This window comes from Panthera tigris, chromosome F2 (genome assembly GCF_018350195.1).
Source record: "Panthera tigris isolate Pti1 chromosome F2, P.tigris_Pti1_mat1.1, whole genome shotgun sequence".
Lineage (NCBI taxonomy): Eukaryota > Metazoa > Chordata > Mammalia > Carnivora > Felidae > Panthera > Panthera tigris.
This window is the reverse complement of record NC_056676.1, coordinates 81,096,684-81,230,351: the sequence shown is the minus strand read 5'-3', so window position 1 is coordinate 81,230,351 and position 133,668 is coordinate 81,096,684. Positions and strand designations below refer to the sequence as shown.

The 133,668-nt window shown below is 64.1% G+C and overlaps 8 protein-coding genes and 2 long non-coding RNA genes across 28 annotated transcripts; 6 read left to right on the top strand and 4 right to left on the bottom strand.

Annotated features, from left to right (window-relative positions):
* Positions 1 to 1,039: 1,039 nt before the first annotated feature.
* On the bottom strand, positions 1,040 to 4,518 carry LOC122235037. The gene is made up of 2 exons (XR_006213120.1): positions 3,954 to 4,518; positions 1,040 to 1,562 (listed from the first exon to the last, which is right to left on the bottom strand). It is a non-coding gene; the product is annotated as an uncharacterized LOC122235037 (long non-coding RNA).
* Positions 3,118 to 9,249, top strand: LOC122235036 (secreted Ly-6/uPAR domain-containing protein 2-like). Of its 3 annotated transcripts, none has more exons than XM_042973374.1 (3): positions 3,118 to 3,208; positions 8,607 to 8,705; positions 8,936 to 9,249. In XM_042973374.1, exons 1-3 carry the CDS (start codon positions 3,157 to 3,159, stop codon positions 9,070 to 9,072), a joined length of 288 nt encoding a protein of 95 aa, XP_042829308.1. In that variant the 5' UTR covers positions 3,118 to 3,156; the 3' UTR covers positions 9,073 to 9,249. The 3 variants fall into 3 exon arrangements, with proteins under 3 accessions (XP_042829308.1, XP_042829307.1, XP_042829306.1); XM_042973373.1 differs by lacking the exon at positions 3,118 to 3,208 and adding an exon at positions 6,864 to 6,882; XM_042973372.1 differs by lacking the exon at positions 3,118 to 3,208 and having other exon boundaries at positions 7,876 to 8,705.
* Positions 9,250 to 14,010: 4,761 nt separating this feature from the next.
* LOC122235122 (ly6/PLAUR domain-containing protein 2-like) lies at positions 14,011 to 15,936 on the top strand. Its single transcript, XM_042973576.1, has 3 exons — positions 14,011 to 14,158; positions 15,126 to 15,245; positions 15,674 to 15,936. The coding sequence occupies exons 1-3, from the start codon at positions 14,098 to 14,100 to the stop codon at positions 15,877 to 15,879; spliced, it is 387 nt and encodes a 128-aa protein (XP_042829510.1). The 5' UTR covers positions 14,011 to 14,097; the 3' UTR covers positions 15,880 to 15,936.
* Positions 15,937 to 23,599: 7,663 nt separating this feature from the next.
* THEM6 (thioesterase superfamily member 6) lies at positions 23,600 to 27,014 on the bottom strand. The gene is made up of 2 exons (XM_007073856.3): positions 26,436 to 27,014; positions 23,600 to 24,303 (listed from the first exon to the last, which is right to left on the bottom strand). Exons 1-2 carry the CDS (start codon positions 26,946 to 26,948, stop codon positions 24,190 to 24,192), a joined length of 627 nt encoding a protein of 208 aa, XP_007073918.2. The 5' UTR covers positions 26,949 to 27,014; the 3' UTR covers positions 23,600 to 24,189.
* A 5,317-nt stretch (positions 27,015 to 32,331) lies between these two features.
* On the bottom strand, positions 32,332 to 36,501 carry PSCA (prostate stem cell antigen). Its single transcript, XM_007073835.3, has 3 exons — positions 36,329 to 36,501; positions 34,657 to 34,764; positions 32,332 to 32,841 (listed from the first exon to the last, which is right to left on the bottom strand). The coding sequence occupies exons 1-3, from the start codon at positions 36,378 to 36,380 to the stop codon at positions 32,627 to 32,629; spliced, it is 375 nt and encodes a 124-aa protein (XP_007073897.1). The 5' UTR covers positions 36,381 to 36,501; the 3' UTR covers positions 32,332 to 32,626.
* A 6,243-nt stretch (positions 36,502 to 42,744) lies between these two features.
* On the top strand, positions 42,745 to 55,750 carry JRK (Jrk helix-turn-helix protein). Of its 6 annotated transcripts, none has more exons than XM_042973190.1 (3): positions 42,745 to 42,795; positions 44,684 to 48,567; positions 53,401 to 55,750. In XM_042973190.1, the coding sequence occupies exon 2, from the start codon at positions 45,124 to 45,126 to the stop codon at positions 46,747 to 46,749; it is 1,626 nt and encodes a 541-aa protein (XP_042829124.1). In that variant the 5' UTR covers positions 42,745 to 42,795; positions 44,684 to 45,123; the 3' UTR covers positions 46,750 to 48,567; positions 53,401 to 55,750. The 6 variants fall into 6 exon arrangements, with proteins under 6 accessions (XP_042829124.1, XP_042829129.1, XP_042829128.1 ...); XM_042973195.1 differs by lacking the exon at positions 42,745 to 42,795 and having other exon boundaries at positions 44,683 to 48,567; positions 53,401 to 53,495; positions 53,594 to 55,750; XM_042973194.1 differs by lacking the exon at positions 42,745 to 42,795 and having other exon boundaries at positions 44,683 to 48,567; positions 53,401 to 53,748; positions 54,132 to 55,750.
* Positions 55,751 to 72,016: 16,266 nt separating this feature from the next.
* Positions 72,017 to 78,005, bottom strand: LOC122234905 (translation initiation factor IF-2-like). Its single transcript, XM_042972898.1, has 4 exons — positions 77,997 to 78,005; positions 77,677 to 77,941; positions 72,865 to 73,130; positions 72,017 to 72,347 (listed from the first exon to the last, which is right to left on the bottom strand). Exons 1-4 carry the CDS (start codon positions 78,003 to 78,005, stop codon positions 72,204 to 72,206), a joined length of 684 nt encoding a protein of 227 aa, XP_042828832.1. The 3' UTR covers positions 72,017 to 72,203.
* Positions 78,006 to 78,130: 125 nt separating this feature from the next.
* On the top strand, positions 78,131 to 79,608 carry ARC (activity regulated cytoskeleton associated protein). The gene has a single exon (XM_042973095.1). The coding sequence runs from the start codon at positions 78,236 to 78,238 to the stop codon at positions 79,424 to 79,426; it is 1,191 nt and encodes a 396-aa protein (XP_042829029.1). The 5' UTR covers positions 78,131 to 78,235; the 3' UTR covers positions 79,427 to 79,608.
* Positions 79,609 to 79,685: 77 nt separating this feature from the next.
* LOC122235033 lies at positions 79,686 to 81,435 on the top strand. The gene is made up of 3 exons (XR_006213117.1): positions 79,686 to 80,074; positions 80,324 to 80,448; positions 80,638 to 81,435. It is a non-coding gene; the product is annotated as an uncharacterized LOC122235033 (long non-coding RNA).
* Positions 81,436 to 99,729: 18,294 nt separating this feature from the next.
* LOC102954971 (maestro heat-like repeat family member 5) lies at positions 99,730 to 130,809 on the top strand. 12 transcript variants are annotated; one of them, XM_042973321.1, is made up of 30 exons: positions 99,733 to 99,755; positions 100,286 to 100,352; positions 103,958 to 104,075; positions 104,234 to 104,365; positions 106,030 to 106,178; positions 107,251 to 107,334; positions 108,273 to 108,389; positions 108,775 to 108,894; positions 109,431 to 109,577; positions 109,695 to 109,814; positions 109,921 to 109,997; positions 110,422 to 110,557; positions 114,197 to 114,292; positions 114,765 to 114,869; positions 115,282 to 115,417; positions 115,495 to 115,589; positions 116,807 to 116,956; positions 117,781 to 117,935; positions 118,930 to 119,074; positions 119,393 to 119,577; positions 119,940 to 120,077; positions 120,264 to 120,375; positions 120,619 to 120,762; positions 121,337 to 121,513; positions 122,333 to 122,488; positions 123,987 to 123,998; positions 124,527 to 124,649; positions 129,985 to 130,087; positions 130,286 to 130,360; positions 130,640 to 130,809. In XM_042973321.1, exons 1-30 carry the CDS (start codon positions 99,748 to 99,750, stop codon positions 130,738 to 130,740), a joined length of 3,483 nt encoding a protein of 1,160 aa, XP_042829255.1. In that variant the 5' UTR covers positions 99,733 to 99,747; the 3' UTR covers positions 130,741 to 130,809. The 12 variants fall into 12 exon arrangements, with proteins under 12 accessions (XP_042829264.1, XP_042829266.1, XP_042829255.1 ...); XM_042973326.1 differs by having other exon boundaries at positions 109,428 to 109,577; positions 114,843 to 114,869; XM_042973327.1 differs by having other exon boundaries at positions 109,428 to 109,577; positions 115,399 to 115,417.
* The last annotated feature ends 2,859 nt before the right edge of the window (positions 130,810 to 133,668 follow it).

Below are 133,668 nucleotides of genomic sequence, written 5' to 3'. Positions count from 1 at the left end.
CCTGGGCCAAGAGGCAGGAAGGAGCTGTACCCCAAGGAGTGTGAGGTCAAGAGCTCAGCCCCCACAGGAGACTTGGGTGTCTCCTCCCCCCGAGGACCGATCCTGTGTGAGCCCTTCCCTGGGGAGGCTGGGAGTAAGCCAGACCCCCGCCCTGAGCTCCCACAGATCCAACGAACCCCCGGGAGTGGTCAGCCTCCTGGAAGTGACAGCACTGCCCCCACAGAGCTGGCTGGACGGCCAGCACAGGCCTCTGGATGTGGAAGGGGTGGACATGGGCCTCCAGCCCTAGCCAGCCTTGACCTCCTGACTCAGTGGGAGAGGCTTGGGAGCCGTCGTTAAATCGCTTGTGTAAGACCTTCGTCCTGGGCCAGCTGGCATCGTAGGCCAGAGCTGGGAGGGGCACGGGATCAGTCCTCCCTCCTCCATCACAGGGGGGATGAAGTTAGAGCCTCGCGTGTCCCCCTGTGGGCTCCGGGGTCACTGCGAGCAGGGATCCAGCGAGCTGGGCTTGCCATGGTAAGGGGGTGCCCACACCTGCCCTCTGCACCCCTCTGCCCGTGCTCCACCGTGACCTGGTCCAAGGCCAACACCCACAACATTGCACCAGGTCCCCCAGGACCGTGCCACCCCCTCCACCCCCACAGACAGGGCTCTGCCTGGCCCGGATGTCTCTGAAACCCAGCACAGAGCCCCCGGAAGGCCCTCAACCAATACTGGGCCAGGCCCCCAGTGGGAAATGCCAGTGGGGATGTCGCCAACGAGCATATGGTAACCCACATCTGTCTGGTTTCCCTGTGGTCGTGGCTCTGAGCACTCCACGACCACCCTGCAAGGTGGAAGCCATTATCGTGCCCCCTTTGCAGGTGAGGAAACTGAGGCACGGAGCAATGATGTGGCAGCCCGCCCGGTAGGCTGGCTGGCCACCTCGCCCGACCCCCACAGGCCTGCCCCACTGCGCACTGTCTTCTCCCAGCAGCTGGGAGCTTGAGAGGGCGAAGCCCAGGAGGTGGGTTTGTAAACGGAAAACAATCTTAGCCTGTGAAGTAATTACAAGAGCTTAGGGTCAGGAAAGCTTCGCAGGAGAAAAGTGGAACCAGAGATCTGAGAAGCCGTGAGGACCAGCGGCAGGGCGACCGGCCCGCCGTCTGTGTCCCGGGCCGTGGGCTGGTGTCGCCGACGGGGAGAGCGCAGGGGCGCCAACGTGACTCCAGGATCCTTCCGACAGAATCGAGCACCCCCTGGATGTGAATAGATGCTCGGGCTCCTCAGAGGTCTTTGTGGCGTCTCAAAGCGGCCTGGGGGTCCCTCGTGCTGGCTGTGCTGTGCCCCCTCCTGTGGCTGTTTTGTGCCTTGTCCTGGGGCACAGCTGAGAAGCTGGGGCTGTGGGCGCCCCCCCTAGAGACGCCGGCCCTGCGCGGAGAGAAGGCGTCAGGAAGGAGTGCGACCAGGGCTGAGGTGCCCTGCTGGGCGGGGGGCAGGGGGCGGCACCAACCGCGTCGTCATCCCCTTTACAGCGGCTGGTTTGTTCCACGAGCGTGTATGTTGTTCTTGCTTCTAAACCTCTGGAAAGGGTACAAAGAAAGGGAGAGGCCTCTTTCTGCCTCGCGCCCTCTCTGCGTTTTGTTAGCCCCCACCACTGAACTTGCCGGGAGTTCCCCGTTCACATCTCGGAGCCTCCGTTGTCTCACTGATAAAATGGGAACGACCGTCCCCGCCGAGCTGAGGCCTCGTGGGGGTTAACGAGGCTGTGGGTGTAAGTGACCGGCACACAGGAGGCCTCAGACGGACAGACGGATGGACTGACGGGCGGCCTCCCTTCCCTTCGTCACACTTCCCCGGGCCGTGTCCCTGTCGGACGCTAATGCTGACTCCTAGCCCTGACCTGGACCCTGACCCTGACCCTGACCGGCACAAGCATCCGCCTTCACCCCGGAGCTCCCTCCTCTGCTTACACTCTGCACCTGAGGGGTCCGCTCCGTATCTCACGGAGTGAATAAATGGGTGAATAAATGTGTCTGCCCTGCTCTCTGTCCTCACCGGCCACCTTGGTCTGAGCTCAGGTCCACCTTTTGGGTCTGGCATGGCTGGTGACGCCGGCTCTGTCTGTCCCAGACTCCTGTTCGCCCTGGCTCATCCAGTCGACGTCGGAGCCCGGACGGGCGCAGGCAAGGGGACGACCCGCGGGAGGGGACCAAGCAGGACGGGAAGGAGGCGGGCCCACCAACTCACCCAGCCCACCCTTTGAGAGGGGCCCCCAGAGAACGCTGGTGGGGGGAGGCGGGACCCCAGGAACCCACCTAGCACCCCAGTCTTCTGGCTCCTTCTCCAGCCCTCCAACCCCCAGCCCTAAGGAGCCCACCAGCTAGAGGGGTGGACAGAAGCCACTCGGGAGCCAGAGCAGACGCACGGGGATCCCCGGACGGTGGGGCCGGCTCCCCACGGACAGCCACCTGCACTGCCCCCGTGGTGCCCCAGCCCCGACAGCTCTTAGCAGAGCGGTGTGGCTCGTGGGTCACCCTGGCATGTCTGGCTGCTGTCGGGTGTCACCCATCACGGGACCCTTTCAAATACCTTTCTGCTCTCCCCCCACCGCGGGGGAAAACAGCCGCAGGTCTTGGGCCCTGAGGCGTGACCACGGCAGCGAACGCGAGCCCTCAGCACTCTAGCCAGGCGGGCGGCTCCCAGCTGCCACTCGTGGACAGAGGCCCACCGGACAGGCGGCCGGCTGAGGAGGCACATACTCCGGCCCTTCGGAGGGAAGCTGGTCACCTGACACCCCGGGGGCAGCGCTGGTCAGGGCTCCGGCCGGGCCCGCCTCGGCTTCCTCGGCGTGTCTAGGGGGAGGGGTGACCCTCCCGCGGGACACGAGAGGCCGCGTGCTGCCTGTGCCTCCTTGCTGGGTGGGCTGGCGTGATCCCCGCCCTACGACCCGGATTATCCTACCTGGTGGACAGGGAAGGGTTTATGCGGTAAACTGGGCTCGCCCTCCAGCCTGGGGGCCGGGTGGCCCAGCGCCGCGTGGGCCCCAGCCTGGCTCCGTGGCTGAGTCAGCTGGCAGGCGAGTCAGACGGCGGAGCCCGGCTGGTGCAGGGTGGGAGCGGCAGGTATAAGATCGCAGCCTGGCTGCCCGGGGCACCAGCCTCTCTCCGGGACACCATGCGGCTGCTCCTCGGGCTCCTGCTGGCTGCCGCCCTGAGCCTGCAGCTGGGTGAGTCCCGGGTGCCGCCTCCACCCCCCACCATTGCTCTAAGCCGGTCCCCCAGCCTCAGCCACCACCGAGCCCCGGGCCGTGGCTTCCTACCTCGGAGGACCCCGGTTCCTGCCCCCTTGACCCCCTTTTCTGGGGCACTGGCCCCGCCCCACCAGCCAGCTCCTACCCTCTGCCCGTGGGCAGCACCCGGTAGTTCCCCCGGCCCCTTCCTGGACCCACAGGCCCATCAGCCGAGCCCCGGGCGCTGTCCTTGTGCCCTGTAAGAACTGCCCGCCTCTCTGTGCCCTGCCCCGGCTCGACACCCCTCCCCCGCCGACCTCCCCCACAGGCCTCTCCAACTCAGCAGCGATCCCCCCACACTGAGTCTGACGGCCCTCCTCCCTGGCCGGCCCACCCTCTCGGGGCCCCCTCCTAAGTCCCTCCTGCTGGGACCCCGGCCTCTGCTCCCTCGCTCTGGCTTCCACCTGGGTCCAGTCACCTCACTCGGGCCATTTCCGCACTCGGCTGTGCCCACCTCCGCCACCGCTGGCCCCGGCTGGTCGGCTCCAGGCCCTTCGGACCGGATGCCTGCCTCAGGGCTCCTTGGGGACATCTCCCTCAAATGGGGCCGCGCGCACCCGGCCTCATCATCTTTCCTCCCGCCCGAGGTGGATGGCACCTCCGCTCACCCACCCAGATGCCCGAACGAACCCTGCTGGGCCCCTGACCCAACCCCGACCGGCCCCCGGCCCCCAGCCCTCACCTGGCCAGGCCTCTGTTTCCACATCTGGGCTGGCACCCTCCTCGCGGCCATGGCCCTAAATGAGATGGACAGAGGGAGTGTCCGGACAGCCCCTGGCATGGGCATAGGGCTCCACCCACCGCCCTCTGGGGTCTGCCAGTGTCTCCAACTGCTGGGACCCTCCCGACCGTGCCCGGGCCCTGTGCAAGCCCTCTGTCCGGCGGGGAACGTATGTGAGGCTCGGGGCCCGGGTCTCACGATGACCCCTAAGAACTGCTCCTGGGTCACCAGTGCCGACGGACAGGGGTTTGGGGACCTGAGCTCAACACGGGGAAAGTCTTTGTCACCGCCGGGACTAGGTCACGGGGTGGGGGGGGGTGTCATGTGGCATCTGGGAGGGGCCACCCACAGGCCCCTCCTCCCTCCCCTGGCTTAGCCCAGGTCCAGTGGGTCACAGGAGCCCCACAGGCCACATCATCGTCGGCGCCCTCTCCCTGCTACCCCTGGGAAGTGCACTCCCCCCAGTCCGCACGCCAGTCCCGGTTTAGAGCCAACAGGGGCAGAGTGGGAGGTGTCCTGCCTGCGGCACCGGCACCGATCGGGAGACGACCGACGCCGGCCCCCGGCAGCCTGCACCCTTAGCCACCCTTCCCCCTCCCTCCGCCCTCCCTTCCCCCTTCCTTCCTCCCCTCCTTCCTCCCTCCCTTCCCTCCCTCCCTCCTTCCTTCCTCCTTCTTTCCTTCCTCCCTCCCTCCCTTCACCTTCCTTTCTTCCTTCCTTCCCTCCTTGCCTCCTTCCTTCCTTTCCTCCTTCCTTCCTCCCTCCCTTCCTTCTTTCCTTTCTCCCCTCCTTCCTTCCTTCCTTCCTTCATTCCCTCCTTCCTTCCTCCCTCCCTCCCTTCACCTTCCTTCCTTCCTTCCTTCCTTCCCTCCTTGCCTCCTTCTTCCCTTCCCTCCTTCCTTCCTCCCCTCCTTCCTTCCTCCCTCCCTCCCTCCCTCCCTTCCTTCCTCCCTCCTTCCTCCCTTCCTTCCTTCCTTCCCTCCTTGCCTCCTTCCTCCCTTCCCTCCATCCCTCCTCCCCTCCTTCCTTCCTACCTCCCTCCCTCCCTCCCTCACTTCCTTCCTTCCTCCCTCCTTCCTTCCTTCCTCCCTCCCTCCTTTCACCTTCCTTCCTTCCTTCCCTCCTTCCTTCATTCCCTCCTTCCTCCCTCCCTCCCTCCCTTCACCTTCCTTCCTTCCTTCCTTCCTTCCTTCCTTCCTTCCCTCCTTGCCTCCTTCCTCCCTTCCCTCCATCCCTCCTCCCCTCCTTCCTTCCTACCTCCCTCCCTCCCTCCCTCCCTCACTTCCTTCCTTCCTCCCTCCTTCCTTCCTTCCTCCCTCCCTCCTTTCACCTTCCTTCCTTCCTTCCCTCCTTCCTTCATTCCCTCCTTCCTCCCTCCCTCCCTCACTTCCTTCCTCCCTCCTTCCTTTCTCCCTCCCTTCCTTCTTCCCTTCCTCCCTTCCTTCTTCCCTTCCTCCCTTCCTTCCCTCCTCCCTTCCTTCTCCCCTTCACTCCTTCCTTCTTTCTGTCTTCCCTCCCTCTCTCCCTTCCTCCCTTCCTTCCCTCCTTCCTCCCTTCCCTCCTTCCTCCCTCCCTTCTTTCTTTCCTTTCTCCCCTCCTTCCTTCCTTCCCTCCTTCCTTCATTCACTCCTTCCTCCCTCCCTCCCTCCCTTCACCTTCCTTCCTTCCTTCCTTCCTCCCTTCCCTCCTTGCCTCCTCCCGCTCTTCCCTCCTTCCTTCCTCCCGTCCTTCCTTCCTCCCTCCCTCCCTCACTTCCTTCTTTCCTCCCTCCTTCCTTTCTCCCTCCCTTCCTTCTTCCCTTCCTCCCTTCCTTCTTCCCTTCCTCCCTTCCTTCCCTCCTCCCTTCCTTCTCCCCTTTCCTCCTTTCTTCCTTCTGTCTTCCCTCCCTCTCTCCCTCCCTCCCTTCCTTCCCTCCTTCCTCCCTTCCCTCCTTCTTCCTTCCCTCCTTCCTCCCTTCCTTCCTTCCTTCCCTCCTGCTTTCCTTCCCTCCTCCCTCCCTCCCTCCCTCTCTCCCTTCCCTCCTTCCTTCCTTCCTTCCTCCCTCCCTTCCCTCCTTCCTCCCTTCCTTCTTTCCTCCCTCTCTCCCTTCCTTCCTTCCTTCCTTCCTTCCTCCCTCCCTTCCTTCCCTCCTTCCTCCCTCCCTTCCTTCCTTCCTTTTTCCTCCCTCCCTTCCTTCCTCCCTCTCTCCCTTCCCTCCTTCCTTCCTCCCTTCCTTCCCTCCTTCCTTCCTTCCTCCCCTCCTTCCTTCCTTCTTTCCCTCCTCCCTTTCTTCCCTCCTTCCTCCCTCCCTCCCTCCCTTCCTTCTTTCCTTCCTTCCCTCCTTCCCTCCTCCCTTTCTTCCCTCCTTCCCTCCTTCCTTCCTCCCTCCCTTCCTCCATTCTTCCTTCCTCCCTTCTTCCTTCCTTCCTTCCCTCCCCCCTTTCTTCCCTCCCTCCTTTCCTCCCTCCCTTCCTTCCTTCCCTCCTCCCTTTCTTCTGTCCTTCCCTCCTTCCTTCCTCCCTCCTTCCTTCCTTCCTTCCTTCCCTCCTTCCTTCCTTTCCTCCCCCCTTTCTTCCCTCCTTCCTTCCTTCCTTCCTTCCCTCCTCTCTTTCTTCCCTCCTTCCCTCCTTCCTCCCTCCTTTCCTCCCTTCCTTCCTTCCTTCCTTCCTTTCCTTTCCTTTTTCCTTCTTTCCCTCCCTCCACAAAGTTCTCCTCAGTCCCACTAGGTACAGAGGAGGGGTGCTATGTGAGGGATGCTCTGGGTCGGAAGAGTGGGCAAAATGCCCCGCCCGTGTCCATCACGTCGGAGGCAGCGGGGATGGGGAGCCAGCCCTGAGTGAGACCACGTGGGGGCAGGGACCCCATCACAGGCTGGGGCAGAGGCGTCAGCAGATCGTGCTGGGCATGTCAGGTGAGGAGCCATCAACTCTGCCCGGAACCGCAGGAGGCCTCCCTAGCGGAGTGGCAAATGAGCTGGGCCTGTTTTGCCCGGAGAGCAGAAGGCACAGCATGGGCAGCGCAGGGAGGCATCTGGGGGCGGGGGGTGAGCAGAGGAGAGCAGGAGGCAGGAACTGCTTCTCTCTCGCTGACGCCCTGGAGACCCAGACTGCCCGGGTCTGCCGGGTGACACTCCCCTGTCTGTCCACTAGGTGGCGGCGTATGCAACGTACCACGCCGTCCTCAGGCCTGATGTGAGGGTGGCTTCAAGCAGCTTTGCTGGGCTTTGTGACGGGAACCGTCACCTCTCCTGGTCACATGTGGGGTCTCGGATTGCTCTGTGGGGCTGGCGGGCGAGTCTAGGCTGACTAGACCACCGCCACGGTGGACACGTCCTGTCTCCACCTCCGGCTCTGTGGCTCTGGGAGGGCGCCGCAGAGGGAGCAGAGGGTGAGGCCGGGAGGGGGCCGGGACCCCCTGCCCAGGTGTGCGTGCGAGTGCCCGTGCGTATGTGGTTTGGCTCAAGTGTGCCGTGCACCATCACGGTCAAGGACCCGGGCCTGAAAGTGTGCCGACCCGGGGCAGAGCCAGGGCGATTGGGGGTGGGGGTGGGGGGGCGAGGCCAGAAGGGCTGACCAGGGAGTGAGGGGGGCGGTGAGCGTGTTGTCCTGTACTCTGGTGCGAGCGTCCTGGGGCTCCGAGCCTGCACTCGGCGAGTGGGGGCAGTGCGGGCCTTGCGGCTCGCCCCGCTGGCCCTGCGTTTGTGCCCAGACGAGCGGGCAGCCAGGGCAGGGCCCGGCGCGTGGCTCGACCTCCTGCACAGAAGCTCAGGAACCAGAGAAGGACAGGCGGGGAAGGGGGGGACGGGAAGTGTGGGGAGGAGGGGGACAGAAGGACAGACAGCCAGGCAGACAGAGCGGCTGTGGGGCCCCGAGCAGTGCCCACGTGGGAGGGCAGAGGGCAGACATTTATGGAGTGAACTCAGTGTTCCAGAAGAATCTGTGATGTCCTCACAGAACGGGACACGGAACAGAGCCGTGCTGGCCTCCCTCCCACCTCCCTCCGGCCCTTCACTGCCCAGCACACCTGACACCCTTGGTCCCCACTCCCCACGGAGGCCGGCAAGGCCCCGTCACTTTAGCCACCTGAACTAAGGTGCCGGTGGGCCTAAGGGGGCCTGCTCAGGCCCCCCCCCCCGAGGTGAAAATGGGCACGGTCGTGTCTTGGGGAGCCCTCACCACTTTCCCTCCATCCCAAACTCCCCAACTCTCAACTCCCTCAGGGTGTGGCCCTGCTCCGCTCCCCTGGGATGTCACAGAGCAAGCCCAGAGGACCCCATCCTGCCCCCACCCCGGGCCAGCGCTCTCCTGGCTGGGGGACTCAGAAGAGCGGCCTCCAGTCGTAGCACCCGTCCAGTCGTGGTCCCAGGCCTGGCCCCCGCTTCCCGTGAAGAGCGCGGTCCCACAGGCTGGAGCCTTGGGACCTTGCCCGGCCCTGGGCTGAGGCTTCGTACATGGCGACCTTCCCCCACCCCCCCATCTGGGAGGTCTTGAGGGGTCGGCACCCCAGGATGCGGGGCTAGGGCCCCGAGAATGACGGTGGGGCACCGGGTGGGAGTAGCGGGTGCTATTAGGCAGGACTTGCCCACACCTGTGTCCCCGTCTGTCCATCCACCTGTCCCTCCGCCCGTGGCCGCAGCCCAAGCCTTGATGTGTCACCAGTGCAAGGACTTCGGAGGGTGCACCCGTGCATTCAGATGCCCACGGAACTCCAACTACTGCGTCACCATCGCCACCCGTGAGTGGGGCGCGTGTGGGGTGGGCCAGCCGTGGCCCCTTTGCCCAGAAGAGAGCCAGGCTCAGAGGGGGCGGAGCTGGTCCAGGCTCCCAGCAAGTCAGGAGCAGGGCGGGGGGAGCACCCCCTGGCCTCAGCCCCGGAGAGGGCCCGAGGGAGGGGGGCTGCGCTGGTGGCCGGTGGGGCAGGGGGCGCGCAGTGCAGAGGCTCAGGGAGCCTTCCGTCCATCCCAGGGGTCCCCTTAAGCCTCATCGACCTGCCTATGGTGACCAAGTCGTGCCAGACCAGCTGCCCCGACATCTCTACCCTGGGCCTCGGCCCCCACGTGTCCATCGTCTGCTGCCAGTTCAGCCTCTGCAACCAGGACTGAGCGCCCCTCCACCCGCAGCCGCTGCCCCTGCTCACAGAGCCCATGCCGCGCCCTGGCCCCCAGGCAGACCCTGTTCCCCCCGCAGCTGAGATGGGGCACCGGGGCCGGGGGCGCTCCAGGAGCATCCCGCCCGCGCAGGGGGGTCAGGGGACCCAAGGGTGGCACTGCGTGGGTCTGAGGAAGGGGGAGGGGCCCTTGGCAGGGGGCGGGGACTTTGGGGGAAGCAGGGGAGAGGATGGAAGGGACAGAGCAGCCGGGTGAGAGGGTCAGGCTGGAATCAGCCCCCACCACAGGTGCACACGCGCACACTAACCCACACCCCCACGTGCACACACACCCATACACACGCACGCACACAGACACACACACTGGCACACTTTTAATCATGGCTCCCACCAGCCTCGGGCCGCAAAGTGGAGCACGGTCCCCCTACCTCCCCCCGGGCTCACCGCCCGGCCCTTTCCTTGTTCCTACCCCGGCCACGTTCTCCCACGTTCTCGAGAAGACGTGGAAAAGCCGGTGCAGCGCGGCGACGGCGTCCTAGCAGAGCGAGCGACCCCACACGGAGGCGCAAGGAGGGCCCTCGGCACACGGGAGAGGCCCCTACGAGCCCCCAGGCGGGACTGACCGTGGCCACCACGGCGGTCACAGGCCGGAGGTGGGGAAGCTGACCCCGCGGGAGAAAACCACACTGGCTCCCGGCCTCCGCTCCCCTCCTATCGAGAGGCGGTCCCACTGAACCCGAGCTTGAAATGTCAAAAGAGCGATTGTTCACACGATAGACGGCTCAGCATAGAAAATCAAGACGCGTTCTTCGAGCAGTTACACGCGGTCACGACACGCCCCGCAACTCCATCCCCGGGGCACACACCCGGAGAGATGAACACTCACACGTTCACACCGCGCTCACGGCAGCGTCGTCACAAGAGCCAGACGGGGAAGCCGCGCCCAGCGCCTCAGCGGACGAGGGGACAGACAGACTGGACTCTCCAGGCGCGGGGATGTTTCCAGAGGCACCGCCAAGGCGGGGACGGGCCCCAGGGCTTCAGGCTGAGGGAAAGAGGCCGGATGCAAAAGACCACCTCCTCTGTGAGTCCATTTCCACAAAATGCCCACAGCAGGCCAGCCCGCGAGTAGGCCAGGAGGCGGGTGGGTCCCTTTTTGAGGTGAGGAAAGTCTTACACTGACGGGGGGCGGTTGCACAAATCTGGGAGCACACCGAAAACGCTTGCAGTGGGTGAATCGTGTGCCATCAGAAGCACGTGCGTTAAAAGCTCTTACAAATTAACAAGAGAAGGAGGATTTCTGAAATCGAACCAAGACTGAAAATCCAGACTGAGAAAGAGTCATGATTCCACACATATCTAAACAGAACGACACGAGGGGCTCCTGGGCGGCTCAGTCAGTCAAGCGTCCGACTTCAGCTCAGGTCATGATCTCGCGGTTCATGGGATCCAGCTCTGCGTCGGGCTCTGTGCTGACAGCTCGGAGCCTGGAGCCTGCTTCGGATTCTGTGTCTCCCTCTCTCTCTGCCCGTCCCCCGCTTGCCCTCTGTCTCTCTCTGTCTCTCAAAAATAAAGATTTTTAAAAAGTTTTAAAATTTAAAACAAAAAAAGAAAGGGACAACGTAAAAGCAAGTGGCACTTTAAATGCAGGGGAGAAACAGAAGCGGGAGGAGAGGGAAAGGCTGGAAGCCAGCCCCGTGCGCAAGTCGTGCAGGGTGCTCCCCGGGGCAAGTCGGCCGCGTGCATGAAACTCTAAGATGCCCCAAGAAAGTTGCTGAATGCTGGCCCCTGAAATGTCACCCAGAAGCCTGCGGACGGGAGGGAGTGCCCGCCCCCACAGAGCCACCGCCTCCCGTGGTTGGTTTAAGGCAGGTGCCCCAACGTGGGGGCCCGCCGAGGGCTGGGTAAGCACCCGATAAGACCTTCAGGCTTCCCGGGCAGGGGTTCTGAGTCTGGAGGTACAACTCACGTCTAACGGTTTTCGTCGGCGAGCGGATGGGTCATTCACCAATGCCTGCAATGGACAGTGGCCATTTGCCAGCTCTGCCCTCCTACGAATCTCCTGGAAGGGTCAGTGGTGACGGAGAGCGGGGAGAAGAGAGCCTGACTGGGGGGACAAGGAGCCCCGTGGCGTGGGGGGGACACGAAGGTTCCCAGCTCTGTGCCTCCGAGCACACGACCCACAGGGTGTGGCTGCAGTGGAAGGTCCCCGCCGCGGCGTGGACGCGTGCTGGTGCCTACCAGCACACGTGTGCCCACGCGTCAGGGCACCTCCCCAGGGGGCCTCAGGAGGGGCACGGCACCGAGGGTTCCGGGCCTGCCTTGGGGAGAACTGCACCCTGTGCGCTCCCTTCACGGTGCAGAAACATCGGCTTACAGGGGAACCGCTGAGCGGGAGCCTGGGCCAGGACACCCCTCTGCCTTCCTGGGGCCCGAAGACACTGCCCAGAGGAGGTCACCCGCAGGCAGGCCGGAGGGGAGGCCATGCCGCAGATGGGGCAACAGCAGAGGGGCCCTGACTCCGGTCACACGCTCACCCTGACCCCGGTCACGCTCTGAGCCCCAACTCTGGTCACACCCTGAGCCCTGACGCTGGTCACGCCCAGAACCCTGACCCCGGTCACACACCGGGCCCTGACCTGGAGGCTCCTGGTAGAACGGAGGGGTGGCTGGAGGCCTCTCGGCTGGCATCCTAGACAGAGCCCACCCAGAGCCTGCCCGGGTCACATCCCTCCCCGACCTAGGTGGACAGCTGACACTTCGCAGCCGGCTTCAGCCCGGCTGCCCAGGGATCAGGCGGAAACCGTGGGAGGAGCGAATACCGGGGGCCACGGGTGTGTTCGGGAGGGAGAGCACAGGCGGGGCCCTCGGGGGCCGAGGGGTTGGGCTGGTGTGGCTGCAGCAAAGGAACCGGGCTAGACCAGGAGGAGCCTAGGGTGTGTGCGGCCGGTGTCTAATCCGGTTAGCCACATCCAGCATCAGCGCCGAGCTGCAGCTGTGCGGTGTGGTGAAGTGTCAAATCAGACAAGCCCGGTCGCCGTCTCCGCTTCCCCCGCCCACGCTAGGTGACCCGCCCAGGGCAGCTCCCGCCAAGGCCGGGAGCCCCCGACCCTGTGTCCCGAGTACAGGCGGTGGTGGCGTGTGCCTGGAGGGCCGCAGCGAGGACGCTACGACCCAGCAGGTGAAGTGGCCCACACGCGCCCGGTGCTAAGGGTCACCGCGCGCCTCGTCCTCAGGCCCCGCCAGTCGCCGCCAGGGACACACAAGCGCCTCCAGCTCCCTGGAGCCGATCTCAAAGGAAGGTCCAGAGACCATAGAAAGGCGGTGGGGTGGGGGTGGGGGGAGTCCCCAGACAGAATTTCAACCACAGGAGAGCAGGGGGGAGGGGAGGGGAGGGAGAGGCGTCTCTGGCGGTAGGAAGAAGAGCAGGGGCAGAGCCTAGGAGGGACCAAGGTTTGGACCCTGTGGGAGAAGACGGACGAGGTGGGTGGGGTTGCAGCGTGGCCCCGGTGAGTCTGGGCACCACGGCCTCGACCGCCTGGCAAGAGGCCGAGGAACCTGTCGGCAACCCTCCCCACCCCACCCCAGCGTTCCCGTAGCTGCTGTGGGCTTGGTGGAGGGTGTGACGGGGTCCCAGGCGGAGTACATCCTGTGGAGCCTGACGTGCGGGCACCCTCGGGGGTGCACGTGTGCACGTGCGCACGCGCGTGAGTTTGCACGTATGCATATGTGTGCAAGTTTGCACGTGTGTGCGGGCTTCTGAGTGTGCATGTGTGTGCGCGCGAGAGTGCACACGAGTGTGGGCATGTGAGTGTGCACGGTGCATGTGAGTGTGCACGTGTGCGGGTTTGTGAGTGCATGTGTGTGTGCGCGAGGGTGCACACGAGTGTGTGTCTGGCACGCGTGTGTGCACGTGAGTGTGCACTGTGTATGTGAGCGTGCACGCGTGTGCGGGTTTGTGAGCGCATGTGTGCGCGTGCGAGAGTGCACACGAGTGCGTGTGCACGTGAGTGTGCACTGTGTGTGAGTGTGCACGCGTGTGCAGGTTTGTGAGTGCATGTGTGCGCGTGCGAGAGTGCACACGAGTGTGTGCGTGTGTGTGCACGTGAGTGTGCACTGTGTATTGAGTGTGCACGCGTGTGCGGGTTTGTGAGTGCATGTGTGCACGTGCGAGAGTGCACACGAGTGTGTGCGTGTGCATGTGTCTGGCACGCATGTGTGCATGTGAGTATACGGGAGGAGCAGTGGCTGGAGCCACACTCGAGTCCTGTCCCAGCCTTGGGCAAGGCCCTTCCCATCAACTTCCTGACCTGCGCTGGGGCCCCGTGAGCCCTGCCCGAGGGGCAGACCCTTTGGCCCCATTAGAGATCAAGGTGTGCCCGCCCCTCCCGTGGACACCGGGATTAGCGTCCCCAAGGCGACCCTGGCCCTTTCCCACCTCCAACCTCCGTCCAGGCCCTTTCTGTTGACCCGGCACCTTCCTGTCTTTGTCCCCTTAAGCCTCCGAGTACACTGTGGCTGGTTGTCCAGGCGGCAGTCCGCCCCCATCACTGTGCCCCACGAGGGGGCGTCCCGGGGCACCCTGGTAGCATTGGAACCCAGAGCCCCTAGACCCGGACTCGGCCCTGGAGATAGGCATGGGGACCCAAGGCGGAAAGGGTGCCAGGCAGAGGCAGGAACGGGGGAGGAAGGAGAAGATAGGGGGCCCAGGTAAGGGAGTCACAGGGAGGTGAGGCCCCCAAACGGCAGGGAGGGGTCATCAGGGGTAGGGAGGGGCCCCAGGCTGTGGGAGGCACAGGAGTGGGGAAGGGGACAGGGAGGGCGGGAGGAGTGGGGTGTCGGGTGGAGGCGGGAGGGGCCCCAGGGGGCGGGGGGTGGGTCTCCACGCCCCAGCCGCCCACAGGAAACCCAATCGCACTAATCTGCTCGGCTGACCGGTCGGGTGGCTGCGCCGGTGTCTGCTGTCCCCGCGGGCAGGCCGAGGGTGAGGGAGCAGTGGCTGCGGCGTGAGGACTGGACCATGAGGGGGGCACGGCCGGTGCTGCTGGTGCTGGTGCTGGCGGCCTGCAGCGGCGAGCTCGGTGAGGGGTGCGGGCAGAGGGGCCCGAGCAGAGGCGAGGCGGGGCGGGGAGGGGGGTGAGTGCAGGGGGAAGGGCAGGGCCCTCAGCCCAAGCGAGGGAGAGGTGGGTGCAGTACCAAAGGGCCTGCGCCCAGGGCTGGGACTGGCTGGGTGGGCTGGGGCGGCAGCAGAGGCCCCGGGTGCCAGCTGGGGACCTGCCTGTCACTGGGGGCCTCGGGCCGCAGAGGGCACCGTCAGAATCGTGCTCCCTGGTTCCGGGGCCACGGTGGAGGCGGGCCTTGGGAGGCGTCTTGGGAAGACCAGGAAGGCTCTGGGAGGTCGGAGAGACCAGCTAGGGGAGACACCCCAGCCCCTCGGGGCCCCCACACCCAACCAGGAAAGGAGCTGGGCGGAGGGGAAACTGAGGTCAACCTGAAGACACAGGGCCACACGGTGGGGGAGAGGGCCCTGCGGCCTCACTGGGCTGGGCGGCCAGGCCCAGCTGGGCTCCTGCGGTGGGACGGGACCCAGCAGAGGAGGGGAGGGCAGCACACCCGGGGGCCCCCCTGGCCTGACCTGCCTGGCCTCTGGGGCCATGGCTCTCCCCGCCTCTGCTAAGCCGATGCCTGTGGATGCACGCAGCCCGCACCCCTCCTCACTTGTTCCCGAGGCCCCACTGCACCCCTCGGTCGGGTGCTGCTCTCTGCTGATGAGGACCCCGAGGGGGTGTCCGGCCGCACCAAGGCCCTCCCTGACCCTGCAGGCCCCCCCTCAACGCCTCCAGAGCTGCCCGGTCCCCACCTCGGCCCGCCTCCCCTGGGAGTGCACCTTGTCCCCAACCTCCTGCCCAAACCTCCTGAATCCTCCCAGAGTTTCGGTGGGCGGGCACCCCCCGGGGGGCGTCATCCCCCTCAAACCCGGGCCTCCAGGACAGAGGGCTGGGGAGGCGCAGGGCCTGCCTGACGCGTCCTGTGCCGCTTCTCACCCAGTGGGGGCCCTGAGATGCTACACCTGTCACGAGCCCACCAGTGTGTCCAGCTGCGTCACCATCGCCACCTGCGGTGTCAACGAAACCATGTGCAAGACCACACTCTACTCCTTGGAGATAGGTCAGCGGGGGCTGGGCGGGGCAGGGCTGGGGTCCCAGGGTCAGAGCTGCCTCCCGGGTGTCACCCCTGGCCAGCTGTGGGGGCCCCGTGCACAGCGCGCAGCCACGGCCCCAGCCGTTTTGCAAAAAGGGCTTTTGGTGGAAGCCCTTCGCCGCCCCCCCCCGCCCCTGCTCCCCTCTTTCCTTTAACGGAAACGCGCCTTCAGCCTTGCTCGAGGCACCTGGAGAGGAACTGCCTCATCCAGCCGGGAATCCCCGTGTCAGCCGCTGCGTCCCTGGCACGTAGGACCCCCACGGTGGCGGAAGGAAAGAGGAGGGGGACTGAGGTGCAGCAGTGACCCCCACCCCCACCACCACCCCGGGGTCACGGGGCCAGGCCTGGGGGCCCTGGGGTTCGGGAGCTGACCGGGCCCCCAACGTGGCCCACAGTGTACCCCTTCCTGGGGGACTCCACGGTGACCAAGTCCTGCTCCAGCAAGTGCGTGCCCTCGGACGTGGACGGCATCGGCCAGACGCGGCCCGTGTCCTGCTGTAACAACGAGCTGTGCAACGTGGGCGGGGCGCCCGCCCTGGACGGCCGCCGCAGCCTGGCCTTCGTGCTGGCGCTCCTCCTGCTCTGGAGCTTTGGACCCTAGAGCCCTTCCCCCCCACACACCCCTGCAAGCCAGCCCCAACCGCTCTTGAAGAAGCACCACCCCTGCACCAAGCGTCCTGTGTCTGCTTTTGGGTGCCCTGCCCACGGGGGGCCGGGGGGCCTACAGCTGCGTCTCCGGCTCCGTCAGCCTCGTCCTGTGTCCCCCGCGGTCCCTCCCCAGCCCCTCCCCTCCCCTCCCGGTCGCCTCTGGGCTGTCTCTAGGGGCCTCCTCTCCACGTCCCATGACGTGGTAAGCGAGGACGGTCACTAGGCCTGTGACACCCACGCAAACCCTGTGGGGGAGGAGGCCTGACTGGGCTGGGGCAGAGAGGGGGACCCCGCAGGCAGGGCAGCACCTGCCTGCCAGGGCCGGGTCACCGGTGGCTTCTCGGAGGAGGGGCCCTCAAGGCCAGGCTTTGGATGACCGAGACATTGGTTGGGTAGAGGAGGGCAGGCCAGGCGGAAGGAAGCCCCGGGCAGGAAGAGTAACCTGGGATCGGGGATCCGTCCACGAAGCCCCCACCGCCCGCTCACCTGGCCCCCGGGCAGGGCCCTTCCCTGCCCGTGCTGACACGGTCCCCTATGTTGGGTGGCGGAGAGGGCCACCAGGCACGTTCTGCCTTCTCCGGGCTCGCCAGGCCCCGCTCCCTGGGTGCCCGGGGTGGCCCAACTCCAACGCGGAGGGGACCTTCATTCCACCGCGGCCTCGGGCCAGCCCAGAATCCTCCAGACATCTTCCCAGGAGTCACCTGTCCGGCAGGCCTCTGGCCCCAGGGACCCCCAGGCCTGCACCTGTGTTGGGACTCGATGCTCTCACGTACACACACACGTTTGTGCGCACACGTGCGGTCCTGGGGCACACATGGCAAGGGCCCCGTGCCTGAGGAAGGCAGGCCCCAGCACCCTCCCCCCCGCCCAGTGCTGACTTGCCCCCAGGGCCACCTGAGGGAGGTGAGAAGGGGAGGGGAGGGCCCTCAGTCACCCCGTTCCCCCGGCCTCTCCTGGGCCCCTGGTGAGCTGGCTCAGTCCTGGGAGGGGACACGGCACCAGCGTTCCGCCACGCTGAGATGGGGCCGGGAAGGCCCCCATCTAGTGTGCCAGCGCGCTCCCCGCGGGCCCGTGGCCCCGAGCCCAGAGAGCCCTCACAAGCAGCCATCACCCCTCCCGGGGCTTCCTGCTCTTGGATGGGGGACGGCAGCAGCCAGGACCTGAAGCAGTTCTGTCCGGGGGTGAAGGACACCCCGCGCCTCTGAGAGAGGAGACGCAGGGCCTGAAGGCCCCAGATCCCCAGGACCCCAGGACCCCCAGACCTCTGCTTCTTGTGACATGATGTGCAGTCTCAGGGGCTCTGTGGTCCTGAGCCAGCTCCTGGGGGACAGGACGCCCACAGCCCAGCAAGCCCCACCCAAGTGGCCAGCACAGACTGGCCACGTAGCATGACCACCACCCTCCAGAGAGCCCAGGCAGACTCCAGGAACAGCAGGGAACTCGGAGGTCAAGAACGGTCTCCCTTTGGGGGTTAACTCTGAGCTCAGACTTGGTCACGAAGGAGGCGCTGTCCACATCCATTCAACACACCCCTCACCTGGCTTTTCTCGCGTGTCTCACAAAAGCGAGGAGAGTGGTGGGGACTTGAGACTTACAGCCTGGGCTGAGACTCGATACACACACACACACACACACACACACACAGCCTTCCAGCCAAACACGGGAAAGCTGTGCGCCCCTGTCCTGGCTGTGCCCCTCCTCCCTCTCCCGCCTCTGCGGGCGGCAGAGCACCCTCTCTGCCGTCCACACCTCCCAGGCTTTCCCTGCCTGGGCAGGGGCTCTGCCATGCCACATCCACCACCACTCCCTCGTCTTTACGGCTGCCCTCGCGGCCGACGACGCTCCGCCTGGTTTACAGCTGAAAGAAAGGGGGTCAGAGGGGCTTATGGTCACGCAGGTGGAGCCGGGACCCACTCAGGCTGCCAGGCTCCACACCAGACACTCCCCGGCTCCTCTCGCAACATCCTGGGCGCGACTGTGGACCAAGCCCTGGGGAAGGGCTGCCCCTGCTGCTGCCTGTGCCTGCACCTGCCAAGTGTGGCCCAATTGATGGTTTGCAGCAACCGTGGTCTCTTCCTTCCCAAGTAACGCCCTCCCTTTGTTTCCTCGGTCCACAAGGCCAGCTCACGCCTGCCCTCGAAACTGCCCTGGGTCCTTGGGCCCATCCTACAAACAGGAATGCAAAGTCCAGCGGGGCAAGGGAGTCACCCCAAGGCCACACACGGAGTCAGCAGCAAATCCAAGACCAAAACCCAGGCCTCCTGAGTGCCAGGCAAAGCTCCTCCCAGCATGCTGTCCCTTCTGGAGACTGGGATGTGACTCCATACCCTACAGTAGGGCTCACCCACCCTCCACCACTCTGCCTGCTACACATTCACACTCCTTCATCTGCCGGGTACCCCCCCATCTACTCACCTCCTGCCTCCCCCCATCGCCCTCCCTCCACTCACGCACTGCCTTCTACCCATCCACTCCTTCAAACATCACCCACCCCCTTCACCCATTCACTAATCCGTCTACACATCCACCCACCCATCCATCTACCCACCCATCTACTCATCCATCCACCTACCTGCCCATTCACACATCCGTCTACACATCCACCCATCCATCCATCTACCCACCCATCTACTCATCCATCCATCTACCTGCCCATTCACACATCCGTCTACACATCCACCCATCCATCCATCTACCCTCCCATCTACTCACCCATCCATCCACCTGCCCATTCACTCATCCATCTACACATCCACCCATCCATCTACCCACCCATCTACTCATCCATCCATCCACCTGTCCATCCACTCATCCGTCTACACATCCACCCATCCATCTACCCACCCATCTACTCATCCATCCATCCACCTGTCCATCCACTCATCTGTCTACACATCCATCCATCCATCCATCCATCCACTCACTCAACCATCTACACATCCACCCACCCACCCACCTGTCTACCCAGCCATCTATTCACCCATCCCTCCACCTGTCCATCCATCCATTAGGTCCTCAGAGGACTGAGAAACCAGAGAGGCTGGAACACCAGGAAGACCTATGGACGAGGCAGCTCAGTGGGCCTTAGAGCATGTGGAAGATGTGGGGCTGGGATTGGGAGACCAGAGAGGGTGCCCGCCGAGAGGCCGAGCACAGGCAAAGGTGTGGGTACGGGAAGATTTGCGGTGGGGAGTGGGCAGTGAAGGAGGCTGGCAGGCCAAGGGGGGGCGGGGGCGCTGAGGGGTGGGCAGAGCCCTGCTGTCTGGGGCCTAAAACTGAGGGAAGCCCAGGCTAGGTCTAAAGGTCATTTGCAGGGAAGGGGCTGGCAGCGATTGAGGGCCCTCTCTGGAGCCCCACACCCATCAGCCTGGGAGGAGCCTGGGGGGCCCAGACCATCCGACCTGACACGGTCCCTACACCTTACCAGGCAGGCACTCACCCTCCTCTGCACGCGGCCTGACTCCCCACTCCCTCCGGACCTCTGGTCTGGTGGGCACCTACGCCAGGGAGAGGGACACCTGGGTGTGAAGGACGCTGGCCTTGGCCCTGGTTGGGCGTGACATACACCTGAGTCTGGGCCACAGGGGGCTCAGCACCTGTGTGGTGCTTGTGGGCCAGCACCAGGTGGCTAGAGCGAAGAGGGGTCCCGGTCCCCACGGCCTGTGAATGATTGGCCCGCCCACCCGCCGTGCCGCCTCCCACCTCCGCCCTGTCCCGCACCACCCTGCTGACTCACACGCTCCCGCCACCACCTGGCAGGAACCACAGAGAGGGCAGGGTATAAGTGCCCGCAGAGGCGGCCGCTCCCCGCTGCCGAGCACGGCAGATGGGGCGGATGGCCCGGTGCGGGGCTCTGCTCCAGCTTCTGCTGCTGCTTGCAGCCTCCTGCCTGCACGCTGGTGAGTGGATGCCTCCTCTGCGGGGAGGGGGGCCTCTGACACCCCCCACTGGGCTCCTCCCCCTCCCCCTAAATGAGCCTCCTGGATCCTAGAGCCTTCGCTCGGGACGGGCTTCGAAGCCCTACTCTCCAGGCGGGAAAACCAAGGCACAACAGAGGAATGCAGCGTTCCAGTCCACGGGTTGGAGCCCCGGGCCTTGCAGGGTCGCGGCGAGGCGGGCCGCGTCCCCCAACAGGGGTGGCGAGGGAGACACGCCAGGGGGCACGTGGGGTACGGCCCAGGGGTTAGACCATACGCGGCCTCCTCCAAGATGGGTCTCGAGGCCAGACGACGACGTCTGCCCCATCCCTCGCCCAGGTGAGGCCTTCAGATGCTTTACATGCGAGCAGCCCACGGCCATTCATTTATGCAAGAACGTTACTCGCTGCAAGCCGGAGGCCACGGCCTGTATGACCACGGTGGTGCTGATGGAGGCCGGTGAGTCTGGCCCACAACGGGCCGGGGGGGCCGCAGTGGTCACCTTCCCCCAGAAGGCCCTCAGGACTGGGGGTGGGGCCCCGAGGCGGAGCCCCCACGGCCTGCCTCTGTGGTGCCGCACGAGGGCGGCATCGGCCCCGGGGCCCCAGGCTCCCACCTCAGGGCTGGGACAGGAGCACGGACGGCTTCCAGGCCCAGCCATCACTTTGGGGGCCGCAGGGTCAAGGGCGTGGAGGTCGGGGCAGCCGGGGAGGGCACCGGGCCGTGGCGGAGCAGGCGCTGACACCTGCCCGCCCTGGCAGAGTACCCCTTCAACCAGATGCCCCTGGTGACCCGGTCCTGCTCCAACTCCTGCTTTGCCACCGACCCCGACAGCATGGGGAGCACCCGCGCCGTCTACTGCTGTTTCCGCGATCTGTGCAACTCCGTGCAGGTCACCAAGCTCGGTGTCAGGGCCCTGGCCCCGCTGGGGGCCCCACTCCTTCCCTGAAGGGCCTGCCACCACCAGAGGCCACCCGTAGCCGCACGCTTCCAGAAGCTTCCGGTTAATCATGGGACTCAAGGGGTGAGAGCCTTGCCAGGGGCCTCCCTGCCCGCTTGCAGAAAATAAACAAAGTCAGGGCAGAAATGACCTCTTTCCTTCCCGGGTGCCGAGAGCCCCCGGAGCTGGCCTCCGGGGGAGCTGAGCTGAGTCGGGCCCATTCTGGGCACCTGGCCCTTTTCTCATCCAGGGCCGTTTGGCCTCATTTCACAGAAGGGGAAACAGAGGCTTGGGAGGAGAAACGCATCCTGGGCCGGCCTTCCTGCAAACCAGTCCCACGGCCCCGGAGACCAGGACAGGCTCCCTAGCCCAAGGCAGATCTGTCCCCACCCCCAGAATCTCCCCCGAGACCCTGGGGGGCATCGCCCCCACCCCTGCCCCCTGGGTGGAAGGGAAGCTGAGGTCAAGGGTGGGTATGTCTCGCTCCACATGTCCGGCACGGGGGTGCTGCAGCCACAGCAGGGGACGCTGGGCAGAGGGCACAGGGGGGCACAGGCTGCCTGCCCCATCGGCCCAGGCCTTCCCAAGTGCACGTGGGATGCCTCTGGGCCAGCTGACGCCCACACACCTCCACGCGCTTCAGTCCCCCGCCCCCCGACATTGGGCGTACCATGACCTTGGCCCCGGGGGACAGCTGGAGTGAGAGACCATGCCCGTGGAGCACTGAAGACGTGCCAGCTCATCCCAGACACCCAGGGCCAGAGCTGGGCTCCCTGCCACGCCCCCAGCCAGCCAGCCGGGCAGCAGCAGCCTCGGCCGCCGCCGAACCTCAGACCCCTGCTTCCCCCTCCTGAGGCCTGCCCCCCACCCGCGGGCCACGGCCTGGCTCGGCAGCACTGTGCGGAGGTGGAGGCAGGAGACACGTCCAGTACACTGCACATCGGCAGCCTTGGGGCCTGAATGACCCCAGGGTGTCACTGCCCCTCTCCAGGCCCCAATTCCCCTCGCTGCCCTCTGGCTTGGGCACTTTCCAGACTCCGCATTATGGCCAGGCTTCCAGAGAGTCTCTACCAGGCCCAGGATTTGGAGGCAAGGGGCCCGGGCCCCTTGGGGACCACGGGGACAAAGTGAAACGTCACTACAGCCCTTTCTTGGCCTCAGCTTCCAGTGGGGCAGCAAGGATACGGCTTCTGAGCTCTTCAAGGTGCGGGGGGAGGGGGGGGGAGTGAGACTGCGCACCCGGCTCCACAGCCACCTCACCCCTAGAGGAAGCAGGTGGCTGGCCAGGCGCACCCGCGGGGTCTTCACACAGTGCCAGCCTGGCAAACAGAGGGCACCCCTGCCCCATCACCACCTAAGCACGGGGCTACCCTGCCCTCCCCTGGCGGGAGCTGCCAAGTGACCTGAGCCCAAGGAAAGCCCTTGCTCTGTCTGTAGCCCTGAGGACACCTGAGGTCAGATCTGCACATCCCTGCGTCCCGCCCCCCCACCCCCAGGAGCTGGGGAGGCCATAGGTGGGGCCCCGGGAGGGCTGGCCCTGGGGTGGCCGCACCAGCTGCCGACACTTGGGGCCTTAGGATTGAGGAGGTGGTGCGTGGGGTCACAAAGAACGCAGAAAGAGGAGAGATACCCCCCCAAGGTCACCTGGTTCCTAGGCGGGGAGGGTGGGGCAGCCCAAGCCCCACCTTGGCCAGCCCTGTGCCCTGGACGCGTGTCCCCTGGTCAGCAAGGACCCCTCTGTGGTCAGACCTTCTCCAAACAGAAAAAGCAAGAGGGAGCCTCCCCTCCCCTCTGCCCCCATCTGGCTGGGGTGTATCTCCCTCGAGCGGACAAAGAAACTACAGCGCCCCTGGGACACAGGGACGTCCGGCCCAGATGCCCCACCACCTTGAACACCTCACACAGACACACGGACCCGTCCTGCCTCCTCAGCCCCTGCCCTGCTCCGGGATGCCAGCTGGCAACTCACCACCACCGGATGGACCTGCTGGGACCCAGACCCACTGTGCGCAGCTTCCCGTCCACAGTCCCCGTGGGGAATCTGTCCTGACACCTGTATGGACCCCCCAAGTTCCCCCGCCCCAGGTTGTCCCTGGTCCTTCACTCCCTGCAGAAGCCCAAACACCCTCGCGGGCTGCAGGCCGGCTGCTCAAGGCAGGTGGGAGGCCCGGCCTCGCCAGCCACGTGACCTCAGCCGGGCCGCATCACTCCCCCATCTCCGAAGGCCACGTTGCAAACCCAACTTTTCCAACTACCCGTTCTTTTCCGGGCCCCCGGACTGGGGCCCTCCTGAGCAAGCGGTCAGAGCACGACGTGGCCCATGCCATCGCTCACCTGTCTTCTATCCCGGTGGCCACACTTCCTGTCCTCTTTGAGGGGCTTGCAGAAGGGCCCCTGTGCTGTCCCCACCCATTAAGGTCCACTGACCTTCTGCCCCACCTGCTGTCCCACTTCTCCGCCCCAGCAACCCCAGAGTCTGAGGCCTAGCCTCCCAAACTCTGGAGGATCACGGACTGGACCCTGGGACCAAACCAGAAACCTGCACCAGCCATCCGCAGACTGGGACATGGGACAGCAAACCCCAAGAGATGGGGACAAGGAGAGCACCAGGGTCTGCAAGGGGAGTGGGGCAAATCCTTCCTGGCCTCGGTCCCATGCTCTGTGCAAGAGGGGCCAGTCCTGCCCTGCCCACCTAGTCCCTAAGTTTGTGGGACCCCGAGAAGCCTAGACAGCCCCCACACCAGAAAACACCTGTGGGGGCCCGCTGCTTCCCTGGGGGGTGGGGGCTTCAGAAATGAGGTCTTCCCCCAGCACACTGACATTAAAAACCCTTTAATCTTGGGGTTTCTTTAAATAAAACAGAAACATTGCAGCTTTCCCGTTGCAGCTGTAAGGCAGAGATCAGCGTGGGGGGCAGGCAAGGAATCGGGGGGCATCCCTGCGCTCCTGGCTCCAGCTGGCGGCCGGGTTCCGGGACAGGGTGGAAGGAGGCAGCTCTGGGGCCCCGGTGGCTCTGACCTACACCATGGGGCCCCAGACTGGCTTCACCCACAGGGTGGGGCCGAACTCCCACCCCCCACAGCCCACGTGCCAAGGGTCCTGGGCCTCCCACTTTCCCCGTCACCTCCACCCTGAGGGCAGAGCTGTGTCAGGGCATCTGAGTCACCCCCATCCCGTGCCCAGCACAGTATGGGGGAGGGGGACATCAGTAATGGGCGGAGGGGGAGGCCTGAGCGGGCTGGGGCGGTGGAGGGGGGGGGCGGTGCTGGGCCGACAGGGCTGGTCGTGGACCGCTCCAGCTGGGAGACGTGGGCCTGGCGGGTCCATCCCGCACCCTCTGGCCCTGGCAGGCAGGGACCGGCAGGCAAGCGCCCCCACGTTGAGGCTGGCGGGCTGGGTGTGGTGGTCATTGGTCCTTGACGACATCACTGAGGCCGCTCTCAGCCCTGAGCAGCTGGCTGCTGGCCTCGTTGTAGGCAATCCAGTGCCGTAGGTCCTCTGGCAGCTCGGGGGGCTCCACCTGCAGGGCGACAGGGGGACATTCCCATGGCCCCGCTGTCCGGGGGACAAGCAGGGGTGCAGGGAGGGGTGACATTCCCACAGCCCCACTGCCCCGGGGACGAGCAGGGGTGCAGGGAGGGGTGACATTCCTACAGCCCCGCTGCCCCGGGAACGAGCAGGGGTGCAGGGAGGGGTGACATTCCTACAGCCCCGCTGCCCCGGGAACGAGCAGGGGTGCAGGGAGGGGTGACATTCCTACAGCCCCGCTGCCCCGGGAACGAGCAGGGGTGCAGGGAGGGGTGGCCAGCCAGGGTGCGGCCTTCACACCTCTGGGCCTCTGCTCACACTGTTCCCCCTGGAACGTGTCCTCCACCTCCCCTTGCAGGTGGCCCTCCCTGAGGCCCCCAGTGCCATTCATCCTCCTGTCTCGAGACACTATCCTCCTTCCTCAGGCCTGTCTCCCCAACAGGGCCACACCGGAGCCGTCCGTGTGTCCCCAGAACCCAGGCAAAGCCCTCTGAGGCCAGCTGGCTGGAGAGGGGTGACGGGTGACCCGGAGCAGCCAGAGGCCTCAGGAGTCTGGAGCAGGGGAGTGGAAGGGTGGCTGTCAGCCACCCTCTGCTGGGAAAGTGCTGGACGGGGGCTGCCGTGAACCTCTCTTCTCCAGCGTACCACGAGAAGCTGGACCAGAAGCTCTGGGCCCACTGCTGCGATCCCCCCGCCCCCCCACCCCACCCCCACGCAGCCAGCCATCATGGGGAGGCAAGAGGCTGCCGGGCCAGGCCTGAGAGGTCACAGGCCTCGGGGACGGGCTTGGGGTGTTCCCAGGGGAACGGGGACAAGTAGAGTGGCAGCCCTGGCCTCCCCCGGAGTGAGGGGAGCTCTGCTCAATGTCCAGGCTTTTGGGAACACTCTCCTCCCAGCCAGCGGTGGCGAAACCGGACTTGGAGCATTTCAGCCCAGACACTGGGCTCAGACTGCCCCACGTAGGCTCTGCCTGGGGCCCACCTCACCTAGCCTAGGCACCTGGGTTCCTCCTGGCCATGCCCTGGCCCTCCCATCTGTGGCTGGGCATCCTCGGGCACACCTGCTGAGCCGCACTATCGGCTCTCTTGGAAGTCGCTTCCAGCCCCCACCGGCCACCCGGCACCCTCTGTTGTAGGAGAGACTCCCTCTGTCTTTTAGTCCCAGCTCTCAGTCCCTTGACTTAAAGCCTCCGTGACCAGAGACTCCCCACGCCGGCCTCCTTACACGTGAAAGGGCGTATGGAGCATCTCTGTCCCTATGGGGTGGGGGACACCCAGGACCTTTGGGGGGTGTCCAGAGACAGAAAACCAGGGAGCTATGCCCATGGCCTCTGTGAGCCTCAGTTTCCCCACCTCCGGTATGGGGGAAAGACCACCCTCTCACGATTAACATGAGACCGTGTTCCTTGTTCAGGAGGCACCTGTTCAAAGCCAGAGAGGGCAGCGCCCTCGTTTAGAGCACCCAGGGGTTGGGGCAGGCCCCGGCTTTGGCACGGAAGCTCCTGAGGCAAGTTTTCGGGACGCCGCCTCAGGCCGGAGCCTGCCCTGGAAACCATTCCGGTGGTGGCGCGCTGCCGTCCCCAGGGCTGTCGTCCCCAGGGCCCCGTTGCCACGCCGCGGTAGCCAGGCTGGGCTGTGCTGGAAGGAGCAGGCCCTGGGGAGGGTCCTTTGGCCCCACACGGGCACTGCGGCCCTCTCGCCAACTGGAAAAGGCAGAAGGGCTTGCAGCTCTGTGAGTTCAGTCCCCCAACCCCAAACCCAGGTGGTGGTGACCCAAGCCCTCAGCTCCAAGCTGTGTGCACGGGAGAGGCCTGGTCAGGGCTTCCCTGTTGGGGGAAAAGCAGGGGGGGGGTACCGCATGGGGTGGCATGGAGTCCTGAGAGGCGAGCTTAAGAAGTGGCAGGCGGGGAGCACGCTAAGAACGTGTATGAGGAGTGGATTCAGGGACCCTGGGAGCTCCCAGGGAGAATGGCCATCAGTGAAGTGAGGCCCTGGGTCCAAAAGTAAGGGCTGGAGTGTGGCACTCAGCGGGACAGGAGCACCCCAAGGGGGTGGCCTTCCCTAGAGGAGGGGGCAGGGACCAGGAACCCTCAGGGGCCCGGGGAGGGGGGAAGAAGGTGCTCACCCTGTGTTTGCACAGGTGCTGCACGACGCGCTCCGGCGAGGTGCCCAGCACATGCTGGCGGGAGCGCAGGAGCGCGCACACGAAGCCATCGCGCAGGCTGATGAAGCGCGCCTCCAGGTAAAACGCTCGGTCGTCCCAGCCCAGCAGGCGGGTGCGCACCTCGAAGGGCTCGAACAGGCGCAGCGAGCGGCGATAGCGCGCGCACGAGGCGGCCAGCACGGCGCGGGCCCCGAGCGCGCGCAGCGCCCCCAGCACCCCGCAGCGCGTCAGGTGCGCGGCGCGCGCCACGTCGGCCTCGCGCAAGTAGCGCGCGTTGTTCATGTGCAGCAGCAGGTCCAAGTCCGAGGGCAGCACGCGGCCCGCGTAGCGTTGCTCGGCCAGCAGGTCGCGGACGCGCGGCTGCAGCAGGCGCGCGCGCAGCACGGCGCACGGCACGCGCACCAGGTACCAACCGTCCAGCAGCGCGAAGTAGACGAGCGCCAGGACCAGCGGCGCCACGAGCAGCCCCAGCATCGCGGCGGCAGGCGCGGGGTGCGGCGGAACCCGCGGCGCCGGTGCCGACCGGGGCGCGCTGCGCTGGAGTCCGCCGCGCCGGTGCCCGCGCCCCGCCTCGCCCGCTCGCCGGAACCGGCGAGAGCCGAGCTACCGGAGCGAACCACCTCGCGAAGCCGGCTGGGGAGGGACGCGCCGGAGGCGGCTGGTGCCGCAGGCCGGGGCCCCGCCCTCCCCGCGCCAGCATCCCCCCCACCCCGGCGCCCTCAGTGGTCCGTCCCCCCCCATGTCCGCGCGCCTCCCGCCCGGCTTTCGCTTTCGCCGCGCGCCGCGCCACAGCGGCATCTGGCGGTCGCGGCCCGCGATGCAGGCGCAGGAGGGGGCGAGCTGGTCCGCGGCGTCTCCCCCCGCCCCCCCCAGCTCGCTGCGAGCGCTGTTGTCTCTCCCCAGCCGTCGAAGATTCGGTCCCTGATCTGAGCAGAGGCAAAGGCTCCAGTACCTCCCGGCCCAAGTTGCAGGACTTTGCAAAAGAAGTGGACGCAGCCGTCCGCAGCGGCACTGCTTCAAGACTGTCCTGGAAACCGACCCTCCGACGCTCCAAAACATCCAGGGGCTCTCCACCTTTGCAGGGCGCCCCAGCCCCAGCGCGCATGCGGCCGATTCAGGGCGCATCACAGTCTGGCCCCTAAGCCTTTTCAGTCCCAGCTTGTAACCTCATCACCCCCACCAGCACCACTCCCACCCCCAGGTCCTGGCAATCTCAAACTCATTCCCAAGCATTCCCATCCTTGGCCCGTTCAGAAAGGGAGCATATAACGCCCGCAATGGGGGGAGAGGACTTTGCAAATGTAAAGGGCTCGACAGGGGCCTCATAGGTGTCACGAGCACATGGGATGCGGACCCAGCAGTGTGCAGCAGGCACTCCAGCGTCCTCTCTGTCCCCTTCTCGGCAACACTGGGCAGGAAAGCCCGGAAGAGGTCCACCCAGCTTTCCCAGCCCGCCCCCAGCTTGCCAGTGACCTGGGAGGCCACCTCCTTAGGTCCGCACTGGGGCCCTGGAGAGGTGGAGGCGGCTCTGAGAACAGCACCCCCCAGCGGCCACACTGAGAGGGCTTTGGTCCAGTCCACACCGGGCTCGGCTCCGGTCGACCGCCAGTGCCACAATGGCAGGTGGCTTCCCTTCCCTCGGGCACCATTCAGGGCAGAATTCTTTGCTTTTCTGGCTTTGCTTCTGGGGCCAGTAGTTGGGCAGAATGGGATCTGGGTTTTCCTGGGTCCTTGGATCTGCTTGGATACTCCGCGGACAGGAAGTTCATTCTCAGGGCGGACCCAGCTGCCCCAGGAAAGCCTGGGGGTAGGAAAGGCCTTCCCCACGCATTGTTCAGCCTTGTCCCTGCCCTGGCTCAGCTCCACACCATCTGTCCCTGAGGCGGGACAGCTTCTCGGGATGAAGGTGTCCTTCGAGCCCCCTGGGCAGCTGCTCTGTGAATGCAGCCTGGTCACCCCCCTTGTCCCACCCCCACAGCGGGGGCCTGCTTCTAGAAGCCTGTTCTGGAAATGTCAGTGAAGGTTGGTAAACAATAGAATGGGGGGGGGATGCTTACAAGACCCCTGCCCCCATCCTCTGACAGCCGGGGCTCCCTCTGCCAGGGACCCTCCCCTTCCACCTTCCCCTTCCCTGACCCCCAGACAGTCTAGATGCCCAGAACCCTGGTCTCACTGTGCCTTTACACACGCTCGATTATGTCAGCAGGGACTGCCATCTCCCCGCTGGACCCCGAGGCCAGGAGGTCAGCCTCCTGGGCCCAAACCCAGGGCCAGCACAATCGATGCCGGCCAGGGGCTCCCCAGGAACAAACTTCTTCTTAGCCGCCCACGCCCGGCTGCATCAGCACCAGATGCGGGCGTGCTGTGGTGGTCATGGCAGATTGTTGGGGGTCTCGGGCAGGTCAGGGACTCCTGGGCATCAGACCTGGAACCCCTCTGCTCTGGCTTCGTATCTGAGAGGCAAAGAGGGAGGAGGGGCTGGGAGACAGCTGACAAAGGTGGGGCCCCCACTCCCCCGCTGCCAGAGGGTCTGACATGTGACCCCTGCACCCCCTCCAGTAGAGCCCCTACTGCACCCCAAGTCCAGCCAGGGAGGAGCAGGGCTCACAGAGCAGCGCCCAGGCCGCTGACAGACACCGCGCCCTGCCCACCCAGTACTGTCTTTACAGACACCTGAGTGGTCGAGGGTGGAGACATCAGCAACCTGGTCTGGGGGCGTCAATCCCAGCCCGAGAGGGGCCAGGCAGACGGGCCTGGGACTGGCCTTCCGGGGAAGGGAGGGCTGCGCCAGACCACCTCCAGCCTGGGGCTGAGTGTGCTGCTAGGGTCAGAGATGACCGCTCAGGGAGCGCCCTTGGAGGCCTGACCTAGGTGACTGAGCGCACAGGGGAGGATGGCTAGGTGCCAGCTGTGTGGCCTCAGGTCAGTTCCTTCACGTCTCTGTGCCCTGCCTCACCGGGTGGTGGTGAGAATCAATGAGTGATTGCATGGGAGACCCATGAGAGCGCACCTGGCCTCTGGTAACGGGGTTGTGTGCTATATTATCTCCTACTGTGACAGCCGCAGAAGGCTCGGACAGTGTCACTAACACGGAGAGTGCTCGGGAAATGGCACCTTTTTTTTTTTAATGTTTTTTATCTAATTTTGAGAAAGAGAGAGAAAGAGAGTGCAAGCAGGGGAGGGGCAGAGAGAGAGGGAGACACAGAATCCAAAGCAGGCTCCAGGCTCCGAGCTGTCGGCACAGAGCCCGACGCGGGGCTCGAACCCACGAACCGCGAGATCATGACCTGAGCCGAAGTCGGACGCTCAACCGACTGAGCCACCCAGACGCCCCTTGGGAAATGGCATCTTAAAAACTAACGTAAGTCTGTCTGTCCAGGGGACCACCTCAGCCACAGGTGCAGCCGTGAGGGTCTCTGTTCCTTACTATGGAAAGATACATGTTTAGAAAGCAGTTTGCCGGGGAGCGTGCGCAGCATGACCCGGGCACAGTTTCACAGTGTGCATCTGCGCGTGTTTGCACGCGACGCGTCATGAAGACGGAAAACGGTGACCCACGTTATCCTAGGGTTTGGGGAGCCGAGTCCTGTACGCTCTTCTTTCTCGCCGTTCCCTAGTTTGCGAAGATGAGGCGGTGTGGGGAGAGGGAGGTGGGGGTCCCGGCCAGACCCTGCCGTGGGCCCGCAGCTGAGGGGCCCTGGGCCTCTGCAGGTGGAGCCCCTGCCGTCCCCACCCAGGGGAGCAGGAGGAGGCCCCAACGCGCTGCGTGTGCGGAGGGACTCCTGCCCTTCCCTCTGTCCTGGAGTGAGGGAGGGGCAAGGCTGGCCCCCTCGGGCTCTCAGTTTGAGGCCACACGAACTTGGGAATGGCTCAGGAGGTCAGAGGAGTCCCCGGTCCGGGGAACGGAGGACCCAGCGAGGTCTCCCACTTCTCAGGGCCCGCCGTCCCTCTCCCCTCACCCTGGCCCAAATATTTCAAACCCAGAAGCCCGGGACAGGGTCTGGGGGTCCGGGGCACTGCCTCACTTCCCGGAGCCTCACCCCGGAGGAGGACCCCTGCCTGAGGGTGTGGCTGACGTGTGGGTCGTCGTGGGCTCCCTTCCCTGCTCGGTGGACGGAGGCCTGTCCCTCTGGACTTCCAGGCCCTGCCGTGGCCCCGGTCACACTGGTGTTTGAGATCCTCTCTGTGCTTTATTCCTTTTCGAGCTCCACCTGCTAACATGGCACATATTTCTGTATTTACCCTGTTCACCTGACCACCCCCCCCCCCGACCCTGTCCGGTAAGCTCGGTGAGCAGGGGTGTCTCTAGGGCGTGGAGGGAGGTTGGCGAAAATGCATCCCAGCGTGGGAGACCGCTGATCCTGGCGTGCCTGCAACAGCGCCTGGAACGTAGTAGGCGCTCCACAACCACTGGCAGGACAGATGCACCAGTGTCCTCTACAGTCACCTGGCCAAGGTGGACAAGCCCAAACTCCAGCCCGGGCCACACCCTCATGGGCCTGAAGCTCTGCCTGAGCCCCCCCGCCCCCGTCCCGACCCAGTTCTATGGTGCCCTCTCAGGAAACAAAGCCCCAGCCCTGGACCCTGGACCCTGGACCCTGGACCCTGGACCCTGGACCGGAGCCAAGCCAGGTCTATGTGCTGAGCGTGCCTGGGGCCCCAGAGGGACGGGTGTGGGAGAGGCCAGAGCCTGCACGGAGCCGAGCCTGAGCTGGGCCCCGGAGGCGAGGAAGAAGCGAGGAGGACCAGCACTGGAGGTCACTCGGGACGCGCACAGGGAGAGTCTGGGCCTCCAGCCTGGACTTGTTGGTCAGTGTAGCCCTGCCCCAGCCCACCCCAGAGCTCCAGAAGCCGGGCTCTAATCCTGCTTCACCCACCACTCAGTAGGGGTCTTGGCCAGAAGCGCCCTCCTGTGCAGATTCCCGCCCTGGCTGCGCTCACACAGTCCACCCCACGTGGCCCACAGGTCCTGGCGCTGGAGCCCCCAGGGGCAGGGAGGCAGCCCCTGCGTTTCCCAAGGGGCTTTCCCAGGAATTGAAAAGGCGAGGCGGGGACCCTAGGCTCACAAGCACTGTGAAAGGACCCCTGCTCCCGGACAGGAGGGACCTGAGGTCAGGGGGCAGGGGGCAGCTTCGCTGGGGACCCTTTTATAGTTTGAATTTTTCACCGTGGGTGTGGAGAACTTACACCGGACAAAAGAAAACATTTAGGAAACAGGCAGAGGGAAAGGACAGGGCGGGGACGCCGAGGGGGCCTCACACAGTAGCAGCCCCTCCCACCCAGAAACCGCTGGGTCCTGTGGATCCTCAACACTCGCAGCAGAGGGGGGTCCCAGGTAAGTATCTGAGGCTCAGAGAGGGCGAGTGATCTGAGTGAGGCCACACAGCAAGAGACGGGGTGCCCAGGGATGCCGCCCTACCTTCTGCAGCTGTGTCCTCCCTTCCCGGTGTCTGACATCTGTTTCTGCCCAGGCTTGGGCTCCACCCCATGTGGCTGGCTACGGACATGGCCACAGCCCACGGATGTGGATCCAGGTGGCATCCAACACAGCCCTGGACCCCAACCCTGACTCCCACCCGGGGGCGCGCGAGAACAGAGCTGTCTGCAGCTAAGTCAATGGGACTTTATTAAGGGCCTACTGGGTGCTGGGGTTACTGCTCCAGGACTCCCAGGGACATTGGGAGCTGAACCCCCTCCACACCCCATCTCTTGGGGCTCCCAGGACCTCTCACTCCCTGCCCCTAATTCTACTCAGTACATTTCATCTCAGCCTTTGTGGGGCCCTCCTGAGTGCCTGCTCCTTGCTGGTTACAGGTGACCCTATGAGTGGGACATGGCTCAGCAGGTAGAGGTGGAGGGAGCGGTCAGGGAAGGCTTCCTGGAGGAAGAGTATGCCTAAGCGAGGATTAAGGAGTGGGTTGGAATGTGGGGGTTGTGTGGGCCGTGTGCAGGCTGTCGCGCATCAATACAGCCCAGTGGGAGCCATGGGAGGAGTGGGAGCTGGGCAGGAGTCCTAGGGAGCCATGGAAGGCTAGAAAGGGCAGAGGGGCATGGCCCGACCCGAGTTAGGGTCCAGGAGGGGCCTCGACTGGACCAGGTGTGTGTGAAGAGTGCCCTGGGGCCCCTGGGACACAGTGGGGTCCTCCTGCCTCCTACATCCGGCTAGGGCCCCAGAGCAGCAGGCCACCGAGAGCAGTGAGCAGCGCCAGGGTGACAAGAGTTGGCTGCAGGGCATGGGCCCCGTTGGCATTGCACAGGTCACTGGAGCAACACGTGATGTTCTTCTTGCCCAAGTAGTAGTTCTGGGAGTCCTCCACACAGTGCGAGGTGCAGCCCTTGCTAATGATGGTCAGGAAGCCAACAGCACCTGGGGGTGGGGGCCGCTCAGCTAGGGCTGGGTCCTGGGTGTTCACCCACCCGGCCTTGTCCCAGCTCCCATGGCCCTCTTCCTGTCCTGACTGAAACTCTAGAGTCATCCCGGTGACTGCCTCAAGACTGCCAGCAGTGCGAGGGCAGGCGCCTGGGCTCATCTGTATCCACATGCCCAAGGCAGCCAGACCTTCTGCTGGGCACTAGACATGCCTAATGAATGGGTGAATGAAGGGATGGATGGATGGATTGATGGATGGATGGATGGATGGATGGATGGATGGATGATGGGTGGGTAGGTGATACAGGGGGATGGATGGGTGGATGGATGGATGGGTGGGTGGATGGATGGATGGATGGATGGATGAATGATGGGTGGGTAGGTGATACAGGGGGATGGATGGGTGGATGGATGGATGGGTGGGTGGATGGATGGATGGATGGATGGATGGATGGATGAAAGATGGGTGGGTAGGTGATACAGGGGGATGGATGGGTGGATGGATGGATGGGTGGGTGGATGGATGGATGGATGGATGGATGGATGGATGGATGGATGATGGATGGGTAGGTGATACAGGGGGATGGATGGGTGGATGGATGGATGGATGGATGGATGGATGGATGGATGATGGATGGGTAGGTGATACAGGGGGATGGATGGACAGATGGATGGATGGATGGATGGATGGATGATGGGTGGATGAATGCAGGAATGGATGGATGGATGGATGGATGGATGAATGAATGATAGATGGGTAGGTGATACAGGGGGATGGATGGATGGATTGATGGATGGATGGATGGATGGATGGATGGATGGATGAATGATGGATGGGTAGGTGATACAGGGGGATGGATGGGTGGATGGATGGATGGGTGGGTGGATGGATGGATGGATGGATGGATGGATGAATGATGGGTGGGTAGGTGATACAGGGGGATGGATGGGTGGATGGATGGATGGGTGGGTGGATGGATGGATGGATGGATGGATGGATGATGGATGGGTAGGTGATACAGGGGGATGGATGGGTGGATGGATGGATGGATGGATGGATGGATGGATGATGGGTGGATGAATGCAGGAATGGATGGATGGATGGATGGATGAATGAATGATAGATGGGTAGGTGATACAGGGGGATGAATGGATGGATGATGGATGGATAGGAGATACAGGGGGATGGATGGATGGATGGATGGATGGATGGATGGATGGATGATGGATGGGTAGGTGATACAGGGGGATGGATGGATGGATGGATGGATGGATGGATAGGAGACACAGGGGGATGGATGGATGGATGGATGGATGGATGGATGGATGGATGATGGATGGGTAGGTGATACAGGGGGATGGATGGATGGATGGATGGATGGATGGATGGATGGATGGATAGGAGACACAGGGGGATGGATGGATGGATGGATGGATGGATGGATGGATGATGGATGGATGGATGAATGCAGGGATGGATGGATGGGTGGGTGGATGGATGGATGGTAGATGGACAGATGAAGGGTGATGGGTGGACAGACAGACAAGGGATAGGTGGGGGGGGGGATGAACAGATGGGAGACAGAGCAGCTGTATCCATGGGTGGATAGATGAACAAGTGGCCAGGTGCACAGAGGATGAGCAGTTCAGTGGCAGAGACCTAAACCCAGGTGCTTTGAGTCCCTACCAAGGCAGGGAAGGAGAGGGCAAAAGGCAGGGCAGAGCCACACCCAGCCCGGGGCGGGGTGGGAGGGTGGGAGGGAATCTGGGCAAGGTCACGCGGAGGACTCGGGGGGCGGCAGGGCCACTCACGGATGCGCTCGGTCCAGCATTGGGTATCAGAGTGGGTGCAATTCTTCACGTGCAGGCAGTTCTGGTTGCTCACCTGGGCCTCGCAGGAGTAGCACTGCAGGGCACCGCCTGGGGGGTGGGGGTGTGCTCAGAGGCTGCCCTCCCACAGAGCGGGAAGGAGCCTCATTTTCTCGTCTGTCACACTTTCCAGGCTGCTGGGAACGTGCAGGAGCACAAGAGGCTGCCGCAAACTGGGACATCCTCACGGGGAGGGCACTACGCTCATCAAAGCCCACCCGGGGAAGGCTCCAGTGCCCGCTTCCTGTCATGGCGTCTGAAATCCACCAGTAGTGCCCCAGCCCACCCCTCCGGGTTTTAAAGCTCTGTTAAAAAGCCTATGGTTCATGGGGCGCCTGGGTGGCTCAGTCGGTTGGGCGGCCGACTTCGGCTCAGGTCATGATCTCGCGGTCGGTGAGTTCGAGCCCCGCGTCGGGCTCTGTGCTGACAGCTCGGAGCCTGGAGCCTGTTTCAGATTCTGTGTTTCCCTCTCTCTGACCCTCCCCCGTTCATGCTCGGTCTCTCTCTGTCTCAAAAATAAATAAACGTTAAAAAAAAAAATTTAAAACCACCTTTCTTTAAAAAAAAAAAAAAAGCCTATGGTTCAAGAGGGAAGGGGGTGACGCACCCCTGGGTGGGAGCTGGCTCACCCCACTTGGCAGCCAGCCCAGCTGGGCACGGGGCAGGTGGGCGCAGGGTGGACAGACCTGCTCATGTCCTTCCATCGCTGTCCCTAATAGCCTGTGCAAACCCCACCCAGCCTCCCAGGCCTCCCTGGTGCTGTGTGATCGGCATGGGCCCCGGGCTGGGTCCTGCTCTGTCCCTGGGAGTAGCGGCCCCAGCTGTCACACGATGTTTCCTCCGATCAAAACAATGGTGGAGCTGGGATCCAAGTCACCCAATTGCAAGCAGGCCCCGTGCTGCCAGCCCTGTGCTCGGGCACCACACACACCAGCTGACCTCCAGCAGCCTGTCGGGCCATTGTCATGATCCCCACTCTCTAGCAGAGGAAGCTGAGGCTCTGAGAGGTTTAGCGATTACCCAGGATGGGAAGAGACCGAGCTAGGCCTGGAGTCCAGACCAGAGCAGCGAAGGCCCACACCTGCCCCCCCTTTGTGTCTCCTGTCCTTGCTGCCCACGGTGGACCCCAGGGCTGGGCCTGGGGAGGGGACCTAGGTCCTCTGAGGACAAACCTCAGCCCTCTCCCGGTTCACTCTTCCCTCCTGCCTCTGTGGCACTTCCTAACTTGAGGCTTTTTGCCCCTGTGCTTCCTCTCTACTCTCCAGGCTCTCAGTGCCTCCCTTGTCCGTCTGCCCTCCGAGCGCCAGGCCCTGCACACGGCGGTCAGGAGAAGAGCCCCCGCGTGCCCTGCCCGCTCTGGGTGAGCCATTACTCCATCCTGGCTGCGCCGCGAGCCGCCCCAGAGGGGGACGCGGGCAAGGACAAAAGTCCCTTCTTCCTGCCGCCGCCTCCGCTTCCTTCCACCTGACCTCCCTGCTCCCTGTCCCCCTCCTCCACCTCCTCTCTCTCTGTCCTTCCCGGTGGGTGCTCTCTCTGAGGGACCCCCGGTCTCCCTGGATTGCCCCCACCCCAGCCCTGTTCCCGTGGCCCTGTCCCGGGCTGGGGGAGTTCTCACTTGGCTGCAGGGCCAGGCCGATGGCCAGCAGGGTGAGGACGACAGCCTTCATGGTCACCAGCGGGCAGCGGTGGCGTGGACCTCGGGGTGGCTTTATATCGCTTCGGCTGGCAAGGCGGAGGCTCCACTGCCCACTGTCAACACGGACGGGTTCCCCGCGGCCAGCAAGCACCACGGGTAGATCCCAATCTCCACCCGCCCGGCCAGGCTACACCCCGCCACTCCCTCTGTCCTCCCGTCTGCTTCCGGAAGGCAGAGCCTGCCCAGGGCAGGGGCCGCCCTCCCCACCTGTGGCCATTTCTTAGCCACCCCAGGGCGAGGCGCCAGGCTAAGCCTCTGCCCACCTCACACCAAGCGGTGAAGCCAGAGAAGGGTGTGACCACCTTGTCCAAGGTGGAGGGCGACCTCCCTGGGCCTGTGGTGCTCCTAGGACTCCTGGTCCCACAGCAGCGACAGACCTTGGATGGGTGCAAACAAGAAGTGCCTCGGGAGGGGGCCGCTCTGGGAAGTGCCCCGGAGGCTTGGGGGTGGGGGGCTGGCACGGCCAAAGTGCACTGTCGTGCTGCATCGGGCTGGGTGCAGGCTCACCCCTCGTGACCTTACTTAATCCCCATACAACATGGAGCTTTAGCTGCAAGAGAGGCGGGGAAACGCAGTAGGAGGAGGAGGGGGGTGGCAGAAGGCAGGACATTGCCTGCACGCCAGACCCACTCTCCCCCCGTCTGTGTCCTGGGGTCCCACAAGGGTCCCAAGGGCTTCCCCTGGCTGGTGACGTGAGGGCGGGAGGTTCAGAGGCCAGGCCATCTCTCCTGCTGTGCCCTGACCGCGGGGTGCTCTGTGCAGTGAGTGGCTGCATCCCCATGGCCAGCCTGCTCCCCTCCTGCTAGCCCTGCCCGGCCTGTGCTGACTGTTCTGTGCCCTCACCCCTCCAAGCCCAGGGGCCCAGTGGCTTCCTGCTGCTGTTGGCCTGGGGCCCATTCTCGGTCCCCATTGTCCCTCCAAACTTGCCCCTCCCTTTGTAAACAGTCTCCCTGTGACCCCTTGGAATGTCCCGCAGGTGCCGGCAGGTACAAGCCATGCCCACTGCCTGCTGACCCCAGTGTGTCTGGGGGGGGGGGCGGTGAGGGGCCCCTCCCATGGGGGCAGAGGACCTTTCACTTCCTGATGCCCTCCTGGCCCAAAGATGGCATCTCTGACCTCACTTTACCATCTGACCTCATGCCCTTGGGCTCCTCCCTGGGAGGAAGCCCCAGGATAGAGCAGGGGCTGTGCCGTGGTGCTGGCAGGTCGCTCCCGGGGATGTGTCATCTCCCAGCCCTCTGGGACAGGGACAGGGGTGGGGGTGGGGGTGGGGGTGCGAGAGCAGAGCGACCCTTCCCGGTGGGGACAGCTTCCATCCTCTCACCCTGAGTCCTGGATCAAGATGACACAGTGACATGGGCCCAGGGTGAGACCCACACCTCCCCAGCACTCGCTGCGCCTCTGGGGTCTTTCCTGCCCAGCCGCCTGGCGCCCGCCAGTTTGCACGCTTTCCCCGGGAGGCATCTCTCCTGAGGCCCAGGAATGGACAGGACCTTGCTCAAGCTCACACGGAGGTGAGCGCGGTCCCCCCACTCCAGCTGCCTTCCTCGTCTTTCTGCCTGCTCCGAACTTTCTCCCTGAACACCCCCCCCCCTACCCCCCGCCTCCAGCCCGCGATCCCACCAGCTCAGGTGCCTTGGAAGGTAAAGTGTTTGTGACTTCACTGCGCCTGGCCGTCTGCCTGTCTGCCCACCCTCAGCTGACCGGGACTGGGGGTGCCCCGGACTGGAGCCTTTCTTATCTGTCTCTTTTTACTCAAGGCACCCGGCACCTAGCACCAGCCTGGGACATTCAGTCCTCAAATATTGACAGGTGCATGAATGTTTGTTAATCTGATTTGATACGAGGCGATTACTCTCTGGCCGTGGTCTCAAGCAGGGTGCTTCTGCGCCCCGGGGCACGTTTGGCCTAATGCCTGAAGACATGGTCGGTTGTCCCAACAGGGGGGTCATCCTGCACAGGACGCCCCCACCACAGAGACGCTTCCAGCCTGAGGTCGGCAGAACCGCGGGGGCAGGAGGCCTGCCCAGGGCCGTGGGCACGAGGCTGCTGTCCCAGCGTACGGGCGGCAGAGAATTAGACCAAACAGGATCGCCTTGAGTCTAAGGAGCCAACGAGCTCTGCTGGGCTTGGGACTTGCCTGGGACCCACCCCCGCTTCCTTCCTTCCGACTGCTCCTTCTCGGTGGGAAGGTCTATCCCGTGTCTGTCTTGTTGCTGAATTCTGGAAGGAATCATCGTCTCCCCCAGACCTGATGTTGGAGCCGATGCTGGCATGAGTTAAGACTTCGGGGCTGTCGGGGAGGAACGAGTGCACCTTGCCTGTGAGAAGGACGTGGGGTTTGGGGTGCCGTAGTCAAATGCTACGGTCTGAATTGTCCCCCCAAATTCCCACATTGAAGCCATAACCCCAATGGGATGGTACTTGGGTGCGGGGCTCTTGGGAGGTGATTGGGTTCAGACGAGGTCATGAGGGTGGGGTCCCCCCCGACGGGCTAAGTGCCCTCATAAGATCAGACACCAGAGCTCCCCCCACCCCCTGAGCCCACAGCGGGGAGGCGGCCGTCTGCACGCCAGGAAGGGGGCCTCCCCCTCACCCGACCTTGCCGACGCCCCGCTCTCAGACTCCCAGCCTCCAGAGCTGCGAGAAACAAATGTGTGTTGTTTACAGCTCCTGGTCTGTGGTGCTGTGTTAGGGCAGCTGACTGAATATTGAAGCCCATGGCACGATGCCCTAGACAGAGTCCTCGACTCCACCTTTGACCCTGTCAGCCCCAAACTAAGTCCTCACTAGGGTCACAGCCTGAATCCTGACCCTGCTCACCGAGTAAGCCCTGACCCTGACCGTACCCTGAGCCCTGACCCTGACCGTACCCTGAGCCCTGACCCTGGTCACTGACTGTGCCCCGTCCTGTCATCAATGCTTTGGGCACACACTGAATACAGCCCCTCAGCCTAGACTGAGCCTGGAAAACCTGTCACAAAGGGATGGGACTCCCTGCAGTGGACGGGGTCAGGGTGTGGCTTTGACATGACTCACCCTTAGCCCGTTTTGTCTGCTCTGGTGTCACCTCCCTGGGCTCCAGATTTTCCTGTTCTCTTTTGGCTTTCCACCTACCTGCCCAACCAGTTGGGTTCCCTGGAGATCCTGCCCGCCCGCATTGCCCCCCACCCCACCGCCAGGATGGGGGGCTGGTGGGACCGGAGCAGGGCCAGACCCTGGGAGGAGACAGGATCACTGACCCCCCCCCCCACTCCTGTGGGGTCCTTTGCAGACAGACCGTGACCTCCTATGGCTGCCACCCTGTCCCACACTTGAATGGATGCCTTTTTTTTTTTTGGATGAATCTTATATTTTATGCAGAATTAATTAGAAAAATTAAGATGTTATGTGAATTACAAAACCACAGTTGATTTCGCCTTCTACTTTTATAGACCTTTTCCTTTAGAAAAATGCATCCGTAACTCGAGAGGGTAATGCTACTTGCTGCCAGGCCACTGACGGTCGGGGGACACATGCTCCGTGCCAGGCCTCCCGTTGTGGGTTCTGGAAATTAAGGCCATGTCTCGCAAGCTCCGTGTGTGTGTGTGTGTGTGTGTGTGTGTGTGTGTGTGTGTGTGTACTGGGGGCACCGAGTCCCATCAGGGGCCCTGGGAGCCCGCTTCTCACCCCCAGCCCACCAGGGCCAGGCTCCCAGGGCATCCCGCCACCCCGGGTGCCAGTCGGTCTCTAATTCTCTGAAAGGTCTTGCACCCCAGGGGAGGTGCCTCTTCCTGGTTCTCACAAAGGTGTCCTAGGCACCCTCAGTGGCTCTGCCCCAACCTGCCCCCTCCTGCTGTCCCAGCCTCAGCCCCCTGCTGGTTCTCCTCTTCTCCCTCCAGGAGTGCAGTCAATGAGCCCAGGAGACCCGGCCCACCTCAGGCAGCGCCGCCCCCCTGCCAGAGGGTGTGGAATTCACAAACACCCTCAGCCTGGAGCCAAAGCCCCCCTCTGTTGCTGTTAAGAGACTTGTCACCCCAAGACCCTCCCTCTGGGGACTGACTGGTTTCCTCACCCGAGGACTCCAGAGTCTCCGGGAGACTCTGCTGCCTCCAGGCTGAGTACGATGTATGCAGGTGAAACGCTATGGGCTCAGAGGAAGCAGTGAGAGCAGGGCCTGGTGGGGACCCTTGTGTGGAGCCCACTGGGAAGCCAGGGGTGGGGCAGGGGGTGACCTGCTCAGACTGACCCTCTCAAGGCCACTCTGGCTGTGAACGGCGATGGGGGGGGGCTGCGGTGGTGATCGGGGGCGGTCTGGGGGCCCGATCCTGTGCACTGGGGGTGCTCGGGGGAGTGGGGCCCTCAGCGCCAGCTCCCAGGAGACACCAGTTCTTTCCCCTCCTCTCTTTATGACCCTTTCTCCTCGGCCAGAGTTGGCTCCGTCCCTGAGATGGGCCCCAAGGGCCCCAGAGTGCTGGTGGAAGCATCTGGGGGAACCCCATACATCTTGGGGATCAAACCCAGGCCCCTGCCAGCCCCATGCCCGGGGCGGGGGCGGGGGGGAGGTGTGCTGCATGTGAGCCCGTGTCCATGAGGTGGCAGCACAGTGTCACAACACAGGGATGGAGCCAGCCTTCCTGGGGGGGGGCCACCTGGCTGCCCCAGGAGACCCTGCTCGGTCCCCCTGACGTTCGAGTTCTGCTCAGTGCTCCGGTTTTCTCCTCTGTCAAACACGTCTGCCTCTAGCACGCCCAAATTCCTCACCCACAGAACCGTGTGCAGCAAAACGGCTATTGTTTCAAGCCCGAGTTTTGGGGGTGCTTCATCGTGCAGCAGTAGATGGCTGATATGGGGGCGAAGACAGATGCGAGGGGACCAGGGAGAGAGCAGTTGGTGGGAGTGAGGAGGTCCGACGTGGCACGGATGGGGAGGGCAGAGCCAGGCAGAGCCCCTGGTCTATCTGGGTGTGGGGCGTAAGGGACAGGCGAGTCCAGCGTGACTGAATTTTTGGCCCGAGTGAATGGAAAAAGGACCCTGCCACTCACTGAGATGGGGACTGTGTGGGTGGAAAAGGCTGCGCAGCGTCAGGAGCTCAGGTTTAGAAATGCTGGGCATGAGGTCCTCACAGAGGTCCACGTGGGGATGCCGGGAAGGGCACAGGCGTCTAGAATTCTCAAGAGGGGTCCCGGCAAGGAGACAGGGATGTGGGAGCGGCCAGCCCCTGCTGGTATTGTCACGGGAGTGGAGATCGCGGAGGGAGTGGGTGTGGGTAGAAGGGGAGAGCCCAGGAGTGAACCCCGCAGGTCAGGGATCCTTGGGGGGGGGGCGAGGAAGGAGGGCCTGGGGCTACAGCATCCTGGAAGCCCAGGGGAGAAAGTGAATGAAGCCGGAGAGAGCTATGGACATCCATCTAGGCTCCCTGCGGCTGCTGTGACAAATAACCTTACGTTCGGAGGCTTAAAATGGGACACAAGGTGTCAGCAGCCTGAGGACCCAGGAAAGAATATGCACCGGTAGTTGGCAGCCCCTCCTCGGTCTACAAAGCACACACTCCGACCTGTGTCTGTTGTCACATTGCCTTTTCTCCCTCTTCTTCCTGAATCACGTTGTCTTCCCCACTCTGTCCCTCCTTCCTCCCTCTTATAGGAACCCTGTGATTACACTGCACCCCTCCCCCAGTCCCCCACCCCTGTCCCTGCGATAATCAGGATAATCTCCCCATCTCAAGAATCTTAATCGCATAAGCAAAGCCCCTGAGGTCACGTGCTCATGGGGTGGGGGATGAGGGTGTGGGGCAAGGGGCGGCGGTGGGGGTGGTGGTGGCTGGGGCGGTGCTTTATTCAGCCGCCACGGCTGCCCTCTGGTCCCCAAAGGCTCACATTTGTCCCGCACGCAGAGCACATTCACCCCATCCCAAGGGCCCCCAAAGTCTCAACTCCTGACTGCATCAGGTCAAGTGTGAATCTCATCAGCTCTAAAGTCTCAAACATCAACACGCAACCCCTGCAAATTAGGTGCGGATGAGGCGCCAGCTCAGCAAGAGGCCGAGTGGGAAGGAAACCTCGCCGGCCCCTGGATTTCACCGAGGGAGGGGGGGCTGCGTCACCGTCCTCCTGCCAACCCTGGCCGGGACTGCAAGGGCCCCCACGTCCTTCAGCGCAGGGCTCCACTCGCGCGAAACTCGAGCCTCCAACGCCCCCGCGCCCGCCCCACCGGTGCACAGGGAGAGGCCGCCTCGCGCCCCACCCACCGGCTCCGCACCGGCCCGCAAGGCCAGCGAGAGGCCCAGTCAGTCCTCCAGGCTGCCTAGAGCGTCCCGGAAGTGGCTGGGGGAAGGCGGCCAGGCGCGGACCGGCGGCGCGGGGAGAGGCGGCACTTCCGGCGGTGGCGGCGGCCCGGGTTTGCAGGTGAGCGGGACCGGGGGGCCGGGGGGCCGGGAGGTGGGCGGGGGCGCCGCGCAGTCCGTGCTCCCCGGGCGGAGGCTCCTCCCGTCCCAGCCCCGCCGCGGGGCCGCCCCTCGCAGACCCCCGGGGACCCCGCTCGAGGAAAGCATCGGCCACGGGCGCCCCGCCCCCCGGCGCAGACTTGCACTTTTTTCGGTTTTCCCTGTTTGGGTTGTTCCCGTGCCCGGGACTGAGCTTCCACCCCAAACGTGGTCCCGGGAGAGAGACGCTCTCAAAGCAGGCGTGTCCTCAAACCCGACTGCCCCTCGGCTCCGGGTTCCCGCGGGCGCCCCGGGTGTGGCCCCTGCGCCGCGCAGACCCCCCACCCCCAACCCCGCGCCGCGCCCCGCGTTTCTGCGGTCCCGGCCCTTCCTGCCCCTGCACGCTACGGCTGCTCCCAGGGGAAGGCGGTTGCTCGCTTTTTCTCCTGAATCTCTGCGGCTCTTTTCTAAGGACAGGTGCTCCCCCCCCCCCCCCGCCCCGCGGCCCCGTCTCTGGCCCCTTATGCCCTCTCCCCAGCTTCTTCTCTATCCTTTGGGCACAGGAGGATAAGATGTGTACGTGCACGTTCGTGTGCTTACTTTGAATTCACAAGGCTACACCCCCACCCCACCCCATTCTCTCTCCGTATTAGGTTACCCTTTGGTTTGAGAAGTTGTTTCAGAATATCGGAGTATCTGCCTTTCAATTGTAAAGGGAGTTTTGCCTCGCAGGCTGGTCCACAGTGTCCTCAGCTACCTTATGTTACTCTGCACACACCTGCATGTGCACAACAGGAAACGTCCCTAATGGCCCCATTTCAGGTGCTGAGCCTCCTCCAGGAGGCCTTTTCCACAGTCCCAGCTGCTCCTCCTCCTCCTCCTCCTCCTCCTCCTCCTCCTCCCCCCTCTTCTCCCTGCTGTGCTTAGAGTTAGTTCCTGTCAGGTTCCAGGCCCCTCCTTCCTGGGGTGCTGTCATATGGAACCCTCTTAGGGGTGGGTAGTGGCCTTTTACTTCCCCCCTTCTAGGTCCAAGCAATCTGCTCTCACACTGTCATTCCCAGTAACTAGGATAAGGGTAGGATCCGTAAAGGAGCAGCACCCTCACTTTGCAGACCAGGAGACTGACCCAGAAGGGGGAAGGGACACACCCAGAGCTGGCTGGTGATGTGCCTAGAGTTTGAGCTCAAAGGGCTATGTTCTTATGCTCCGCATAGGCTAGTCTTTGGCCTCACGGTCTGCATATCTGTGGGAAGACACGGCCAAAATAAGGGCTTGGGTGAGAGGTGGGGTGGGGAGTTGCTAGAAGCCCGTGGTGAATACTGCCTGTCTTTCGTCGCGGGACAGCGAGCAGGCTGTAGCTGGGGAGGGGAGTGAGGGCCACGTGACCAAGTCATGAAGGAAGTGAGGGGACCCTCCCGGCAGACACTGCGCTGCGTCAGCTAGCGGGCCGGTCCGTATCAGGGCACCAGCTCTCTACTGCTCGCAGGCTGGAGGATGTCAGTGTCTTCGCAGGTGAAGTGTGGTGGGTAATCTCGAAGGGTCCAGCAGGGATGCCTCTACTCCGCCCCACAAGTCTGCTCCGCGAGGCAGGGAGGGCTGGGGTGTTTGGGCAGATGTTAGGAAAGAGTGGAGTTGTCTGGCCTGAAGGAGCTGTGATGGCCGAGAGGTCACTTGTCACTTGGTAGGGCCGGGAAGAGCCAGCGCCCTTCCCGGTGCCACGCCACCTGGGCCAGCTCAGGTCTCTGGTCTCCCCTACCACACTTTGGTTTCCGCTGCAGCTTCCCAGCGGGTCTAAACTAACGGGGGCGTGTGTGCAGGTGGCCCAGGCGTGTGGTCAGTAACGTTCTTTCTCCCCTTGTTCTGCTTTCCAGTTCCTAAAGCGAGGCATGTGGGACCGTGCCGAGAGCCCAGAGGGGTGTCCCCAGCACAGGCGGTACAGCCTCGATTAACCAGAAACCGGCTCCCAGGACCCCTCTACTCTGTGGTCCATGTTTGAAGGGAGGGGCTGCCGTTGTCCCCCTGAGAGAAGGCCACAGGTTCCAACAGTGTGGACGAGTAGGGGCGGTGTGACACCGGTCGTCTCCTGCGGAGAGCACCGGGAGCCGCCGGCGTCGCTAGGAGCCCGGAAGCCGAGGCGCAGCTGACGCCGCAGGGAGGAACAGAGGAGCGGCGGAGGCTCACGGTGGCCCCCGGGGTCAGAGGGACGGGGCAGGCAGGGGCGGGAGCAGAGGAAAGGGGCGGGAGAGGCAAGAAGTCGGCCAGGCCCCACGGCGAGTGTCTCCCCAGCCACCGGGGACAAGCCGGCCTCCGCATGGCCTCCAAGCAGGCTGCCGGCAGGAGCCCGGGGGAGAAGCGCAAGAGGGTGGTGCTGACCCTGAAGGAGAAGATCGACATCTGCACGCGCCTGGAGAAGGGGGAGAGCAGGAAGGTCCTGATGCAGGAGTACAACGTGGGCATGTCCACCCTGTACGACATCAAGGCCCACAAGGCACAGCTGCTCCGGTTCTTTGCCAGCTCGGATTCCAACAAGGCCCTGGAGCAGCGACGCACCCTGCACACGCCCAAGCTGGAACACCTGGACCGCGTCCTGTACGAGTGGTTCCTGGGGAAGCGCGCCGAGGGCGTGCCCGTGTCGGGCCCCATGCTCATCGAGAAGGCCAAGGACTTCTACGAGCAGATGCGCCTGACGGAGCCCTGCGTGTTCTCCGGCGGGTGGCTGTGGCGTTTCAAGGCCAGGCACGGCATCAAGAAGCTGGACGCGTCCGGCGAAAAGCAAGCGGCCGACCACCGGGCGGCAGAGCAGTTCTGTGGCTTTTTCCGGAGCCTGACCGCCGAGCACGGCCTGTCCCCGGAGCAGGTGTACAATGCTGACGAGACCGGCCTTCTCTGGCGGTGCCCGCCGACTGCCAGCCCGGAAGGCGGGACGGCGCCCGGCGTCAAGCAGAACAAGGACAGGCTGACCGTCCTCGTGTGCGCCAACGCCACCGGCTCGCACAAGATCAAGCCCCTGGTGATCGGGAAGCGCGGCGGCCCCAGGGCCTTCCGCGGCATCCAGCACCTGCCGGTGGCGTACAAGGCCCAGGGCAACGCCTGGGTGGACAAGGAGATCTTTTCCGACTGGTTCCATCACATCTTTGTTCCCTCGGTGAGGGAGCACTTCCGAGCGGTGGGCCTGCCCGAGGACGGCAAGGCCATCCTCCTGCTGGACGGCGCCCGGGCGCGCCCGCGGGAGTCCCAGCTGGTTTCCGACAACGTCCTCACCGTCTTCCTGCCCGCGGGCGCCACCGCCTCCATCCAGCCCATGGACCAGGGCATTCGGAGAGATTTCCTGAGGAATTTCATCAACCCCCCCGCCACGCCGCAGGGCCGTCACCCCCGTTACAGCATGAACGATGCCATCGTCAGCGTGGCCTGCGCCTGGAGCGCGGTGCCCCGCCACGTCTTCAGCCGGGCCTGGAGGAAGCTGTGGCCCGCGGCCACGTTCGCCGAAGGCTCGTCTTCCGAGGAGGAGCTGGAGCGTCTCCCAACGAAGCCTCACGACCAAACTTTCGCGCACATCCCGGAGCTCGGGAGAGAGGCCCCGGCCCGCCCCGGCAGCCGGCTTCACCGGGGCGCGGCCGCCGAGGGAGACGGGCTGGGATGCGAGGCCGGGGAGGGCCTGGCCCCGTCCGCGGGGGGCCCGGACCAGGTGGAGAAGGACGGCGACGAGGCGGCCTGGGAGCAGGCGGCCTCGGCCTTTGACTCTGTCGTCCGCTTCGCCGAGGGACAGCCCTGCTTCACGGCGCAGGAGGTGGGGCAGCTGCGCGCGCTGCGCTCGGTGTTCGCGAGGCAGCGGCAGGCGAAGCGGCGGCGCGTGGCCCTCAGGGCCGCGGTCAAGCTCGAGGCCCCCCAGGAGCTCTCCCCTCTGCCCTGCTCGTCCGCGGCGGCCGAGGACTGATGGCTGGGGGCGCCGCAGAGCCGGGCAGAGCTCGCCCAGGAGGCTGGGCGCCCGGCGTGGGGTCTCGGCGACTTGGGGCGGCCCATCCCGCGTGTTCTGGTTCGTCGCGGGCCTGTCGTGTTTTCTGGCGTGTGAACGTGAGGAGCCCTTCTGGAAGGGTCCGCCAGACCGATAGCCTAGCGGAACATCCTGTGACCGGAGCCCAGGACCGTGCCGGGCGGATTCTGGCCTTGTGCGCGCTGGCTGAGCCCTGCTGTGTGTGCGGGTGGAGACGTCTGTGCGTCCGGGAGGAGAAAAGCCGGTCCTCGGGCCAAGCGATGGCAGTACCTGCGGCCACTGGACCGGGTCGGCGTCACCCACGGCCTGCCCGTCCGTCCCGTCGGCCCGGGTCTGCCGTGTGGCCGCCATCCCCGCGTCAGGTGGGCCCGACGGCTGGGACTCCGCTTCTGACCGTGAGTCGGCAGAGCCCTCGCCTGCGGCTTCGAAGGCACACGTCGTCACCCCGCTCGTGGGTCCCTACTTCAGCCGCGGGCTCACTCAGCCGCCCGGCCTCCCGCGCGTTCCTCCTGGGACCCCAGGGCGTGGGGGCCGCACGCTGCGCTGGCGTGACGGAGTCACTTCCCACAGGCGGGCAGGACCGTCCCCCCGGGCTGCCCGCTGCCCCGAGGGGCCCGTGGCGCACTGCCGGCAGGTCTGGTGTCCGGGCTCCGAGTTCACCATTCGCTCCCGGGGATTCCGCGCTTCCCGCCTTCACGCTGACGAATCCTGAGGAGGCGCTCGGAAATGAGGCTGAGGTTTGCGCACGCGCGACCCGGCGCTGGAACGAGCTGCTTAGGTTTCTAGCGATGCTTGAACTCCTGCGGTCGGCCCTTCCCACCTCTGTGCCGCGTGCGGGCAGGAGCCGGCGGCACCACCTGGCCGGGGGAAGACGCGGTCCCTCCCGTGTGTCCCGGATGCTTCCGGCCTCGCCGGCACCGCTGCGGCCCCTTGCCGGCCGTGCTCCCCTCCCCACGTGTCCCCCCACCTCCGTGCCCCTGGAGTCACGGCCTGGTGGCCGAGCTGGCACGACGTTTTCCTTCCTCCGTTTGCCGTGTGTCCCTCCGGGAGCCGCGGGAACGGTGCTTGGCGTGCGGCCGGTCCCCCCGGTGCCGTCACGTCTTTCTGAACACGGGAGGCGGCCGCTGCCGCCGTGGGGCAGCACGTGGGCCGTGCGTGCTTTCTGTGCACGTGTGAAGATGGTGAACGAAGCACGGGCCTTTTTAAGAGTCGTCGCCGAGTCCTAGGGCCGGATGGCTCCAGGCGGGGCTCTGTCGCTGTCGCGTCCTCGCCTTCGTGTGTCGGGGCCGCTGCTGTCGGATCGCAGCTGCTCGCGGCCTGGAGGGAACTTAGGTGTCGGGAGTCACCGGAGCGCTGCCCTCGGCGGTGGCGACGGGCAGCGGGGAGGCGGACGGACGTCCTGAGAAGCTCTCCCCGCACAGCCTGGCGTGGTTCTCGACTTTGCCGGGCGGTGTCGTGAGGGAGGGGAGAGCAGATGGGGTTCCTGGCCGCCTCCTAGGTCCCCTGTGGATGCCTTGTCCCCGTCGGACCCTAGACCCCAGGCCGTGGATGCTCTCAGCGCCCTCACCACCTGCCCCCGTCCTGGCCGTTTTGGAACCTAACGATAAATGCTCGTCACCAGATGGCCTTTGGGGGGGGGGGGTGTCTGTCCTCCAGGCGCTCCTTCCAGAACCAGCCACGGTGCCGCGCTGCTCGGAGGTTCTGGGCGGAGCAGGACAGGCAGGCCTCTGGCGAGCAAGCTTCCCTGGACCGCAGACCGAGGTACATGGCCACGTGCGAGGGCTCGCACAGGCCTCCACGCCCACCTGTCCTCCGAGGGCCCTCCCAGCTGCTTGCTCACCCCTCCTTGCCCAGCTTCAGGCTCGGTGGTCAGAACGTTTTAGCCTCGGAATCTTTTTTCCCAAACGTTGCTGGGTGGAACCCTATGAGACTGGATGGGAAATTGGAACGGGGTAGAACCAGTCCCCCCTTCCTTCTGCTGAGGCAGGAAGCCTGGGCTCCCCGTCCCCTGCGAGCCCTGGCCCGGAGCCCTGGCCATCTTCTCCTGCTGGCCCAGCCTGCACCTCTTCTGCTTAGTCCCACCCGGGCCAGAAGGCAGCCCGGGGCCACGGCAGTCAGACGTGGTTCTGGAGGGATGGGGTTGGAGGCGGGGGTACGCAGAGATGCAGACCGTGTCCTTTCCTGGCAGCCCGTGCCGCGGGGGAAGCAGAATTTGGGGCAAACGGGACCCACCCATGCTGCCTCCGAGGGCCCGCCTGAGCATCTCTGGGGAGGAGGTGCCCCGGGTGCCAGCTGTGGCGGGCTCTCTTGGCGTGGGAGCATGCGGACGGTCCGTTCACAGGCGTGACGTGTGTTAAGTGCCCGCCCTGTGCTGGGCGTCGTGCTCAGCCTGGGGCCGGCGGGTGATCAGACAAGGCCCCTGTCCTGCCTTCAGAGAGCACAGGTTTCCCGAGAAGGGCCGGAAGTTGGGGAGGCCGGAACACAGGTGAGGGGCGGAGGGTGGCTCGGTGGGGGCGTTAGGGGGTCCATGAGGGCGGTAAAGAGAACAGAGGTCCTGCCTGCTTCAGCCCCGCCCAGCAAGTCCAGGAGGGGGGTCCAGGGCAGTGAGGCGGCCGCGTGCGTGCAGCCAGGCTCCTCTGCCATTTGTCACACGTGGCTCCCGTTTCGCGTCAAGACTGTCCTTCCAGTCCCCATCCTGGTGTCTGCTTCCAGCCACCGGGAGCAGGAAGTGTAGCACCTCCTCCAAGAATTCCCTCAGCTGGCACACATCCCTTCTGCTCCCGTCCCTTGGGCCGGGTCCCAGGGGCATCTGGGCCTGCAGTTGTGGAGGACGCAAGGGCCCCTGCTGGGGAGCAGCCCGGGAAAGCCGGGGCCAGTTCTCCTCACCCCCACCCCCACCCCCGCCACCCACTCTGGGCCTCGGCCCTGCTCCCCAAGGCCATGGAGGGCTGCTGTGTCAGGAGGGCCCGGGGTGTGGAGGATGGGGGCGGGCAGTGTGTGGGCCTGCACTCGTGGGGCGGGGACCCCGCACTGCAGCAGGCCCAGAGGGCTGGAGTTGCTGTCCCCACCCACCCACCCACCCCCGGGGCCCAGGCCTTCCACAAAAGGACTGACTGCGTTTGCACGGAGGGTGAGGTTCAAGGGTGCTTGTGGAAAGTGGAGCTCGCAGAGAACAGCGCGTGGGAGGAGCGGTGGATCGACTGGGGACACAGGCTGAACTGTAGGCTGGTCAGGGACAATCTCAGACACCGATCTCAGGAGCTGTTCTTTCAAAGGAGCCAAATTTGGTTGGATTAGTCAGTGAAGCCCTTTACGCCCAGGGCGTCAGTAATGAAGACAGCAGAGCACTCGGCCGGCAGGGAGAGGAGCTCAGGGGCAGGGAAGACAGCCGGAGCCGCTGTCCTCCCAGGGTGACTGTGGGCGAGCCCAGGGCTGCGCCCCTGGCCAGCAGCGGGAGGCTGGAGCAGAAGCTGTTGGGGGAGGCCGCCCCACCGCCCCCGAGATGGGACTGGTGACACGATCCGGCCTGGGTGGCCCGTGCCCGGAACTGCTACAGCACATTACCTAAAACGACTAGTCTCCTACCTGGACGTGCAAGGAAACGGCCCGTGTGGCCCAGACCCCAGGAAACAAAGTAGGCCCCAGAACTGGCCGTGTGTGAGTTAGATTGAGCAGGAGGGGACTTGAAAGTGGCCGCCGTAGATACAGTCAGAGGAAAGGAAACCAGCATCAAACAGGGAAGGGAAAGTAGTGAAGGAAGGTGCCATCACAGCGACGCAACTAATGGAACCAATGAAAAGATCAGAATTAAAAGTAAAAGAACCAAGTGGAAATTCTGGAGTTGTAAAATACAGCAAGCACGATGGAAGGTTCACTAGAGGGGCTCAGTGGTAGCCATGAGCTGGCAGAAGAAGATCCACGATCTTGACCTAGAGACCCACAGATCACACAACGCAAAGACAGTGATGGGAAAGGAGCAAACAGTCTCGGAGAAACAGGGACACCCATGTGCACCGTCGGAGCCGCAGGACGGGGAGGGCAGGAGACAGAAGGGAAAGAATACGCAAAGAAACAGTGGCTGAAAATCCCCCGGTTTATCAGGAAACGTCCACTGACAAGTCCAGCCAGCTCGGTGAGCTCCAGTGGGACCAACGCTACGATCCAGAGTCCGGGAAAGCCCTCCCTGGTCACGAGAGCGCCCCACGAGGCTGGCAGCTGACCCCAGGCGCGGGGACGGCATCGTCCGAGTGCTCGAAGAGAACCCACAGCCAAGACTCCTGCGTCCACCAAAACTGTCTTTCCGAATAAAGAGAGAGAACGACGTTTGCAGATACACAAAACCCGAGAGAGTTTGGTACCAGTGGACCCACCTTCTGAGAAACACTGAAGTTCCTCAGGCTCAAAGCAAGTGACCCCGACAGTAGTTCAAATCCACTCAGAACAAAAAGAAGCTTGGGGAAGACAGTTCTGTCCTGATGGGAGACCTAGGAGACCGTGTCCAGTTGACCCTCGGACATCTCTGCGGTTGGGGCACCCCCCCCCCCGCTACCCTTTCCTCTGGCCGCTTCTTTAAAAGCATGCCATCGCACAAGGTGGGCGTCTTGGCCCTGTGTCGTTGAGTTCATCGCGTTTACAGTGTGCTGTGTCTCATGGTCACACCGGGAAGGGGTGTGGGGCTGCCGTCTCCAGCAGGAAGTGAGCAAGGGCACATCTGAAGTCCGTTCTGGCCGGCCTGAGAGCGGCTGCCCAGGAGGTAACTCAAAAGTAGCGATAGATGCATCACAGGAATTAAAGTGCTACGTTAGAAGAAAAAAGCAGCAGATGAGGGCTGGAGGGACTGGAAGGCCCGGGACCCTCAGCAGCGGGACCTTCCAGCCTCCCTGGCCCTGGCTGAGGTGACAGCGTGGTCCCCGTTGTGCAGAGCAGGGGTCGAGGCCCTGAGCCGGTCCGCGCCACGGCAGAGGTCTTGCTGCGGCCCCTGGAACCCGTCATCCCGCAGAGGGGGGCCCCGGAGTGCGCCAGCCGCGGCCGTGCTTGTGGCCTCAAGGGCCAGCGCTGCTGTGCTCCTGGCCGCTTGTCCCTCTGGGAGCCAGGAAGGACGCCGTGCCGCCACTGCCATTTCAGGCCGCGCGGAACCTCCAGGCACGCTGATTTATTTAAAATTGACCTTTGTCAGTAAACTCGCCTGAGAGAATGTGTCCTACGTTTTGGCGACGAAGCGCGTCTCGTGATGGAGTGAGACAGGCTGCTGTTCTGCAGGCACCCACACGGGGCAGCGTGCGCTTACCGCCACCTGTCCCAGCGGGGGCCCAAGTCCTCACCTCCGCAGACAGCGCCCCCCGCCACCTGTGCCCCTCTGTCCCACCCCAGCAGTTTCCAGGGGGTCAGGCACGCGGAGCAAGATGAGAGGTCTCCCACGGAGCGCCGGGAAGGGCGCTTCAGGGCAGGGGGCGCGGGGTGGGGTGGCTCCCGCGGTGCTGCAGGACCCCGGAGGGGCGGATTGCCTCCTCCCCCGGCCACTCCCCGCTCTCCAGCCAGACGCTGGGTGTGCTCCCTGCTCGAGGACTGGGGTCCCGGATGTCTACACCTGTGCTTCTCCATCTGGACCGGGGACTTCCGGGAGGCCGGGACAAGCTTCTCCTTACTGGACGCCATGTGGGCCTGGCACAGAGGGATATTCAGGGAGGCAAGGGCGGGGGTGGGTGGGGGGGGAGCAGTTCTCATAACCAAGAAAGTTCTTGGCTAGGAGCCACAGGACAGGAGGTGCGGCTCTGGCCACCCAGTCCCCAAGGCTGTGCGTGCACCCCACCCTCCAGTCCCAGAGACCCAGGGGGTGGCAGGAGGGAGAGGGAGCCGGCTCCGAGGAGCGGACGCCGAGTGGGCACAGCTAAGAGCCAGACCAGGTTTAGGGACCCAGCTAACCGCCCGGCAGAGAAGACGGGCAGCATCACAGAGCCAACGTGGACTTGGGAGCCAGCGGACCTAGGACAGTCTCACGTGCCCAAAGTGAGGAACGGTGGCTCTCCCAGCGCCTGTAGCTGAGGATGTGGGTCATGTACTCATTTCTCAGGTCTTTATCGAGGCTCTTCGGGCCCTGGGGGCTGCCTGGCCACTGGGACAGAGGTGATCGGGATGAGGGCTCAGAGAGCCCGCGGTGTCGCCCGAGGCAGGGGGTGCTCAGCCTCGGAGCGGGGATTGGGGTGCAGGAGAGGCCTGTGGGAAAGCAGCCTGGAGAACAGAGGGCTTCGTGGAAGTGGCAGGCGTAGAACTGGGGCCTGGGAGGGTGTGTAGGAGTTCTCCCGCTGAAGTTGGGAGTGGTGCCCTGTGGGCAGACCAGGGGTGAAGAGGCTGTGGCAGGGCAGGAGTGACCCCCAGGTGGGATGGCCACCCAGCAGGACAGGACCCTTGAGGCCCAGCGGGTGGGGTCATGGGCTGCCTCCCACCCTGCCCTTCCCAGTACTGCTCTGGCATCTGTCTGGGCTCCTTCCTCGCCCCTCCCCATCAGGGCAGCCGGCCAGGGAGCCGCGTCCCCCGTCCCCTGGTGCTGCAGCTCTCCTTGTCCAGGGGGCAGGTGACACCCCTTCACTGTTTCAGGCCGTGACTCCTGATGACTGAGAACCTCCGATCTGCAGCAGGATCTCTGGGAGACGCAGAATCTTGGGGAGATTTTGGATACCCTAGGAACCTGAGTTGAGTTGACTGAGGGACCCTCGGATGGACAAGAGGGAGCCTGGGCAGGAAGGCGAGGCCCTCGGGAATCTGACTGTGGGACCACCTACTGATGTAGGGCCCCTGTGTGGACGTGGCCCCCCAGAACCGGACACCAGAGCACGGAGGTCACCAGGCTGCCTGCTCGGGAGGAGCCCCACAGTAGGGCCGACGGCCTGGGCTCGGCCACCCAAGACGGACATGGCCTTCTCTGGTCCTTAGGTTCTGTTGGAAGTAAGAGGTCTGGGGCCTGCCAGACCCCCTCCCCCTCCAGTGCAGACAGGTGATGGGCTGGGGGCTCAGGGGAGAAGTAAAGGGGGTGGACTGTGCTGTTGTCATTTGTCGGGAGGTTACCCAGCTGGGGCCAGTCCCCTTGTCTGGAAGCTACCAGGTGGGCCAGGCCGTGTCCCAGGCGGTGGCCCTGTCTGGCTACAGCCTGCCTGCTGCTTTTCTGGGTTAGCACCTCTCCGGCCGGCCCCGGGCAGCGAGGGGCTCTCTCCTCCACCTCAGAGGCTTCTGGGCCCTTAGGGGACCCCATGTCCTGGTTTGCCGGGGGTGGAGCTGGTAGGCACCTGTTGTCTGGGTATAATCGTCAGTAACACCCCTTCACTCTCCAGGGTCTGAGTTTGGACAGTACATTTCCTGGGGACACCCCGCGGAGGCCCTCTCTTCACGTGATGCCCCCACCCCCGGTCAAGCACACAGGCCATCTCACGCTACAGAGGCAAGCCTCGGCCTGGCCCGTGTGTTGAGAACCATCGTCACGAGGTCCACCTTAAAACGTGAACCGTGGGCTCGCTGGGCTGGGCGGGCCCGGTGCATGGTGTTGCCGTGGGGGCATCAGCTGCTCTGGGGGCCCGAGACCAGCACTGTTTGCAGCTGGTCCGGAAGGGTACAGTGGCTCATAGACCCCGTCGGGGAGGCTGCAGGGGACTTTTGAGCACGTGACCCCCAAAGTCAGTGTGAGCCCCCACCAGTGAGGGGGCCCCTGTGGCCCCCAAGCCAGTGGAGGAGGTGCTGTGTGTGGTGACACTGAGGTGGCTGCGGAGGGAGGCGGATACACTTTGAGACCTATTTCGAGGGACCTGATCTGCACAGGCAGGGACTCGGCCGCCGGGAGGAGGGGAGTCCAGTCTGGAGATGAGCATGTGGGGGCGGCCCACTGATGGGCCCCGGATCAGTGCCCCCCTCACCTGGTCGTTGTGGGCTGGCACTTTCCCTTCTCCCTCCCCCTTCCCTGCCAGCCACATCCCTGTCCCGCTTTCTGCTTTGGGCCCCGCTGCTGCAGGGGGCAAGGGTGGGGGTCCCGGCCGGACACGGGGAGGGGGGTGACAAACATGGCGAGACACGCAGTCTTTGGGGGAGCTCTGGCCTCCCCGGCAGGAGGCTGGTTGAGGGGCCGTGGCGGCCGAGGCTGGTGGGGGGGCTGGTGGGTCCCTGGGGCCGCCTCCCACTCCTCTGGCAAGCCCACCACCGCACGCTCCTGCTTCCCACTCAAATACGTCATTTTGCCCTTTCTCTGGGGCAATAATTTTAATAAACGACTTTTTTTCTGTGAGCCCAGAGTGTGAGGCTTCCTCTTAGCTCAGGAAGATGCCTGTTGCCAGCAGCTCTAACGAGGGCACCCGTAAATCTCTTATTTGTGGCTCCAAAAATGAGGTCATGGGCTCTCACTGTACCTCATTATTTAATTAAACAGATATTAAGACCACAGAGTGGGGCCAGGGCTCCAGGTGAGGGGAGGTATCAGAGGGAGGAGCCCGGGGCTGCGGGGAACGTGCTGGGGGTTCGGTTCGTTCCCCCACCCCACCCGCCCTGCGCCCTCGGAGGTGCCGACCCTGTGGCCTCCTGGGCTGGGCCAGCCGTGCCCTGTGCAGGACCCTCCGCTCTGGCCCACCCACAGGCTTTTGACCGCGTGGAGGATGCTGCCCTGCAAAGAGAGCTGCCCCCGTCCCCGGCTGCCCTGCAAAGAGAATTGCCGGCCCCCCACCCGCCACCTCCAGGAGGACGGGAGATTCACGGCCCCGCGCCCGTTTTACTGCCACTGAAACAATTAAGTTAATAAAACAGCCTTCCTGTTTCTTGACCTCCATCAAAGACCATCAAATTGTCTTCTCCAGCCTGCCGTCTGCCAGGTAATAAATTGTTACGGGCTTCTCTCTCATTAGTATTCACGTTTTCTGTCCCTACTCTGGGCGCCTCTGGGCAGCACTGGGGGGCGGGAGTCCCTGAGTCAGGAGGGGTGAGGAGCAGAGTAGAAACCGAGTCGGGATTTCGGTGCCACTGTTTTCCCAGGGAGGCAAGCCTGGGAGAGACGGGGGCACGTGGCTGAGCTCGCAGGAGGGACCGGCCAGAGGGCGGAGGGCTGGGGCGGTGGGGAAGCACTGGGAGTCTTTTGCTCAGTCCTTCTGTCAGCAAACATTTACTGAGCACCTACTATGGGCAGTCTAGGCCCCGGAAAAACCGGGAGGGGCTGGGAGGTCAGACACCCCTCCTGCCCCACCCCTGGTAGAGCAGAAAGAGGCCCTGGGAGATAGGGCTCCGGGGCCGTGTCCTCCCTCCCGGCCCAGTTGGGCGGGGTGAGCCCGGGCTGAGCTCTGGGAAGCCGTCCGGGCCTGCCTGCCTCTGCCCACCCCCACATCCCTCCTCTGTCCCTTTCATCACATGTTCGGAGCCCGGGGAGCACAGAGCCCGGGGACTCTGCTGTGCGTGCTGGCAGGCCCCTGTGGCACAGGGCTCCCGGCCAGGGGGAGACAGTCAAGGAGAGAGGCCGTGGCTCTCACCGCGTTTGCTGTGGGCCTAAGAGGGTCAGAGGCAGCCTTCTGGAAGAGGTATCAAACAGGAGTGAGGACCACGCTGTCCAGTGACATGGCGCCCACAGACAGGACCTCGGTCTTGCCCTGCTTTCTCGGGTTTGTGCCTGGGTGTTTTGTTGAGGCCTTGACCTGATAAATCTCTTTGTGCAGCCAAGAGCGCACTGCCTTTGCAGTCAGAGACCTGGGTCTCAGTCACTGCCTTTGCAGTCAGAGAGAGACCTGGGTCTCAGTCTTACCCCTGCCACATATGTGACCCTGGACCTGAGCCCTGAGACCTGTCTTCCTCCAGGACAGCTGGGAGGCCAAGTGAAATAATATGTGGGAGCATGTCCACCACAGAGCTGGCACTCACCTGGGCTCAGCAAACAATCATTCTCTCATTCATGGACGTCAGTCGTTCATTCACTCACCCATGAACCCCCCATCCATCCACCTAATCATCTACTCTCCCTTCTATCCACTTATCTAGCCTCTTACCCAGCCAACCACCTAGGCATGAATTCATTCACTCACCCACCTACCCACCCACCTACCTATCTGTCCATCCATCCATCCATCCATCCGTCCGTCCGTCTGTCAGTCCATCCTTCACTGAGAAGCCTGCTGTGATGTTGTTCACTCCTAGAGCTTAACTGCATCAGGTGTCCTTTACTCTTGGGAACAACTGGGCCCATGCCTTTCCCATACTTAGAACAAGAGTCCACAATGTGTTCCCTGTCAGTCACCTCCTGCATTCACAATCCCCTTGTAGGTGTTCCTACCTTAGAGATGGGAGCAGAGGCCCAGAGAGAAAGGGCAGATTGCTGTCAGGCTACAGATCAGCCCAGCTGAGGTGTTGGGCTTCTTCTCAGACTGTGCAGAACCTTCTTGAATGTCCTCCACTCAGACTTCTCCTCTGCTGCCCGTGGGGACCAGGATGTGCTGGGCCCTGGCACACCTTATCTTGCTGCATCCAGTGAATGAAAGTATTCTCACCCCTTTACAGGTGGGGAGCCTAAGGCCCAGAGGAGCCGGGTGCCCTGTGTCCTCTCATCTGGGCACCCACTGGGAGCAGGGGCAGCCCTTCAAAATCCTAAGTCATGTCCATGGCTGGCCCACTGCCCTTGAACGTCTCCTGGGCCACCAAGAGATCATGGCCCAGAAAATCTCAGAGATGGAGAAAAGGCTCTGGAGCCTTGGGGTGGTGGGTGCGGGTCTTTAGTAACAAATCCACACAGCCAGTCATCACCCCACTTCTTCCCATAGAGCTGTTCACCTCCTCAGACAGTCCAGAAATTTCTGGCATTTGCATGCCAAGCCACAATGAGGGACTTGACCTGGCCCCACTCCCTGAATCAGCTGCCCTCGGTCCCCAGGCCCAGACGGTAAATGGAAACATCCATCAGCAGCCACGGCATCCAGGTGACCACGGCAATGTGGGCAGAGGGGACGTGGTGGGACCAGAGTGGGCAAGTCGAGTGTGCCCCATTCCAAACAGAGGTGCCAAGGCCTATGCTCCAGCCTCGTCCGATGGGCACTGAGACTTCCTGGTGCAGAAGTGCTGGTGGGTGGGGGCTCACGATGCCACCCTGGGAGGTGCCCTCACTCTACCATCCAGAGTCACCCCATGAAACGGGGCAGTCAGCACGGGGCCTCTCTTGGGGTGTCTGCCGTCCCCTTGACCTGGTTCTCTGGGCCCCTCACTCCCGTGCTGGTTCATCCCATCCTCCTCGGGGGATTTGTGTCCGCCTTGTGCCATTCCTGGGCACCGGGGCCACTTGAGGGGCCATGATCTGAAGGGGGTGACAAATATGTCACCAGCCAATTCCAGAACATTCTAGAGCCTTAGGACCTGGCACGTGTGATGTGCAGGGGCAGCATCATTGAGGGCTCTCTGGAAAGGGCCACGAGCCAGCGGCAAGGAGGGATGGGCAGTCTAGGTGGGGGTGCAGCATGGGCAGAGGCAGGGGGCTCTCCCAGGCCAGACAATAGAGGACAAGGGGAACATCTGTGGAGGGACTCAAGCAGGGAGACACCACCTCCTTATCCATGCTTGGCAGCAGCTTCCGGAAGCACACCCTCATGCCCCGTGTCCTAGGCTCTTGGACTCCTGACACTGGGGCCATTGGTGCTCCGAGGCAGCTTCTTGTCCCCTTCTTCACCCCCACAGACACCCTGGCCTGCCCCCGCCCCGGGAACTGCCCACTCCTGGGGACAGGCCCTCTCCTAGGGACCACGCCCACTCTGGGAGACCACGCCCACCCAGAGGACCACGCCCATTCCAGGGGACCTCACCCACTCCCGGGGACAGGACCACGCCCACTCCTGGGGACTTGTCCACTCCTGGGGACTTGCCCTCTCCTGGGGACCACGCCCACTCCAGGGGACCACACCCACTCCAGGGTACCTCACCTACTCCCACAGACGGGACCACGCCCACTCCCGGGGACCTCCCCACTGCCAGGGACAGTGCATGTTTCAGGAGTGAGGGGTCGGTCTCTGCCCACCCTGAGTCTACCAGCCAGCTCGTGCTCTCAGGGTGAGGGACAGAGCAGGACCCTGCCCTGCCTGCCCTCTGCCCCGGTGTGAACTCTTCAGCACAAGCTGCTGGGCTATGCAGCCAGGCCATGTGGTCACCGGTCACAATCTTCTTTGCCTTATTTGAGGTCCACGCCACTTAGTGGTGGGGACCTCAAGGCCAAGACAGTGAGCAAACAGGACTCCTGGGCCCAAGGGACCTTGTAGACTGCTGGTGCCTCTCTGCTCCTCCTTACAGCCTGGCCCAGTGCCTGCCCCCACCTCAGTGCCCCCCCCCCCCCAGAGCAGCCCACACAGAGAGGAGGGGCTGGGCCCGGGGAGCACACCCCAGGGAGGAGCCCAGGAGCAGGAGGAAAACCGGCAGAAAATGCACAGAGGTGGGATTTTACTGTCCTGTGTGCTTCGGGGCTTGAAACAGTGCCTGGTGCACAGAAGGTGCTCAGGGGACTCCCGCCTCCCCGCGGCTGCCCGCGCCCGCTCGCTGTCTGCCCTGCCCTCAGCCACCCGCCTGGCCACTGGTTGTGGCCACAGAGGATGGGCTCCCTGGGTCCCGCCTGCGTCCAGATGTGAGGTCCTGCAGTTCAGGCGCCATCACACGGCACTCACGTGGAAGGCAGGGGGGTGGGTCCGTCTCCCTCCCCCAGACGTACCTGGAACCCTTAGAGGGGACAGCGGGCAGCATACCGCTGAATGCTGTCACTGGGCGGGGGTGGGGGTGGGGGGGAGCCCTCAGCCAGGGTGACTTGGGACTGCAAATTCCAGTCCCACCCCTCCCTGGTTGTCACTTCCCGTGGCCCCTGCTCTGCCACCCACGGCACCTGCCGCCCAATGCCCGGTGCCTTCGTGCTCCCCTCCCCTCTGCCCAGCCCCGCCCCTCCTGCTAGGCCCTGCCCCCCAGGACCCACCCCCAGTGGGGGCAACCAAGAGGGCCAGACGGTGCCAGCCTGGTGCAGGCCGCGGGGGCGGGAGACACAGGGGCTCAGGGGTGTGCCTCCTTCCTTGCCTCTCCTCAGTGACCCTAAAGTGGACATGGGAACCCAGCAAGGGTCACAGGCAGGATCACAGGCAGGAGCTCGTGAGGTCATGCTGGCCCCAAGGAGGCGGTTCGGCGGTGCTTCAGCGACCTGGCCTGGCCTGGTGGTCCCTCCAGACCAGAGGCAGCTGGCCTCATCCCTGAAGGTCTACCCCGGGGGGGGGGGGGGGGGGGGGGGGGCAGGGCGAGGATGTGGGCGTGGCCGGGAGGGGGTGTGGCGGCCACCAGAGCTGTGCTCCTGCTTTGACCAGCCGTGTGGTCTTTCTGAACTGTTTTCCAAGCCGCAGGGACCATCAGCCTCAGGTGACAGGCAGCCTGGGGACAGGGGCTGGCCTCCCCCTCTAGGACCTCTAACCCATAGAGACAAGAAGGGGGCAGTCAACCTGGACCACAGCCCTGCAACCCTCCCCAGCCCCGGCCCCCCCACCCTTCTCCCACAGAGGCTAGAGCACATCCTCATCTGACCTGGAATAAGTCCCCACGGCCCCCAGGCCACAGGCCCTTCACGGCTGGACCTTGCTGCTGTACCTCCAATTCTTTTCAGGATACTCAATGCCTCCCCTCCTCCCAGGGCTGCTTCCTTCTGCTTCTCAAAAATGGCAAGCTTGTCCCTGCCTCAGGGCCTTTGCACATGCTTTCCCCTCAACCTGGAAAGCTCCCTCTGAGTCCATTAAGGTCCCTCCTCGGAGAACTCATCCGCTATGGTGCACCTGCTGGGGACCGGTTTCCTGGTGTAGGCCTCTGTCTCACCAGGCCGGCACAGAGGGGCTCCTCTCCTGGCTGACCCTCAAGGGCCCCAGAACAAGGGTGGCCCACCAGGAATCAACCCATGCAATACAGACCTTGTTCCCTCTTGGTTGGAAAAACCAATTGTAAAAAAAAGTATTCTCTAGTCACCTGGGAAAAAGCGAACATGGTCAGGCCTTGGACCCGAGCAGGGACTGTGCACATTTTTTAAAACGGTTATTTCTTCTGAGAGAGAGAGCAAGCGGGGAAGGGATGGAGAGAGAGGGGGACAGGGAGAATCCCAAGCAGGCTCTGTGCTGTTAGCGCAGAGCCCCACGGTCCAGGGATCATGACCTGAGCCAAATCAAGAGTCCGACGCTCACGACTGAGCCCCCCAGGCGCTGCTGAGCAAATTTTTTGGGGTAACAAGTAATGTTTGTTTATATTTCCAAAAGGCTTTGTTTCACTGATGCATAACGAAGGATTTGCAGCTAAAAGGCTGTGGTGCGTGGGGTCTGGGGTGGGCTCTGAGATGCTCCGGGACAAAGGGGAGAACCAGGAGATGGGGCAGGGGAGGAGGGGTGCGGGGCCCCGATCCCGCCTTCCCTACCTTCCCGGAGGCACCACCGCCCAGAGCCTCCAGGCTGGACCACACCTGCCACCTCGCTCAGCGGGGCTCCCCAGGCCCCGGCCCAGGGGCTCTTCCGCTGCCCCCAGTGCCGCCTGGGCTCCGCAGTGTGGCTGCTCCACGCATGCGTCCCGTCCCTCGGACCCACAAAGGCCTCTTTCCCCCGAGGAGGAGGCCCCAGGAGGTGCCCGGTGGGGAGGAGGAGGAGCCAGCCACTGCCGGTGGTGAGTGACTGCTGGTGGGCCTTTTCTGTCCCTCTGGACCGCATGGGACCAGCACAGGGATGGAGGGGGAAGGAGGGGCGGGGTGGGGGGGTGGGGGGCAATGAGGAGGGAGGCGGGCCGTGCAGAGGGCGTGGCCCCCACGCTGGAGGCTCGGCTCTGGGTGGGATGCCGCGCTGCGTGACGCCCTGTCCTGCGGCCTCGCCACCCGCCTTTGCCCCTTCTTCCCCAGCTTCGTGCCACCACGTCCCTCCGGCGCACGGACACAGCCTCGCACCCCCTCCGTGGCAGCGGCTTCCCCCCAAGCCCTTCGGGAACGGGGGGCAGAGGCTCGCCCCGCTGGACTGGCCCAAGGACTCCGGGTCAGCAGCCCTCTCAGCGCGGGAGGAAGCCAGACATCTCCAGACTCCCTGCGACACGGGGGAGCTCGGGAAGTCCTGCTCTGCCCACCCCCGGCGCGTGTGCGGAGACCAAGGCCTGGGTCCGGCGGGAGTTCATGGCTCTGGGCTTCGGTGCCCCCTGAGCAGTGACCGCTCCCTGCCACCTCTCTGGTCCCGACCAGACCTTCCGGGCACATGGGCCTTTGGAGGTGGAGACGGCCAGTCCAGGGAGCTGCATGTGTGGGTTGACCCCACAACTGCCCGGTTTCACGGAGGTCCCCAGGCGCCCCGGGGCCACTGACCTCTCCCCGTGCGCTGCCCAGCCAGCCAGTGTGCCTGCCTCTCTGGGCCGTGGGCGGGAAGGCATTGTCCCAGAGGACAGGCTGGTGACCCCGGCCCGGGGGGACGTGGCCACAGCCCTCTGTGTCAGCCAGCCGTCCTGGAACTGGGCCCCGGGGGCCGAGCCCCACCTTCTGGCCGCGGCCGGCCTCAGTGGCCTCAGTGGGACCGGGCCGAGCTAGAGGCACAGCGCGGGGGGGGGGGGGGGGGGGGGGGGGGGGGGGGAGGGGGGCAGGAGGGCTTCTGTGCGATTCTTGGGCTCCTCCCACGGCCCCCAGACTGAGACTAGGCTGTAAGGCGTGACTGTCGCCCCTCTGTCACACCCTCTCCAGCTCCAGGGAAATTCCCCACCCCGGGCCCAGGGGACGCGTGAGCGGGGGCACCCCCACAGGGCCCTGGCAGACCAGGGGCTTTCTTTGTTCTCTCGCCTGGTCTGCACAGCGCCCTCTGCTGGACGCAGGAGGGAGTGCGGGCGACTCCAACCCACAACCTGGGCCGCAGCAGCTGCGAGGGTGCCGTCAGCCCGCAGTTGGGCGTCTGCTGAGCCCGGCCTGGGTGGGCGCGTGTCTGTCTGGGCGGCTGAGGGATGGGGTGAAGGCCACGCCTCCCGCCAGGCCTCCGAGGGGCCCCTCGTTTTCTGAGCCAATACCCCCCTCTCCTCCCATCCCTTTGGTGACCTCCTCTCCTCTTCTGCCTCCAACTGTCCACCGCCCACGGTCAGCCTGGGCCCTGTCACTGCCCAGAACACCGCGCCCTCCAATACCCCCACCCCCTCCCGGCCTCCTCCCCACCCCAGGGAGACCCCAGCGCCCAAGCACGGACCCCCATGTGGTCCCAGAGCTCCTCAGGACTTCGGCAGGCCAATCCCGCTGGGCAACTCTGTGCCCACCACAGGGCAGCCATGTGCTCCAAACATGTCGGAAGAAATAAACGGAAGTCACAACTGCAGAGGAGGAAGGCACACCTGAGGTCCCGCAGAATATGGACAGGTATGGACCAATCAAGACCCAGGGGGAGCACGGGTGCCCAATGAGACTTCCTCCTGACAACAAGGACAGCAGGGTCACATCCAGCCCGCACTCCTGACTATGCTCCAAACCCAGGCACAGCCCCGACCCTGGTGACACCCTGAGCCTTCCCTTGGCCTCTGTACTCTCTCAGCTCTTGAGAAAGACAAGATCCGGGAGCCTGGAGCCCTGTGTGTGTTTCACTCTTAGCCTAGAGAAGCCACGAGCCTGTGCTGGCCTCCTGCGTCCTCCCCGGTGTGGACTCAGTGCTGTCCCCTGCCAGAACACTGCCCCTGTCACGGCTCCAGCCTGGAGTGTGGTTCCAGGCCCTCTGGGTGACAGGGGGCTTGTGCTCCCCACGAGTCCACACCCCAGCCGCTCCCGTTGGCTCCTGGGGGAGTGGCCAGGGCTGTGCTTCCCTGCACACTGGATCAGGTCCAGGTCGCACGGTGAGCAGGGGCCCGCAGGGACCAGAGCTGAGACCCCTCTGTGCCAGACTCCACCCTCAATGGCCACGAGTCTTTAGGGTCCAGTGGCCACCTGTCCGGGCACCAGCTGGAGTCAGTGGCCTGTGGCAGCAGAAGTCAGAAGGCTGTAGGTCCCAGGGTGGGGGTGAGGCTGGAGAGCCAGCCGGGGGCCTCCCGAGGGGCCGGGGAACTCCCCTGTCTCAGCAGCATCTTGCCGGGCCCTGGGCTCGTCTGGACACAGCTCCCACCTGGAGGGGCCTGTAGATAGACGCGGGCTGAGCCCCAGGGCTGCGAAAGAGCCCGAGAAAGCTTCCCAGAGGGGACTCTGGGAAGGCAAAAGAGCCGTATGAGGGCAAAGGGCCAATGTCCAGGAGGGCGTGGGGCCATCAGATAGGACGGGGTGGAGTCCGCACGGAGGAGGAGGCCCAGATCCCTTCTGAAGTGCTCTCTTTTCCTCCCTCCCCTGCCCCCATCCCCACGGGCGGCGTGCCTGCAGCCTGACCGACCACCAGTGAGGAGCTGAGGCCTCCTGCCAGCAGCCACATGGGAACTGAGGGCCAGATGTGTCCTGGGTCCCTCCCTCAAATGATGCAGGTAGCCAGCTTCCGGGGGGCCCCGAGCAGAGCCCCGAGGGAGCCCAGGGCCTCCAAGTTCCTGCTCCTTCGACGAGAATACGATGATTGCTCCGGGCAGCTCGTGGATAGCAAACATCCCTAACACGCCCCGTCCCGTGGGCACCCCCGGACCCCTTCTCTCGGGTGGCACCCCTGGCTGCTGTGAACACTGGCCGGGAACGATTCGCAGGGCTCCTTCCTCTGGAGAACAGCCCTTGTCAGTGAGGGACCGCCGCTGGGCAGATGGAGGTCACCGACTGGCACAGGGTGACAGGGGGGCGGGGTGGCCCCAGGGAGCCCCAGGGCCCCAGGGAGCCAGGCTCAGCCTCTGGAGCGCCAGTGGGGTCGCCGGAGCTGGTCTTCAGCTGAGTACAGCCCTTCCTCAGCGCTGCCCCCCGTCCTGCCTCTCCTGAGAGCCCCCCTCAGCAAACCACTGGAGCGGACGTCTTCACGCTAGGCCCTGCTTCTAGGGAGCTGACTGGGGGTCATGGCCACCCTCAGCCATTGCAAAAGGCTAGCCCTTGGGGTCCAAGCCCGTGGATGATGGGAGGGCCTTGCCTTTGAAGTGCTGTTGGGGGACAACTCACAGCTGGGCACATGGTCAAATTTGTTCTGCCCAGGGCTTGGCTGAACGCCCCCTCACACGGAGGGGAGCAGGGGGCAGGTGAGAAGGAAAAAACTTGGCCAACATGCTTGAAGGCCCCGGTTCAGCCTCCTTTTCCTGCTGGCGCTAGGCCAGGCCTCTCTGGGGAGGAGCTCAGAGAGGGAGAGAGAGAGAGAGAGAGAGCACACGGGTTGGTGGAGGCAGGGGTTTCGCCCCGCAGCCCAGACTGCAGCTGGGTGCCAGGGCTCGGTGACATCTCTGCGCCGCGGTGATTCAGCAGATGACCACCCCCAAGGCACTCCTCTGTGCTGGCAGCCCCCCTGCGTGGGGAGCACTATGCCAGCACGGGCGGGGCCCACAATTCTGGGTGCTGGAGCTGGCCTGGTAGAGCAGAGTCGCACTGTGGGGGCGCCGTCAGGCCAGGCAGAGGCTGCTCGGGCTGATGGGGGCTCTGCCTGCCTTGGGGCACCTGCCAGACCCAGTCCTCCCTGTGAGGTGGCTGGGGTGGTCTCTACCCAGCCTGGCCTCCCGGAGATCCCTCTTCTTGGATGTGTGCCCTCCCCGGAGCTGAGCCATCTGAACCCCTGGACGTCCACAGCCCTCAGCACCCCCACCCTGAGTGAGAGCCCCCCGTGAATGAGCCCAAACGCCTCCAGGGCAGATATGATGAGTCACTCTTGCACTCCCCCGTGTGGCCAAAGCAAATCACCAATGAAGATTCGCTGAACACGAAGGTGAATCTGTACCTGCGACTGAGGACGGGGCAAATTAGCTTTTGCCCTGTGAACCTCCACCCTGCAAGGTCCGGGGCTCCCTTCAGAGCCTCTTGACCCTTGTCTAGATGGAGGGGAAGGCCCGGCAGGACGGACGCTCGCAGGCTCACGTAGCTGCCCATGCACGGCCACACTCACCATCCGCCCACTCTTTAGTAGGTGCTCTGGGACCTGTCCCTAGGACACCAGAAGACCAGTGGTTCCTCTTCCGGTCCCTGGAGCCCTGATGCACACTTTTAGAACACTCCGTGGGCTGTGCCTCAGAGGTCTGCCTACGTTCGACTCTGTGAGGGCTGTGGTTTGATCATATCCATCCTTAGACTCCAAAGCTTGAACGGGTGGCTGGGCAGAAACTGGGCGGGGAGGGTCTTGCTAGATGGAAGAATGGAAGGCCAGGTGGGAGAGGGAAACATGGAGAAGGGTGGGAGAAGGATTAACTGTGATTGTGGGGTTCGTGGTTGTACAGACGATAAGGGTGGTCCAAATGGGGATGGCTGTTGGGGATCAAGAGTGTTGATGATGGAAGTGGTGATGGTGTCGGTGGTTGTAATAAAGACATCAGCAACAAGGACGGTGTTATTGACCGTAATGATGGGAAAGGTGACCACAGAATGGTGGTGATGATCACATCATCATGATGGGAAGGATGTGGCCAGGGAGGGAAAAAAAGGATGTGACTGTAATATGGAAGGGGTATTAGTGATCACGATGAGGTTGCTAGTGTAGGGATGATAGTGATAATCATGATAGTGGTGTTGAAGGTATTAAGGATGATGGTTTTGATGGGATGATGATGATGGAGATGGGGATGGGAATATGATGATGATGCTGGTGATGGTGATGCTGGTGATTATGGTGATGGTGGTGATGATGGAGATGATGACGATGGTGGGATGGTAATGGTGTTGATGGTGATAATAGTGATGATGGTGATTATGGTGATGGTGGTGATGATGGTGATGGAGATGATGACAATGGTGGTGATGGTGATGGTGATGATGGTGATGGTGGTGGTGATTATGGTGATGGTGATGGTGTTGATGGTGATAATAGTGATGATGGTGATTATGGTGATGGTGGTGGTGGTGATGGTGGTGATTATGGTGATGGTGGTGATGGAGATGATGACGATGGTAATGGTGTTGATGGTGATAATAGTGATGATGATGGTGATGCTGGTGATTATGGTGATGGTGGTGATGATGGAGATGATGACGATGGTGGGATGGTAATGGTGTTGATGGTGATAATAGTGATGGTGGTGATTATGGTGATGGTGGTGATGGTGATGGTGGTGATTATGGTGATGGTGGTGATGGTGATGATGACAATGGTGGTGATGGTGATGGTGATGATGGTGATGATGGTGATGGTGGTGATGGTAGTGATGGAGATGATGACGATGGTGATGGTGTTGATGGTGATAATAGTGATGATGGTGATTATGGTGATGGTGGTGATGGAGATGATGACGATGGTAATGGTGTTGATGGTGATAATAGTGATGATGATGGTGATGATGGTGATGGTGGTGGTGATTATGGTGATTATGGTGATGGTGGTGATGGTAGTGATGGAGATGATGACGATGGTGATGGTGTTGATGGTGATAATAGTGATGATGATGGTGATGATGGTGATGGTGGTGGTGATGGTGATGATGGTAATCATTGTGGTGTCCAGGGTGATGTGGTGAAGGAGGAGATGACATTGTTGGTGTCAGTGCTGGAATTGGTGATGGTGGTACTGATAACTGGCACTTGGTTTTGGTGTGAGTGATGAAGACGTTGGCCAGGTGAAGGCCATGGGTGATGAGAGGGGTGATAATGGTGGTACCAGGCTCTGAGTGGACTGAGAACTTTTTCCAGGACCGGCTTAGACAGCCGTCCACAGGTTTAACTGCCTGCCGCCCAACCTCCTGCCCCAGATGTGGGCTGGCAGGGGAAGTCACTCTCATTCTCTTACGTTTGTCCTCCAGGGAGGCTGTGGCACGGCCCTGGGCCTCTCCCCAGTGGCAGTGGGTCTTGTGGGAGCGCCTCTTACTGAGGGTGGGATCGGGTCACGGCCACACTGTTCCTAGCACAGGCAGCCTGAGCCTGCAGGTCTATGGGACGGCCCTCCAGACGCCTCCTCCTGCCTCTCGGGGCTCACTCTCAACTTGACACTGAGGCCCTTGTGGGCTCCTGTCACAACATTTTATTTTTATGGAGAAAAAGGCAGCATCCACTCGGTTCAGGGAACGTGGTTTCATTGTGTGGCGCTTAGGATATAAATCGAGGGCTCGTTTCCAGCTGGGGCGTGCAGGGGACTGGCGGCTCCCCGAGCAGCTCCTGCTATGGAAACGGGGCCGTGTGCCACAAATCCCTCAGTTGAGGCCTCTGCTCCGGCGATGGGCCCACCTCGGCTGTCTCTGGCCTGGGTGGGGTCCGTGGCTGGGGCCGGTGGGCTGGGTGGCGCCTAGGGAGGGGAACCCCTTGTCTGCCTGGCTCGCAGTGTCATTCTGTCTGCCTCAGGCACGGAAATCTGACTTCCCACGGCTGAGGCCAGTGTCTGGGGGTGTCCCTAGGTTCCCGGGATTCCCAGACCCTGCCCAGACCAGGTCTAAAGGAGCCCAGACTCCAAGCCCCACCTGTGGGGGCCCCACAGGGCCCTGGGGATAGCCCGAGGGCTCTGGGGTCAGTGGGTGAATATCCCTTAGTGGAGGTGTGGGCAAGGGCCTGGTTTATACCTCCCATGACCTCAGTGCGCCCCGCCATCACCCCTGGGCAGGAGGAGGCCAAAAGAGCAGGCCCTGGAGGCTGTGGCGTTAGCGGAGGTTTTGGAAGTAAAGTGGGGAGGGGGGTGTTCCGGGCCCTTGCAGGAGTGGATCTGGGGGCGTGCCAGGCAGAAGGGCCCCTGTTTCCCAGCTCAGAGCGAGCATGTTTATGGGTGTGGGTGCGGTGAGCTGAAGCTGTGGTAGGCGGGGGGCATCCCCAAGGGGCCCTCCATTCTCACCCTGACCTCCAGGGTTGGGGGTCAGACAACAGCCCCCGGGGCCACAGCCAGGGCCCTCCTCCTGGCCTGCTCTTTCTCTCGCCTAGTGGTTTGGCCCCAGCCCCAGCCCCAGCCCCCACAGGGAGGGCCTGGTCTCCTTCTGGGGTGGACCGAGGGAAGTGGTAACGGTGACTGCCCTCTGCAGGGAGATCTGAGGGGTCAGGCCAGTAGGCATCAGGCCTGCAGCCGAGAAACTGGAGCGCAGCAGAGGGAGAGGGCATGGTGGGGAGAGGGGAGGAGGGGAGGAGGGGAGGCCAGAGAGCGTGCTAGGCAGGCACGCAGCCGGCAGGTGGCGCCCAGGACTTGGATGGGCCTTGGATGCAGGCTGCCGGGTCAGGGACACAGGAGGACGGAGCAGAGGCAGGGGCGGCCGTGGGGCTGGGAGAGTGGGCTGCGTGGGAAGACCCTGGAACCCGCCCCGCCTCCACTCAAGGCCCCAGAGCCTCCCCACCCCCAGGTAAGGGACAAGCACAGCACCTCCCAGGGGGACCCCTGCCCACAGGGCGGTCTTCAGGGGGCGCTGACCCCGCCCCCGATGGCTGGCTCCGCCTCTTCCTCACTCTGTGGCCCAACCCAGCCTGAGCCCGCAGGCAGCCTGCCCTCCGCGCCCGGGCCCTTGTCTTAGGGGCCGGGCCCCCCCTCTGAAATGCTGCCCTTCCAACACCCCCACTCTGGCCAGGGCTCCGCAAGTGTGCCTGCGGGCCGGCGCTCTGTGCTGGGGAGAGATCTAAACGAACCCATGAAGGGGAAGAGACCCGGGCAGCGGTTGGGGGTGTGGACATCCATCGTGGTCTGTGCTGTGCACCAATTTCTCAGCAACCTTGGACATTTCCTGACTCCCGGGACACTGGACGGCAGCCTGGAGCTGGGCCAGGGAGAGGAAGGAAGGGACAGAGGCCGGGTCCTGTCCGGCAAGGGTGGGAGAAGCCCACTGGCCCCACCCGGCCTTCCCAATCAAGCTCCGCAGTCCACAGTGGCCTGCAGCGAACAGACAGGTGGCCCGAAGCCAGGAGGGGGCACGGTGCCCGCAGACGTTAGAGGGGTCATCTCCCACCTCAGAGCCCCCCCCCCAGCCCCTCTGTACGGCGTCCCTCCGACCCTAGGGGTGGCTCCAGAGGTTGCTGCCACCCTTCCCAGCCCCCCTCCCCCCCCCCCCCCCCCCCCCCCCCCCCCCCCCCCCCCCCCCCCCCGCTCAGGCACCTGTCCCGGACATGGAGCTTAAGACCAAGAACGTAGATCAGGGCTGTGGGTTGTGAACCAGACGTGCCGGCCAGGTGTCCTGACCCACCTTGGGGTCGGTCACCACCATGAGCCTCTGCAGAGTGACACCACCTTCGGCTAAGGAGGCCGAGGCTCAGAGGGCATCTGGGGTTGCTCAGCCCACCTGCACAGTGACAGATGGGCAGCGACAAGGCGTACGGGGGCCGCTGGCTCCCCGGCAGGGTCCCCGGGGCCCCACCCCACACCGCCACCCATCCCAAGCCTGCGTGAGACGCTCAGCGTGCGGCGTGGGTCCCCTTCTCCCACGTGATCTCTGCCGACCATCTTTCCAGAGAGATTGCAGAACAGTGGACCCCCACCCCCAGGATGGCGGGTGGGGCTGGCCACATAATTGGTGGGGGCCACAGCCAGATGGAAATAAGGGACTTTTGCTCCAAGTTAGTAGGAGCTGCAAGACAGCTACGGCAGAGCACGGCCTGGGGCCGAGAGACAGGTGCCGTCGAGGCACCCCTGTGCGGCAGCCCCTCGCAGCTGGGGACACAACAAGTTCGCATCTGGGAGCCCAGGAGGCTTTGGCCCGGCAGACACTGGGCCCCCGAAGGCCAAGGATCATCACGGCCCACGCCTGGCACCCACAGGCCTGCGGCAGACGGGGAGGGGCCCACGCCCACAAAGTGAGAACGGGGGAAGGCGCCGGCGTGACGCAGCAGTGGGGCCTACAGCCGAGCAGGGTGGCCAGGCCGGCGACTGGGGGACATCCAGATCAGGATCCCCGGAGAGAGGCCTCACCTGGACAAGGTGTGCCCGGGGAGAGGTGACAGCTGTGAAGGGCAGGGGCCCAGGCCCCAGCCGCGAGGAAGGAGAGGGAGTAGCTTGCAGACAGAAGGCAGAAGGGGACCCCAAGCCACTGTCCCGTTTCCGGCAGGGGGGTGGCGCCGGGCAGGGGTCCCTCCAGGGCGGCCCCTCTGTGGCGCGGAGCCTGCCTGCGTGGGGAAGCTCCTCGCTGCGTCACGCTGAGCTATTCTCAGCCCGTCTCCTTCTATGGCTCCGGAAGTGTGCTTGGAGGCCGGTGCTCTATGCTGGGGAGAAATCTAAATGGAGACGCAGGGAACGGCAGGAAAGTTGGCCACCACCCCCTCCCTGGCCATCCTGAACCCCCAGCTCCGGGGGCGTCTGGCCAGGGCCAGCTGGCAGCACACCCCCCCATCCTGGCTGGGCCGGCCACGCTCGGGACTCCTGCCGCATGATCCGGTCTGAGTTCCCTGGGCGTCCACGGGGGCGGTGCAGGAGGCACAGCCTGGCTGGGGGCCCAGTAGGGCAGAGAGGAGGGGGCGGCCGCGGGCTCCAACCCCCACAGCTGGGCCCCCAGCTGCTCCTGCCGAGTCCCCACAGGGCTTCCACCCCGGACTGCCAGGACACCGGGCCCCTGGCTCTCCCCATCCCTGAGACCCTCCTAACAGCTCTCAAACAGGCCCTGCCCACCCACACCTTGGCTCTCCAGCACCTGCCCCTGCTCGGCCTGACGTCCCCCCTGCGGGCCACAGACTCAGGTCGGCGGCCTTGGTCCCCACCTTCACCCACGGCCCGTCTAGTCCCGCTGTCCTCCAGCTCTGCCCCTGGAGAGGGACAGAACCCAGCAGGGCCCCCTGCTCCCCCCTGCCCTGCGGCGCACCTGTACCCGGCCCACCCCTGCTCACCCTCCGGCTCTCCCCACCCTCCAGGGCGCCTCTGGGCTGCTGGCCCCAAAACATCTGGGGTGCTGGGGAACTTGACCGGAGTCTCCTCAGGGTGGGACCCAGGTGGGTCTCGTCCACCCATGTGCCCAGAGCAAGCTGAGAGCCTGATGCAGTCAGCGAGCAAGAACATGGCTTCGTTGGACAGAAGACCAGGAAGGCGCAGTCGCACACACGTACACACTTACACGCCGCACACAAATGTGCACGCGCGCACACATTCAACTGACACACCTCGAGGACGACATTGTGCTCGGGGGCTCTGAGGCAGGCATGAACAAGGCGGGGCAAGGTCACAAAAGACTCCGTTAACACAGCGCTAAGAGGCCGGGAAGACTTCCTGGAGGCGGTGACAGTGGGCTCAGAAGTAGACAACACGTAAAACCATGATGAGTTTTTATGCTTAGGTTTTAAAACCCGAGAGGCCTCTGTCATTTGAACCGGGGGTGATGTGTGCTCGGCTGGATGGGGCACTCCCGGTGGAGGGGACAGACTGGCCACAGGTCCAGCCTCCTCCCTGCCACCCACCATTGCCGTCAGCCTCCGAGCCGCCCAAGCCGAGAACCTCGGCCACCGTTTAGTACAGTCTGCCTGTTGTGTGACAAGGACACCGCTGGGGCCAGAGGGGTTGAGTGATGCGCAGGAAGCCACACAGCGCCCCCAGGAGAAGTGGTGCAAGGAGGCAGGTGGCCCGTGGAATCTCAGACCCAGCCAGAGGCACCTGCTGGGCCAAGGGGACATTTTAGATCCAGACACCGCGTGGGTGGCCCCACGGTGGGCAGCGTGTATGGAGTGTGTCCTGGGCCCAGCTCCCTGTCCGGGGCTCCCACCCCGCACGCCTGCCTCCTGGAGTGGGGACGCCGAGGACCCCCCACCCTCGATGCCACAATGGCCTCCCTCCTGTCCTGTCGTGGGTCACAGTGGGGGGCCAGCCGGACTCCCTGGAGGCCACGGGCTGCTCCTTGAAGGGCAGAGTCATGACCTACGGTGCCTGCAGTTCGCACGGGCCACACGCAGCCTGTGTCCTCCGGGGCCTATGGGGGTCGTGACGACACCCCATTTTAGGGGCAATCTGCACCTCCTGTGCCCCACCTTGCTTGGCGCCTCCCTTGTCGGGCTCAGGAACTGTTCTGAATGGATTACTGACTCGCCCCATGGCTGGAAGGGCAAAGGTTCTTTGCAGGGGAGAGTACTGATGCCAGGAAGGGGCAGGGCCGGGAGGACTTCAGAGGACTTACCCGCGGTTGCACAGGGCGCAGACTGAGCTCGCAGACGCCTCCAGGAGCCTGCAGCCTGTCCTCGCACGCCCTCACCACGGTGCCCTGGCTCTGCCTCCCTCGCTGTGGAGCTTGGACAAGTCCCTGGCCCTCTCTGGGCCTCGCCTTCCCCGTTCTGGAGGGCGGTGGTGAGGCGGGCCGCGGGCTCTGGGGCCTGACCTCCCGGCCCGGAGGGGATGCCTGCAGGACCCGAGGTGCGGCTGGCTGAGGCACCTCGGTGCCAGCATCTTGGAAAAATACAAAACTTTCCTTGGAGGCTGGATGGGGAGGGAGGCGCCAGGCAGGAGGCAGGAAGGAGGGAGGGGGGAGAGGGTCTGGTGTGTGGGGGCCCAGAACGAACAGGCTGCCTGTTCCAGGGACAGGACGCAGCACACACACCCTGCCAAACCGCAGGGAAGAGGAAGTTTGGAAGGGGAGGATCGGAAGGAAAATGTTCCCTGGGCTCTGAGTGCTCGCTCACATACCTCTGCCTCCCGTGGGCAACCCCCCACCCCTGCCAGCGCTCGGCCCCCCAGCTCGGGTCTCTCAACAAGACGCGTGCCTGCACTGCGGGGTCTCCTGACACCCCTGCCCCCAGCCGCCCTGGCCTCCCGGGGTCTCTCGGAGGCTGCTCTGGCTGTGGCAGGTGCATCAGGCAGGTGTGCCTGAGGGACCCCCCCCCACTCTCATTAGCAGGTCCCCCCACCTCTTGAAACCTCTGTGAAAACAGGGCAAGAAAGTCTTGAGAAGTGAAACGGAGCCCTTGTCTCTTCCGCTATCCTGGCGCCCCCAGCTCTCTGCCCCTCCACCCACCACCCTTTCTTCCTCTTTGACCTTGGCCCAATCTCACCTCTAACATGCTGTGGCGGCCCCCCCCCCCCCCGGCCTCTGCCTCTCCAGGCCTCCTCTGTGCCCCTGCTCCCTGTGCCCAGGTGTTGGGCTCAGACCCCAGGCCTTTCTTCCAGCTGCTCCCCCCCCCCCCATGCCGCCCCACATCACTGGGGCCTGTGCAGCCGCCCCAGTGCTGCCTCCGAAGCAAGGAAGCAGCGAGGCGGAGCGCCCCCTCCCGAGGAGATGATGGAGGCGCTGGGCCGCCAGAGGGCCCAGGGGAACCAGGATGGGCCTCGCCCTTCCCTCCAGGCTCCACCGGCTGCGGCTGTGGCGGCAAGTGCAATGAGGCCACGCGAGCCAGGAGGGACCACAGGCCAAGGCTGGGCGGGAAGGGCCAGGGGACCCCGGGCAGCCCAGCTCCCCCTTTCTCCTGCACAAGGACGGGGCCACAGAGCTGGCGGCCGGAGTGAGAGCGGGTGCGGGAGTGTCCCAAAGGAGCCTGTGCTCATAGCCTGGGTGCTAAGTGGTGTTAGCGGCCGTCGCCCTAGGAGATCAGCTGGGAGGGCCCGGTACAAACACGGGAAAGCCTGAGGCCTGTGAGTCCCCGGGGCACAGGCAGCCGGGCGCCTCGATGAGGATTACCCGCCGGGCCAGCACAGCGGGGGCAGGGGACCTGCACTCAGGGGTCCCTAGAGGAGAGGACTGGGTCACAGAGCAGCCAGAGGAAGGCAGGTCCAGCGGAGGCCACAGGCTCTGCTTGGGGTGCAGTGGGGGATATGGCTCCCCGAGGCCGTGACTTTGGGAGGGAGACCTCACCGTGAAATAGGCATCTTAGCATCACAGACCAGCACCCGGGGTCTGGGAGCCTCGAGCCCCAGCGGAAGACCGGACCCCAGAGGGGACTGAATGGGGGGCGGGGTGGGGGGTGTTGCTGCCTGGATCCAGTGTTGGGCAGACCCCCCTGGCCCACGGAGCCCCTCCTTCTAAAGTAGGTTCAAGGAGCAGCTGGCCACCTTGGGTCCGGCGGTGGGGGTGGGATTCCCCAGGCCCTCCCTCCCTCCCTCCCTGTGCAGCTTACCCCTCCCCCCTCCCTGTCCCCAACCCGCAGCCCCCGAGCGGTCCTGCTCCGGGTGAGGCCCAGGGCTGGAGGCCCTCACTCTGTGCCTTCACCCCTGCTTGAGGGGGAGAGGGGCACCGCGGAGCAGGGCAGGGCAGACCCCCCATCCCACTCCCCTCGCGGCAGCGGGGAGCCAGCAGCGAAGAATGGAGCCCAGGGCCCCAGTGCGGGGGTTTGCTGAGGGCTTCTGGGGCGATAATTGGGCGGCGATTAAGTGTTCCGAGCAGAGGCTGTCGCCTGTCACCTGTGCTGGCCAGCACTGCGCAGCCTCCCTGCAGGTCCCTGGCCGTCTCCACGTGACCCGCCAGCACCCCCTTCCCTGGACTGTGCCTCCTCACGCCCACGGCAGGCCGGTGTGACCGCGGCAGAGGGGGCACCGAGAGACCCCCCCCCCCCCGACACAGAGGTGGTGCTCGCCCAGCCCCTAGCCCCCCACCCTCTGGGCCCTGGCTGAGCTCCCCTCTCCCGGGAGCCCTGCTGCCGTGTTGTGGGGTGCAGCCGGGGCTGGAGGTCACTGTGGGGCTGAGACCCAGAGAGCTGTGCCTGGCCGGGGCCACCCAGCTGGTCGGGAGACCTGGGCCCGAGTGTCACAGGGGCCACACGCGGTCTTTGTGGGCCGCTGGCCATTCAGGTGCTGGCTCTCTGGCACTCCCACGGGCACACGCGGCGTGCACACACACACGTGTGAGTGTGGCCTCTGCCCAGCTGGCTCATCAGGTGTCCCCCTGACAACGGCCCTGAGACACAAGCCCCGGCTCACCCCAGACACGCACAGACTCACGGCTACATGCGGCCCCCGTGGTGACCAGCCAGCCACACGTGTGGGCCGGGCCACACTCCCCACCACCGCACAGACACCTCACACAAGGCCACACGCAGGCCTGCGGCCTCCTGCCGCTCCCAGGAACCCCGCCGCCAGGGCTGGGCCGCCAGGGCTGGGCAGCTCGGGGATTCCTGTTCTCACAGCTTCTCTGCCCGGCTTCCCCTCCCTACTCCGCGCTGCCCCGCCACCCTCCCTCTCTGCCCACCCACTCGCCTTTAATTAGAAATGCCAGGAGAGCGATTTTGGGCAAGCTTTTGCCAGAAAGACATCCCCCCCCCCCAACCAGGGGTGGGAGCTCAGAAGGGGAAAGGAGACAGATTGGCTGGGGTGGGGGGAGGGCTTCCAGGAGAGCAGGGGGAAGGGGCTGGGGGGGCAGGAGTGGGGATTCCAGAGAGTGTGTGAGTCAGATGAGGGGACAGGTGGGGGTATGAGTGTGTCTGTGGGGAGGTGGGTGGGGGTATGAGTGTGACTGGGGGGCGAGTGGGGGGTATGAGTGTGACTGGGGTGGGTGGGGGCATGAGTGTGACTGGGGGGCGAGTGGGGGGTATGAGTGTGACTGGGGTGGGTGGGGGTATGAGTGTGTCTGGGGGATGGGTGAATAGTGGGTATGGGTGTGTGTGAGGGGTGGGCGGGCGGGGGCATGTGCCAGTGTGCGCCCTGTGTCTGAGGGAGGGTGGGAAGCTGGCCGCAAGGGGCTACGGTCTCTTGACTCCCTGGCCGTGTGTCTGCGGGCCTCTGGCCGTGAGCAACGAGTGCTACCTGTGCCCGCAGAACATCGCAGGGCCTGGGACCCGGAACCATCCATCCTGGGGTAACCCAGAAAGGGTGTCCCTCCCCCACCACTGTTGCCAGGGAGGCAGAAGGGGCCTCCCTCCCGAGGGAATCTCAGCTTCCGGAGCCCCATTCCTTATATGGTGTTTACTTCTCTCTGCCTCTCCTGACTGCTAGGCTGCCGGCACCCCTTCTCCTCCACCCCCGCCTCCTCCTTCCTTCCCTCCCCTCCTTCTCCTCCTTCCTCCCCCCTCCTCCCTCTCCCTCCTCCTTCTCCCTTCCCCCTCCTCCTTCTCCCTTCCCTCCTCCCACTCCTCCCTTCCTTCCTCCTTCTCCTCCCTTCCCTCCTCCCCCTCCTCCTTCTCCTCCCTTCCCTCCTTTCCTTCCCCTCCTTCCTTCCCCTCCCCCCCTCCTCCTTCTCCTCCCTTCCCTCCTTTCCTTCCCCTCCTTCCTTCCCTCTCCCCCCCTCCTCCTTCTCCTCCCTTCCCTCCTTTCCTTCCCCTCCTTCCTTCCCCCTCCCCCCCTCCTCCTTCTCCTCCCTTCCCTCCTCCCCCTAACCCCTTCCATCCTCTCAGAAGTCTTGGAGCTTCTGACCAGGTTCCCTCTGTGTCTTGGGGGCTTCAGGGAGCAGTACCCCTTCATCTCCTCCACTGCCCTCACAACCCCCCCCCCAGCCCCCCTCCCGCCTCCCCGCAGGGATTGGCGTCCAGACTTCCCCCGGAGGCACCACAGGGACAAGTCTTGGGCCTCCCCAAAGGCGTGGGAGTGGGGGCAGCGGGTGGTCCAGTCCAGCCATTGCCACGCTGGTGTCACACATCCACACCACTGTCAGGGGCCCGGGCAGCGCCCAGGCCTGGGTGCGCGACCCTCCCACGTGGGATGCAGGACCAGCCCAGGCCCCCCCCTCCCGCCCCCCGCCCCCCGCCCCCGGACTCGACAGCACCCCAGGGAACTGATAGGCAGGAGCTGGAGGCCACACCAGGGAACTCAGCCCTGGCGCCTGGGAGCGCGTCCAGGAAAGCTAGGAGCCTTGGGCTCCAGCAAAGGAGGGGGTCTGGGTGTCTGTCGGGGTCGCTGCCGGGACTCATCCGCGGCTCAGCACCCCGCGACCCCGGGCCGGGCCGAGGCAGGGGTGGGGGCGCTGAGGCCCCGGGAGAGCGGAGTCGAGCACCACCCCGCCCCCCTAGGAAGGACCGACACCAGAGAGGGGGCGGCGGACCCTGAATCCCTGGGGGAGGGGCTTCCTCCTAACCTTTGGGCGCGTGGGGGCAGCAACCGACCCGCCCCGAGCCCCCTGGGGGCACACACCTGCGCTTCCCCGCCGGTCGCGGGCAGGGGCGTGTCGCCGGGTCCGGCCACCTTCCCTCGCCCCGCAGGCTGAATGAGCCGGGGAGGGGGCGCAGGGAGCCAGCCGGCGGATTAGTCACCCCGGCCGATGGCGCGTGCAGGGGGTGGGTGCTCCCTCGGCGCCGGGAGCGCGGGCGGGCGTGGGGGGCGGGGCGCGCGGGGCGGGGCGCCTCGCCGGGGCCAATGGGAGCGGGGGCTCGGCGACGGGGCCGCCCACGGCCGCGCCAGCCGCATAAAGAGCCCGCGCCGGCGGCCGGCCGCAGAGCTCGGCGCCGCCGCTCCGGCCGCTCTCCGCCGCTCTCCCTGCGCTGCCCGCGCGCTCCCCGCCGCTCTCCCTGCGCTCCGCCGCGCCCGCGCCGAGGACGCCGAGGACCCGGCTCCACCGCGCCGCCGGCCCAGGGGCACTTCGCAGCCCGCCGCCTCCCGCCCGTCCGAGCGCCGCGGCCACCTGCTCACTCCCTCCGATGGAGCTGGACCACATGACGAGCGGCGGCCTCCACGCCTACCCCGGGCCGCGGGGCGGGCCGGCCGCCAAGCCCAACGTGATCCTGCAGATCGGTAAGTGCCGGGCCGAGATGCTGGAGCACGTGCGGAGGACCCACCGGCACCTGCTGACCGAGGTGTCCAAGCAGGTGGAGCGGGAGCTGAAGGGGCTGCACAGGTCGGTGGGCAAGCTGGAGAGCAACCTGGACGGCTACGTGCCCACCGGCGACTCGCAGCGCTGGAAGAAGTCCATCAAGGCCTGCCTGTGCCGCTGCCAGGAGACCATCGCCAACCTGGAGCGCTGGGTCAAGCGCGAGATGCACGTGTGGCGGGAGGTCTTCTACCGGCTGGAGAGGTGGGCCGACCGCCTGGAGTCCATGGGCGGCAAGTACCCCGTGGGCGGCGAGCCGGCCCGCCGCACCGTGTCCGTGGGCGTCGGGGGTCCCGAGACCTACTGCCACGACGCGGATGGGTACGACTACACGGTCAGCCCCTACGCCATCACCCCGCCCCCCGCCGCCGGCGAGCTGCCCGGGCAGGAGCCCGCCGAGGCCCAGCAGTACCCGCCCTGGGCGCCCGGCGAGGACGGGCAGCCCGGCCCCGGCGTGGACACGCAGATCTTCGAGGACCCGAGGGAGTTCCTCAGCCACCTGGAGGAGTACCTGCGGCAGGTGGGCGGCTCCGAGGAGTACTGGCTGTCCCAAATCCAGAACCACATGAACGGGCCGGCCAAGAAGTGGTGGGAGTTCAAGCAGGGCTCTGTGAAGAACTGGGTGGAGTTCAAGAAGGAATTCCTGCAGTACAGCGAGGGCACGCTGTCCCGCGAGGCCATCCAGCGCGAGCTGGACCTGCCGCAGAAACAGGGCGAGCCGCTGGACCAGTTCCTGTGGCGCAAGCGGGACCTGTACCAGACGCTGTACGTGGACGCCGACGAGGAGGAGATCATCCAGTACGTGGTGGGCACCCTGCAGCCCAAGCTGAAGCGCTTCCTGCGGCACCCGCTGCCCAAGACCCTGGAGCAGCTCATCCAGAGGGGCAAGGAGGTGCAGGATGGCCTGGAGCAGGCCTCCGAGCCCGCCGGCCCCCAGCGGCCCGCCGAGGAGGAGGCCGAGGCCCTCACGCCGGCCCTCACCAGCGAGTCTGTGGCCAGCGACCGGACCCAGCCCGAATAGAGGGCCGCCCAGGCCGCAGCCGGCCCGCCACCCCCCCGCCCGTGGCCTTTGCCGACCAGGACTGTCCGAGCCGGGCCGAGCCCCGTGCGGGGGAGCCCTCGTCCCCCCGCCCGCTGGCCACCCCACCTCCGCCTCCCGGCCGGACTCGCACAAACACGCGTCATCCAGACGTGGACACTCTCCCCCCACCCCCCCAGCAGCAAAGGAGCCCCCCCCCCCCCCCCCCCGTCCTGCGGGGCCCCTGCCTCGTCACCTGCCTTTCTCCCGTCTGTCTTTCCCGGCCCCCATCCGCACCCTGCACACTCTCAGGCCGTGACCCGACTTCCAGGCTCCCTTATTCCGCCCCGCGCCTGGGCCCTCCGGGCATTCAGAGGTCAAGTGTCCGGGCGGCACAGGCCAGTGCGCACCAAGCTCAAGGGACACCCCGGGACGGACGCGAAGACAGACCGGCGCCACCGGAACCCTGGCTTCGGCGCGCTGCCTTCTCCTGACAGTCGCTGCGCGGCCGGCTGGCACTCTTGTCGCCGCCTCGGGCGGCCGGCCAGCCTCGGGCCACGCGGCCCCTCCTCCTGGAGGAGAGCTGAAGCGTAAGACGCAGCGGCGGCGGCAGCAGCAGACCTGGCGTCCTGGTGCCTCCTGGCCCCTCAGGTGAGCCCCTGCCCCCACGGCACCACCCCCGGGGGGGGGGGGTTGGCGCTGTAGAGTAGGGAGGACCCAGGGCCGTCCATTTTCTGGGTGAGCCCACTGAGGCTCAGAGGCAGCCCCAGCTAGTTAGCTGCAGGGGTGGGATGTTGGGGGGAGCGGTGGGGAAGGAGCAGAGAGCCCAGGGGTCGGGGAGGAGGGCTGGGGGGTGCCGAGCCAGCTCTCACACGACCCGACCCGGCGCTTTCTCCTCAGCATGAGCGATTCACACCAGCCTGGAAAAGGATCGGCTGGGCTCGATGACTCACCCACGGCGGGCGGAGGGTCCCACAGGGCCCGAGTCCTCACACTCAGCTGAGGAGCCGGGAGAGTGACGACAGGTAAGGGGCCCCATCTCTCCCACCGAGACCCTATCCCTCAGCTGTCCTTCCCGGGGCCCCGGGCCCGGCGGCCCCCAGCGGCACTCTGGGCAAGCCGGGGGGCCGCCCCATAACGTCCACCCACACCCTTCCTGCGGAGCTCCTCCCAGCCTCTGGCCTGTCCCTGAGGCCCCCGTGTCTTTCTTTCAGGTCCCAAGGCTCCCACAGAGCCTTTGCTGCTTGCCTGGCACTTCCCCTCCCTCTCCTCCTGCAAGCTGCCTGCACACGAGGAGACGTTGAGGTCGGCGAGAGGGGCTGCAGAGAGGACAGGCCCGGCGGAGAGCTGGTGGTGAAGACGGGCCAGCGTGAGGGCCAGGGCCTGCCGCCAGGCCTGCCCCGCTGGCCGCCAGCCCTCCCGCCCCCGGGTCCGCTGTGGCTGGAGTCGGCGTCTGCCGCCTTGGGCCCTGCCTCGCTCCAGCCCGGGAACCCCCGGCCACGGCCACGGCCACGGCGGCCGTCCTCTTCTACCAGAGCTTTCCTGGAGCTCTGACGCCGAGGCCACAGCCCCTGCTCCCGCCCGCAGCCCCAGCAGTGCCCAGAAGCCTTTGCCCCTGGGGCTTAAGCGGGCTCTCTGCCAGGCCCCGCCATTGCCAGGGTCCAGACCCCCACCTCTCCAAACACCAGCACCCCGGTGCAGACTGGCCACTCACGTCTGTAGTCCCAGCAGGCCCTGGCTGGGGGTCCTCCTTTCCACCTGGCCAGTGGGGGTTCCCAGGTTCAGAAGACTGGTGTCTGCGGAAGATTCTGTGAGCCCCGACATCATGCACTCCTGCCAGCACCCCCAGATTTTATTTTTGCACATAAGCCATAACCCACACTCGCAAGCTGGCACGGGCTGCAGGGAGGCCCCGGGGTCCTTGAGAGGGTGTGGCCAGCCCTCCCCGTCCCCAGTGGATCAGGCCTTGATGTCAGGCCAAGCTGTGTGCAGCCCCCTGTCACCTTCCCTGAAGACAGACTTTTTAAGTTTTTGTTAATAAAACACTGAAACTTCTCGGCGCGCGCGGTCATTTCTCTGTGGACTGGGGTCGGCGGGCATGGCGTGCGGAGGGAGGCGGCTCGGGGCGGCGGGTCCCCGGAGCCCCCACGGGTGCAGACTGAAGGGTCTCTGGGGACCTAGGGAGCGCAGGCCCATCACCCCACAGGCCAGTTGGTCAGGGTCCCGGATCCTCAGGGTAGAAGGGCCTTAGGGGCTCCCCCCACGGAAGCGAACGCCTGAGGCGGCCGGCAGTGGGAGAGACTGGGCGGAGCCCTCGTTGTAGCTGAGCTGAGCAGTGTGCCCCCGAATCCTCTGCCCACTGCCTGCTGGGGTGTGTGTGGTGGGGGTGTCCTAAGAAGTCTGCTGCCAGGGCTCAGCCCACACGGAGGCCTAGGGCTGGAAGCCGAGGGGTCTTCTCGGGCATCGAGCCCCGGGGACCCAGGCGAGGCAAGATCCCCGCTGGGAGGCGACCCTGACAAGTCCCGGGTCATAAACTTGGTCTCTCCAAGCCTGTTCCCTCATCTGCAAAATGGGCATACCGTCACTAATCTAATCCACGCGTGGGTTCGAGAACTGAGACACGAGGGCCATTCGATGCCCCGTGGGCGGTTGGCCTCACCTGCCTCTGTGGGGTCACCAGGCCCCCAAGACAGAGGGAGAGATAGCCTGGTGGGGGCTCAAACCCCTGTTCCAGCCAGCGTTCAAGGAGAAGCAGGCCCAGTGGGGGCGGATGGTGAGCGGTTGGTTGTGAGCAGTTTTCTTGCTCAGTTGTGGGCCCGGCTAGGCCAGTGCATAGGCCTTAGGGCAGGCTGGAATCCTCCCCCCTCCCCCCCCCCCCCCGCCAGGCTCAGGCTGAGCTACTGTGGGACAGCTTCTTCCTAGGTGATGGCACAGCTCTGCTCTTAAGACCCATCAACGGATTGAGCCAGGCCCACCCAGATTGCCTTGGTGATGATCTCCCTTACTTAAAGTCAACTGACGATAGGCTTCAGTCACACCTGCAAAAGGCCTTCATGAGAGTTTGATTGGATGCCCGGGGACAGTTCCCTAGCTAGGCTGACGTGTACAAGTGACCAGCCCCAGTGCCACAGTCATGGACAGGGGCTTGTCAGGTACCCAGCACAGGTCCTGCCCCTCCAAAGGGGCTGCTCTGCTCCGGGGGCGGGGGGGGGGGGGGTCCTGGGCCAGGCGGCGGGGGCAGGGGCGGGGGCAGGGAGTGTGAGCCCCGCCCAGCCTGGGGAGGGCTGCCCCTGCTAGAGCTTCGATGCAGCATCGTGGTGGAGGACACGGCCTGCTGGGCACACAGGGGAGACCCGGGGCGGGCAGGAAATGAGCCGGAGCAGAAAGCACCACCTGCCACAAGGAAATGTCGTCACCCTCCGCGTGGAGAGGGCTGGCGGCCCCGAGCACGGTGCTCCCGAGGTGAAAAGGCAGTCTCTTCCCTATTCTTCCCTCGTATTTCTTTTAAATAATGGCAACTCTGACAAGAATGGGGAGAGGAAATTGACGGGAACAGGAGGCAGGGGCACCATGGTGATGCCTGGGAGGCAGGGATTTCTGCCGGAGACAGGCTACAGCTCACATCAAAGGCTGGAAACTGTAGGGGCCTTTTCTTTTCAATAAGAAGTTACTTCCGGTAATCGGTAATCGGGTGATTGTGAAACAGGCTCTCAGAGCACTTGCAGTAAGTAAGGGAGATGTGGCTGAGTCCCTGTGTCTGCAGAGCCGGGCCGAAGGCGGAGCAGGGGGGGCCGTGGGGTGGAGGGGCCCACCCCCAGCTACTCTGGGCACAGGATGTTCCCCATAAAGGCCCGCCTCACCCCTCCCCGGTCCCGCCCATCCATTGTCACAGACCACCCAGCCTCCTCTCCTGACTAGGGGGTGGGGGAGACTGAGGCACGGGGAGGGGCTGTGCTTGCCTCCTTTTGGGGATCAGTGCTGGGAATGGAGGCAGGGCATCCAGGAGCCCTGGGGGGCTCACCCTGCCGACCCAGTTTGGTGGGGGGCTTCTGAGCCACGTGGAGGTGAGCTCAAGTTCCCAGGGATGCCTTTTCTAGAAAATCAAGTCTGCCCATAGCGCTGGTGTGAGGGTCCGTGGGCAGGGTGCCCAGGCCGCAGTGGGTGCTCAGTGGGTGCTCAGTGGGTGCCCTGCTGCCCCTGCAGAGCTCAGCGGGGACTTGGGCCTTGCATATCCCCTGAGGTGCTGTTGGGGATGGGCCGCTGGCCGCAGCAGTTAGGAAACTGCCTCAAAGGGGCACCTGGGGGACTCAGTTAGTTAAGTGTCCGACTTCGGCTCAGGTCATGGTCCCACAGTTTGTGGGTTCAAGCCCCGCGTCGGGCTCTGTGCTGACGGCTCGGGGCCTGGAGCCTGCTTTGGATTCTGTGTCTCCCTCCCTCTCTGCCCCTCCCCCGTTCGTGCTCTGTCTCTGTCTCTGTCTCGCTCTCTTTCAGAATAAATAGACATAAAACAATTGTTTTTTAAAAAAGGAAACTGCAGGAAGAAAGGGGCTGGGGAAAGTGTAGCAGTCAGAGGGAGGTCAAGCTGCTGTAACAAAGAGCCCCGACAAACAAAACAGCTTATTTTCTGCCACATAAACATGTGGCTGGCAGCTGGGCTCTATCTGCTTACTCAGGACCTTCCGAGGGCTCTGCCGCCCCCAGGCCACTGTCTCCGTCTGCTGGTGAAGGCCAGAGGAAGGGCCCAGAGACAGGAAAGGCATACCTTAGTGTTTAGGCCCAGGGAGGCCCAGGAGGAGGCCCATCTCTGCCAGCCACAGCCAGCACAGGGGATGCTGTCTCGGGTCCACAGGCAGCTGCAAAGGGCCCACACGCGTGCAGGAGGGAGGGAGAGGTCTCGGTGGACAGCCGGAGGACAGAAGGCCACATGGAGGACTGTTTGGGGTGATGTGAACTCCACCCTGCCCAACGAAGGTCTGGCCTCTGGCCTCGGCTGCTGGGAGGTCACCGCCAAGCCCGGGGACATCCAGAGTCTAGCATCCTTGTTTCCCCGGGGCTCTGGGCCACGCGGGGTCGGCTCGGCCTCCCGAGGGGCCGGAGACTGAGGTCAGCCACGCGGGCAGTGAACGGAAGCCAGATAAAGGCCTCGCACGCCGGAGGCTGCCAGAAGGTTGCCGCGCCGCCGGAAGCTGGGGGCTTCCCGGTTGGCGACGCTGGTGCGTGCCATCACGTCGCTGCCCACGGCCCCGCGGGGAGAGGGCGGTTTGCACCCTCCTGGGCCCTGCCCGGTGCGCCCCAACCCCTGGCTGATGGTGGTGTGTGTCCTTTCCCCGTGATAAACCGTGACTGCGAGCGTGCCGCCCCCCGGGGGTGCTGGGAGTCCTCCTGGAGGACGATCCCGGGGACCCCAGAGTCTACAGCTGGCGTCAGAAGTGAGGGTGGTCCGGAGGACTGCTCTAGGTGACATTTCACAGGTGATGTGACTCTAGTCCATAGGGACTTTTAGCTCCAAGAGGATTTAGAATTAACGTAGACACTTAAGAGAGAGATGGGCGCCGTGGTTCAGTCGGACTTCGGCTCAGGTCACGATCTCACGGCTCACGGGTTCAAGCCCTGCCTCCGGCTCTGTGCTGACAGCGCGGAGCCTGCTTCGTATCCTCTGTCTCCCTCTCTCTCTCTCTCCCCCGCTCGTGTTCCCTCTCTCAAAAATAAATAAACTAAAAAAGAAATTTAAAAGAGAATCAACCTCAAAACGTTACCACCTTTGCCAAGAATTTGTATGTGCTTCATATTTTAAGCATTTTCACACCGCAGACAATTTGGCTGATAGAAGCGATGCCGACGCGGACTGTCTCACTGGGCCCCTGGTTACGCTCGCGGCTTTGGGCAGAAACCATATACGATTTTATGTACAGTGTTGGAACGTTGGGAAGAGCTTAAGAACCGCCATACTGTTCGGCATCATTTACCGAGTTCATAATAATTAAGTTTTCGGAAACTTCACGACGTCTGACAAGGTAGATTCCATGTAGAATATGTTAATCTTACGGATGTAGCTTAAAAGGCTTGAAGACAGGGGCCCCCGCGTGGCTCAGTCAGTTGAACGTTGGACTTGGGCTCAGGTCACCATCTCACGGTTCGGTTCATGGGTTCGAGCCCCACATCTGGCTCTGCACTGAGAGTATAGAGCCCGCTTGGGACACTCTCTGCCCCGCCTCTCCCCCTGCCCCTCTCCCCCTCCCTCTGCCCTTCCCCCCTCTCCTTTCCTCTCCACCTCTCTCTGCCCCTCTCCCCACCCTCCCTGCTCCTCTCCCCTCTGCCCTTCCCCCTCTCTCTGTCCCTTCCCAGAGTGCTGGCCTGCCGCAGGCAAGGTCTCTCTCTCTCTCTCTCTCAAAAAGAAAAGGCTTGAAGACATAAATGGGACCAAACGCTACTTTGAAGTGCCCTCAAGTGGCTCTGAGCAGCGAGGACTGCAAGTGTAACTTGCAATCTGAAGGGAAAGCTTGGTTGGGGGTCTGTAATTGGCCTGTTCCAGCACGAGTTTAAAGAACAAAGTGGCCTCTGAGCCCTCGGCCCAGCACAGGAGCGCTCCCTCGCGGGGGACTGCCGTCCCCGTGCCCCTTGAGTGACTGGTGGCCACGGTCCAGCTGACCTGTCCTGCCCCCGATGCCCCCGCTCCCCATCTCGTCCCCTGCTCTGCTCCCCGGGCTCCTGCTTTTCCTCCTTCTTCCCTCCTCTTCCTTTCGGTTGGATCTCTTTGGGGTCTCCGGGTCCCTGTTGTCTCTGTCTCCATCTCTCTCTGTCCCTCTCCCTTATGACAGAATTCCCATGATAGGGTCCTCTAAGATGGGCTCCCTAGAAGAGGATCCCTTAGGACAGGATCCCCTAGGACGGGCTCCTCTAGGACAGGATATCCAAGGACAGGATCCCCTAGGACAGGCTCCCCTGGGACGGGATCCTCTAGGACGGGATCCCCTAAGACAGGATCCCCCAGGACACGATCCCCTAGGACAGGCTCCCCTGGGACAGGATCCCTAAGGACAGGATCCCCTAGGATGGGCTCCTCTGGGACAGGCTCCTCTAGGACAGGATCCCCTAGGACAGGATCCCCTAGGACAGGCTCCCCTAGGACAGGCTCCTCTGGGACAGGCTCCCCTAGGACAGGCTCCTCTGGGACAGGCTCCTCTAGGACAGGCTCCCCTAGGACGGGCTCCTCTAGGACGGGATCCCCTAGGACAGGATCCCCTAGGACAGGCTCCCCTAGGACAGGTTCCTCTGGGACAGGCTCCTCTAGGACAGGCTCCCCTAGGACAGGATCCCCTAGGACAGGCTCCTCTAGGACAGGATCCCCTAGGATGGGGTCCCCTTCGACAGCCCCATATTCTGGAAACTGAGGCACAAGGAGGTACAGGGACAAGACCAAGATTGCCATGAACCGGCTAGACTCATGCTCCCCATGCCTCCTGCCTGGAAGATGCTGGCAACAATGTCCTCACCGGAGGGATGTTTCTGAGCCCACACCCTCCCCCACTCCGCCTGGCACACGCTCTCCCTCCCGGAGGCGAAGGAGCAGGTGGTCCTGTGTCTACAGGAGAGCGCTCTGCTTCGGGCCCTGCCTTTGCCCCCACCGACCCCTGGTTCCAGATCCAGCCCGGACCGTGAAGCTCCCCGTGCTTCTTCCTCCCCTGGGCTCCTCCACCAAAGTCCCCGCAGACCCGCCGCCCAGGGGCTCCCCCCAGGGGCTCCCCCACGCTGCTGCGCTCCCAGCCTCTGCCCTACTTTCCGGGCAGTAGCCGTCGCCTGTTTCCTCCAGGAGGGAGGCCGGGCGGACGCAGCCCCGCGGCCCCGGGCTCCGGCGGCCCCAGCATGGGGCCAGGAGCTGCAAGGGGGTCCTCCGGCCCGCAGCCCCCATTCCCCTCTCCGATGGAGCCTCAGAGCCAGGCCGGCCGCCGTATGGACCGGGAGGCGGAGGCCCCGGCGGGGCAGGGAGGCGCCAGGTGAACCAGACGGCCCCCTTCGAACCTCTGTCCGCTTCAGGCTGAGTCTTTGGGGCGGCGTGAAAGCCGGACATCCGGCGGCAAGCTTTCCTTCCTGGGCCTCGTCCTTTCTCGTCCCCCCTCCCCTCCCTCTGCAGCCCCACCCGGGCACCTCCGCGGGCACGCCGCTCCCCTCCCTCAGCCACGCCAAAGCCGCCCTGCCCAGATGACCAGACGACCCCAGCGCCGACCCCGGGCCACCCTGGGGGACGTGGGTGAGGGCAGCGTGGCCTGAGCCGGGAGCTGAAGCCAAACCGCGTGTCACCGCCAGGGGCACCCCAGACCCTTCACCACGGCTGACCAGTCCCACTCTCGACTCTGCACCCGAATCTGCACCCTTCGCCTCGGGCCTCGCGATGCCCCCAGTCCCGGCTGGAGCCTGTTTGTCCTCCTGCAGTCTCAGACTGCAGCCCCTTGTCTGCAGGGAGCCCCAATTCCAGACCCCTGCTCCCAGCCGCCGCCCCGCTGTGCTGGGGAGGTGACACTTCACGGGCCAGAAGCCCCTTCGGCAGGCCTCCCTGGCCTCCTCGTCCCCCTCCTTCCCCGGCCCCCCCTCTCTGTCTCTACCTCTGCCCCCTTCTCTCTGTGCAGCCTCCTCTGGCCCCTCCCGTCCTGCCAGCCACTTTGTCCCTCCAGAATCCCTTGGAAGCAAACCTCCTCCCGCCACCCCCACCGCCCCGTTCCCTCCCGTAGGCCCCCGCCCTCTGCCTGGCTCTCCCCAGCTATTTCCTGCCGCCCACCTCTGTATACACTGCTCCAGAACGCCTCCTCCCTCGGACCTGCCCTCTGCAGGAGCCCTGGACCTTGGGCACAGCCCCACCTGAATGACTTCTGAGCACAGCGTCCTCGGCTCAGGCCCAGAAAGGCCCGGGGGGCCCGGCGTCCCTCTCCCAGTCCCTTCCCCCGTCCACGGCTGGGCCCCAAGCTTGGCTCTGACCCACGGGAGGACATGTGCCAGCCGCGCCCCCCCTCTGCCCCGCCTCTGAGCCTTGGTGCCACACAGAGCGTGCCAGGCTCCGGCCCAGGCGCCCGGAAGAGGGGCGGCTTGTTTAGAGGCTGCTCCCCAAAGACAGCAGCTACTTGATGAGGGAGCGAGCACCCCGCCCCAAGGGTAACCGGCTGGCTCTAGAAGGAGGGTCAGACCGGGGACTTCTGAGGCCCTCTGACGCCTCGCTGGCTCAGTCCTCTGGATGGCGCACCGGGAGCCACAACGCTGCCTCCACCCCCTCGCAGGCACCGGCCACCGTCCGCCAGACTTCTATTCATCCTCCAAAGCCCTGCTCTCTGTCGTTCTCTCCTCCGTGTCTGGCGTCTTCCATGCCAGGAGTCTGGGCTGTGAAGGAGGCTATTTTTAGCCTCTGTTATCCCCGTAATTATCTTGTCTCTGTTTTGCCCTGTACTTGGTAGAGTTCTGCCAGAAAATGTCAGTCTGTCTCCACACTCGGGAAATGGGGGCGAGGGAGACCCTCACCGTGGAATAGGAGGGCGCCCCCCGCGGCGCTCAGAGAGCCCCCCGGGGAGCTCTGCTCTGTGCACGACTCGCCAGAGACGTTGGCCCCACCTAACCGAGGCCAGGAGGACTTTACAGGAAACCGTGACCCCTCCAGCCACAGGGAGCTGGGGATCCCAGGCCGTGGGGCTGGGGAGGGCCCCCACAGCCCTGGAAGTAGGGCCTGGCCTGGATGAGACGCCCTGAAACCACGTCTGTAATGAATTCTTGTCGGTGAGCGTTCAGACCTGGCCCTGGAGAGCAGGAGCGTTGCTTTCCCCCGATCCCCGGCTGAAGCAAGAGCTGGCGGTCCACTCAGACCCCCACATCTCCCGGAGCCCGTCGCGGTCAAGAAGGAGCCCGTGTGCTTCCGCTGCTCCTCGAAGCCTCCGAGGAGACCCTAACTGGGGCGTGCTCCTGTGCGCAGGTGAATCTCCGCTGTGCGGGGCTCCGGGTCAAGAAGAGATAGGGTGGGGGCCTGTGCGCTGCTGTCTGGGGCTGTGGGGTTCCGAGTCCGGCCGTGGGCTGGAGATAGGCGCCCGTGGGGACAGAGGCACGGGACGAGGCTGCTCGGCCGGCGGCGGGGGGGGGGGGGGTGGTGACGTGGCCCGGGGTCTGGGGCTGGGACGCCCCCTAGGACTCCAGTTCCTGGGCCCCGGACCTCAACACCTCCCCGAAATCTGACGTGTGAAGCCATCGGGCATCTCTGCGTCCAAGCTTCCCTTGGCTCCCGCTGGCCTGGCCTTAAAGGCCCTTCCAGGACCATCCCTCCGTGGTTATTTCTCCCTGGATGCTCGTTTTTGGAAGTTGTTGTTCCTTATTTAGTGTGTTCCTGCATTTCTCCCCTGCCCCATCATCCAGGTGTTGCCATGGGAACCAGGCTGTGGTACCCATGGCATCCTTGATGGATGAGTTTCAGGCACCTGTGTGTGTGTGTGTGTGTGTGCGTGTGTGTAGTAGGGGGTGTGTGTGGAGGGTGGTAGGGGTGTGTGTGGAGGGAGGGTGTAGGCGTGTATGGGGGGCAGCGGGGGCAGGGGCTGACAAGGGCCCCTGGGGTTCTGGATCCATCAGGAGGTGCAAGGGGGTGGTGATCAGAAATCTCCATTCGTGGTCCCATCACTGCCACTGTCCTGTTCCTCATGGTGGCCCCTCCTGCTGTCACCATCCCAGCCGGGCTGACATCAGTGTCCAGAAAGGCTCCCAGTGGCCTCACGTCATCCCCGTTGCCCTCACAGCTGCCCCCTCCCTCCGCCTCTCCCTTGACGACCAGGACCAGCGGCACGGCTGAGCCCCCTCCTCTTGTGGCTTGGGCAGCTGTGGCCTCCGCGCTGGCCGCGGGCCCCCAGCAGTGACACGGGTCAGAGTGCCTGCCTCCCGCAGACTCACTGGGCTCCCTTCCTCCCCCTCAGTCTCCCCATCTCTGCGGTGGCAGCCGTGAGGTCACCGTCACACCTGCAGAGTCCTCCCCTGGTATCCGCTCCTGGGACCCAGACCACGGAGGGTGGGGGGCGGAGGGGAGTGGGGCTGCCGTGGTGAGGGGGGGGGGGCTGCAGCGCTAAGAGCAGCTCCGCGCTGTCTCGGTGCCAGCGTCCCGATGAGCTGCGTGGGAGGGAGAGGAGAGCCAGGAGCCCGCAGGGCCTCAGCCTCCTCCCTCCTCCTGCTCTGCCTCCCCCCTGCCTGCCCCCTCGCCTGCCCCCACGCCAACGCGTGGGCCGTTGGGGAGGGGATGGGGGCGGTCTCTGGAGAGCCAGAAAGAGGAGGGGGGGTCTCACCCCAGGGCAGAGCCGGCCCCCAAACCACGCTCTGCTCCCAGCCCTGCAGACCCCACAAAGGACGGTTGGGGCCGCGTGTCCCCTGACGCTGACCACTTCCTCACTGGCAATGCTGTGCATTTACCGGGTTAAATAAAATGCGTGATTTAAATGAATTTCTCTGGTTGCCAGAACGTTGTAAGTCATATTCGCGGCTCGCTCTCTGTTGCCGGGTGCTGGGCGCCTCACCCAGGGGACATCCCCGGAAGGGGCAGGGGCTGGTCGGCTGGGCCTGACCACCGGGTGAAGGGGCCGGGTCCCAGGGTTGCGGGAGCTCTGGCTTCCCCGGCTGTCAGCCGGGGAGCTCTAGGGGCCCCAGAGGCTGTGCGGGGTCTCTGGGAAGAGGCCAGAGCCACCGCAGGGGTGTGGTTCCAGAGCCCCGAGGCTGCAGGGAATTGTTGCCAGGAGAGATCCCAGGGGAGCCAGCCTGCTTCCCACGCAGGGCCAATTGGGTGCTTATCCAACCGCAGGAAGGGATCCCTCCCACAAAACCCACACCAGCTGAGATGCGGGGCTGGGGCCGAGCCTGCAGCCACCCTGCCCCCACAGTGGCACGCCAGCCCCGCGCCAGGGCAGGCCCTTCCTCTTGCCTTCTGCCCTCCCTCCCTGGGCCTCAGCCCCCCTGGGGGCAGCTGACCCACCCCCCCAACCCAGGGGCTCCCGTCATGGTCACCCCAGCCCTCGGGGACCTGGGTTAAAGACTCCTGCGCCTGAGGCCTGCCCTGTGGACTCTTCTGAGGGAAGGAGTGGAAACTGAATTTCTAACGGGCCTTCCAAATGTTGTCATGGTGATGCGGATCAAAGCCCCTGGGGGGGGGGCCTCCCTGTCCCCTCCCCACATAGGAGGCCACACTTCCCTTGCCTTCAGTGCGGGCACCTGAAGGACAGCCCGGTCAGTCTCAGGGGAATGGCCCAGGGGGCTGTGGATGGATGCCTGTAGCCACCCCCCCCCCAACTAGCTGGTGACGCCTTTGTCCAAGAGGTGCCACCTGCCTGTGAACACGGCCGTCCAGAAAGGGGCTGGGGACCGGCGGGGCCTCTGGGCCTGGCCCACAGACTGAACCCTTGCTCATGGCCTCCTCTGTCCCCTGGCCTTGGACGTGGGGCTGGGTGGTGCCGGTGCCCGGATGTGTGTGTGGGGGGACTCGGGGCCTGCCCCCCAAGATGCCAGCCCGTCTCTGCCCTGGACTCGGCTGTTCAGAGAGCCCAGACTTGTGCTGCCAGGCCCTCTGCTCCCGGGTCTCCCGGCGGGGCGTGCGACGCCCTCCCGGGAGACCTCCGACTTCCACCGACGGGCAGCTCTGTGGCCGTGGGACACCCATCAAAATGCACATAATTCTTGTCCATGGAAACCCCACTAAGTCTGGTGGCAGGCAGGTGACCACTGCCCCATCCACCTGCAGGTTCATTTCCACATTCCTTCTTCCCTGTGTCCGTGTGGGGCTCTGGTTGGAACATCTTACGGGTTTTGACAGGGATTCAACCTTTACCTGGCACGAGCTCTGGCTCACGTGCGTTTCTTCACCTTTGGCCAGAAAACCGGAATATGTGCTTCCCTTCACCTGCAGCGACCCAGGCCCCATTGAACCTCAAGCCTTCCTGGAGCCCCAACCTCAGACCTCCCTAGAGGTTTTCCTGGGGGATCCTCAGCCTGTCTGGCTCCTGCTACCCCTCCTCTCTCCTCCTGGACCCGCCTGCAGCCTCCGCCTTGGCCCTGTTTCCTGCCGTCCTCACAGCTCTGCGATGGCAGGTGGGCTCCCCAAGGGGGGCGGGGCTTAGGTATGCTAGAATGATCCCACCCCCCCTTACTTCTGGAAGGAAGGAAGGAAGGAAGGAAGGAAGGAAGGAACAAGGAAAGAAAGAAACAAGGAAAGAAGAAAGAAAGAAACAAGGAAAGAAAGAAAGAAAGAAAGAAAGAAAGAAAGAAACAAACAAGGAAAGGAAGGAAGGAAGAAACAAGGAAAGAGAAATAAAGAAAGAAACAAGGAAAGAAAGAAACAAGGAAAGAAAGAAAGAAAGAAAGAAAGAAAGAAAGAAACAAGGAAAGGAAGGAAAGAAGGAAGGAAGGAACAAGGAAAGAAAGAAAGGAACAAGTAAAGAAAGAAAGAAAGAAACAAGAAAGAAAGAAAGAAAGAAAGAAAGAAAGAAAGAAACAAGGAAAGGAAGGAAGGAAGAAACAAGGAAAGAAAGAAAGAAACAAGCAAAGAAGGAAAGAAACAAGGAAAGGAAGAAACAAGGAAAGAAAGAAAGAAGAAAGAAAGAAAGAGGGGAAAACATAGATCAGTGTCTCTCATAAATATAGGTACAAAGATCCCTAACAAAATAGAAGCAAATAGAATGTCACAGTGTATAAAAATAATCATGTACTGTGACCGAGAGGCTTGTTCCTGGGGTGCAAGGCTGGCTCAGCATTTGAAAATAAGCAATGTAATTCACCATATTAGTGGGCCAAGACGATAAATCACATGATCATGTCTCTTGATACTGAAAGAGTAGTTGAGAAAATGTAACACTTTGGTCACGATAAAAACTTGCAGAAAAATAGGAATCGAGAGGAGTTCTCTCGACCTGATAGTCTACAAGAAACTTACACCTAACATCACACCAGTGGTAAAAGACCAAACGTTTTCCTCCTAAGATCAGGAATACTGGAAGTTCTAGCCACTGCAATAAAGCAAGAAAAATACATAAAAGGCGTACAGATAGAAAGGAAGAGATAACACTATCCTCATTTACAGATGACACAATCGTCTGTGTAGAAAATCCCAAGGAATTTACCAAAAAAAACCTTTCGAGCTAATAAGTGGGTTCAATAAGGTCACAAATGAGATCAACACACAAAAATCAGTTGTGTGGGGCGCCCGGGTGGCTCAGTCGGTTAAACATCCGCCTTCAGCTCAGGTCATGACCTCACGGTTCGTGGGTTCCAGCCCCACGTCGGGCTCTGTGCTGACAGCTCAGAGCCTGGAGCCTGTTTCAGATTCTGTGTCTCCCTCTCTCTCTCTACCCCACCTCTGTTCATGCTCTGTCTCTCTCTGTCTCAAAAATAAATAAACATTAAAAAATTAAAAAAAAATCAGTTGTGTATTTCTATGTACCAGCAATGAACACGTGGAAACAGAAATAGAAATATCATTTACAGGTGCTGGGGAAAAAATGAAATACTTAGGTGTAAATTTAATAGAACATGTTCAGGCCTTGTCTGCTGGAAGTACAAAAGATTGATGAAATTCAAGAGGCTCTAAATAAAAGGGGCAACATACCATATTCATGGATTAGAAGAGTCAACAGGGTGAAGATGTCAATTCTCCACAAATTTATGTAAGTTTTAAGGCAACTCCTGTCAAAATTCCACAAGGACTTTTTGTAGCTATGGACAAGATTCTTCCAAAATTCTAAAATTTACAGGAAAAGGCCAAGGAACCAGAATAGATCCTAGACTAGCTGAAATCGTTTTAACAAAAGAAGAATCAGGCGTGAGGGATCGATCTACCCACCTCTGAGGCTTATCACGACGTCGCTGCAGTGATCAAGACCGTGCAGAACCGGGGGCAGGAGGGGTGCACAGGTCGGTGGAACAGGACGCAGGACGCAGCACCCAGGCGGGGACCCCCGTGCGGCCCGGCCGGTCTGCCTGCCTTGCAGGGAGGACACGTGTGAACACCCAGCGCAGCTGGAAACCTCCCCCTCCCTCACCCCGTGGCTCCCACGACCCCACGACCCCCACAACCCCCCACCACTGTGTAGGCAGCCCCTCCTGGAGGCCCCCCATCCCTGACTGCACGCCTTGGGGAAGGGAGGGGAGAATGGGGATGGGACAGGCCCTGGCTGGGCTAATGGGGGCGTGGCCTGTGGTTGGCCTTTTCCCACCACTGCTGCACTAGGATTTGAACACAGCTCCCGTCAAGTTCCTCCATCGGGCCAACTTGCCTGGTTGTTTCCCTTTGCTGAGCGCACCTTCCCTCCTCTGTGCCAGTGGCTCACTTCTTCTCTGGAGACCGGCAGGGCCGCCCATGCCCACCAACTCTACGCAGGGAAAGGTCTCGTAAAGGGGTCTCTTCAAAACCTCTATGGCTTTGGGGAGACTGGGGGGTTCTGCATTACCATTGCCCTTGATGGGTTATCTGGGGTCTTAGATGACCCCTATCTTGCCTCCCTCCCTGCTTCATTTACATGTTTGAATAGATAGTGAGTTCCCCAGCCTTGGAGGTAACCAACCAGAACCCGGAATGCCAGGGACGCTGTGGAAGGGACTTGTGTCAAGGAGGCAGGAGACTGGTCACGAAAGTCCTCTCTGGGCCCGAGAGAGCTTCTCCCAAAGCGAGCTGGTCCTTTGGAAGGAGCCTGCTGACGGGGTGGGGGGTAATTTCAGCCTTGGGGAGATGGCCAAGGAAAAAGTGAAGGAATCGTCAAGTGACTGTCAAACCCTGGGAGGTAGAGGGACATCACCCTCGTGGCTCGGCAGCTGTCACCTCACGCTGTCACCAACGTGGTCCTTGAAGAAGCAACACTTTGTGATCAGAGCTGCTGGATTATTCACGACAGAGCAGTGAAGCATGACCGCCCCGATAACTTGTTAGTGATGGTGGGTCCCCTCCGCTTGGTGTCTGGGAGACCCGGCTGAGCCGGAGAGAAGCTGGTGACAGGCTCCGGGAAGACTGAGGGTCTGACCTCAGGGCCCACGCTCCTGGGGGGTGCCCGGCCCGCAGGAAGCCCTTGGAGGTGACGGTCTATTGTCCCGCGCATCATCTGGTCCCTGAGTGCCACTGACGTCGCTGCGGGGTGCCGGGGGCCGGAGGTGATTTCGGGGCTTCACGGTCCAGTGAGGGGACAGACCCCAACCGGCAAACACAGTGCGAAGGAGGTGTCCTGGCAGTGATGAGGACGTGGTGTCCGTGGAGCCATTGACGACGGGGTCAGGCAGTGAGGTGGGAGAGGAAGGGGGTCCCCACGGAATCCCCAGGAACAATAACATCGACTCTGCAGGTCCCGCCGGCTTCCCGCTCTCAGCCACACGAGGCAGGAGGGGCACGGACTGTCTACACGGGCTCCGGGCTGCCCGCTCCGACCTCTGATGCTGTGAGAGGAAGACGCTCTCATCCGGGCAGGCTTGGGCGGCGTCGGCTGACCGCACTTCTGGCTGGGCCCTCCTTGGCTAGTTCAGGGACTCCTGACCAGGTGGGGGCGCTGCTGAGTGCCAGCCTCTCCGGGGGCCCCCAGGCCTGGACCCACACCTCTGCTCCCGGTCATACCGGCGGCCCCAGCAGGGAACCGTCTCAACAGCAACAGGCACAGAGGCCCTTGCCATGTCCCAGGCCATCGCTGGTGAGGCGGGGGGGCCAGAGGGGGGTGACAGCAGCAGCATTCGGAGCCAACACGCTCCGCCTCCCCCCGGTGGGGGGGGGTCTCCTTCTGATGGGGTTCCGTCAGCAGGGGAGGGGCCCGAGGGGATGGGCACAAGAGTGTCTCCACCTGATATGGGGACGCGGCTGACCGCCGGAGGGGCGAGCCCTGGCCTGGGGTTGCTTGGCTGCAGACATCTTGAAGCACCCCCCCGGCCCCCCTCCGCCGGGAAGACTGCCCCTCCTGGCCTTCCCTCCCTCTCCATCTGCGGGCAGAGCAGGACCCAGAGCCGGGACCCGGGAGGAGAGTGTCGGGAAGGGCCTCTGAGGCCTCTTGCCTCGTCTCAAGTGCGGCGTGAAGCCCGAGTCTGATGGCGACCGGGCGCCGCCTCCCTGTGGCCGATACCCTGCTCCTTCCTGCTGCTTTGAAGCCCCAGAAGCCTCTCTTCTGCCAAAAGGCAAAACCCGAATCCAAAGCCTTGCGTTTGCAAAGGATACTCGCCCCCTGCCCCCGCCGTGGGGGCCACATGCGGCCCCCCAAGCACCCCCTTCTCCGGGCTCCACCCTCGCACTCCGGCCCGGGACCGGCTTCCCCTGCTGTATGCCTTTGCACGCTGTTCCGTCCCGTCGCGTGCCGCAGTCTGGCAAGCTCCTCCCTCTGCTTCAGGCCCCAGCTCCAACGCCCCTTCCTCCAGGAAGCCCGCCCTGATTGTCCCCGGCAGACCTGGACGGTTTCCACCGGGCGCTTTTGAATGACTGTTGGTTTAGGAGTCTGCCTCCCTGGCAGGCTGAGCCCCCCCCCCTTCCTTTCCCGAGCTGACGGGGGACAGTACATTCTGGGTGTTCAATCATCACATGTGGAATAAGTGAGTCAGATGGTGGCAGCCTGTCGCGGGGAGCCGTGGGCTGTGACGGGACTCAGCGGGGCCCGTGTCTTTCCCATCCCACCTCTTCCCCACAGCGAGGGGTCCGTCCATCTGAAGCCGTGAGGCCCCCACACCCTGCCTCCCCAGCTCCACGCGGACCTTGGGCGGCAGGGAGAAAGTCAGCCTGGTAAGGCTCACAGAGTCACCAACCGCAGGTGCAGAGGCGGCCCCTCCGTGGCACACGCTTGGGTTCCCGGGCTCCCCGGTGTGACCCCAGGGCTCCTGCGGTTCAGGGCCTCCCTCCGCCCAGGGGTCCCTCCGGGTGGGGGTGCCGGGGCCCCCTCACTGCTCCGTCTGCCGTCTCCGTCTCTGTGCACCTGATTCCGGGTTTTCAGACTGCGGCAGTGACGGGTGCGTGCTGAGGAACTGACCCCGGGTTCAGGGGCCGTGAGGACGTGCGGCAGGCAGGGGCCTTGTCAGCTGCAGCCCTGAGAGCGGATCCCCTCCGAGGGGCTGGAGGGTGGGCGGCCCTCGGACGGCTGCCTGGGAGGCCCCATGAGCCGAGCCTTCTCCGAGATCCACTCCATGCCGCGACCCGGGACCCCTCTGCCCCGGGCTGCCTTCCCCCGGTACCCTGCAGTCACTCACATGCAGCTCGACCTTGGCCACCACGGGGCTTGTCCCCACCTCTCAGATTGCTTGTCCTGCCCCCTTCGCCCCGCCCCTGCCACCCAGCGGCCACACAGCCCACCTGTCTCCAAAAGCCTCGCGGTTACGGTGTCGAGGTGGGAGTCCTTCCCCCCAGCCCCACCCCGTCCCCTCCCCTGCTCCCCACCGCTGCCATGGTCAAACCCCCCATGACCCCCCCCACCTCGGCCTGCCCATCCTCGCCCCTCCTCTCACAGCGGTCCCCCCCAAGAGCACCCAGGGCCCTCTGTCCCTCTCTTGCCTCCTCCAAGAAGCCTTCCCAGGCTGCTCCTGATTCCATACCCACTCCAGGGTGAGGGCCATCCTCCTGCTTCCTCAGATTTTTGGCCCCCGGCCGCAGGGCGATGGCCACACCACGGGCACCTGCACTCTCCTGTCTAGAAATTGGCGCTTTGAGTCCTGGCCGCTGCTTGACTTCTGACGCGGGCTGTCACCGGCCTCGCCGGCTCCTGGGCAAATGCACCCTGGCCGCCCTGCAGCCCTCCTTCTCCAGCCGAACTCAGGCCTGTTTCCCCCAGCCCCTTGCCTCCTCCAGGACGCCCCTTCCTGAGAGCAGGATGCCTCCCAGCCCCCATGCCGTGCTCCCAGCCTCGGGAGGGGCACCCACTGAGCACGGGGCCTGGGGGCACCAAGCCCCTGGGCTGGGCAGGCGCCTGCCAGTGGGGTGCTTCCCGGTGCCCCGGGGCCGCCCACTTCCGCTCAGAGCCACCACTGGGCGGCTTTCTCTACCCTCCAGGTGGCTGCCCGCCCAGTCCCGGCGTGCCCGCGGCCCCTGCCTGTGGCCTTTCTGCTCAGAGCTCTGAAGCAGAGGCCAGCCACTGCCCAGTCCCTCCCCCCTGACCAGCCACTCTTCCCCAGACAGCCCTCGTCACCACAGAGACGGCACGTGCCACCAGAGGCCCGGGAACTGAGGTCCCCGTTCAGATGTGGGGCCCTCGAGGGCCACGTGCCCACAGTGTGGCCTGAAAGTTCGGTTCTACCTGACTGCGATCTGGAGGCGTTGAGGGTCTTTAGCGAGCCCCCCCCGCCCCCGCCCCGACACATCTCAGGGCCACTCTGGCCCCTCTTCTCGTGGCAAATGGTCCAAAGGGCTTGTGGGGGTTGGGAAAGCCCTTTATGTGTCCCTACAGTGCCTCAGAGCCTGGACAGGGCTGCATCAGGGTCCCCCACCCCACCCCGCCCTCCCCACCAACACCCTCCAGAGCTAAGAGCTGTGGGCCTTGACCAGGGAGCGGGGGGCACAAGTGGGGAGACAAGTGCCCTCCCGGCAGAAGGTTCCTCGGGCCACAGCTTTCAAACTGCCCAAAAAAGCGGCCGCTGCCTGTCCTGGGGGAGGCCTCATTCTGGGGCTTTCTCTCTACACCGGGCTCCCAGCCTCCCGATGGCCTCACAGATGGAGGCCTCAGGCCAGCCGCCCGCAGGCCCCCCGTTCTGAGCCCGGGACCCACCTCTCCCACGGCACTCATGGCAGGAACCCCCCCATTGGACCGCTTGTGGGGTCACCCCCAGCTTCCTTGGGGCCCCATCCCTTGTCAGCCCCTGCTGGTGGCTACGGTGGCCTCAAGGAGCCGGTTCGCATTGTACTTGCCCGCCTGCCTCTCCACCAGGGCAGCGGCGCCTTCTGGGGCCTCACCCTGAGCTCATCCGAGGGGAGGGGGCCTCTTTCTAACTCAGCGGTCTGCAGCCCTGGGATTTTCTCTGCCTGGGGAATTGGAGAGCCCCACTGTTGATCAGGGATGCCCTCGAGAGCGTCCCAGAGACAGTGACGGACCTACAGCACTCTCAAGGGGACCTCTTCCCGCTGCCCCCAGGGGTGGCTGGCGGGGGCGTCTCTGGAGGAGAAAGTTCTTACAATAAAAACTCTTAACAGGTCAAGGCTCCTCAGGGGAGTTAGGCGGCACGCTGTTCTCGGGAAGGCTCAGGAGTGCACCTGCTGGTGGGGCTGGGGGGGGGGGGGGGCGGGGGGAGTCCCGGGCGGAGGGCGCGGCCGAGGCCCCGTGTGGCAGTTGCCAGGGAGGGGACCCCTGGTCTGTCTCGGCCGGAGGCTGCTTTCAGTCACTGAGCAGCCCTGGGGGATGGTGAGGTGGGTGGGCGGGTGGGGGGGAGAGGATCCCTTGGGGAGCACTGCCAGGGAGGGGCTCGGCTTCCCCCGGGGGCAGGGGGTGTGGCTGCACCTCTGAGTGCCCCTCAAGGGGAGGCCATCACGGAATGCGCCCGTGGGCAGGTGGGAGCAAGTCTGCACCCGTTTTGTATTCTCGGGGCTTTTGGGGGCCTGGCCCCGGGCGGCATCCGGATGGTGGTGCCGGGGACACACGCCCTCGAGGGCCTTCATGGTGCTGGTCAGAAGCAGGCAGGGGTCTCTCCAAAGAGGGGCCCCTCGAGCGAGGCCTGACTGCCGCTTCCCGGCTGCGACAAGGCAGGGTGGGCACCGCCGTCTCAGGCCTGTCTGTCCGGGTCAGCGTCCAGGCCTGCCCAGGTCCAGACCAGCCACGCGCGCCCGGAAGGCCCTCAACTGCCCACGATGTCAGTTGGGGATGGAATTCTCAGGACAGGGTGGCTGTTTGGGAAACAGGGTCAGCCAGGGAAACGCGGTTTCTGGACCCACTTTCTCAGGAGACGTGTCCCCACTGAGCCCTGGGATCAGAGACTCGAAGACTCACGGAAGGAAGGCCGCCCGGAGGTATCCACCCCGACCTGAGGCACAGCTGAGCCGCCCGTAAAGGCACAGCTGGAGCCACACCCACAGGCCTTTCGACATTTTTTGTTAATGTTTATTTCTTTTTGAGAGAGAGAGAGACAGAGAGGCAGAGCAGGAGCAGGGGAGGGGCAGAGAGAGAGGGAGACACAGAATCCGAAGCAGGCTCCAGGCTCCGAGCCGTCAGCCCAGAGCCCGACACGGGGCTGGAACTCACGAACTGCGAGATCATGACCTGAGTGACCTGAGCCGAAGTCAGATGCTTAACCGACTGAGCCACCCAGGTGCCCCCGCCACAGGCCTTTCTAGATGCCCCCCAGCACTCAGGGCACCACACTCACAATCACAGACGATTTTGACAGGGGCCTCCAGTCTGCATGACGTCCACGGGGCCTCTGCTGACCTCCAAACGGCAGTGGGGAAAGCCAGACACACAGCTGCTCCTGCCCCCGGCTGCGCGGTCTCCCTGGGTCACTGGAGGAAGGCCCTTCTGGGTCACCTCCGCCTGGCTTGGCTCCCAGCCCCGTGAATCCATAAATGTCCTCCAAGTCTCCCCCAGGCTTTCTCGGAGAATAAACCCTTTGCCATCTGGTGGCGGCCTGTCAGGGCCTCTAGGGCTGGGTGACCTCGAGCCGTCACTGCCTCCCAGCGGCTCAGATGTCTGCAGGACGCTGCTGGTTTGTGCAGGGGCTGGGGATGGGCTGACGTCCTGCCCCCCTGTGAACCTCTCCCAACAGCGGCCTCTCCCAGGCCTGAGCAGAGCCCCACCCTCGAGGCCGGGGCCTGACCCCTCCCTGTCTCCTCAGGGTCCCCGGACCTCGGAACACAGGTTGCAAATTGTTGCAAAGGGTACAGGAAACAGAATCCCCTGGAAGCCCGACACCCCGAGATGGATGACTTTTGACTGTAAATTTGAGTCATCGAATTTTTTTATTCCCTGTGGGCTCCTAAGCATTTCCCCACGTCGTTGAACAGTCTTTAGAAACCCGACTTTTGATCACTGCCCCTCCTTCCTCTACTTTGGAACATAGCTTTTTAAATCCATGAAGCACCCTCGAGTAGGTAGATTTTTCATGCATTTCTCGTTTTCCAGAGATTAAATTCCCAGAAATGTGCACCTGTGTGCACTCTGGGGGTCTTAGCTGAGATTCCCTCTCTTGGGGGCTGTTATCTTTCACAACCTTTTAAACAGTCTTTACTTGTGAATAACATCTTTTACACGAGATTTCGTGGATCAGCCTGAAGCTCGCCTCTGAGTTGATTCCCAGCGTCCCCGAAGCGTGTGTTTAGCAAGGCAGGCTCCCCGTTGGGACCTTATGGCCCGGGGAGGGAGGCATAAAGGGAACCCCGGGGAAGGAGTGGGTGGGGGCCAGAGCAGAGGGCCAGCAGGTTAAGGGAGCACGGAGTGGAGGGGTATGCAGGCGACAGGGAAGGCATGCTCCGGGCAAAAGTAGCTTGTGCAAAGGTACAGGTAGGGTTCTGAGTGTGGACCCTGGGGACCAGGCAGGGAGCAGCAGTTGACAGGGTCCTGGGGGCCTGGGGTGGTTCCTTCCTTTGAGAGCAGTGGGCAACTCGGAGGGTGGGTCACTGCACCTGGTGGTGGTGGCGGGAGAGGAAGGGCCCTGCAGGTGGGGGGCCACCCCTGTTGGGGGAGATCAGCGAGCAGCGGGGGAGCCCATGCTCTCCCCTCCCCCAGCTGCTTTCCTACCTAGCTGACCTCTGCCGTCTCTGGCCGAATCATCCTCTTTGGGATTTGATTACTTCGGGGCCCCTGAACATTACTTCCTGGGGTCCGCTGTCCCCTTCACGGACTTTGGGGTCTCACCTCACCCACTCCAGGAAGCCTCCCAGGCCTGCTCCCACTATCACTGCCAACAACCTGGCCCCCACCCCAGGCTGGGAATGGGTGACAGTGGCCCTTGTCTCACCCATGGAAAGGGCTTTGGGGACCAGTTCAACCTGGGGTTCAACCTCCAGGAAGAACTCTCTCCCCCAAACACCAACATCCTCCCGGCCAGAACCCATAGCCAGAGTGCAGGTCACAAGGGCCTTGGAGGAGGTGAGCGCCTGTGCATGGGGTGTTGAGGGCGCCCTCAGGAGTGTATCACCAAGAGTCAGGTGGGAGCAAAAGCGGGGCCTGCTGGGGTCAGGAAGGAGTCTCGGGGACCCTAGATGAGGGAGCAGCCAGCTCAGACCAGGGTGGGGAGGGAGGGGGCTGACGCGGGCCCCGAAGCGACAGGGTGCTGAGGGTCTGGGCGAACAGGGGGGTCAGATGTTGGGATCTGGGGTGGCGGCTGCAGGTGGCCCCGGGACGGAGGGCAGGGCTGGGCTGTGGCTGTCGGTTGTCACCTACTCCAGGCCTGTGCACGGGACACCGGACATCTGTCGAGTGAGGGAAGGAGGAGCGGGGGTACTCGGGAAGCACAGGAGGCTCCCCCGAGAGCCGACTGGCACCCCTGTTCCCTGGCGCTGTGCCGGGGGGTGTAAGAGCCCAGACGGACGGGGCCCCTGCCCCTGCTTGGGGAGAGGCTTTCTCTGGCTCACCCTCAGGAGCACCTGCTAGAGGGCACGGACTCACGGGTTCACCTGCCTTCACGTATTCCTGTACACACTGGGGACTTGGGGTGCGGACACCCCTGCCTCCGGTGGGGAGGGACCCAGAGCGGGGCCCCAGCTCTCCGGGAGACTGGAGCAGAGGCCGGGAAGAGAGACTTGGGCTCAGGAGATGCGCGAGGCTCCTTTTGGGGCCCAGGGAGAGAGGGGGCAGTGGGCGGAGGAGAGGACAGTTTTGGGGAGTCACCAGGAGTTAAGGTGGAGGTGGGAGGGGTCAAAGGGCCGCCAGAGCCCTAGTGTGGCTGATGGTCTTGGAGGCGCTCTCTCCCGGAGGAGGAGCCCCTGGGCCAGGGTCCTGGGGGAGAGCACTTGCCGGGGGCCCAGCCCAGAGAGGGGTGGCCCGGAGCCCAGACTGGCAGCATCGGGGTCCCCTGGAGGCTTCTTAGAAATGCACATTCTGGCCTGTCCCGGGCCCTCTGAACCAGAAGGTGCCCTGGAAGCGGGCCCCTCGCCATCCCCTCATGCTGGGGAGCCTGGTGGAAGGGTGGGTGGGTGTGGACGGCCCAGGGAGACGTGGCGGCAGAGGAGGGCCCCGGGCTGCCGTGAGGCTGCAAGGCCGGTCAGAGCACATGACTCTTCCACACAGGCCCAGGTCAGAGGGGGCGGTGGGTGTCTGGGCTCTGGTCCCCCTGCATCCTGGGAAAGCTCTGGTGAAGCTCCTTTGACCCTCCACGATGCCCCTGGGCTGCGGGGGTCTGGACAGTGGGAGGCCCGATTCGGGATGTGGAACCCGAGCCTCTGGGAAGGGGAACCTGGGGCTGGTGAGGACCCGATGGCCTTGAATGTCAGCTCATCCTTCCTCCTTCCCTAGGTCCCCAGAGCTCACGGAGCTGCATGACTGAGGGGGCCCTGGTAGGTTGGGGTGACTGACTGGGGTAGGGTCCTGATAAGGTTGGGGCAACTGAGGCGGGGGCCCCAGTGTGGTGTGGCCTCTCTTCGGCAAGTCTGACTGGTCCTGCCCTCTGTCCCCGCGCCAGAACCTGCTCTCCAGGGAGGTGACGCTGTCCATGGTGGCCATACCCAGCGAGGGTTTCTCCTGTCCCCACTGGAGGTCCAACTGCCTGTCGCCCGAAGGGGAGCAGAAGCTGGATATTGGTGAGCAGGTGGGCTGGGGGCTGTGGGGATCGGGGGCCCAGTGGGCGGTCTCTGGACAACACTGTCCTGGTCCCCTCCAGGCTCGGAGCACGTCCCTTCCCCCGGCCGTTTGTTTCAGGTCACTTGGCTTCCATTTGCCAAGTGTCCGCTCCGTGCAGGGTGTGCGTGCAGAGCCAAGGGCGGCACGGAGGGTGCCGTGGTCTCGTGTCTGCCGGGTGCTGAGGGCCGCCTCCATGCACACCTGACAGAAACTTCTGGAAGGGCTTTGTCTCTGGAGTCTGACAAAGCAGGTGAGGCTTGCTCTGGAGGCCTTGCTCTCCCTGCCGGCCTGCAGCACCACGGAGGATCACAGCCGCCCAGGCCACCCCCAAGAAGAGACCAGGGTCCACAGCTGCTCGGGGGCAGGTCCGGGGGGGAAGGGCACTGCCTCTGGGCCACCGGCTTCCTGTGGCCCTGACAGGGAGGGGCAGGGTGGTCCCCCACCTGCTCCGGGGGCACAGGCCCCTCGAGAGTGCTGTAAACACGAGCATTTGTTGTTTATTTGCGGTTCTCGTGCTGGGCACGAGATTCCCAAATCTAATAGATTCCCAACAAGCTCTCATTGAATGAATGAATGAATGAATGAATGAATGAAACAGCAGATGGACCCAGACGGCAGCGGGTCAGCACCACGAGTGAGGCCACCTCACAAGCCGCCTTAAGCCTGGGCCCGGCGCTGGCTTCGAGCGGTGGCCCTGGCTGTGGGTGTCAGCCAGGGCTGGGGGGGGGTCCTGAAGCGGGGTGTGCTTGGGCCCACCAGCAGCCCCGAGACCGTGGGCCACCGGGCGATGCTGGCTCCTGGCCCGCGGTGGGGAGCGGCAGCGCGGGACCCACCCTGCGGCTGACCCCAGGCCTGACTTTGTTTCCATTCCCAGGGGGGCGCTGGCCTCGCACCCCCCACCCCCGCTTTCTCCTGATCAAAGCGGCACTGATCACCTCTGTAAACCGTGTTGAAGGATTTGGTTCTCAGAAGGCTCCCAGGCTGTGCCTCGTGAGCCGGGAAGCCGGTTGTCCGAGTGGCTCGGAACACGGTTTTGACGTACGCTTGAGAAAGGAGTGCTGTCATCTTTCAAAGAGGACGGGTCCCTGCGTCCACCCCCAGTGCTGGGACGGCGTCTCCACCCCTCGCTCCTCCGCACCTGTGCCTCGACAACCTGGCGGGAAAAGTCCTGTCTCCTTGTGGTTTTAATTTGCTTTCCTTGTATCGCTGCTGAACGGCCTTCTCGTCTCTTTACTGGTCACCAGGGTCTCTTCTGGGCACCTCTCCACCCCTTCCCCGCGGTGGCTCAACGCTCTCCTGACCTAGAAGGGTCTGGAGCATCGATACTGGCCTTCTGTCGTAGACGTCCCGTGTAGACGCCTCCTCAGTTTACCGTTCCGTGGGCTGTAACGATGGCTTGGGCCCTAAGCCGACGTCGCTGACTCTAAAAGCGTTTTCCCTTTTGCCTCTTTGTGTCGTATTCAGAACCTCTACTCTGGGGTTTCCAGGTAACAAAGCCACGTCTGCTCGGCATGTTCACAGCTGCCATTCGGAAATTCAAGCTTCGTAACTGCCTGCTATTTATTCTGGTGTGAGAAGTAGGGCAGGGACGTAGGTTACTTTTTTACTCCAAACGATGAGCGACTCCTTTGGGACCGCGTTCTCCTGGGCTGGCGTTTTGTGCGTTCCCGTCACGAGGCGTGTTCTCTTCGCCTGGCTGGCTGGGCTCTGCGGGGGGCCGTGCCCTGGCACCCGGGGCGGCGTCTGCCCTCTGTGTTTTGCCTCCTGGCCGCGCTCACACCGGTTTCCCTGCAGACGCGTTGTCAAGAAAGTCCTTTGGGCCATGTGACCGAAGGGCCCGGCCGGAGCCAGAACTGGGGGGTCTAGGCTTCCGTCTGGTGCCCCGGCACCAGACTGCTCTTCTGTCCTCTGCAGAGCACCTAGGCAGGGCGAGCACGAGCAAGCCCCCCAATGACGGACCCCTCTGGGAGGAAGCGCTCGTCGGCAAAATCAGGACCATGTCGGCCTTGCAGAAGAGCCAGGCGTTGGAGGCCATCCAGCGCCACATCCGGGAGCACACCCAGGTGGGACCCCAGGAGCCCTGCTCGTCCGTGCGGGACGCTACCTTCTGCCACTCCAGGGCTCACAGGGGGTGAGCCCCGAGGCCCGCACTGCCGCTTGGCTCCCGCCGGCCTCGGCAGCCCCCAAAGCCTCTGACCTTCAGGGACGTGTGGCAGAAGGTGCCGGGATGTAAGAAGGTGTTGGGCCACAAGCGGAGGGGCAGGTGGGGCACAGAGGCCCTGCCAGCTGGTGCTCAGACATTGTCACTGGGGCCTGGCGGCAGGTGCGGGCCAGGGAGCCACATGGAGCCAGCCAGCCTGCCCCCGGCTCTAGGCCCCGGGGACTGGAGAGGACAGGGCGGTGTCTGGCCCACCTCTGTGCCAGGGGACCTCCCAACCTGTGGGCCGCAGGAGGCTCCCCAGCTCAGGACTCCTGCCATCGTGGGGGGCCAGGCCCTGCTTTTCCCTGACGCCCCACACACTCTGGCCTGTTCAGCGTGAAGGCCTGAGCCACCACTGGCGGTGGCTGAGCTCCCAGGTTGGGTAGGGCCCCCTCGGCCCCTGTCCTCCACCTTCCTGCTGCAGAGTCTTCAGGAGTTCGGGGCCGACAGACAGAATTGAGTAGCAGGGACAGCAGCACGGACGTGTGCCTAGAGGGAGACGGGCTCTAAGCACACACACAGCTTGGCTTCGGGCCCCTGGAACCTGGCTGATGGCCAGGTTCCTGCTCTGCTTCAGAGCAGGGGAGGGAGGGACGTCCGGCCAGTGGGAAGAGCCCGTGCAAAGGCCCTGAGGTCAGCAAGATGGCAGCATGAGAGGGCTGGGGGACACTGGCAGGGCCAGAGTGTCACGGGGTCCCCAGCCAGCTTAAGGGGTGCAGGGGTGTCCCGCAGGTGGGGGGCTGCCAGGGACCAAGCAGAGGTGGGCACAGCCCTCTGGCAAATATCTCCTTACCCTTTTGGGGAGTGGTTTGTCTTCTCTGCTCACCCACAGGTGCCCACCCCGAGTTTTCATCCCTGGGGTTTCCCAGCGGATGCAGGGGTCCAGCTTCCCCCGGAGGGTCGGGTGGGGCCTGAACACTGTGTCCCGCCCACAGCTCATCAGGAAAGAGGTGCCCAACGCTGGCCTCCAGGAGCTCCTGGCGGCCTTGAACCTAGAACTCAAGCAGCCTTTGGAGAAGGTCAGTGCCTGGGGTGGGGCTTCCCGGGGTCTCCCACGTGTGTGCTCAGAGCCCCCGGGAGGCTGTGACTGCAGAGAGCCCGCGGCCGCTCAGGCCCCTTCCCTGCTTCCCAAGTGATTGTCGCCATCTGAAGCTCTGCGCACACGGACCACGCCGGGAAGGCACGAGGGGTGCTGTTGCAAGGGGACGGCGGCCTCGGGGCCACTTCGTGTTCGCTGAGCCCTGGCTCCCAGCCGGCCAGGCCCTCTTCCGGGCCCCAGGGACGCGGCCGGGGCAAGGACGGCAGGCTTGCGCTCTAGTGAGGGAGCCACGCTCGACAGTAGGGTCATCGGTGACAATCAGGAGTGCACTCTGTTCAAGTTGTGTTGCCCGATGTAGAAACTACACATTTTCATCGGGAGAAAGATAAAGGGGAATTCCGGAACACCCTGAACGCAGCCTCCTGCGTCCGCAGGAAGTGAGGCTGGGGGGCAGGGGGGTGCAGCTCTGCCCGGGACACCTGAGGCGGGCGGGAGGGGAGGTCCCCTGTGACCGTTCAGCCCTGCACAGGATGGCGCTCAGGCTCGGCTTGGGTGTGCCCGGGGCGGGGTGGGGGGGGGGTGGGAACCGCGGGAGCCTCCGGGGAAACCGAGGCACCGCAGCCCACACGGCGTCTGGGTACCGCCCTGCAGGACCCACGAAACTTGGCGCTCAGGGTCTGGCTGCAGCCCCAGGCGCGGTGAAGAAGCCGTTCAAGGTGGGCGGGGAGGGGGTGCTGCGGTGGCCCCCGAGCCTCCTGCGGCCTCAAGCAGACGGTGGGCGCAGCAGCCTGAGGCAGGAGCCGCGCAGCTCGGGAAGGTGCTCAGGACAAGCTCCGCGAATTCACTCGCCCCTCGCCCTGCGGTGGCGGCGCCCCTGTCCCCGTGCCCCGTCCCACACCCCCTCCTCCCTCCCCCCAGACCTTCCTCTTCCACTTTTACGGGCTGATCCTCCGAGAGTGCGCCTGTGCGGACCTGGTGAGGAGGCACCTGGCCGGCCTCCTGGAGCTGTCCCACCAGTCGTCCGGCCAGCGGGAGGTGGGTGGCAGCCCTCGGCACCCCCGCCCCTCCGCCCCGCCCCCCGCGCCGCTCCACCCCCCGCGCGGACGTAGCTGCTTGACGGCAGATGGGCACCCCACCCTTCACGCCACGACCTGGTGGGGCTCCCGCGGCCCCCGGCGCTGTGCCGAGCGACAAGGGGCTGCGGTGCGGGTGCCGCCTGGAGGTGACCTCGGGCACCTGTCCGCGGCCGAGTCCTGGTTCCATCCCGCCCCGGCGGCCCCAGTGGGACACACGCCCTTCGGGGCAGGGGTGGGGCTCGCCCACCTTCCTTTGCGGGGCCCCCGGGAGGGTGGGGAGGAGACGGCAGGCCGCGTCCAGCACTGCCGCGTGGGGACGAGCTCACGGCGTCTCTGGCCCACAGGGCATTGCCGTGGCGGTCGGCATCGTGTCCTCCACGCACATGCAGGAGGTGTGGGCCGCGCTGGAGCACGTGGGCCGCACCAGGTTCCTGAGGACTGTCTTCACGTCCTCAGACAGCCAGGTCGAGAGGGCAGTGCGGGGGCGGCAGGGGCCAGAGGGCCGGGATTGGTGCAGGCGTGCTCTGAGCCTCAGTTTGCTCGTTGGAAACGTGGGGGTGACCCCTGCCCTGCCCACCTTCCCGAGGGGCTGGTGTGTGGGTGTCAGACCTCCGTTCTTGCTGCGGCCGGGGAGTTCTGAGCCTTGTCCTTGGGGCCCCACACGGGATCCAGAGCCTCCGCCGGGTCTGACGGTCGGGAGCCGTGTGGGCTTGCCTTGATTTTCAGGTGGGGCGTGTGGCCCGGGTCCTGTGTGTCCACGTGTGCACCCACCCTGGGGGTTTACGTGGAGCATCTGTGCTTTGCTAGTCCTGGGCACCCCGCTGGGAAGAGACATGAGCGACAGAGACCCCCCCCGGACGAGAAGCAGTACCTCCAGCCAGAGGGCGGGGAGCCCGGGGCCCGGGGCCGCGGTCCTGAGGCGCACGCGGGGAGGGCCCTCCCGCGGAGGGCGGCGGGTAGAGAGCCGATTCCCCAGGGGCCACCACTCTGTCCGCAGCAGCCGGAGCCGGACACGCACTGGAGATGGGCCGGCAGCACCTCCCTGCTCTGCTACGGGCAGATGGCCGCGCACGCCGGGGCGCAGATCCTGCCCTGGGTGGACAACATCGTGTCCAGGATGGTGTACTACTTCTCCTGCAGCCGCTATGTGAGCGCGGCTGCGGCCGGGGCGGCGGGGGGGGGGGGGGGGGGGGGGGCGGGGGGGGGGCCGCGTGTCCTCTGCCGGGGCCGGCCCACTGACCCTCCCCGGACTCCGCACGGACAGGACAACATCCTGAAGACGAGCTTCCTTTCGGCGACCATCATGCTTTTGAAGGCTCTCAGGCAGAACAGCACCCCGAGCTACAAATTCTCTCAGATCCCAGAGCTCATCCAGTGCCTCCTGGTGAGCGATGCCTGCGGGGGCTCCCGGGGGCTCCCAGGGCCGCCAGCGGGACCAGGAGGCTGAACCGACCGGGCACTCTGACTCGCCCCCCCCTCCCCCCCCCCAGCGCATCCTTCAGAAGGAGCCCAACTTCCTGGCCACCCTCTTCCGGGAGAAGATCATATTGGTCATCGTGGGACTGAGGTAACTCTCCTCGGGGTCCAGAACGAAGACAGGCCAAGGCATTGCGTGGGGGTGGGGGTCCACATGTGAGGAGACGGGATGTGAATAGGGGACCAGGAACACGGGGCTGGCCCTGCTGAGGCCACGCACCGTCAGCCTCATCTCCTATCCAAGACAGGTCGTTCATGTTGACACAGACCGATGCCCAACCTGGTCACACACCAAATCCAGGCCTCAGTCACAACCTGAGCCTGACCCTGGGCCACACGCTGAACCTCGACCTTGACCCCGGTCACATTCTGGGCCCTGATCCTGGTGACACCCACTCGTAAATCTTAAGTTGTGTAGGCCTCTCCCCGCTGGGAATCCATTTCAGCCTGGTGTCTCATTCCTGAACCATGGGCTCTTGTGAAAAAGTCCAGAATCTTCTCCGTGTTTCTTCCAGCAACCTGCGGCCCAGTCTCAAACCCATGGTCAAGTCCCAGATCCTGCACACCTGCCTGCAGAGCCTGTACACGCTCCCACCCACGGAGACGCTCAGGAGCAGTTTACCTCCGTTGGACGTGGCCCCGGACGTCACGGTGACTGCCTGTTCCTGTCTCTGGGTGCTGGGTTCCGGGTGCCGGGCCGGCCTGCCAAGCCCTGGCCGCGTGTGTGAGCGAGGGGAGCACCGGAGAGAGCTCGCCCGGCCTGGGTTTCTTCCCGGCTTCGCCATAGGCTGGTCTTGACCTTGGAGCCCGAGTCTTGAGTTCTGCCCTCAAGTGGGGCTCTGGTGTCCATGCCGCCCCCTGAGGTGCTGTGATTCAGATGGGACAAGGAAGTGACAGCACTCCACAGATGTGTGCCGCTTCCGGCTGCCTATTCAGCAGCTTCTGCTGCTCGAACAGGGCTAGCGTTTCTTCCTCGGGTGGGGCAGACAGAGCAGCTCGGATCCCCACCACTGGCAGGCCCAGCGTGGGGTCTCCCAAGACCCTGCTCCCTACCTGGAACCCCCCGGTGGCCGGGGACACACACATGCACCCACATGCCACCGGCCAAGCTCTTGGGAGTCCCCCGTCAGCAAGAAACAGCAGGCCGGCGTGGAGACGAGCCACGGCAGGGACCTGAGCTGTGGCCAGGCTGGGCTCCCAGGGAGCAGACCGTGGGCCCAGAGTTGGGGGTACACTCTCAGGAGAGGCCCGGTGGGGAGCTGAGAGGGTGGGGTGGGGTCACAGGAGAAGCATACTCTGGTGCGGCTCAGGGAGGGCTCAGCCGATCCCCTGGGAAGCTCTGGTACCGAGGGAGCTCAATCGTGACATCGGCCGGCCCATCGCTGGCCCGTGGACAGCCCGCTTCGAGGGAGCGTGAGCTTGGAGGTCAAGTCCTGAGCGTCCAGCAGCCGGGAGTGGGTGCCTGGCCCCCGACTCTAACATCTAATTGGAGCCCTGTCCCAGGAAGGAGGGGCCAGGGCACCAGAGGGGAGGCCACGGGTCATGACACATGACACGGGTGGGAGCTGGGTCTGGGTGACAGATTTAACAACCGAAGTGTCACTGCCACGCAAAACATGGCACTTTTCCAAGTGAGTGGTTCTACACGTTTTGACCTGGATTTGTGAAACTATCCTCAAAGCCAAGATGAACACATTTATCACCCCCAAAGCCTCTCTGTGCCACCACGGGACTCCTCCTTGCTATTGTCATCATAGTTGGTATCTCGTAGAATTTCACTCAAGTGGGATTAAGGGGGTTCTGCTTAGCTTTGCCTGGATGCTTCCCAATCGGACGACCTGGAGATTCGTCTACACTGCAGCCTGTACAGACGGCTCATTCCTGGTTCCTGTGGCACGGTATCTGACTTTTCGGATGCCCACCGGGTGTCGATGTGCTTGCTGCACGAGGGGCACTGCTAGTCAGGCTGCTGTGCACACTTGTGTGCGGGTCTCTCTACAGGCCTGGATTCTGTTTTTTGGGTAAACACCCAGGACCGGACGTCTGGGCCATAAGGCAGGTGTGCGTTTAACTTGCCAAACTGCCTTCTAACCGGCTGTGCCGATTTGACTGCCACCAGCACGGACGAGAGCCCTGCTCCTCCCACATCCTTGTCAACACACGGTGTAGTCGGCCGTAAGCGCTGGCCATTCTCCTGGGTGTGCACTGGTGAGTGGTGGTTTCAGTGTTCGTGTCTCTACTGAGAGGAGCATCCCCTCGTGTGCTTTTGACCATCTTTGTATCTTTTTTTGTTGAGCTGTCTGTTCAAATCTTATGCCTCTTTAAAAAAATTTTTTTTAATGTTTATTTTTGAGAGAGAGACAGAGCACGAGTGGGGGAGGGGCAGAGAGAGAGGGAGACACAGAATCCCAAGCAGGCTCCGAGCTGTCAGCACAGAGCCCGACGCGGGGCTCAAACCCACGGACGCAGGATCGTGACCTGAGCCGAAGTCGGACGCTTAACCGACTGAGCCACCCACGTGCCCCTCCCGTGTCCAATTTTTAAGTTGCATTATTTATTAGTTTCTAGAGTCCCTTTTAGAGTTGCTATGGGGGTCCTTTATCACACAGGTGGTCTGAACGTATTTTCTCCCGGTCCCCAGGCTTTCTTTTTGTCTTAATGGTCTTTTCCGAAGAGCAGAAGCTCTCGATTTTGAGGTTGTTCAATGTATCTGTTCTTTCCTTCGTGGGTTGTGATTTTGCTGTTGTATCCAGGAATTCTTTCCTTAAGCCAAGGCCGCAAGGATTTTTCTCTGCTTTCTTCTGGAAGTTTTACGGTCTTAGGTTTCACACTGAGGTCCGTGATAGGTTCTGAGCCAACTCTTATCTGCTGTAAGGAACGGCCTGAAGCTTAGCTCGTTGCGCATATACGGACACCTTGGTTGTTCAGGACCCATCCGGGTCCCAAGTTCGCCTCTGTCGAAAGCCAGCCGACTGCGTGTCTGTTTCCGTTTCTGGCCTGTTTATTCTGTTCTGAGCCGTGTCTGCCGATGCCACAGTGATGTTGGTCCTGGTAGCTCCACAGGAAGGGGTGAAGGCCCCCAACTTGGCTCATCTTTTTCAAAGCTGTTTTCTGCTCTCCCGGGTTCTGTGCACCTCTGCGCGAATCGCAGAATGAGTGGCTCAACCTCGAGTGAACGGCACCCTGGGGTTTCGATTGGAGTTGCACCCAATCTACAGACCGACTTGGGGAAGACTGACACGTTAACACCGGTTTGTGTTGCGAGCTGGGCGCTGGCGCACCTCTCCGTTTAATTAGGTCGTCTTCAAACCCCCCAGCAGCGTTGGCCGGTTTTCAGTGTGCTCGCCTCGGACTTCTTTTGTCAGAGCCTTTCCTCTATTTTCTTCTGATATTGCCGATGACATTTAAATTTTTAGCTTTCAGTTGCTCGTTGCTGGTTTATAGGAACACAATCGACTTTTTTCGTATGTTGACTTTGTGCCCGAACCCCCGCTACACCGCGTGTTAGCTTTTCAGAGCCTTCTGTAGATTCCACAGGGTTTTATACGTGACTTGTGTGAACAGTCTCCTTCTTTCTTGTCAATGGGGATGATGCTGTGCTGTTGCCCTCCTACCCCACCGCCCTTGCCAGGACCCGCTGGTGGTGGGAACAGACACCGCGTTGTTCCTGATGTGATGAGGAACGCATCCGTCTTCGCCATCGAGTCTGCTGTTGCTGTGACTTGCTGTGGGTTCTCTGATGCTCTTAGTTAGGTGGAGAAAGTTCTCTGCTAGTCCTGCTTTTCGGACAGTGCTCATCAGGACGGATGTTGCATTTTGCCCACTGCTTTTGCTGGGTCTATGCAGATGATCAATTTTGATATGCTGTTTTCATTTTCACTCAGTTCAACGTACTTCCTGGTTTCGGCTTCAGTGCTGGGGGAATATGCCCAGGGGCGCCGTCTGAGGAGCCCTGGGCTGGGCAGCGTGCCCACAGCAGCATCGGGAGCTCACTGAACTCTGCCCCCGTTCTGGGAAATTAGGGGCAGATTCAACACCCTCAGCGGTTAGGACCTGAGGCCCGGCAGCTGGGAGGGCACTGTGTGTCCCCACCAGGGACCGAGTGGGGACCGGGCCTGGAGTGGACATTATAATCATTTCCGCAGGCCCCGCAGGGAAGGGTGACCGAGCCCTCACGGGGGCGAGTCCCAGGGCACCAGGGGAGAGATGGGCGAGGGTGTCGGCCAGGGAGGGCCACGGTGCTGGCGGGTCGCCCCCCGGGGAGTGACACCAGGCCACCGGCCCCGCCAGGCGCTGTACCGGAAGTCGATGCAGGCACTGGACCTGCTGTTGCAGAGCCTCATCTCCAAGAACAAGAGTGTGGACGAGCTATGCTTCATCCTGCAGGTGAGGCTTGGGCTGGCGGGGGGCGCACGACTGGGGCTCCGCCCGCCCGGGGTGTGTCCCTCGGACACAAAGGCGGCCAGGTCGGCAGGTGTGCCCCACGCCGCTGACCCGGGGGCTCTCGTCAAGACAGGGGTGGGCGTTTCAGAACAGCCGAGGGCCCTGCGAGGAGAAGGTGACCCTGGCTCATCTCCGGGCACCGCCGTGGGCAGGGAGGAAGTCCCGGGGATGGTCCGCGGGCTCCCGCACAGCCGTGCAGACGTATGCCCTCAAACACCCTGGCTTCCCTCTGGGCGCAGACCCGGCCTCGCCCCGGGGAGCTGAGCCGGTGGCCGGGCACGGACGGGCGAGCCATCTGGTGGGCACGCCTGGCTGCGGCCGGCCCGCCATCGCTCCGCGTCCCAGCGGCCACGTCCGGGAGGGGAGGGTGGGTCCGTGCGCTGAGCCGGCCTCGGGCTCTCCTCTCCCATCGCAGCACATGGAGCCGTGGCTGAAGTCAGACAGCAGCCACGAGCGCCAGCGGGCGGTGCAGACCATCTTCCTGTTCCTCAAGTACGTGGTGGACTACGTGGGGCTCACTGTGAGTCGCCTCGCGCGGCACCCTCGGGTGGGCAGCCAGGAAGGTGGGCCTGAGCCCAGAGAGGGGCCGGGAGCCCCCATGGCGCGGCTGCCTCCGTGCTGGGCACCCCGGCCCTCGTTCCTGATTCTCGCGGCCGCATTCACGGAGCGTCTCGGCTGCTAGGCACGGGGCTGGGGGGCAAGACGCAGGCCCCGGGGTGCCCCCAGTCCCGGGGCAGGGGTCACAGTTCAAAGAGGGCGGCGGGGGGAGCTCGATGGCCAGGCCGCCTCAGAGCAAAGACTTGAAGGAAGCGGGGAAGGGAGACCGGGTGGCGGGGGAGGCGGTCCCGCCGTGGGACGAGGGCCTGGGGGCGCCCTGCCCACGAGACACCTGGCGGCCGGGCCTGGCCTCGCTCACTGCCCGCCCCTCCCAGGAGGAGGCCACCCCCTCCATGCTGGGCCACCAGATAGGCCTGCTCATGCTGCTGTGGAGGGACAAGGAGCCCGTCACCCAGAGCCACGCCCACCAGTGCGTCTACTTCCTCCTGCAGCTTCTGACCCAGCAGAAGGGTGAGCTGGGAGCCCCCCACCTCAGGGGCGCTGGCCGCTTGGCCGCCCCAGCCCCCTGACTCGGTGCCCCTCGCCAGGCAGCACGTCGAAGTTCGTGTATTTGAATAAAATGAAGAACTTTGAAGCAAATGCCAGGAGGGAAACAGAAATGAAGTTCTACGACCTGGTGAAGGTGGGGCCCGAGCCGCGCGCAGCCCCAGGCTGTCCGGGAGTGGGCGCCTCTCCGGCCTCCACCTCCCTGCCCACTCTGCAACCTGCGCAGGGGAGCTGGGGGGCGGGTCAGGCGTAGCCGGGACGTGGACGCTCTCTTGCAGGGAAAGCACCCCATCACTCTGCCCCTTGAAATCTCGGCCTGCACCCTCCCGCCCGTGACTTGGAGGTGCGGCAGGGCCCCTCTGGAGCCCGGTCCTGAGGCTCTTGCTGACCTCTCCCTTCTCGGCCCCCACTCCTCTTGCGGCCTCACCCCTGGGGCCCCTCACCAGGGCGACAGCTGGGTTTGCCTGAGGCCGTCCCGCGCTCACTACTCATGCACAGTCCCGGGCAAGCAGCATGCTGTCTGTCTCCCTCGTCCATCGCCTCTGCCCTCCCTCCCTGTGTGCGTCCTTCCCGGGCCGGCCCTCCCCTCAAGACGGACGGGGCATCAAAGCTTTGGGTTTGAGTCCAAGCTCTGCCTCAAACTGCGGGGCGGTCATTCAACCCTTCCGTGCCTCAGTTTCCCCACCTTCCAAGTGAGAGTCCCTGAGCCTGACCCCCTGCCTGCTCTCAGGACAGGCTGGGACAGGAGCAGCAAGGCCTCAACGCCTCCGAGCAGAGGGTCGTCCCCTGGGAACCCCTCCTAGGGAGCCGGCCGCCTAGAAGCCTGTGGTCCTGGTGGGTTCCCTAGAAACAGAGCCTGGGACAGGAATTTCAGTGCAGTTTAGGGGACAGAGACTCACGCTCAGGAGGAAGGAGTAAGGGAAGCAAGCTGGGGATGGGAGGAGCCAAGAGGGGGGTGGTCTGTCTGACCCAGGGGAGTGTGGCAGCTTAAAGTGTCCCCCACCTCGAGGCAGGGGCTGGACCCTGTACCCCGAGTCAGTGACTGGCTGTGGGCTGCAGGGTGGAGGGGCACCTGACTGCCTGGGCACGACTGCTTGCTCCCATCATCCCCAGAGTGATCCTTCAGCCCTCGGCGGCCACACCTCCCACCACTGAGGCAGGAGGGGCGGGGCCCCAGCAGCCTGGTGCGGGGGAGGGGACAAGTCTGCTTGCCTGTCATTTTTTCCACCTCTGAGTACGAGGAGCGCCCCCACCCCGGCCCTGTCTCCAACCCCGACGCAGGAGGGGCTGGAGGGCTGAGGACCACCAGGGAGGGTGCCGCCTCGGCCTCTCACCGCAGCGCCCCCGGCCCAGGTGCTGGATGGGAACCTGACCATGGCCCAGCACACGCAGCTCGTCCTCACTCTCCTGCGAGGGCTCTGCAGCCACAACCACCTGCGCTGTGACCTGGCCTCACAGTTGCTCCTGATGATCGTCGAGGACCACAGCATCAAGGCAGAGCAGGTGGGCGCTGAGCCCCGGCTGCGGGTCACCTTCTGCGGACCTCCCCACGGGAGTCAGGGGACCCGCTAAGGAAGGATTGGGGTGGGGGAGGCCGGCTGGCCCCGCGTGCACGTGGACACACCCGTGTCTGTGCACACACGTCTTCACAGAGAGCGCCCGGGCCTGGAGGCCGTGGGTCCCGAGCTCAGTCCTAGCCATCCGCAGTCCACGGCCCGCCTCCCGCTCCCTGAAATAGCACAGCCCTGTTAGCAGGGCTGAGACCCAGCGATGCCCCAGGGCCCCTGGTTCACCCCTCCCGGCCGGTCGGGACCCTCAAGGTCCCAGGGCCCTGATAGCAACACCCTGCCTTGTTCATTCAACCTTAGTCAGGAGAGAAAAATTCCCTGCCCCCACCCCCTCCCCCACCTCCCTGGGGATTTAACTGCCTTTCTGGGGCAAGGGGGCGTGGCCAACCTAGTTCACAGCCCACACAGACAGGACCGTCTCTCAGGGGCTGCCAGGCCCATCAACCCTCCTGGCTGCTCGGGGTTGATCCTCACTTTTTCACAGGCACACAGGGAGATGGGGTGAGGCCGCGGGGACGGCGGGGCCACACCAGCTGTGAGCCACGGTGCCGCTTCCACCGCCGACCCCACCGGGTCCTGCACGTGTCCAGATGCCTCATCGTGGGGCAGGGATCACGTAGCGGTCAGGCTACCGGCTGAAGGCTGGCGAGGCCATCAGGATGCCTCACGGGGGAGGCAGACCCCGGCCCCAGCAGGGGACGGAGGCGGGAGCTGGGGGTGGCTCTGACGCCCCCTCCCGGTCTGCCCCTCCCTGCTCAGGTGGCTGAGATCCTGCAGGGCTTGTTCCAGGAGCTGCCCTCTATCATCTTCAAGAACACCCTGCAGACCGTGATGCAGGCCGTGTCAGTGTTGGGGACTCAGCACGCCCAGGAGACAGTCGAGGTGATACTGTCCCTGTGTCACCCCTCTGAGAGGTATGGCACCGGCACCCACGACCCAGAGGTGAACACCCATCCTTCCTCCGTGGTCTCCCCTCCCAGGCCACAGAATCCCTGGGCAGGCAGCGGCATGCACGACACTGGCCCTTCCAGTGAGAGAGACTCCACTCTCCTTCCCAGACTCCCGAACCACGGCCAGGGGGGTCCCCGGAGGTGTTCTAGGCTGAGGGGTTAAGGTGGAGGCTCCATCAGTCCCCGGAGGGGGCTTTCGGCATGGGAGCGTCCCTCAGACCGGGAGAACCCCGAGAGACCAGCTGGCAGAGGGGCCAGAGGTCAGCTGGCCCCCAAACAGCCCCCTCCAGCTGCCCAGGGCCCCAGCACACACACGGGCCCCCTGCCCTTCCGGGGCCAATATTGGGTTTCCAGGCTGCACCGTGTGGACGTCATGAGCTCCAGCACCGTGATGCTGGGCCTGGCCTGTGAGTAGAGACCATGTTCTAAGCAGCCTGAATGGTGTGTGTGTGTGTGTGTGTGTGTGTGTGTGTGTCCCCTGAAGTCTGAGGGCCACTGGAGCACCAGGGTGTCTCCACAGCGTCTCAGGGAGCACCGGCTTGTCACAGGCCCACAGCACCTTGGACAGGGAACAGAGCTCTGGGGGATGCAGGTCTGTGAGCCCCAGGGAGACACGCCCAGTGCAGACCCACTTTGCCCGCTTTGCCTGAGGGGTGAGCCCCCACCCCCACAAGCTGGGGGGAAGACGGGGGCTCTGTTTGGGGTCACGTGGCAAAGGAGTGCGGGAAAGCGGGAATCAGCACCGACATCAGGGAAAGCTAGCCTGTCCTGTGCTCGGGGCTTCGAGCGGGGGCCCCATCCGCATACAGCCTCCTGGACCCCGCGGATGGAAGGGCTCACCGTCCCTGGGGGGCCGGGCCATCTCAGGCCATCCTGCTGTCCCGAGGGTCACGTCCCGCCCGCCCCTCCACCCTGCATGGCCAGCCACCTGGAGGCACTGGGCCCCCTGCCTCCCCAGACAGGTCATACCCCTGTGGAAGGCCCTAGCCAGCAACACCCAGCTGGCCCGCAAGGTCCTCACCCTGCTCTACATGAAGCTGAGGCTGCGACCCCCCAAAGAGCTCGTCAGGTTCACCCAGCAGGCGGAGCTCATCTCCCTGCTGGTGAGCAGGACCCCCCCGCATGCCCACCCGGGCCCCCCGCCCCCACAACCGCGCTGTCATCCAGGGGCCCTGCGGGATGCCTGGCTGAGCCGGCAGGTAGAGGGTCTCGGCAGGAGTAGCCGAGGCCTCTTGACTGCTGAGTGGCCAGCAGAGCGGGGCCAGCGCCCCCGGGAGTGTCCCAGCCCGAGGCAGGCATAGGCGGCAGGGGCCTGGGCCCGGTGGGGGGGGCGCCCTTGCTTGTGACTCCCCACTCCTCTGCTCACTGGAGCCGGCCCTGGAGAGTCGCCCATCTGAGTCCTGCTCTGTCGCCCGCCGCAGGCCCTGGGTACCATTTATGAGCTCCTGTACACCCAGGAGTACAAGGCCACGGTGCGCTGGGCCTTCGCAGGGGTCCTCGTGGGCCTTCTCACGCAGCTCCATTACCTGTTTGAGCTGGATGTGGTGGACGGCATCTCAGACTACCAGGAGGATGTCCTAGACGGGAAGCCCCTCAGCCCCTGCAGGTGACATTTGTGATGGGCCTCGGCGCCCAGCCCCCTGGGGAACCCCAACCGTGCCCTCTTTGGGGTTCCTTCCACATACCCACGGAACCCCTGGCGGGCACCAGGCCCTGGGCTAAGTGCTAGGGACCCGGAAAGGAATGCACTCTGGCCCCACCTGGAGGCTTTCAGTCCCGAGTAGGGAGCAGGGGGCACAGCCACCAAAAGCCAGCAGGAGTGAGAATCCTGGGGCAGAGCAGGCTTAGAAGGTGACAGATCACCGGGGCCCAGATGGGAGAGGAGGTCGCCGATGACCTTACGGTCCAGGCAGAGAGCCCAGCCCCGAGCCCCGACTCACCTCTCCGCACACCCCCACCTGCCCCTAGGACATGCCTGGAGGCCCTGAAGGGTCTCTTCTGGACCACCAACTACTGGGAGGTGTTTGCCTACCTCAAGCTGCTGAGAGGCTGGGAGCTCTTTGAGCACATGGAAACCTACACCGAGGGGGTGACCCTCTTGGCTAGGTGCGCACAGCCTGGGGGGGGGTGGTGCTGGCCCCAGAGAGCATTCCTCATGGGAAGGTTACACCCCATACTGGGAGCTGGGCTCCAGACTCAGTTGCCTGGGCCACCTCCCCGAGTGAGCAGGGGGTTATGGGGGCCAAGGATGGAGACCTCAGGGCCCCCGTGCCTGCCTCTCTCATCTGACAGGGCCATGGCCCACTATGACTGTGAAGTCAAGGCCGTCTTGGGACAGGCGGTCATCTCCCTGAAGAGCTCTGAGGAACGGGACAACATCGTGGCCATCCTCATCATCGCAGAGGTCAGCCCCTCCCCGGCCCCGCTCTGCCCCTGCCCCTGCCCCTCACCAGCGTCCTCGGGGCCCTTAGGAAGCTCCGAGAATTGGACTTCCGCTCCAACCCTCCCACGTAAAGGTATCCTAACTTCTGCCTTCCGTGTCAGACCTGCTTGCTCTCTGGAAGTGCTTCCTTACGTCTAACCCACTATCTCATGCTGCGCCACAGGCCCATTTTCCCTGGTAGCTGACTGTGCCAACACTACTCAGTTTCTCAACAGCCACGAGCTCACCCAGTACATGTCTCGGAGAACCGTGGACAACTTCCTGAGCCTGGGCCTGAACAACCCCAACCAGCTGGTGCGGGCCATGAGCCTGAAGGGCCTCAGCAGTGCCCTGAGGCATCCTGAGAAGGTGAGAGCAGGGGCTGCTCGCTCCTATCCCAGGAAGACTTCAGGGAGGAGGAGGCATGTGAGAAGAGCCTCCACGGCAGGTCAGATTGGAAGGGGTGGGTGGGGAAGGCAGGGCAGGCCAAGGCAGGAGAGGGGGGGAACGTTTGGGGAACGTTTGGGGAACGGTGCTGCGTTGCATGCGGCGGGGATCCTAGAATTTCAGGGCCGGAGGGGGCTCTGAGGTCTGCGACTTTGGCCTCCTTTCTAGTAGGGGTCTCTTACCCGACAGCACACCTGCTAGGTGGTCCTGTTCATGCGCCACCCGTCACATAGAGGACGGGCACCTGGCTGGGTGTGGATGCACGTCCTCCTTCTGCCCTTTAGGCCTTCCAGAACAAGTCCATGCCCCACGGTGCAGGCCGGGGGGGCTGGGGCTGAGGCCCCTGCGGATTGTTAAAGGAGGCAGTGCGGGCAGGGAGCGGCAGCCACGGCCCCGCCGAGTTGCCGACACCCGTAGAATAGAAACGGTGGTGAAGTCGGGAAGGGCACTTTCCAGGGAGCGGGGCAGGCCCGGGAGTGGCTGCGTCCGCCCGCAGGTGATGCTGCTCCGGAACCGGCTGGCCGGGCTGCTGGACGGCTTCGTGGGGCCCGAGCCCAAGGACGTCATGGGCCTGATGGAAATCCTGGGCGACATCCTGCACTGCCTGGGGACCCAGGGCGTCGGCGCCACCAGCCTCAGGATAGCCCAGCACCTGCTGCAGCTGTTCGACAATGTGAGGAGTGCTCCTCGCCTGAGCCTGCCAATCCCTGCAGCCGTGGCTGCCACCCCAGCCAATCCCAGCAGCCTCCGGCTGCCACCCCAGCCAATCCGAGCAGCCGCGGCTGCCACCCCAGCCAATCCGAGCAGCCGAGGCCGCTTCCTCCCCCCCCCCTTCCCACCCCCGGGGCTTGTGGGTAAAGTCCTGTGGACCTGGGCGGGAGCCTGGCCCCAAGGAAGGTAGGTTCTGGGAGACCCCTGGGCCGCCTCAGAAATGACCTTGCCCAAGCCTCGTGCTCCCCCACGCAGAGGGCGCGGGCCGCGGCCAGGAGAGCAAGGATGGGCGGGGGGCGGCAAGGCGGCGCAGGCCCGTGGTGCTGGTGCAGGGGCTGGTTCGCAGCCTCGAGGCGTCCTCATCGCCCCCCGCCCCCCCCCCCCCCGGAACAAAGCCCGAGGCCTCTTGCTGGGTCTCAGAGCTCAAAGTGACCGGTCTGGCCGCAGGGTGCACCTGGTCCGCCCGGGAGAGGGGGTGAGGTTGCTGTGGCCGAGAAAGGGGTTGGCCGCAGCCACCGGAGGGGGTGGCAGGAGGAGAAGGCGCCCCAGCTGCCCAGAAGGCTGGGTTGTGCGTGCCAGTGGGCGGCCCGGGCAGCAAGGTGGGTGCGGTGGAGGGGCGCAGCGGACGGTCCCAGAGCTGGAGAGGGCGGGCGTCGGCGTCAGGGCGCATTGGCCACCGCAGGTCCCTGGGCCGGAAGAAGGGTGAGAGATGGGCGGTGGCTGGCAGATTGGGGGGCGGCGGGGGGGCCGCCCTGCGGCTGAGGGCTCTACCTGCCGGCAGGAACAGGCCGATGTGCGCGGAGGGGCCATCCTCTTGTACGGAGACGTGCTCTACAGCGGCGGCAAGAAGTACCAGCAGGCACTCAAGAATCACGCTTTCCAGGCCCTGGTGCCACTGCTTTTCCACCTGGCCGACTCCTGCCCCAACGTGGTCATGGTGAGTGGCCCCCCCGCCTTGCAGGCGACAGGCACAGGGAAGGAGAGGGCCCGTCCGAGGTGGCGCGGCCCTCACCTCTAGGTTCTCCCCCCAGTCTAGGAGCCCGCGAAGCACCCCCCACCCGACACACACACACACACACACACACACACACACACACACACGCAGTCAGCCTCAGGAGCCTGGAGTTTGGGGCCCTTCTCGCTCCCCGCTCTCCCCAGGGCCTAGTGCAGACCGTGCCCCCCTCAAGGGCACTGCCCCCAGGGAGGCACCTGTCTGACTCCCACAGAGGACCCATAGGGCGGCCCTGGAGCTCCCAGCCATTTCAAGGCCCCAGGTTTCCCAGATCATCCGTTTGAGCGGCCCCTCTGGTCTCGGGGAATGCCCCTTCCGCCCTCTACACTGGGAACGCCTGCTTCTCGCCTGAGACCCCATCCAAGTGCCCCCCTCCCCCACTCAGGGAAGCTTTCCTGGCCTCCACCCCTCAGCAGCGTTCTGCTGGCCCTGGGTCCCCATCCCTGGGTCTCAGCTCTCACTGTGGTCACCTAACAGCTCGGCCCTGCCAAGTAGGCCCTGCCTGCTGCCCTCTTGATCGTGGCCACCTCCTTCTCTCCAGCCCCTCCTGGGGCCCTTGGGAAACTGCCTGAATTCCTGCTTCCTTCTCACAAAGGGACTTCCTTCAGTCCCAGGGCTTCTCTCTGCCCCTGCCCCAGACCCACCAGACCCAGGAGCCCTCCGGACCCATCACTGGTGGTGTGATGGGCTGGGAACCCCTCAAGCCTGGGAGAGGGTCCGCATCAGGTCTGGGTCTGCACAGCCAGCCAGCAGCCCGGAGCCTGGCACAGGGCAGCTGCTGAGTGAATGTGCAGCTAAATGAAGGGGTGAACGGAAGGGTGGATGGGAGGCCAGTAGAAGGCAGGGGTGTCGCCAGGTGGGGGGGGGCTAGAGGGGTGCAGCTGGAAGTTCAGAGGAGAGTGTCAAAGAAACCAGGAGAGGCTGCCTGGGGGAGGCCGGCCTACTCAGTCTCACAAGCTGTAGTCTTAGGATAAGTGGCCCAGAGGCCGGGGGCCTCTGAGTGAGGGGGGCGGTGCATTCTGTGAGCTAATGGGCACACAGGAAGTTGAGGGCAGGCCTGGGCCTGGGGTTGGGTCGGAGGGTCCTCCTGTGATCAGGGTCTCGTCCTAGATGCTGAAAAACAGGTGCTCCCCCCCTCCGGAGCACAGTCTCCTGGGGACAGAGGCGTGGTCGACTCAGGAGGAGGTTGAGGGCTTTGGAGTGAAAACCAGGTGGGCCGATCCCCCCTCAACTCGGCAAGGGAGGGAGAGGTCAGCTCGGGGACCGGCCCGTCTCGGCTCAGGTCACCGCCACCAAGTGCCGCGGACAGGGCGGCTGGGTCGAGGGTGTGGCAGGCTGGTCCCCTCCGGCCTTTCTCCTGGACACATGGACGGCGTCTTCTCCCCGTGTCCTCACGTGGTCGTCCCCCTGTCTGCGTGTCCAGATTCCCCTCCTGGTAAGGACACCAGACAGCTTGCCCTAGGGCCACCCAGGGACCTGATTACCTCACCTCTGTTGAGACCGTGTCTCTGGACAGTCACAGCCTGAGGTCCTGGGAGTGATTTCCGCTCATTGTGGGTGGTACAGGGACCCTTTAAAGGAGTTCTGAGACTAGAGGCCGGGCTGTTGGGTACTGGTGAGTGAGGGACCGGCCTTCCTCCCCTGGGTGCCTGTCCCCCGGCCCTTGAGAGACTCCCTCATCAGGAAGGAAGCCTGGGTGGCCAGGGTGACCACTGGCCTCTCGAGTTTTCGTGTGAATTAGAGCACGGCACCCACGGGGCTTGGGGGGTGAAGACAGTATGGCGGGGCACCCTGTGCCCCCTCCGGGGTGTGAGCAGGCAACACGGCCCGGGCGCGGCTGTGAGCGGCGTCCTTGCCGGGCCGGGGCCCTCGGTGCCTCCGGGCCACTTGTCCTGCGGTCTCTGCCCGGGAGGGTGTGGACGCGGAGGGAGGTGACCCGTCTGTCTTTGCGTGGCGCCCACAGAAAACAAAGCTGACCTTCCTGCGGTGTGCCATCCTGCTGAAATGGGAGTTCCGGAAGGAGCTGTTTGGGAAGCTGGCATGGGGTCGTGGCCTTAGCGCCGAGAACGACGTTTTCATCTACACGGTAAGGTGTCAGCACCCTCCCGGATGAGGGGCAGGGAGGCCGGGGAGGTGGACGGGGGCCGTGCGCAGTGAGGGTCCTCACCCCCAGCACCCAGAGGGGGACGGGCTTGATATAGGAACCCTCTTGGGTGGCATCTGACTCGGTCCTGCGGGTGTTGGTTAGAGGCCCGCTCCGTGCTGGGCTGGCCCCTTCAGCCTCCCTCAGTGGGCCCCCTCTGTCAGTAACCGAGCTGGGGGCCTCCAGGGCCACGTGGGGACCACCCCACCTGGACGGGGAAGCCCTACCTGGAGGCAGTTCCCATGGCCGCTGCGGAGGGGCCTTTGGGGAGCGTAGCGCCCACTGATGTCCCAGTGCAGACATGGGGAGGGCCCCGTAGCTCTGGGAACCCGGGAGTGGCCACACCGGGACCCCACGGACGTTCTTGGGCCCACACGCCTTGCTGAGGATTCGTGTGAGGAGACGCGTGTGCGTGGGGCGGGTGAGCAAGAAACCACAGCTCTGATTTCTGGTGGTCCGTTTATTTCTGAGTCCAGACCCTCAGAGCCCGGCTGGGACCCCTCCCCAGCGCTCGGGGACCGCGGTCCCCATCCCGGGCTTTTCTCCAGCTGGTGGCGGGCAGGCTGGCGCCCGGGCCACACTGGATCTGGTCGAGGTGGGCGGGGGCTTGGGGGTCCCCGCCGCAGCTGGGAGACGGCAGACGTTTCCTGAGAAGCGGGGAAGGCTACGGTCTGGGGGTGAAGGTGCCCGGAGAAAGGGAGCGGGGCTTCTCAGGGTCCGGAGGGCAGTGATTTCGGTAGGCGCCACCTTGCTGGGGAGCCGGCGGGGCCTCCGTGCCGAGCGCTTCGCCCGCCGCGTGCCGGTGGTGTTTTTTGTGCGAACGAGGAATTCTCCGCAGGCTCCAGGCGTGGGTCCTTGGCCAGTTGTTTGTACCGTAATTGCTGTTGCCCAGTCTGTGACTTCTTGCACTTTGCTTACTGTGTCTCTGCTGGTGCGGAAGTTTCGTGGCCGGACGTGTTACTTTCCCACGGTCTGTGCTCGGGTCTGAGGAGAAGCCCCTCCCCGCCCTGGAGCCGCACTGGTGCCCGGAGGGGCGCGGTGTGGCCGTGACCTTCCACCAGCTGCAATGCCCAGCTCCCTGCCCGCGGGAAACTGCGTGCAGCGCTTCTGGGCATTAGGCTGTCCCCCGTGGTTGATGACGGTGACGCGTCACCCGAGGCACAGGCCGCGGGCGCCCGCGGGGCTGCCGCACTTGACCCTCGTGGCTGTGATCGGGGCTCAGCGTCTGTGTCCCTAGGATGCGTTCAGGAGACAGACGTCACAGCGATTTGAACAGGGGGAGGTTAACGTGAGGGGTGGTTAACCGCTGCAAGGCCTGGGGGCTGCGGGGGGCTGGCCGGTTTGCGGGGGAGCCAACTCTGAAGGCCGCGGGACCACAGGGACAGCGCGTGGACGGGAGTACGTGATGTCGCATGTCCCAGCGTAGTGGAGGAGAGCCCCTGCCCCAGGCCAGGAGGACCCCCATCCCCAGAGCCGAGGGCATGGCTACGCCCCTGCGTGGCAGAGAAGCTGGTGTGGCACAGAGCCGAGCCCGCCGAGATGCCGGGACAGGTCCCACACGGGGAGGGGGTCACGGGAGACCGGCTGTGAAACGGCCTGGGGGGTGGGGGAGGAGTCCCGGGGGTGCCCGTGGGATCGAGGGCGGGAGCCCCTCCTGTGTCCCCACGCTGCCCCCGTGCCCTCGCGCCAGCTGGCGAGGGTGACACTGGGGCCCAGGTCCGCTTTTACAGAGTGCACAGCAGGGGTGAATTTGGAGCTGGGAGGGGAGAGAACGCTCCAGTGGGCGCCAGGGCCTCCGCCTCGGGTGTGTGGCCCGGGCTGGGCTTCCTGCTCTTGTCATTTTGGGTTGCGGGTCTCTCTCTGTGTACGTCTGTCAGAGACCTTTGTGGCGCCGCGGGGCGGATGTTACAGTGACATCCCGTCTCTGAGGTGTCGTGGGTGCGGGCGGCCCGAGTCCGGCCCCAGGGCCTCGTGCGGCTCCAGGCCGTGGCTGAGGCTTTTCAAGGAACTCGTCTTTTCTCTTGCTCCTAAATCAGGCCCGGGGTGGGGGAGGGAGAGACTCCCTTTTGGTGTCCCTGTGCCTTCCCTTGGGGTCCTTCCGGTCTGGTTCCCGAGGTGCGTGGGCGATGTCAGGTCCCCCCCTGCCTCTGGCATCCTGGGCGTGAGGTTGGTCTTTCCTTCCACGGAGACATCTCGGGCGCCCGGACTCGATGCCCACCTCAGCCCGTGTGCAGGGACAGCGGGGCCACCTGTCACGTGCTTGTGGTTCCGGTCTTGTCCTGTCCGCTTTTGCCCTCGGGGACTTGTGTTTAGCTGGTTGCTGAGGAGAGCGCGTCGAGAGGTCCGTGCTTGCCACCGGTGTCTCAGTACCTAGTTGACCGATCTGACCACTTTATTTTTTTTAACGTTTACTTAATTTTGGGAGAGAGAGAGTGCGATCAGGGGAGGGGCAGAGAGAGAGGGAGACAGAATCGGAAGCAGGCTCCAGGCTCCCGGCTGTCAGCACAGAGCCCGACGCGGGGCTCGAACTCAAGAACGGTGGGATCATTACCTGAGCTGAAGTCAGACGTTTAACCGACCGGGCCACCCGGGTTTCCCTGATTTTACCAATTTCTTAAACACTCCGTCTGTTAGAGTATGAGACCGTCAACTTTATTGAGTTACACTCACAGGTTTAACTAAGTACGTTTCCCTCAAACATTTATTTTTCTGTGGGTTTCAGACCCATTGAAATGGCTCTGAGCCCCCACTAGCAGCCTTGCTGTGACAGGGGTCCCGGGGACGGCTCAGGCGCCGGGGGAGCCCGGAGACCGTGGGCACGTGCGTCCTCCCCGCCTTCCGTTCTGGGCCCCCCTCCCGCTCTTCTCACGTGGACTCTCCTGGCTTTGCACATTTTTCCCGTTTTCCCACCTTCCAGGAGTTGGAGTTTTAGGAAGCAGTTGCCGCCTCGGCTGGCAGGGGCTCAGGACGCCCCTAGTCGGGCAGCGCGGCTGGGCTTGCTGGTGGCAGGGGCTCCTCCCGCAGTGACTGTCCTCTGCCCCGGCCTGCTGCCTTTGGGCCGCTCGCTGCCCCGTATGGTTTCCTTTCCACGTGGCAGCTTGGTTCCCGGAAGCCTCACGTGAGGTCGCTCACGGCTGGCGCTCCTTCCCGTCATCCCGATACTTCCAGTCCGTCAGCTTTGCTAGGAGCCCCTTCTTCTGGAATTTTCTAAGAGTTGAGACGTGTGGATTAGGGCTTCTCCAGTCCCGATGCTCCCAGCCCTCCCCGGGGACGTCTTCGTGCCCCATGGTGGGGTGTGCCATTGAGCCCTGCCCCCCCCCCCTGGCTGACCTCGGCCACCGGTCACCTTGAGCCCCGGGCCCCCTGGGCCACGTGGGCCATGTGATGTGCTCATAGCTCTGCCTTCCCTCCGTCCCGATTCCCCGTATGGGCCCAGGCTCACGGCCAGGCCTTCTTTTCAGCAATCGCAGAGAAAAGAAACAAAACGCCGGTATTTAAGTGCTCCCTCGCTTTTCAACACCGAAGTTAAATCTATTATAGTTTCCTTTCTTTTACAGAAACCTCCTTCCTGTTTTCTTTTTGCTGACTCCTGCCTCTGGAGTAGTGCCGCGAGTTGATGGCCTGCTGGGTCCCCAAGGCCCCCGTGCCACGGTTCCGTGAGCCTCAACCACAGACGTTGCTGTCTCCCGGCTCTGCAAGCCAGCGGCCTGTGGCACGGTGCTGGCCAGGCCACGGCCCCTCCCAGGCTCCTCTCCCGGGCCCGGCGCTGCCCTGGCTTCGAGTGTCACTGCGCCCGAGGTGCTCTCTCTGCACGCTGGCGCCTCCCCTCCTAAGGCACCACCTGTAACGCGTCAGGGCCACTGGGGGACCCCATTTCACCGCATTGCCTCCAGAGGCCCCATCTCCGAGTGTTGTCCCATCCTGAGGTCTGGGGCATTAGGAATCAACATATCTTTTTTGGGAGAGGCGGTCCAGCCAGTCCCTCAGCTCACGAAGGACCCCGCTCCTTCCAGGGAGGCACCGTTACCGCTGCTGGTGTCATTGCTTTTATTGTTCAGACTGTCACACCTGGCCTGTCTTGAACTTGAATCCTGTTTCCTGTGAGCTCTGTCCCTGGACTCTCTGTCCATAGGCATCCTTGTTTCTGACAGCATTAGAATGTTCCAGGCCCTTCCTAGTGCCTGTTCTCTCCAGGGATCAGCCTCCTCCAGGCAGTCCTGGTGTCTGAGTGGAAAAGGGTGTGAGAGCCCAGAGTGCATCTCAGGGGGCTCGGAGCTCCGGGGGGTGGTCCCAGAACGGGCACAGAGCAGGAAGGCGGTTGTCTTTTTAAGGTCACGAGCTGACGGCCAAAACCCCAGAATGTGGGTTTGCGACAAGAAGGCACAGGCGATCACGGTGGTTGGGGGGGGGGCGGGGGTGAGGGGCTGGGACCTCAGGCCGCCCGGTGCCTGAACCTGGACCTCCCACCTGCAGTGTTGGTCTGACGTTTGTGGAGGGAAGCTGGTGTGGGCGGAAACGCAGCTCCGAGGGTCAGCCCGGCCAGGGCGCAGCCAGAGAGAGGACGGCCAGGCCGGGCAGGGGTGACCTGAAGTGGGCGCCCCTCGGGGGAGTACGGCCTGGCGCCACAGTGGCCAAGGGTCCCTGCGGGAAGTGCGGGCACCAGGGTGGCCTGGGGGCTGAGGCGAGGGGGCCAGCGTTCTTGTTATGCAGGTGGCAGAAAAGCCGGTTCCAGCAGGCTTAGACGGTAAAATAAACCGGTTTATAATCCTGCAAAGGCCCAGAGGGTGCTGCCACAAAGCAGCTTGGGCCAGCAGTGGAGACGAGCATCCCGGGCTGCGTCCGTCCCCTGCCCCACGTCCTTAGATTGGTCTTATCCTCGGTCCAGGGGCCGTCCCGTCCTGAGCCCGCTGTCCCCTCCTAGAGCAGCCGCACACCCCGCGTGTCCACAGCACAAGCCCAGGGGAGCGAGCGAGGGCGGCAAGAGAGGCTGGGCTCCAGTCCTGGTGCAGAAGAGCCCAGCAGACCTCCCTGCCTCCTCTTGGCCCTGGGTCTGTTGCTGAAGCTGGGGAGGGTGGGGGGTGGGAGGGGCCGGGGAGGCCTCCCGGAGGACGTGCCGGGGAGAGGTGACAGAGTGCAGGGTCCCAGGTGCCTTGACACAGGCCCCAGCGTGAGGTGGGATGGGGGGCGTCATGGGTCTTGGGACTGCAGGGCTGGCCGGGGGCCTCGGGTGGAGCGACGTTACAGGGAGCCTGGGGGCCCGTCTCTTCCCCCTCCCCAGGTGGAGAGCAACCTTGGCAACTACCACCAGTTTCTCATGCAGGCGTTGACGTACCTGAGCAGCCCCGACAGGAACCTGAAGCAGGCGGCCATGAAGTTCATCGGTGGGTGCTGGCCCCTGGTCTTGTGCTCCGCCCACCGTGCCCACCCAGCCCCCACCACTCAGAGCCCAGAGCTGCCCCCGGGAGGGCCGGGCTCCTGTGTCCGGGGGTCGGGTGGGCCGGTCTCCTGTCGGGGCCAAGCTGGCCTCCCCCAGGGGCCAGGGAGGCGCCCGGGCCCACCGCCCTCCGTCCCTGGTGCAGGGGGGATGCTGCAGGACTACTTTCCCGACCTCTGCATCTGTCTGAGGAAGGCCGACGTGAGGACCCTCAGGAAACGTGAGCCCTGGCCCAGCACAGGGGCCTCTTTGTTCCCCAGCTCTTCAGAAGGCCCCTTAGCCGGCCTGTCCCCAGAACAGGGCATCGTCTCCTCCTTGAGACTCGGTTCCAGGACAGGGCTGTGCCCCCCTCCCCACATACACCCCACGGGGCTCCTGGGACGGCTGTGCACCTCCCCCTGGACCCTCCTCCTTCAGCTCCCGCAGCAGACTGCCCCCTGCCCTCCCCTGCCCCGGGGGGGGGGGGGCCGTGTGTCAGACCCGGGGGGTCTCTGTGCAGACTTGGAGATCCTGAAGCAGGACCCGGACTCCATGAGCCGCAGATTCTACAGCAGCTTCCTGGAGGACATCTGGGAGCTGTCCCAGTACGTGACCCACTGAACTGTGGCTCGATGTCGGGCTGGTTCCCGGCGTGTGTTTGACGTTCTCTATTAAATGTGACAGAGTTCCCTTTGGCCTCCCTGGGCTCTCCCTGCCTTGCGCCCCCCTCAGTAGGGCTGCGTGGCCTCCCCTCCAGACGCAGACGCTCAGGATGTGGGGTCCTCAGCAGCTCTGCTGGTACTCGGCCCGGAGCCCTGGGGGTCAGCCTTGACACCTCTCCCAGCCCTCCCCAGGTACGGCGATCCCCAGCATCTAGAATCTTCCCGCTGCCCTGCCGTGGTCCAAGCCCCCCCAGCCTCCCCTCCTGCACCACGCGTGGCCCCGAGACCCTCGGGGCCCTGTGTCCACCTTCCTGTGCTGCCCTGTTGGTGCCTGGTCTCGCTGGCCTCCCTGCCTGCCCCGCCCCCTCTCCCTAGCCCAAGTGGGCAGGGCAAAGCCTTCCCTCCTGCTCCGGGCCGCGGCGAGGGGCCCTTCAGTTGTGTCCGACGGCCCCCTTGCCCACTGTGGCTGTTCTGGGGATGGCGTGTGGGCACGTGGTAATCGCCTGGTAAACGTGAGTCAAACCAGCGAGTTAAGACCATGCCTGGGACACAGCTCGCGTCCTCCCGGGGTGCCCCTGGCCCTCGCGTCCTCCCAGGGTGCCACTGGCCCTCAGAGGGAAGTGCAGATGCACCCCAACAGCTGTCCGGGGGCCCAGGGACCACCCCGAGACTCCGCCTCCAGCCAGGGAAGTGAGGGGAGCTTTGTGGAGAGGGCCAGCTGGAGGCCAGCCTGGAGGACGTGACCAGGGAGCGGTCAGGGGCGGAAGGCACCGCGCGGGAGCCCGTCTCGCAGAGGGTGCCGTGTGAGCCAAGGCAGGGGCCCGCGCTCTGCCAGCCGCGGGCAGGGGGCGGCGGGCTGGGCAGCTGCAGATGCCTTCGGGTCTGGGTCTGCGTGTGCCAGAGCCGGGGAGCCCATGGCGGTGTCTGGTGGGAGAGAAGTGTGGCCGCACCCCACGGCCTTTCCCGGCAGCCGGGCACGGCCCGGCTCCTGCCGTCCGAGCGCCGCGTGGTGGTGGCGCTAGGTGGCCAGGGAGGGGAGGCCGGGCGGGGAGCACCAGGGCGTGTGCCCCCTGGAGGAGGGCCTGGGGCGGGGGACGGTCTGAGCTGGGGGGGGTGGCGCTGGGGTCTGGGGAGGAGAGGCAGGCTGGCTGTGAACGAGAAGCCCCGCTTGTCGTGGTTCCCCTGAGGAGGGTGTCCCGGCAAAGAGTACTTAGGATACACGGCAGCTGGCGGGGGGAGGGGTGGGGGAGAGGACGGGCAGCGAGGCGTCGCAAGGGCCTGGAGCAGAGTGTGCCTCCAGAGAGGGCGTGGGGACCGCGGACGGAATCCGTGTCTTGCTCCAGAGCACTTTGGGGTCGGCCGTGGGGACACGAGCCGGAGCAGGAGTTTCCGACGCCTGCGGCATGCAGACTAGGTGTTCCAAAGTGGCCTCCCGCGAAAATACAAGTAGACCTTGGCTACATTACAATAAATGTACTTTCGGATGGATTGCTGACTCTCGAGAACAGTGAGGGAAACCTCCAAAAGCTTAAAAACAAAAAGCAAAAAAAATGGAAGTAGCCGAAAGCCAGCCAACGACGGGAATGGTGGGTGGAAAGACAGGACTGGGGGCCCCGGGGTGGGGCCAGGGCCTGGCTCCCCAAGTGAGGGAGGAGGGAGCGGGGGCCCGATGCGCGCAGCTTGGGCTCTAGGGGTGGCGGGGGGGGGGGAGCTGGGGGCCGCGTCGCCCACCGGTTCCAAGCAGCGGTGAGCAGGAAGCTGCCTGGCAGGACGGAGCTCCACCTCCCGGGCTCAGCGCACAGACGCCTGAGTGGAGCCGCTCGGGCTCCGGCCAGAAGGTCGCAGACGGGAGGAAAGCAGCCCGTGAGCGAGGACAGGAAGCCCCGTGGTTTCAGGCCCCTGGGGACTGCAGATGTTCCCAGGACGAGGAACCGCGATGAACAAATGCGGTTCGCAAAATGATCACATAGGAAATTTTTAAAGGGACAAAAGGCAACCATACGATGACCAAAGAGAGAGATGCTATCAAAAATAGCCAAGCAGATTTGGAAAAGAATCAGAACTGAGGTAGGGAAAATGCAGTCCCTGAATTAGAGTCTCAGGGGCCAGAGGTTCTCCCTGTGAATTAATGACTGGAGGCTGCACGGAAAACGAATTCCCAGATTCCCCAGGAAAACGATTCCCCAGATTTGAGGGGAGACCTGTGTCCACCGTGGTAGGAAGCGCAGCACCTACTAAGCGCAGTGAGATACCCCAGGACACAGACCGCACAGAACACTAAAGAAAGCGATCTTGCCCGCGGGTGCAGAGTCCCTGGGGCCGACGGCGGTGCCTGGGGCAGCGGCAGAGGACAAGGCTCAGTGACCGTCCGCCTGGAGCTGTAACCCCAGGACGGCCGGGCTGCAAGCGTGGAGGTGAGGTGCAGAAAGACCGGATGCGCTAGGCGCCCGCCTGCACGAGTCGCCGGCTCCCCGGCCCAGGTCAGCCTGTAGGAGCCAGGGAGGCACGGAACCGAGCAAGACGTCCTGAGCGCAGAGGAACCAGAGAGCTGTGTCAGCAGCGTGGTTAGCTGGCAAAATGGAGTCCGAGACGCAAAAACTGTTCTAATGGGCAAAACCGGATGTGGGTACCAGTAAAGGGAGGGGGCACACGAGCTGTACCCGTCATAAATACGTAAGCACCAAACGCTCGGCCTCGAGATAGACAAGCCGCCGCTGCTAGGCTCTTACCAAATGCAAGACATCCTGTAAAGTCATGGCAGTAAATTTAGGAACCGGGAAGAGCAAAAAATAAAATAAGAGTGTGTTTTGGCTGAAGAACAGATCCACAGAGCAGCAGACATCTCGCGGACAGATTCGTGTTCACACGCACCGTAGTCAGCTTCCGG

Excerpts from the sequence above, each read along its gene's own strand:
- LOC122234905 (XM_042972898.1), bottom strand. Across the intron at positions 73,131-77,676 it reads CTGCCCCCACGCGCCCAAAG|ATGCTGGCACCGAGGTGCCT; the intron begins GTTAGGAGGAAG and ends TATTTTTCCAAG. Across the intron at positions 72,348-72,864 it reads TGCGCCCTGTGCAACCGCGG|GTGCCTCTGGCTGGGTCTGA; the intron begins GTAAGTCCTCTG and ends TTGGCCCAGCAG.
- LOC122235122 (XM_042973576.1), top strand. The coding sequence starts at position 14,098 with ATGAGGGGGGCACGGCCGGTGCTGCTGGTGCTGGTGCTGGCGGCCTGC. Across the intron at positions 14,159-15,125 it reads GGCCTGCAGCGGCGAGCTCG|TGGGGGCCCTGAGATGCTAC; the intron begins GTGAGGGGTGCG and ends CTTCTCACCCAG. Across the intron at positions 15,246-15,673 it reads ACTCTACTCCTTGGAGATAG|TGTACCCCTTCCTGGGGGAC; the intron begins GTCAGCGGGGGC and ends CGTGGCCCACAG.
- LOC102954971 (XM_042973320.1), top strand. Across the intron at positions 110,558-114,196 it reads ACGTGGCCCCGGACGTCACG|GCGCTGTACCGGAAGTCGAT; the intron begins GTGACTGCCTGT and ends CGGCCCCGCCAG. Across the intron at positions 114,870-115,281 it reads TGGACTACGTGGGGCTCACT|GAGGAGGCCACCCCCTCCAT; the intron begins GTGAGTCGCCTC and ends CGCCCCTCCCAG.
- JRK (XM_042973190.1), top strand. The coding sequence starts at position 45,124 with ATGGCCTCCAAGCAGGCTGCCGGCAGGAGCCCGGGGGAGAAGCGCAAG.
- THEM6 (XM_007073856.3), bottom strand. The coding sequence starts at position 26,948 with ATGCTGGGGCTGCTCGTGGCGCCGCTGGTCCTGGCGCTCGTCTACTTC. Across the intron at positions 24,304-26,435 it reads AGCACCTGTGCAAACACAGG|GTGGAGCCCCCCGAGCTGCC; the intron begins GTGAGCACCTTC and ends GTCGCCCTGCAG.
- PSCA (XM_007073835.3), bottom strand. The coding sequence starts at position 36,380 with ATGAAGGCTGTCGTCCTCACCCTGCTGGCCATCGGCCTGGCCCTGCAG. Across the intron at positions 34,765-36,328 it reads CGGCCTGGCCCTGCAGCCAA|GCGGTGCCCTGCAGTGCTAC; the intron begins GTGAGAACTCCC and ends CCCACCCCCCAG. Across the intron at positions 32,842-34,656 it reads ATGCTGGACCGAGCGCATCC|GTGCTGTTGGCTTCCTGACC; the intron begins GTGAGTGGCCCT and ends CCCCACCCCCAG.
- ARC (XM_042973095.1), top strand. The coding sequence starts at position 78,236 with ATGGAGCTGGACCACATGACGAGCGGCGGCCTCCACGCCTACCCCGGG.
- LOC122235036 (XM_042973372.1), top strand. The coding sequence starts at position 8,501 with ATGACGGTGGGGCACCGGGTGGGAGTAGCGGGTGCTATTAGGCAGGAC. Across the intron at positions 8,706-8,935 it reads CTGCGTCACCATCGCCACCC|GGGTCCCCTTAAGCCTCATC; the intron begins GTGAGTGGGGCG and ends CGTCCATCCCAG.